The 144,179-nt window shown below is 38.6% G+C and overlaps 4 protein-coding genes across 8 annotated transcripts; 3 read left to right on the top strand and 1 right to left on the bottom strand.

The window, feature by feature from the left end:
* The first annotated feature begins 14,286 nt into the window (after nucleotides 1–14,286).
* Nucleotides 14,287–60,448, top strand: LOC121874249 (bifunctional heparan sulfate N-deacetylase/N-sulfotransferase-like). 4 transcript variants are annotated; one of them, XM_042378336.1, is made up of 17 exons: nucleotides 14,287–14,347; nucleotides 18,465–19,045; nucleotides 22,470–22,685; nucleotides 24,143–24,395; nucleotides 28,300–28,485; nucleotides 32,091–32,294; nucleotides 34,716–34,842; nucleotides 37,292–37,429; nucleotides 38,340–38,500; nucleotides 41,234–41,362; nucleotides 44,617–44,799; nucleotides 45,259–45,479; nucleotides 48,772–48,898; nucleotides 51,224–51,375; nucleotides 53,976–54,152; nucleotides 54,445–54,565; nucleotides 57,536–60,448. In XM_042378336.1, exons 2-17 carry the CDS (start codon nucleotides 18,756–18,758, stop codon nucleotides 57,626–57,628), a joined length of 2,778 nt encoding a protein of 925 aa, XP_042234270.1. In that variant the 5' UTR covers nucleotides 14,287–14,347; nucleotides 18,465–18,755; the 3' UTR covers nucleotides 57,629–60,448. The 4 variants fall into 4 exon arrangements, with proteins under 4 accessions (XP_042234270.1, XP_042234271.1, XP_042234269.1 ...); XM_042378337.1 differs by having other exon boundaries at nucleotides 14,302–14,453; nucleotides 22,488–22,685; XM_042378335.1 differs by having other exon boundaries at nucleotides 14,302–14,453.
* Nucleotides 60,449–75,910: 15,462 nt separating this feature from the next.
* LOC121874248 lies at nucleotides 75,911–105,522 on the top strand. Its single transcript, XM_042378334.1, has 5 exons — nucleotides 75,911–76,138; nucleotides 99,817–99,956; nucleotides 100,419–100,573; nucleotides 101,325–101,589; nucleotides 102,579–105,522. The coding sequence occupies exons 2-5, from the start codon at nucleotides 99,817–99,819 to the stop codon at nucleotides 102,775–102,777; spliced, it is 759 nt and encodes a 252-aa protein (XP_042234268.1). The 5' UTR covers nucleotides 75,911–76,138; the 3' UTR covers nucleotides 102,778–105,522.
* Nucleotides 105,523–109,350: 3,828 nt separating this feature from the next.
* Nucleotides 109,351–122,738, bottom strand: LOC121874247. Its single transcript, XM_042378333.1, has 4 exons — nucleotides 122,566–122,738; nucleotides 114,671–115,551; nucleotides 113,851–113,992; nucleotides 109,351–110,491 (listed from the first exon to the last, which is right to left on the bottom strand). Exons 2-4 carry the CDS (start codon nucleotides 115,547–115,549, stop codon nucleotides 110,373–110,375), a joined length of 1,140 nt encoding a protein of 379 aa, XP_042234267.1. The 5' UTR covers nucleotides 115,550–115,551; nucleotides 122,566–122,738; the 3' UTR covers nucleotides 109,351–110,372.
* LOC121874246 (EF-hand calcium-binding domain-containing protein 4B-like) lies at nucleotides 120,956–141,574 on the top strand. Of its 2 annotated transcripts, none has more exons than XM_042378332.1 (19): nucleotides 120,956–121,026; nucleotides 122,545–122,713; nucleotides 125,053–125,164; nucleotides 125,409–125,583; nucleotides 125,718–125,895; nucleotides 126,605–126,715; nucleotides 127,151–127,279; nucleotides 127,512–127,634; nucleotides 128,663–128,778; nucleotides 129,716–129,946; nucleotides 131,092–131,149; nucleotides 131,690–131,837; nucleotides 132,471–132,681; nucleotides 133,885–134,407; nucleotides 135,078–135,397; nucleotides 137,090–137,245; nucleotides 137,567–137,651; nucleotides 137,955–138,056; nucleotides 140,147–141,574. In XM_042378332.1, exons 2-19 carry the CDS (start codon nucleotides 122,567–122,569, stop codon nucleotides 140,312–140,314), a joined length of 3,093 nt encoding a protein of 1,030 aa, XP_042234266.1. In that variant the 5' UTR covers nucleotides 120,956–121,026; nucleotides 122,545–122,566; the 3' UTR covers nucleotides 140,315–141,574. The 2 variants fall into 2 exon arrangements, with proteins under 2 accessions (XP_042234266.1, XP_042234265.1); XM_042378331.1 differs by lacking the exon at nucleotides 120,956–121,026 and adding an exon at nucleotides 121,039–121,275.
* The last annotated feature ends 2,605 nt before the right edge of the window (nucleotides 141,575–144,179 follow it).

The raw sequence follows: 144,179 nt of genomic DNA, 5'->3' as shown, positions 1-144,179 counted from the left end.
ACTCCTCTTCCAATGTAAAGATAACTTCATGGTACAGTACTGTACTAGGGATTGGGCTGGGCCATGTAGTTCCTGTTAATGTAATATAATTGTAGGGAGGTGTTTGTTTTTTTCTCTTACTTTGTTTTATGAGTGTTTGTCTTTGTAAAAGCCTAGTGATGGTGTGCCAGTATGGCATTAAAGGGTTTTTTAACATTTCATGTCAAGCAAGGCCTGAATCCCTGAACTCTCAAATTTAATTTTCCCATAGTAAGGAGTAGATGTGTCATTCTTAGCTGAATAATTTTACTAATTCCAGTTTAAGGAACACATCATGTATAAGTGTTTTTTCAGTCAGCTGATTTGGAGTGCAATCCATGTCATGGAAGTTGTTTATATAGTAACACATCACCCAGTGATTAACCAGACAGTAGTGATAGTGGTACTTTGGAGGATATTTATAGTGGGCAAGGCAGTGAAGTAGTGCCACCAGTGACAAGAGGGCAAGGATCTCTCAGAAAAAAGTTGGGGGAGTGGATAGAAGGTTTGTACTTCCAACATCATGGCAGTTTTTGCATTTTTCAACTTTTTAATTGCTGCACTTTTATTATTATTATTATTGTTGTTATTATTTTTATTATAAATATTTCAGTTAATTCATTCTATGCAATTCAAATAGAAAATAATATGCTGAAGGAATGCTTCACTTGTGTGAAGATGATTTTGGAATTGGGTGAGCAGGTGCCTGTAAGTGTGTTCATGTGAGTTGGGTGGCCCTGTTTGTATTAGTGCCTTTGCTTTAAAACAATGTTAATAGATAATGTTTAATGGTTATCTGAATTGTTGAACAGTAGATATATTTGGCCAATGAAATCTTATTAACTTAAACTGTTGTCATTCTCTTCAGCTGATATATCGCAAAAGCACTATCATCGCCTAAAGACGATTGGCATTTAGTGCCATAAATTTAAAGCTGTGCCAAAAATCATACTAAAAATGAAAAGTCAGTGATTGGTAGACACACTAGAGTGAGGCACAAGGCTTGATGGGTGGACCTTTAAATCAACTTGCTATCATCATCTTGGACTGATTTGGAATTATTTGTGCTTCATCACCCTCCTGTCCTCAGTGGCCCCTCACCCACAATGACACAGGCTGGCTTACCACCCACTTTCCACCACAAAAGCCCACCATGCACCACCACAACTACATCTTTTGTCACAACAACCTGCACTCAGCAGTTGCCAGTTCCACTTTGTCTCACTTCACTGACTCATTTCTCACCACCCATGATGAGTACAAAGTTTTTATGTGGTTTTTATGGCCTCTAAATTTTATCATTAATTTTATAAGAATAAAAAAATTAAAATTTCATGCATGTTTTTTTAAGTACTGTACAGCATATGGGGGTACCCTTGATTTTCCATTGCCACAGTTATTGGGTTAAAGTATCACACGTGCATTATTTCTCCAACCTCTGTCCCCCATCCTTCAACCTCAAGTCAGTCTTGCTTCATCTCCAAAAATGGACTATCACACATGCACCTTGCCAAAGTCCATCTCCAACCACAAATTATAAAAAAAAAAATGGAGAAACTCTTACAGTAGTGGGATGGGTATATTCCTACCTTTTGGAGTATTCCCTTATTTTATCAATAAAAGAAGTGTATGCATATTTATTCCATAAGATATGCTGCTGCAGCACATTGGTTGTCATTCTGGTGAAGCGATGTGCCATGCAGTAGGAGAGGTTTGTTTTGATATGTAAGTAATGAGGAATCAAATGACAGTTTATTAATCTTCAGGTAAATACAGTAGTAATTAAACCCTTAATATTCACCATAGTCCTTATTACTTACCATTTATACCAGGTTAAAGACAAGAGTTGTAAAATATCATAGAGATTCATATGATGCTAGGCATGCGTCAAGTTTAGCCGGAAGAAATCCAATTGTAAAGTATGGGAGATCTCCAACCCTCAGAAAATGAGTGGAAGAGTGGCAAAAATGTGCTAGAGGTTGAAGGAAAAAATCACAAGTGCGATAGGCCCCTAAAACATTTTGACTTAACATAAAAATATTCCTGTCATTTTAATTTCTTAAAATGAATTTGTTTCGGCACTTTCTTTTGGTAAAGTACATGCTACTTTGAAACCTACTTTAGCAAGTTGGAGGAGGATAACCCTCCCTTGAGCAGACATGGGGGGTGATTTATATTGGTAAAGTAATCCATTATGGTTAAATCACACTTACAGTATAATTACAGTTACAAAAAAATTCAATTGATTACAAATCTGATTACTTTTAGAAAAGCATCCATAGTACTCCAACACACACTGTACTTCAACAGACACAGTACTCCAACAGACACAATGCAGGCAGTCCCCAACTTCCAACAGAGATACGTTTCTGTACCCTGATCATAAGTCGATTAGTTCGTAAGTCAGAACAGTGTTAATTCCATAGGTTAGGTTAAAGCACAACCCTGCCCATACAAAACAGCACTAATATCTCATACATAACATATACAGTGTAATGTAATTCCTGTAAGTGAAGTGATGTTAAACAATATAGAATAATGTAAAATATGGGATTTTAATTACACATAGTGTATTTGCGATGAATTTATTGCGATCCCGTTCGTAAAAGCAGGTGATCATAAGTCGGACAGTTGTAACTCGGGGACTGGCAGTATTCCAACGCACGATACTCGAACACACACAATACTCCAACACACAGTATTCCATCACATCACACATGGTACACTACCATGAACTTCGGCCAACTTTTAGGCAATCTACTGTTCGAAAAGTTGAGAACACCAATAAACTGATAAATGAAGAATTAGCAGTCATATTAAATGACATATTTTTGAGAGATTGCCTAAAAGTTGGCTGAAGCTCATAGTAGAGTAAAAAGCAAACTCTGGAATTTTTAGTACAATAATTGTATATCCATGCTCAGGCAGTAGGTTGCCTCAGAGGCTACAGCAGTCTGTCAGATAGTTAACCTCTGAGGAAGGGGGTTGGGTGGTAGTAAAGGGTTAAAGGAGTTAGTTATGTATTGTTACGAGACAAATTGAATTGGTAGCACCCTATATTTCATGGTTAATTTGGTTCACAACTGTCACTGACTTTTGTGGAACTGACTCTGCAAGGCCATCTTGTTTGGATATGGGACGAGTGTCTTCCTGGGTAGGCAGGTAGTCTTTGATTACCTGCTTTACCACCAACTGTTCCCACCCTGTGGGCTGGCATTAGGAAGAACATCCAGCTGTAAAACTTAGCCTGAGGGCAACCTGGTCATAAGAGCTGTGCCCATCCCATTGTCTCTGCTGTATTTTCTGGGCTGTTATCCTGGATTTGTAGTGGTGAGCAGGGTGGGGCTAATCCACACAAGTGTGGAAAATGGCCATAAAATGTTGTTGTTGATGATATCTTACAGAGTAGGAAAATGCTCTGAAAACCAGACAACTCCAGAAATTTGCATATGCAAAGGGATTTTTAAGTTATGTACTGTGCCTGGTTCTTTTTTTATTAAGAAAGCAAATTTCTCATTCAATCGGGTTTCTGGTGTACTGTACAGTACTTAGAGGGTTTTTTCCCACCACCTCCATTTTAATAACTGGCTTCTTTACAGGTGTCTGAACTGGAGCCAAAATATGAATAAGGGTTTAATCCTTAAAATCCATTTCATAAAAGCTTTGAGGACTAACTTAGATCCCGTCTTCATGTGATGTTTTTATTGGATGACTGGAGTAAGGGGATTATCACTAAAAACCTGGTTTGTGAGATAATTAAGTAGGGTGTGACATTTGCTGTTGAATGATGGACTGGCGTGGCATCATATCTCATTCCACTTCTACTGTATGTCTTATAGTAAACCATAACCTGTAGTGTCTCATTCTGAGTAATGTTTGTCATGGGGGAAGTGAATGATCTTTGGATTTCCTCAATTTGCTATGGCTTTTAGACATACATCTTCATGGGTTACTTCTCACTGGTTCTAATAATATGGATTTCAGGATCACAGCTTCATTTTAGAGTATGGAATAACATTGTGTGCTGTAACATGTATGACCAATTTTATAATAGGGCAGCAAATCAGATTTATATTGAAATTAGCATTTTATATTGACACAATAACAGCTGGTATGACACAGTACATTGTGAAAGTAAACTTTGCAGAAATCATTATACAGTACTCTATAGAAAATTTATGAAGCTAATGCAGAGTTAGATTAATGTAAATCTTGATTGCAATATTTGCCAAATAATTCCAAACATTGGTTTTGGCTCTTGAGGTGAACAGTTACTTTAAACATAAGAAAAAAATACTTATTAAAATTTTAAGGGCCAATATTATATTTAGTTATTGAAGTTATATTATCCAGGTTCACAAAGATAAGAGTTTGTAAGATGTATGAAAACAGGAAAAGAAGTGAGAGGTAGGATTATAATTTTAGAACTTAGATGTGATACAAAATATGTGGTTAACATTAAATGTTCCAGTAACATACCAGTATAGACTAATAATAAGTGAAACAGTGCCTACTAGGATAAAATCACCTTTACCAACACCCCTCATATTTCTTCCATGTTTTGTAAGGCATCTGGGGTATTTTGCCATTATATACAGTATATATTTTTTTGCCTCTGGCAAAAATCCAGAGGTAGTCAAGAGTATTTTATGTACCATTATTGAGGTGTCAAAGTCACACTCATCATTGTGATCACCATGTATGCCTCTCTATTACATTAAGCAGGTTGCCAAATTTTAATCATTCTCACTCCTACAAGTTTCTACTAATCAGAGTATGACATAACAGCATTCTTTTGCCCTTTCTACATTTATCACAAAGCACTCCCTATTCTTTTTCCCATCATCTTCTAGGTTTCTGTATGGTCTACCCCACAAGAAAAGTTATGAAAGAGTAAAGGTGGTCTGATTGATTATCTTGTAATTGAAACAGTCATTTTACCTGTGAAGAGTGTGTGGAAGGATTAAAGTTTCTTCACTTCACAAAAGGTTGATAATTTAATAGATGTTCTCGGTTGTATAGTACAGTGATATCTCTGTTAGCTGGAACAATTGGTGCAGAGCACTTATCGGAATAAGAGATTTCCGGGTAACAAGACAACTCTCTCAAAGCCGGAAAAAAATCCTTCATCCCCGGAATTTTCCGGGTAACGGAAAAATTTTCATGGAAGTTCCAAAATGATGCATTATTTCATCTCTCATTGCTGGAAAAAATCCCTCATCCCCAGAATTTCCTGGGTATAGGAAAAATTTTCTCTGAATTTTCCAGGTAACGGTAAAATATTTTCGGAAGTTCCAGAAATTGCATCTCTCAAACCCAGAAAAATATCCCCCTTCTCCGGAACTTTCTGGGTACCAGAATTTTTTTTTCAGAATTTCCGGAAAATGCGCCTGATTTTCATCTTTCAAACCCGGAAAAAAATTCCCCATCCCCAGAATTTTCCAGAAAATGTGCCCCTTGGAAATGATTTTCCAAGAAAATGTCAATTCTGGTTATCAGAGAGTTCCAGGTTTGAGGGATTCCATCTAACGGAGATATTACTGTACCTGTATACGTAGTACTTGGAATTAAACTTTATGATCCCATTATTTTGTATACTGTATATGCATTTGTGCAATTTTATGTTTATACAGACCCTATAGGGACTCTATGTCACATACTAATGGGGGTGTACATAAAGTAGCTGTGGGGTTGGCAGTCATTGTCTTTGGAAGTTTCAAAACTTTTGGGTTCCCACTCTCCATTTGAGTTATAGATTCATGTGTAGCCAATGAATGTCTTGGACACCACTACCCTAAACTTCCTCAAGACTGTCCCATACCCCAGTATAGCCATATTGACTACAGTATAGCAGATGGGCATTCAACATATCGCACTGGTGAAGGCTCCTGCAACATTAACCCCTAGAAAGTGGATGTCCATATTGTTTGATAGTGCTGTTAATGGTAGTGAAGAATATTCAGAGGCAGAGGAAGAATTTGAAGTAGATGTGGAAAAGAAGTGCTGATACCATCAGTAAAAGTGAGGAGACAGTGCATTGCCCCCTCTTTCACTGTTAAAATTCCTTGATAAAGATTGGATATCCAAGACTTTATTATTGTCATATATTTTAGCCTTTTTCAGTAGATTATTGTCAAATATTTTTCGCCTTTTTCAGTAGATTATTGTCAAATATTTTAGCCTTTCTCAGTAGATTGGTTTCATCATCCAAAACAGTGTATTCATTCATAGATTATATTTTCATAATACGTATTGTGCAGATGTTTTTGGCAAACACAGGCAATTCAGAATTATGTGTCCCTAAAAGAACAATTTAGAGTTGTAATTATAACAGACCAGCCCTGCTGCTGTGTTTGTGTGATGAGAAAAAAAAATTATGTGAAGATTCCAAAAAATTGAGGACTCCAAACTTTCATTATCAAGCACTTTGAACAAGTAATAATTAACTGGATTAGGTACAGTATATACAAGCATCAGTTGGTCCAGTTTCTGGACAAAACATTTATCAAATTGGATCTTGTTCCAAATATTCACAAATTTATATAAATTACCCAGTTGTTACTTATGTTTGAGAATAGAATAACTGTACAGTGCTGGCATGGAAATATGGGAAGGCCCTTTTTGTATTACTTTTTATTTTTGTCGAGTAATCATTGAAATAAAATACTGTACAGTTGTACCCCACTTAACGCGGTCAATTGAACCCAGAGGGTCCCGCGTTAAGTGAAAACCGCGTTAAGTGAATAACAGAACATATGGGATTAATTCCAATAGAACCCAGCCCGACCCCCAAACTCCACTTTTTGACGACAAATAACTATGTTGTAGTAAAAATTCTATCTTAACTTTATGGTGGCATGAAAAACAAGTAATATAGAAGAGGTTAGGTTAGGAAAGATAAAGGTTAACATAGGAAAAATAAAGAATAGGTTAAAAAACGAAAAGTTTTAAGGAACACTCACGGTAGTAGAAGAGATGGGTCGGCATACGGGGATGGAGGCTGGTTCCGAGGCAGAGGGCAGATTACTGCCCCTCAGGTGAATCACCATTACTAGGTGAATCACCATTACTAGGTGAATCACCATTACTAGGTGAATCAATATCACTGTCACTTACAGTTGTCATGGCTTCCCTGACAAATCCCTCAAAATCACCTTCACTATCACTATCACTGCCTTGGGCTGGCTGTGGTGGGTTGCGGGCGAAGAACTCGGTTATGCTTTGCTGACGGCTGGCTTTGATGTTTTCATGATACACCGTGATGTACGGCTCCATAGCCTGCACCAGTCGGTTATGGAAGACGTCATGGCGTTCATCGTCAGTGTCGCGGGAAACGATGGACTTAATTTTTTCTGTTAACTCTATGACACACTTAATATCACTATGACTTAAACTAGGTTCTTCGGAGAATGACGCACCTTCTTCCTCCTCTTCACTGGCGGGTTCTTCTTCCAACATCTCGTCGGCAGTCACTTCAGGATCTCTGAGCACCTCCATGATGTCTTCGTTGGTGGTCTCGGAGAAGCCTTCAGCTGTAACAGTCTGCGCAGCTTCTCTGGCAAGGTCCACTGCTACTGCAACAGTCTGAACCTGACCAGTCACAGGTTCACTCCTCCTCTCACCTGGTATGCCATGCAACACATGTCTCCATGCGTGACGAATCGTAGCAATAGACAGCAGATCCCATGCCTCCACCAAGAAGTCTACAGCTTGTTTGACGTTAAACTTCTTCCAAAATTGTTTGACGAGAAGTTCTTGAGTCGCCGCCTCTTGTTCCTTGTCCTCGTCGCTTTTACTCTCGCTGTCGGTGTCACCCAGCTTACGCAACTCATCCTTGGTGTTGGTAGAGTCGTTCAGGAGCTTGAATTTCTTTGCCGAGTATGCAGCTTTAACGTTGCAGATTAACTCCTGGTCCATAGGCTGGATTAATGACGTGGTGTTGGGAGGAAGGAAGACCACTTTTACGTTGGGGTGACGATCCATTAGTAGGGGCGAGTGTCCAGGTGCGTTGTCAAGGAGCAACAAAATGTTGAATGGAACATTCTGTTGCTCGCAGAATTTCTGCACGTCAGGAACAAAAAAGTTGTCAAACCAGAAGAGGGACAGAGAAGAGGACATCCACGCCTTACGTGCGGTTAGCCAGTGGACATTAAGCTTGTTCATGTCCATATTCTTGTAGGCGTGCGGCTTGCGGGCTTTGTGAATCACCGATAACTTTGGTTTACAGGTACCGGAGGCATTGGTGGTAAACAGGACGGTGATGCGTTCCTTCTGCATCTTCCGGCCCCTTACCTTGCTCGCAGACTGGACAACGAAGGTCTTGGAAGGTAACTTTTTCCAGAAAAGACCAGATTCGTCCATGTTAAACACCTGGTCGTCAGTGTACTGTCCTTCCTCCATAATCTCACGTAAAAACGGAGGAAAATCTCTAGCCGCCGCACGGTCAGCACTCGCTTCCTCACCAACAATGCTGATGTTGGTGACCTTGTTCCTCCTCTTAAACCTATGCAGCCAACCATGGGAAGCATTGAAGGGTTTGGGCTCTGCAATTCCCAGTTTACGTGTCACTGCTGCGTATAGCTCACGTGCGTACTCCTGCACTGAGCGCGTGTCCACCGCCATGTTGCGTCGCGCCTGACGCACCAAATAACTCACCAGCAAAGTTTCCACTTTTGCCAGCACCCTGTTCTGGCAATACCTGATAGCTGAAGCACCTGCAGACTTTGTGAGCTTCATGTGCTCCTTTATCTTGGCTGCATCCTTCTTTATTGTACGAATCGTAGATTCGTTGACGCCATGCTGGCGCGCGAGATCAACTTGGCGTCTTCCTTTCTCCAAATCTTGAACAATTTGGTACTTCAGCTCGTAGCTTAATGAACGTCGTGTCTTCTTTGGTTTAGTGCCGCTGGGTCCAGGTAAGGAAAGGTTTCTCTCTGGGGGTGGTGGTCCGGCGGAAGCCATTTTACGGAACAATGGATGCGCGTTAACCCGGCGTGGCCTTGAGGGATGAAACTGCCGCGGCTAGGTCAAGCGTCGTCTCTCCTCCCTCCCTCCCTCCCCGGGGTAGTCACGTCATAATACTTTAAGCCAATTACAGCTAGCAGCAGAGGGGGGTAGGGCTGCATGGCCAATCACAGTCCGAGACGTCATATGACGTCAGTGATAACGCAACAAAGACACACACTGCGCAACCTTACCGCGCCGCTTGCCCAAGCGGAGGGAGGAGGAGGGAGAGGCAGGCAGGCAGGCAGGAGGGCGGGCGGGCGGGTGGCGCGTGGTCAAAATCTAAAAATAGCATCCGAGCCGGACACTCACCGCGTTGCTGTGGAAAAATCCGCGTTAAGTGAAAGTTCAGCTTTGGCAAGGCACCGCGTACAGTATATGCGAAAACGCGTTAAGTGAAAGCGCGTTAAGCGGGGTAATACTGTACTTGCTATTATTTTTTTTAATCTTCTTGTATGTATATACATTCAGGCATTTTAATATAGAATTGTTTAGTTGTAATCCAACTATATTATAATTTTGCTTATTTTTATTGTCTGCCTGATATAAAAGCTTTACTCCTTAATGTTAACTCACCAATTTTCTTTATTGTCATTATTTAACCCATTCTAAGTAGACAGCCTCTGGCAGTTGATTGCAGACATGCCACTTGGGGTACACCTAAAATCCAAACCAGCCTCAATGAATGGAATAAACAGGCTACTGTATTTGGTTGCCAGCTTAGTAAGGAAGACATAATATTTGCATTCTTCCTTTTCCTCTTTTTGTTATCTTAATCGTCTTCCCCTTTCTTTACACAATGCATGCAACACATACAATATATCAGAGACTCCATTGAGTGAAATGGAGAAAATCTGAATTGCTAATTTAAGTTTTATAAACTTCAAACTAGATCAAAGCAAAATTGGATTTACTTGGTGGTGTGGGATCAGCTCAAACCCTAACCCCCACCCAACACCAGATCCCCTTCATTCACACATGTTTAGAGATGTTAAATGTCCAAAATCATTCATAAATTTGAATAAATAAAAGTTTTTATGAGCTTGTTTTGCTGATTCCTGTGTCAATACAATTTATTCAATATGTTCGTAGCTAAAATTACTTAAGGCACTGATTTTGTTCCTTGTATTTTTCTTAAGACGTATTTTCAACTCGGAGCATAATTGATATCCTACTGTGAGTATGAGCAACATAAAAAAAAAAAAATGTAGATGTCAGAAAACGTGGGTTCATGTTACCATATGTGTGAACATGGTGAATCATCCCCACTTGAAAAAAGGAACTGGGTGTGTATGTTGACAACGAACTGAAGTTCTCTGGCCATTGTGAGTACTGTCATCCCATCTGGACCCTGAGATGTGCTACTGTAGATGCTGTCAATTGATTGAAAATGACTAAGTAGGGCCACCAGACTGGTGCCTGCATTATGGTACCTCAGTGACCAGGAGAGAACTGCTTAGCTTATGCTACAGATGGGCCAGGGGTGACCTAATTGAAGTTTATAAACATTTCAGATGGTACTACTTGGTCGAGTATCTATACTGTAACTGGATCTGGTAGATGCCCGCCCCACAAGGGGTTATGGCTCAAGGTTGAAGAAGCCACAAGTCCAGAAAACTGTGAGGGCAAACTTTTTTGGATGAGAATTGTGAATTCTTGGAGCAATCTGCCAATAAGTGTTGAGGCAGCACTGAGTGTGAGCTCTTTCAATACCAGATTTGACCTTCACTGGAAGGTAGAAACTTGGTTAAATTCAATAGTTATAAAACACAGTATTTACCAATTACTCTTTCCAAATTAGATGATCTCCCACCAATCACATTCAGGATGCAATCATTCTGCCAAATTCTAAAATAGATATGGTAGGCCTCACCATTTCCTATAATATGTTATAGAAGCCACACATCCACAACACTGCTAAAGCTGCCTCCCAAAAGCTGGGAATGCTGTCCAGATGCCATAGCTACTTCATTCCTGAGAGTTGCTTCAAAGATAAGTGGATATGGCGACTCTGACAGGGCAGGAAATGTAGAGTGAGAAATTTAAAGTTTTCTGAGTACATGGAGTATGTCAAGTACTACCTAAAAAATAACAACCATCGGCCAGGCAGTGACTATCTGTAAAGAAGGCAGTGTTAAAGGCTACGAGCAGTAATTGGTACAGAATTGATGGTTAGTATATCACTCGGCAAATTTGAGTTTTGTATACAGTACTTCTGGTCCGCTTCATTGGATTCTGACCATGATAAAGCTGAGGCATTGAACAGCTTCTTTTCCTCGGTGTTCACAAGAGAGGATGCTATTAACCTTCCTGCGTTTGAGGACAGACAGTTCGACACAGCACTGACCCACATTGTGTTCACAGAAGAGGGTATTAGAAATAAACTGTCCAGGCTAAAGGTCCAAAAGAGTCCTGGCCCTGACAAGGTACATCCTATGCTAAGAGAGCTGTGCAACGAGCTTGCCAAGCCCCTGAAGATCCTGTTTTGTAAATGCCTGGATGAATAAAAGGTCCCCAGTGAATGGAAAGTGGCTTATGCAAGTCCTATCTTCAAGAAGGGCGATCGTCACTCCACGAACAACTATAGACCGGTGAGCCTGACCAGCATAATATGTAAAGTACTGTACTTGAGAGTATTATCAGAGATGCCGCAATGGAACATCTACTATGAAACAACCTTGAAATGGATTGCCAACACAGTTTTATGCCGGGGCGCTCCTGCTTAACACAATTGCTCAAGGTATTGGATATTTGGACCCATATTCTGGAACGGGGTGGTAATATTGACAATTTTTACCTAGATTTTGCCAAGGCTTTCGACAGTGAGTGCTAGACAACATTAATATCTCGATACCCCTACAATGGTGAACCCCGGAGATTAGCACTCACACAGGATGGAGGAGACACTGATCACGCTCCCAGTCTTCAAGCAGACACCGGCTCCTCTTCCTGCCCCACGCACCACATTCTGACGACCCCAGCACACCCGTCCTGCCTCAGACGCCGACCCCAGCCCAGCAATAACCCCTGACGCGGCCTCTGTTCCTGAATCCAGACACCCACACACCCCTCTTTTCTCCCTCAGGTACTCCCTGCTAATGTCCTGCACCCTGCTGCTGTCGTGGACCCAGCTGCTGTCACGAGCCCTAATCCGCTTCTGCTGACGCAGCCCCTGCTCCTGACCCAGGCCCACACACACCCCAGCAGGCGCATCTGACGACCCAGTACCTGCCGTGAGGGAAGCACACAAATTCATCGCCTCCACACACCCTTTTTCTCCCTTCTCCCACAGATAGTGTGTATCTAGACAGTTGTATTTCAGCGATCGGCTCATCACGCCATCGCCGTTGTCTCACATGAGGCATGCACCGCCCGGTCTGCCTCACATGTGCTAAGCAACTCTACAGACAACAAGTCTCCTACACCGGCTGGAGGGAAGGGGGAGTATTGTAGTGGACGTCTCCCCTACAACTGCCTACAACTGCGTAGCCACAGCCACCACCTGCTACCGCCTTCCCTAGCAACCAACCAGATGTTACCGTATCTTAGCAACGAAACTAGTCACCGGCGACTTTCTGGGTTTTCCCAACATGATTCATAGAGGACTGGCGGCTGCTGCTGGGTATATAAGCTCTGTCTCTCCATTGAGATTCATTCTGACCATTCTTCTTGAACAAGCAACACCTCCTCCTCCGCCGCTGCCTTTGCTTCTCCTCGCCTGCCTGGCGGTCCTCACTCCCGCCAGCGAGCATGGCGACCCACCAGCTGTCCTTCTCTGAGCTTCCTCACCAACCAACTCTCATACTGGCCCATCTTCCTAAACACGCAACACCTCCTCCAGCAAGCTCCACGCTGTCAGCATTTATTCAACCAGGAGGCCAGCAACAGGCAACATCTTCTCTAACAAAGCTCCTGCACATCTACCTCCTACAACACGCTACTCACCGAATGCTTCTACTGAGCAGCCCCTCACCACACGGCACCTCCAGCACCAGACTGTCTATCATATAACTTATATATTATACAAGAAAACCACATTAGAGTTTCCTTCCATGCTGAGTGCTAGACAACATTAATATCTCGATACCCCTACAAGCTTGTTTGGAGGAGGTGTTGCGTGTTCAGGAACCGAGGGCAGAATGAATCTCACTGGAGAGACAGAGCTTATATACACAGCAATCAGAAGTAAATCCGTGGGAACTCGCCGGTTTCTTGACTCTGTTGCTAGGGAAGACGTAGCAGGTGGCTGGTTGCTAGGATACTGTGGCATTTGGTGACGCCCCCCCTCCCCTGGGCCGCTCGTTTGGTTGCTAGGATACTGTTGCATTGGAATGCTGATAAGCAGTTGTAGGGGAGACGTCCACTACAGTGTCATCTACAAGTGCGACAACAACCAAGGCATCAACACTGATATGCAAGAGTAATAGTTCCTTCCTCTGTTTTTCTTGGCCGGAGATGTTGTAGTGGATTTCTCCCCTACAAACGCTGTGTCACTAAGTAGCCGACCCCACCAATTCCCCAGTGTATGCCTCGTGGTCTAGGTCAACCAGCGCCGCCATACATCACGGAGCGGGGGTCAACTACTAAGCCACGCCTACCCCCCGCTATTTAAGACCTGACCTCGTGGTGATCTCTCTCTTTTCTACCTACACCAACCAGCCAGCAACAAACCTCCTCCGCCTGCCTGGCGGTCCTCTCTCCCGCCGGCGAGCATGGCGACCCACAAGCTGGTCCTTCTCTGAGCACCCTCACCAACCAGCTCTCTCTACATCACGCTTGTAACCATGCTGCCTTCCCAGCACCAAGCTGCATTGTACATCCCATACAACATGTATATAGAGAGCACATTGTGAGTTTCCTTTCTCTAACCCATCCTGAGTGAACACCAAACAAACTCATACCCCACAATGTTTATGCTTTATGACTTCTATTGAGTCACCCCTACCGCTTGTCCACCAATATTATAAGCAAGGCAACTGAGTCGCTCTATTCTCTCCACTTCTCTTCAATTGCGTATAACCTACAGTTACAGCTCAATTACTAATCGGCTTGCTAATCATATTATAGGTTTCTGACCTGTTAATTAGTGCCCTTCACCATCTATAAGCCCTTACTGCACCCAAAATTCTGAGAGTAAATGAACACTTGAAAGACAATGCTTAATTAGATTTTATTATGATGATTAATAATTGAGGAGAATATATTACTATATGATAATGTTATATATAAATCAGAGAGAATAGTTTTTAAATTTGGCGGCAGGGTTGTGGTTCAAGTATGGCTGCCTCTGTGAGGACATATTTGTTATTGGTGTACACAAGTTTAGGTGAGGCTCCCGAGGTTAAGGGGTGAGGCCGTTAAGATTGTCTTCCTAGAGGTAAAGGAGGCTACGAGTAATGCGGATGGTGTTGTGAAGGATGACTTGAGCTGGGGTGAGTGTTGGTCAGGGGTCAGGTGAAGTGGCCAAGTTAATGACCGAAAAACAAAATTTTATCGCCACTCCCGCCACTGATCTGTCCACCACTGAGTGACGTCATTGATGAACTGCAATATTCTCGAGGTCCTCAATGCCTCTGAATTATCATTAACTGGAACAATGTGACAAATGTCATGAGAAAACCTGGCACAGCATATTTTGTTTTTTCATTGGCCTCTTCCCTTAAAGTTCATTAAACTTTGACATTCGATTGTTTTGCTCTATTTCCACATCAATCACTCAAGAGTACCTTTCTCTGTTTATATTTGTTTAATGGCTGTGGCAAGATTTTGTTATTAAAAGTTAGGTTAGGTTTCAATAGTGATTTGGAAGTTGAAAGGGTCAATTTTTAGTCATGCACTGGTCTTTCTCTCGCTGTTATTAATATGTGTTTCATAATGTTTAGACAATTCTAAAACATTTTTCTTCTATGATATTTCTGCCGGAAATTAAGGATAACCGAGATATTAATTTTTCAATATTATTAGATTTCCCAAGTCACAAGTGTCACCATGATTTGATTACATCTGGTTCCGGTCTTTCTTTTGATATTAGAAATATGAGTTTCGAATGAATTTGATATTCATTTCCTCTGGAAATCACTAGTTGTTTTTAGATACACCCCCCACACACTCACATAAATCTTAACGGAAAAAATATTGGTAAATTTGCATTGTCACACCGTTCTCTGTTAGAAAGTCAAAAATATATTTTTCTAGTGTATTTGTGTGTGTTTAGACCGAATATGACCTTCATTTCTGGGGGAAATTAGTGGTTGTTTTTTTTCGAATTTTTTTCGTTGGACGTTTACCGAAAAAAAAATCATGGCAAAATATACCAAAAAACACTAGAAAAACAAAAACCTAACCTAACCTAACTTAACTGACTCTCACCATATGATGGAATTGCCTATTTCTTACCTTATTGGCCTGGTTCTTGTTCGTCGTTGGATTCTGAGATTCTTACACAACGTCACATATGTTGGTCTTTGCGATATTTACATTCAGTCTTGCTCTTAGTACACTTTACTGAGGTTGGAAGAACACCATGCGATCAAAAAAATGCTAGTTTCTTCGTCTTTTTCTCAAAAACTCGCAATCAGCTCCATATGATTGAAGTGACACCCATCGCAGACTGCCATGGTCGGAACTGAAGTTACTGAACTTGAATTTCGAAATATGAGAGACCCAAAGTAAAACTCGAATTTGATTGGGCCAAATATACCACGAATTAAACCCAAAATCATTTTAATTGGTTTCAAAAACAAAAGCGCTTTTGATTGGCCGCGTGACGTGTACGGGAACGCATGCGCGTGACGATTTATGAAGGAGACGCAGGAGACACGCAGTGTTGGAGGAGAGGCAGATGATAATGGCAGAAGATTAATGGAAGAAAATAGAGAAAATTTTGGATAAGCTATCTCCGTTATTATACATTTCCCCCAGTAATGTAATGATGAAAATTATCTTATAATTAGACATCTTATTTGAATATGATAATAGATTAGTGGTAGGAATGAACGGTGTGCAAACGCAGTAATACCAAAAGTTTGATTTTTTATTTTCTCGAGTAAATCACAAATAAAATACCAACCAACCAAACCTAACCACCATTTTGTTCATGCCCCCCCCCCCATTTTGGGCAAAAAACTCTTGCCCAGTCTCCTATGGCTATAGCCACCCCCCCCCACATCCGCCAATACGAACGAGTTTAAATTTTAAAATTACAGTATTTTATTGACCTGATGACTTATTTTATTCTTTCATTTACTGTATTTTGTCATTCTATTTCTTCTTTTCTCTTAAATATACATAGTGGGATTTTAAACATTGTTCTGTTAGTATGGTATGCACATAACATATGTTTTGGCTTTTGTACAGTCGGCCACAGGAATAAGTATGCACACTGTAGCTGTAAGGTCTGAAAATGGTCTGGTAACGTTGAAACTGCGCAGCCAGACGCATAATGAAACTCGGCTTCTAGAACCTTGTTCGTTATAGCATTCGTTCGTTATAGGATTAATCCGTTCCAGGCCCCCAAATACAACCATTAACACTGAAAAATATAATATAAAATTGTAAAAATTGTAAAAAAGTGCATAAATATGCATCTAAACTCCTGAAATAAATAATATCATTAATACTTGTAATAAAAAAAAATTAGTAAAAAAAAAAAAAAAAAATACTGTTCGTTGTAGGAGTTTCGTTCGTTATAGCATTCTCAATTTTATAGGTAAAACCGTTCGTTATAGGAATATTCGTAGTAGAATCCGTTTGTTATAGCATACCCCACTGTATTTCCTCATCTTCCTTCCTTTACTAATCCAAACATCAGTAAAAAAAAAAGTAGGGTAAGAGAAAAAGTGCGGGGGAGGAGGAGGGAGCTGTACAATAACTGCAATCCCATTTGGCAACAAGTTTACTACCATTGGATACAAAATATTACATTCTCTCCTTGACTGACGATGGGGTTCCGTCCCGACGACCAGGTCGTAAGTCGAAAAGGCGAAAATAATACATAGAAATTCTAAAATGGGTGTCTCTTTTTCTTCTCAGCACCACGAGAACTCTCACTTTTACTCTTGCCAGCCATTTTAAAGGGAATTACAAATGAAAATTTTGTCAGTACACAGCGCGATCACTAACGTTGGGACTCGAAAATACATAATATGAAAAATATTTTATACGACCATGGCCGTCGTATGTACGAGTTGTCGTAAGTCGAATATGTCGTAAGTCGAGGAGAGACTGTACTGTACTTGTAATATAAACACAAGACACTAGTAGAGCATTCACAACAAATGTATTTCTAACATATATGTAGGAATAAAACATAAATTACACGTCATTTTGTAACTTTGTTCTGTTCAGGACAGCGTTACCTGATATTTTGTCTGAAACACGAACTGTAGGTGTATAGTATGTACTTATTCTTGTGGCCGACTGTTTATTTTTTACTTGAGAACTTCATCAGGAATGAAACTTGTTCGTAACTTGGGGACTGTCTGTACAGTGCTGTAATATGGAGGTAAGAAAGAGTTTTCATTTTACAGAAAATTTTCATTGAGTTGCTGGCTAACAACTGCAAGTCTTATTGCAGAAGATAAATAATGTCTTGCCTTAAGAAAATCCCATAAAATGACAAGAAGCAGTAAATAATATTTATTTTATTTTATTTTTTATGCCCGGAGCACTGATGTATGGTATACAGTAATTTTACCCAGTGTCAGTGATGATATTTTCAATGTTGACATGACTGTTTCGTACACAGGAACGCTTCCCAAGACTTACCAGCTAATGCTACATTATATGGAATGGTTGCTTGGAAGTGCTTTTGTGTGAACAATTTGTCAAGTAAGCAGTGAATATTTTATAACGTGTTGACGTAGAGCAAAGCCCAAGGTGAAAAAAATCTCAGAAATTATACTCTAACTATATTACAAAAATGGCAAGTTCTCAGTATTTTATGCAATTTTCATATGTCAGACTATAATTTCTTAAACAGAAATATTGGTTGAAAGTAAAGAAAAGTGAGCCAACCATTAGCACATTGTATTTATAACAGGATGTTTTGGGTTCAATTTTTGGGGGTTGGAATGTATCTCAGCTTTAAATATGGGATCCAAAGGGAAAATTGGTAGGGTATCTCTCACTATGCATCATGAGTTCAATTCTCAGCCTGGGGCAGATGTAAGAAATTTGTTATCCACTGTGGCCTTACCAAAGACAGCAGGATTTCTCCAGGTATTCCAGTTTCCTCCTGTTCTAACACTGGACATCGAAGGTCATAAACAAAGTAATAAATAACAGACCAACTGTCCAAATGGCTAGTAAGCTGAAAAGAGATGAAATGATAAATTAATTAGAATTACCCTAATAACACTTTTCAAGAAAATGAGTGGTATAAATCTACTATGCATTAAAGCACTACCTCTTGCCTTTTGTTATCTTGTAATTTTCCTTTGCAGACGGCATCACAAGAATCGGTAAAGATCGTGAGCATTGTGTGGATGGATCCCAGCAAACAGGCCAGCAACAAGGACTGTTCTTGTTACTAAGGATTTGAGTTCAACTGAAGCTAAAATCTCTACATGTCTTACAATGGAGAACCCCACTTGGAATTGAATAGTTTGGAGGACCTATCCTGTCATCTTCTGTGTTTTGTATTTTAATGTAAGGTGAAGTAATACCTGTAAAATTCTTATATGTGGATACACTCTACTCAGTAACAAGCTGTTATTGGAACTAAGACACACTGAATGTTTGAAAACATGGAGAGTGAAAAAAGTATCCTGGTTGCCAGTACTGTCGACGGTTATATGAGGGGGGAGAGAGTCTGGGAAGGACCCCATGCTGGACGTCATGCATCTCAGAACAGTAGGAACTTGCCACTTATATGCCGTCCCTGGCGACTGTGGCACAGGGCCACTCTGTGTTTTGCAGGCCCAAGAAAAGCTTCTTGGAGGCGGTGTATTCTTGGGGCTGCACTTATAGTCATCGTGGTGGTGATTTATTCATTCAGTGAATCATCTCATCGATCATTGTTGAGGTAAGCAATGAAGACATTTCAACTTAATTTCAAGATTGTAAAGAACTTAAAAAATTTGGTATACTTTTAGTGATTATCCCCAATGTTTTTAGAGAAATGAAAATGCTCTAGTGCATGAATAGAGTAGACTGAAGAGTCTTGTATCATAGAATAATTAATTTTGTGTATGTAAATATACTGTTTTAGGTGAATGGAAAGGCTTTTTTTTTTCAGAAGTATAACGAACTATTTCACACAGGAATATTTTAAACTATGAATAGAACTCTAGAACTCTTCGGGTTTTAATTTACTGACTTCATGCTTCCATTGATATTTTTTTTTTTATGGGCATTAGCCCACCCGGGCACAGGTCATTTTATGACCCACATCAAGGCTTGGTGGACGAAAATATGCTAAAATAATAATAATAATAATAAAATTAATAAAGCTTAATATAAATAATAATAATAGTAATAATAAAGAGCCATAAAATAAATTAAAATCAATAGTGAGAAACGATATGTATGTATGTTGTGTTGTCAAAGTAAGAAAAACAATTGAAACCCTGCAATTGTGTGTAAATGAGGCAGAAAGTCAGATCAGCAACCTGGGACTTGGTCACAGTTTTTGTGGTGCCATATGGCAGCAGGGTCTGTCGAGAAAAGGAGAATTTGGGATTCTAAAGAAATGACCCAACCTTAACAGATGGCAAAACTGGATTTTCTACCGGGGTGCATGTCTTTTAATTATTATTATTATTTTTTTTTTTTTGGCACCACTGCCTCCCTCATTTTTAGCAGGTCTGTATTTATGGGAACTACCTGGCATAAGGGTGTATAAAACAGCTAGAGAACTGATTGTGAAATCCTGTTTTCTCATGGAGCCATTATGGTAAGTAGGCGGCTCAGATACGCTTCTTCCTCTCTTGGGCTCATACAAGTAGAGTTGAATTTCAGAATCGTGGATTGACCTGGAATTCAAAATGGCATATAGTAGTCGTAGTCTCAGTGCCAGGTGTTATGATTGGACAAATTGAACCTATTAAGGCCTCTTGCTTCACTAGGGCAACTGTTTCACTTGAACACATGATGGGGAGAGAAGGGTGATGTAGCTAAACTGAGTTAACATTAACTAGGGCATTATAGGGGGTGGTAGGAGACAGGCATGGGGCTGAAGCCAGCTTTGGCATTGGTAAAAAGTAAAGAGAAATTAAAAATAGAAAAGAAAAAGATTATATTAATCTACACCACAAAGATGCCAGAAAACCAGCTTTTTAAATTGAGACATATTGTAAGAGCATGGGAACAGAAGAAGGCAGAGCATTCCACAGTTTGGCTGTGTGAGGAAAGAAGGATATGCTATAACGGGTTATTCTAGTGTGACTGACAGCCACAGAGAAACTGTGGGCACTGCGGGCAAGACGAGTGTTACAAGCCCACTGCCTTGCCGGCGGTACACAGGATGCCAAATCCACCAAACATTGCCCGTTAAAGTACCTGTAAAAGAGAGAGAGTGAAGCTACATTGCGGCAAAGAGAAAGTGAGGAAAGGTTATCAACTAAAGGAGGAGAGTCAATAAGACAAAATGTCTTTGATTCCACCCTATCTAACAGTTGGACAGAAGAAGAACCACCCCAGATATGAAAGCAGTACTCCAAGTTAGGACGAATGAATCCCTTATAAATTTGAAGCAACTGCTCAGGAGTGAAGTAGCTACGCACCTGTACAGCATTCCCAGCTTTCAGGAGGCAGCTTTAGCAATGTTGTGGTTGTGTGGCTTCCATGACATATTGGAGGAAATGGTGACACCTAGCATATCTATTTTAGATATTGGCAGAATGATTGCATCCTGAAATGTGATTGGTGGAAGAGCATCTAAATTGGAAAGTGTAATTGGTAAATATGTACTGAATTTTATTACTATTGAATTTAATGGAAGTGTCTACCTCCCCAATCGGGGATGCTTCACAGATCTGCATTGATAGATGAAATGATATCAACTCTAGAAACAGATCAAGTTCGAGAATTAGGGGGAAGGGAAAAATGTGAAGAAGTGTGAAGAGTAGAATCATCAGCATAAGAATGGATAGAATTAATCGTAGTGTGAAGTAAATCATTGATCTAAAGAAGGAAGAGAGTAGGTGAAAGAACAGAACCCTGTGAGACACCACTATTGGTAGAGAAAGAGCGAGAGGTTGATCTCTCGATAACAACTGCCATGGATCGGGTCATATTTGATAACTATATCAAAGTGACATGGGTTGTTGTGTCGGCGCCGAAATTACTAACCAGCATTTCAGTGACCAGTGCTGACACAAGATCATATTGTCACAGGTCAATCAAGTCAAAATCTCCACCCCAGGTAGTGCCAGGGAGAGTAAACTTTAGGTGAGGTCAGGTCAAATGTGAGTTGGCCATGTGATCTTGATCTGACCTTACATGAACTGAGATCCAGACTGACATTACAAGTTATTCCTACTAATCTATTCTCACAAGGACCTGACCTAAACGTCAGAAGATATCAAAGATACTAAACGGATGCTTCTCTGTGATTTGTGGCTGTAAATTACTATGTTTATGTATTATGGATAATATAAATTTAGCAAAGGTAAAGTGTTACTATAAGTAACCTATTTCAGGGTATAGGGAGAGTAAAATATTCCCCAAGAACAGTCAACTTAAAATAAAGTCAGGTTATCTCAAAGCGTTGCTGCAACTTAGAATACAATACATAGTCCCATCAATATAAGGTAGTACAGAAGTATATTATATAAATAATGGTGTTAATGTTTCACGAAGCCTTGAAAAGCCTTGGCTTTGACTTCATGACTGTTTTAATGTCTGGCTTTGGCATCATGACATTCCAATGGCTTTGGCTTCGTCCCTGTGTCTGGTCGGGGGTTTTCTCTCAGTAATGACTAATTAGGGAGGAAATGTTTAGAATATTTAGATGATCATTGTGCTTTTATACAGTATGTGATTGGGTTACAGCCCTACCACATTATATAGATTATTTTTGTTGATTAACATCTTGGAAAAGATAATATAGTGCACAAGGCTTAAAAGTATTTCTGGTATAGGTTTGTCTGTTTTGCAATTACTAAACATGATAGAAAAAATAAATCATGCTTGCTCCTGCATAGTTAGGTATGAGGCTAACCTACTAATATCTCCCTCAAAAGATTGCATATTTGTGACTAATATCTTCCCCAAATTCATTTGTGAAGCATCACTAATAGAATTTCTTCTTTTGAAGCACTAAGTAATTGTTATTATTACACTTTCATCTGTATCATAACTTTGCTTTGTTCCTCATTGTTTAATGGTTATACTTACTTAACTTAAAACTTTCTCAGCAGAAGCTGTTCATATTGATATAGCAAATTTAAAAATATATATATATACAGTATATGTATACATTAAGTTAAAGACTGACGTAGCAGCAGCTATGTTTTGTGTTCCAGCTTGGTACGGGGCCGCCCACCCGAGTCACTGTTTCGGTGCAACAACATGGGCAACACTACTCTCCCTCATCTCCGAGTGCCCCCAAAGACCTTGGAGAATAAACTACGTGAAGATCCCAAGGTGTTGCTTTTTACGGAGACTCGGTACTCAAAAACTGGGAAAGCCATCACAAATATTCTTGTAGCAAATAGAATCAAGTAAGTTTCTTAAGTTTTTGTGCAGTTGAAATATTTAGGACCATAACTTGTAAATTCAATAATGTAAATTTTTAATACCTGAATATATATTTTTAATTTTACCCCTAACACCTTGTAAGAGGAACTTAAGTATGCAAGCTATCCGTCCTTTCATCTAGGGGTTATGGGCTTAATATCTTGAACAAATACACTTGCTGTATTGATGCAAGACACTCAAAAGCAGGGGTGTCAAACTCATGGCTTGCAGGCCAAATGTGGCCCTTGGGATGGTCAGGTGTGGCTCGCTGGATGACGGTAAAATTTATCAGCCCGTGAACTTATGATAGAAATAGTTATGAAGGAAAAAATGCAGATATGAATGATTCAGTAAATACCGAAATGATCTTTACATCATTGAGGCAATAATTTAATTTATATTTTTAATGCCAGTAAAAACACTAATGTAAAGGGAAAATGCTTATAAAATCGAAATAACTAAAAAATTAAAAAACGAAGCCGCAGCCAAACGTTGCAACACTAGGTAGGCTAAACAGACGAGGAGAACTGGTGTACGCAATGTGTGAAGCTGTAAACTTCAATCCTGCAAATATGTGTTATAGCACTTGTGTTGGCCCTGAAGAGGGTAAATAAAATAAGAATTGGCCTTCGTAAGGTGTTGAGTTTGACACCACTGCTCTAAAGCATTGGTTCCCAAACTGGGGGGCATGAGGCCATGTGAAAAGCATGATATAGGCATACCCCGATAACTGACGCATATAGGGACCGTGAAAAGTTGTTGGTAAGTAAATTAGTGGTTATTGATGCAATTAATCCGATAAGAATATATAATAAATTCAGGAGGTTAGGGACTGGCCACCCTCCAAAAACTCCCATCTACCCCTAATATATCATATTTGTGCAACTGTCAAGCAAGAAAATAGAGCAAGCATAATGAGTATTAAATAAGGAATGTAAAGCATAGATTGAGACTTATTTCTCTTTGTTGAGGATGGTAGAGACGGTCTAGGGTGGCAAGTTCAAGTCTGTACCAATCTTTGCTGGCCCATCACTACTCTTATTATACTTTATCACATCACATATACTATTACATTAATATTTTGTCTGCCAGCCAGAACCATTCCCACCCACAATGCTCAGCTGAAATGCACTGTATGTGCAACTTGTGTTTTATTTTACATGCTCTCCCTGTATTTAAATTATCTTAATAAAGAATTTACACTTCTACAGTATATGCAAATATTTGTTACTAAATGTTTTTTCCCAGATGCCCATTTCATCATATTATTATTACTACCCCACTTTTTTGCAAGCACATTTTTTATACCTAGATTTGCATTTTCTTTAGATATGTTAACCTCTCATTTTTTTCCTGTTGTAATTAAGTTCAATATATAAGTTTTTCATATCAATTAAAAATATAGTCATATGTTGAATTTAATTTATCTTTTCCTTTTGAGGTACAAAATGGAAGTTTTGGGTAAGTCACTGCCTGGACTCACCAATCTTTCAAGAGGCAAATATGGCACAGTAGTGTTTGAGAACTTTGAACGTTACCTTCAGATAGACCCTTGGAATCGGGAACTCTTGGACAAGTACTTTCGAGACTATAATGTTGGACTGATTGGGTTTATGCCGTCACATGAGGACACTCAAGTTGGGGCTAAGCTCCGGGGCTTTCCTCTCTACGTACATACTAACATGGCATTAGAGGTTTGTAAGATAATTGATATACCTGCTATGTGTCTTTATTGATTACCAGTGTGTACAGATTGACCCTCCCTTATCTGGCTACTTTGAAACCAGGGCTGCCGGATGATGCTGAGGTTCTGCTCCCCTGTGCTTGCTTGCCTCTTTTGCTTTGCTTTAAAACCCAAACACTTCCTTCTTCTTGGCAGCATGCCTTGGTTCAGCCCATCCCGAAGAAGGGTGACCATTTTAATCTCTCTAACTATCTCCCCATTGCCCTAGCTTCATCCCTCGCTAAGATTTTTTAAACTATCTTAAACTCTCATTTTCTCCATCACCTTGAACACCTTTCTATTTTGTGGGATCATCAGTATGGTTTCCATCATGCTAGATGTACTGGTGATCTGCTTTCCTACTGCACCCATCTATGGTCATCCTCTCTCAGGGATTATGGGGAAACCTTTGTCTTGGCCCTTGACATCTGCAGAGCATTTGACAGGGTAAGGCACAAGTCTTTGCTTTCTAAACTTCTTTTTATGGTTTCTCTCCTCCACACTGTTCTATCATTTATTGCTTCCTTGAGAACTAATCCATGGCAGTTGTTGTCGCGAGTTTGATCTCTCGCTCTTTCTCTACCAATAGTAGTGTTACAGGGTTCTGTTCTATCACCTCCTTTCTTATCAATGATTTACTTCACACTACAGTAAGACCCCCTAAGTCAGACTTCCATAAGTCAGAAACCCCCTTTAGTCAGACTAGGGTCTGTGGGTCTGCCATCACTCGGCCTACACCTCTGAGTCAAAATTGGTGGTAACCCCCGATTGCAAATTTTCAAAAATCAAGATTTTTTAAATCAAAACAGTCCTATAATTATTAAACTGTAGTCAGTTTGTGTCTTCCTCTTGGGAGATTTAGATCCAGGTGTATTTAATGGTCACTTATACAACATACATACTATACAGAACTGTGAAGTGGGGGCAAAATAATAATTAAATACTATAAACAAGCACCACCACCAGCAGAATCACACTTGCCCTACTTTGTCAAGGATTCAATCCCCGAGTTAGATGTGAGTAGGGTGTTATCCAGTGTAGCCTTACCATACATTGCAGATTTTCTCCAGGTACTCTGGTTTTCTCCTGTACTAACACTGGAAAATGAAGGCCATAACATAGAACAGACCAACCACATCAGTGGCTAGTAAGTTGACAAGTGGTGAATTTTTTTTTTTTTTTTTACGGGGATTAGCCCACCTGAGCATAGGTCACTGACCCACATCAAGGCCTGGGGAGGCGACAATATAATAATAATAATAATAATGATAATAATAATAATAATAATAATAATAATAATAATAATAATAATAATAATAATACAGGTTGCACCTTTCTAGTCCGGGATTCTGTGGTCCGGAAACTTCCGTGGTCCGGAACGATTTTATTTTGTCCAATTGGTAGATAGGCAGCTTTTTTTTTTTTTTTTTAACTTATCTGAATTATTATTATTATTACAGGAGTATTAAATTTTTGCCCCTCAGGCCCCAATGTGGGTCAGTGACCTATGCCCGGGTGGGCTAATCCCCTAAAAAAAAAAAAAAACAAAGCCGCGGGAAATTAAGGTTTGTTTACATCCGGCAGTTCGGCTGCTCTCTCTCTCTCTCTGCTTGTCTATACAGAGTACAACATTTAACCCTTCAATATATATGAGCAGTAAATAAGTGTTGCTTTCATATTCTTATGTAGAGTAATGACGATATGTTTTCACATGTGCGCACTTACATACGCGCAGTCTCACTTTTTTTTTACCATTAATGGTTAGCTACTTATATTGTTCCATTTATTAACATTAAATAACATTACAGGTACTTCAAACAACCATATTAATTTTTTTACATTAATTTTACTACAGCTAAAATCAGGGTCTTATTTTATTCAGTTTTATATGTAGAACCAATCAGTCACTGGCTTCGTAAGCTTTAACGTAAACAATGCTGGCAGCCGTCTCGTCTCCTCTAATATTCCACGTATTATTAATAAATTGTATTGTTAATTTTGCACACACACACACATTAATTCAATAAAAACAAATTCAGAAACATTAATTAAAATATATATGAACAGTAAATAAGTGTTGCTTTCATATTCTTATGAAAGTAATAACGATATGTTTTCACGTGTGCGCATGCGCACTTACATACGCGATCTCTCTTTTTTTCTTTACCATTATCGTTCGCTACTTCTATTGTTCCATTTATTAACATTAAATAACATTACTCAAAACAACCATATTAATTTTACTACAGCTACAACCAAGGTCTTATTTTCTTCAGTTTTATACGTAGAACCAGTCAGTCACTGGTTTTGTAATCAACGAAAACAATGCTGTGTCATTTCTTCGTGTGTTTTAATATTCTACGTATTATTAATGAATTGTATTGCTCATTTTGCACACATAAACATTAATTCAATAAAAGACATTCAGTAATAAACAAAAATGAATCTTTTGTGCATAAGAGAAATGACGCTGTTTACACGATTATGCACGCCGTCTGCACGTTGGTGGGCCGTTCAAACCCGTCGAAATTCAAGTTTCCGCCGTCAAAATTTATATTTATTTATTTTTTGTGTTCCAATAAAATACGTTAAGAACTAAAAACTCGCGAAATTTGAGAAGCTACTATATGACATTTAACCCTTCAATATGTCTTCAAAGAGACCATGATGCAGAGAAAGTGGTGCTAGTGCTTCCAAGCATAAGCACAAGTCACTATCTATCCAGGAAAAGGGTCAATTTCCATGGTCCGGCACCGATCAGGTCCCGAGGTTGCCGGACTAGAGAGGTACAACCTATAATAATATTTAATAATAATTAATAAAAATAGATACAAATTATAACCAAGAAATAAAATTGATAATAATAATAATAACCATAAATAAAAACACAAACGAAAAAATAAATCAAGAGTGAGAATCGATATACAGCATGTTGTGTTGTCAATAATACGAGAAACAATTGAAACCCAGCAATTGTGTGTAAATGAGACACAAAGTCAAATCAGCAACCTGGGACTTGGTCAAAATTTTTGTGATGCCATATGGCAGTAGAGTCTACCATAGACAACACATTATGCTTCCAATAACTTCCCTGTTTGATAGCTGCCTACTACCTACTACCTCCGAATAAAATAAAATAAAATGTCTAGCTGTCAACTGCAGTGTGGCAGCTCAATGCTGCAGATGTATGATGTCACCTATTATGGACATCTCTATGTAAAGTTTGCAGTTTGTATTTGTCTTTCTTGAAAATAATTATTTTGTTTGGCGAGTCATATAAAAATAAATAATTTATATATATTTGGAACCATATGTATGCCAGTACAGTGTAAGAGCTTCATTTTAAGGTCTTTTGCTTTATGATTATTTTAGGATTTATATTTTGTTTTATGGAGTGATAATTGTGTGTGTATGTCATGAAATAATGATAGAATTGGGCATGTGATCGACTGGACAGCTACGTGTTGTTATTCAGGAGTTGCCATGCGATGGAAAGCTGGATAATGGAGGGTCATCCTGTACATCCATATCTCTGACCATTTATATTATACACAGTACATTATAGAAGATGGCGTGAGAGTATTATCTGCTTAGGTCTTTACACACCTCCCTTTCTTAGTCTGGGATGTGAGGCTGGTAACTCCACCTTGTTTTAAGTTGTAACACTTTACATTGGTGATATGTATTTTCTAAAGACACTATTTAAGAACTTATGACTTAATTACAGTGGGTATGCCATCCCAGTTACATAGCTTTGACAAAAATTCATGTTTTAAAAAATGGAAAAAATATTTATATTAAATATGTGTGATTTAAATTGAGAATTTGAATTGTTTATTGATTGTTATATTTATCAACTTATTAATTTTATGCAGAATATCAGCCTCAATGGTGAAAACCCAGTTCTACAGCTGACCAGGGCTGGAGGAACAATCACAGACAACTTACTAGGGATGGCCTGGACTGTGTTTTCACCGGATGATACTACCTATGTGCCTATAGAATGGGCTTACTCAAGTGTTCCTCACTACTCTGAAGAAAAGTTGATTACTGTTGTTCTGGTCAGTGAAGTTCTATATTTTTAATTAATTTTATAAAATTCAATAAGAAAGTAAAGCCTCATATGCATGTATACTGACAGGGAACAAATTAATTGATAAAGAAGCTATTAAGAGGCACAGCCTTGTTCCAACTAAGCCATTAACCCATAAATGGTGGCATATATCATTGGTGTTGGCTGTAGGGATGACGGCTTACATCAATGAATGTTCCCTTGTTCCAGTTTTGGTAATGGGGGATATTTTAATGTCCTTTATATTCCTCAAGGGGCTATTTGGTGCATTTGAAGCCATTATGATTAAAATTAATACAAAAATTGCCTTGTTGAATGCAGGATTGATCATGAAATTCTATATTATGACAGGTGGCATAATGGCAGCTTAACTTGGCAGGTTGTACAGTATACACAGGAGATCCAGTATTAGTGACCGGGTAGTATTTGTTGATTAGATTTATCCTCAAACTATCTCGCAGTTAAGTCTTCCTTCTCATCACAATCACATCCTTGAACTGGAAGGCTTGGAAGCAAAAGTTATCCTCAAGGGTAGTAGGATACCAGGGCGCTGGCATCAGCATATATACACTCTCTTATGTCATCTCTTATAGGACAGCCATATTGAATTCTGGCTCAATCTCTGCTTTCCAGTCTTCTTCTTACTTCAGTGGTTTTAAGGAAGGAGGAAAGGTATCTAAGTTGCCTAAGGGCCCTTGCTAGGTGATTTGAGTAGCTAAAGTCAGCAAAAAATAGCTCTTTCCATATTCAAACCATCCTCTGGGCAGTATGACACAGTTCAGCTAGACGTCCAACTCTACTCACAGACGTGTGGCTGCTGCTCTGCCTGTGTGTTTGCCGTGACGTCACATTGGGATGGAGCGCGGCCATGTAGTTATAGCTCAGTAACCCACCACCTTCACACACATTCATTTCCCACATATACACACCCATGCTCTTCATTTTTCTTATTTTATAGTTTTATATTATATTTTCTTTATTTCTCAGCCACATTGGAGTATCGCATTAATTTTCCACAACTTCTATAGTTTCATTACATGTAACAGTAAACAAGGTGCTGGGCTGGTGAGTCGGCAACATAGTTGTAACCCACAGCCTCCACACACATCCGGTTCCCATACATACACTCCCATGCTCTTCATTTTTTGTATTTTATAATTTTATATTACATTTTCTTTTTTTCTAAGCTACATCGTTTATATAGAGTTGAATAAGTGTTAAAAGACATCAATTTTTCAGAGACAATTTTGCGAGGCCAGCATGTAGCACTGTGCATTGTAAGATACAGGCGGACCCTTATTCACAGAAGGGTTATGTTCCTGAAAACTTCTTGTTAATCAATGTGCATTTTCTTATAAACTTCATCATAAAACATGCGACACGTTCCTATGAAAAACTTCCCTGGAGCATCTTATAATGTCACAAAATGTTACAAAACATGTTTTTAATGACAAAATTTGGTTTATGATTATACATTTATTAAAAAACAATTGTTGTATAAATATAATGCTATAAGTGGAATATGCGGAGGGTAGGAGAGGTAGGGGTAGACCAAGAATGACATTAGGTGAGGTTGTTAAAAAAGACATCAGAGCAAAGAACCTTACGAGAAAGGGTGCAAGAGACAGCACAGCATGGAGAGTTGCCATCGGTCACCTCATTGAACCCATACAAGAATGAAAAATGGATGTAAAATAGAAATATGATGGTGATGATGATATCAAATTCTGCCCATGAAACTAAGCCACAGTTAGTCAGCCCCACTACTAACCACCAACATAAACCTAAGAAGGATCTGGAAACATTGCTTATGATTCATCACACAAATAGAAAATTTCATATTCCTGCCTCCTCTTCTCTTTAATATAACATAGCATTAAGAACTTTGTGATACAGGTTATTTAACTCACACTTTGAAAATAAGGATTCTGTGTATTCAGCTACAAGTATCAGGAAACATCTCTGGCTGGGAAGTGAAATTTGAACCTGAATCCAAGGTGGCTGACCCATAATAGCTGAACAGGCTGGTGCTTCTTTGGTAGTGTGACAACAAGACTCAACAATTCCTGTTTTTCATGTTGACTTTTGCTTCCAAACTCCTCTTTTAAAGGGTTTGATTGTGATGGGAAGGAAGAATTATTTGTGAAAACAGAGGACATTTAGTTATAAAAAACACATGCACTCAAACCTTGCTAATTCAACATCTTTGGGGCTCTACCACATTCAAATTACTCGTGAATATGAATTAGCCATTACCCTTTTTGTACCATGTATAGTTCATGTGCTAACATTAGGTGAACTTACTTTGTTTATAATTTGTCTTAACATACAAATGGTACATGCAGAGTGATGTTAACACTAATGATATTTATGTATACTGTACAAACAGATTTTATGTTGTAATGTTCGCATCTCCTTGTAGGCTCATGATGTCATGGAGAAGTACAGATTGTGCTGTGTAAGCCCTAATGAAACAAAATTTTTCACACAACATAGAACTAGTGCATGTGAAGTTATGCTCACCAATAATATTTGTTTATTATATACAAATGTACAATCAGCTATTGCGTTCATTGTACGTCTGGTCAGTACCAATGCCAAAATTTTGAGGTATATTACCACCCTGTTGCTAGGCTGGTTACATCCATGAAAAGTATGGTATGGTACTCTGCTGAGCCAGCACTAATGATTACCAAGTTAATATCTTAAAAATCACAAACTTTTCTTAAAATGGGTTGACATTGGCTAGACTGAAATGAAAATCACTAAAAATGAGATGGAGTTAAAATTAACTTAAAGAAAGACTTAAGATTTGTATTGTTAGCAGGTAGGTATAAGATCAATTGATCAGAGTACCATCCTCATATCTGAGGGTTGGCGACCACAGTCCTCCACTCTAAACGTTTTCGGGCTGTCTTTACCAATCCTACAAGATTTTGTATCTCTCTGGGGGACCCAATTTTCAAATTCATTCATCCATCCCTGTGTCTGCCTTCCCCTGGCTCTCGTACCTCCACTTTGCCCATTAATATTTATGTTATTACTGTATCCCCCCGTGAATAATTATATGACTAAAGTACAGTATCTAATTTTTCTTTTTCTGTATGTTTCAAATATTTGTTTTGAAGTTTTTACTAACCTTATTATTTTCTCATTTGTTTTTTATCAGTGTAAGTTATTCTTAACATTTGCCTCTAACACCTTATTTCAATATACTGTACATACCATTATATGAATTGGTACCCTAGTAGGCCCACATAAAGGAAAACTGCCTGTTCCAACCTGCTGACTGCTTGGACCATGTGGGTATATTTCATACAAACTTTGAATAATTTGCACAATTGGCCAAAAATTATTTGAAAATGTCCAATATATCTCCCATGTGAAAAATGTATGAATTAGCCGGTATTTCAAATTAGTAGAGGCTGACTTAGTGAGGTTTTAGTTTACATATATTGTACAGCCTTCTATCCATGGATACACTTGGAATTTTGTTTATGAAAGCACTGATGTTTTCTTGAGAAAATATTTTAGTTTGTAAATTTTGGTTGTTTGATAATTTTATGTACTGTAAAGAGTTTTTTTTTTTTTCAGGACAAGGGAGAATTTGATGGTATTCAACGAGTGTTATTTGGGGGCAATTTAGAGTTCTGGCTGCACCGGCTGCTATTTCTTGATGCCATGTCCTACCTCAGCATGGGCCGTATTTCCATTTCTATGGATCGCTATGTTTTGGTTGACATAGATGACATTTTTGTTGCAAAAAAAGGGATACGTATGACTGCAGATGACGTGATGGTGAGTATATATTAAAAGTTCTGTCTTCCATGTGATATTTCATCTTGAATTTATTTTGAAATAACACTACAGTATTTTGTGAAAAGTATAGAATTTGTTCATAAGTATCACACCTGCATGGCTTTATATTTGCACTTCATGATTAATTATCTGGAAGTGTTTTCTAGTTACAGCTGTCCTGGTCTACCGTACTTGACTAAATTTAAATAATGTCACATGTGATGTATCCTCTTCTTCAAATGTTTTCTAGCATACTTCTTGTCATTCTATCCTTTCTGTGTACATTACTAAGTTGCAAATGACCATCCTTGTCTTTTTATTTGAATTGGTTCATTTATTCATAAGAAAGAAGTTGTTACTGTTAGTACAGTAGGGTCGGGATATAAAGCGACTTTATATAAAAAAAAATTTATATCGCGGCTACCAACATTGTCGACATTTTCCTATATACAGGTATAGCGGAAAAAAAATTGCAAGGGAAATCAGGCAGGAAATATTTAAAATTTACCACGACTACCAAAATTATCGACATTTTCCACTACTGTATATAGCGATAAATTTATTTATAGTAGACTCACAACTTATGTGGGGTTATGTTCCTGGGACTTCACATAAAGCCAAAAACAATTGTAAGTCAGAAACGCTTAAAAATCCCCTAAATTGACCAAAAAATACGAGTTGAAAACTGTACAGTACTTAAATGTACAGTACTCTAAAAGACTAAAAGTTTTATCTCTTGTGTAAAATATATGTCTATATTCAGATTATTTGCTGTCTTGCAAGAATTCAAGCAATGCAATTTATATTCTGCTAACTTTAGTCTGATACATTTTATAAGATAAAAACTTTAAGCCTAAAACCTCAGTCACCCTTACTGGAAGTTGGAGAGGAGTTGATTTATTATGACAGCTGGGCCAGAGGGCAGACAACAGTTACCTTGTGGTATTTATTTATCTGTCATATTGGGGGAGTTTAAGTTTTCTCTTATAAAATGTCAATGAAATGACTTGTAAGATAGTGATTAATTTGAATATAAACATGCTATAGTTTGCACTTGACATATATATTTTATTAATTATTTAGTACATTTTAGTACAAAGGACTAACAATTTTATCTCTTGTGCAAAATATATGATGTCTATATTCAGATTATTTGTTAGGTCTCTTTTTCTTCTCAGCACCACTAGAACTCTCGAGAACTCTCACTTTTACGCTTGCCAGCCATTTTAAAGGGAATTACAAACAAAAATTTTGTCAGTACACAGCGCAATCACCAACGTTTGGACTCGAAAATACGTAATTTAAATTTTTTTTTTGTACGACTGGGGCGGTCTTATGTCCGGGTGGTCGTAGGTCGAGTATGTCATATGTCGAGGAGTAGCTGTATACTGTATTGAAACAATTCAAATTATGTAGAATTCTAATAGTAATAATAATAATAATAATACAGTGATATCCCCGTTAGCCGGAACAATTGGTGCAGAGCACTTCCGGGAATGAGAGATTTCCGGGTAACGAGACGACTCTCTCAAAGCCGGAAAAAATCCCCCATCCCCGGAATTTTCCGGGTAACGGAAAAATTTTCTCAGAAGTTCCAGAAATTGCCCATTACATCATCTCTCGAACCGGGAAAAATATCTCTCATCCCCGTAATTTTCTGAGTAACGGAAAATTTTTCTCGGAATTTTCAGAAAATGTGCACTTCGGAAAATCGTTCCCAAAGCCAGAATTTCCCGGAAAATTCCGACTTTGGGAGCGATTTTCCGAGAAAATTTAAATTCAAGCTATCGGAGAGTTCCGGGTTTGAGGGATTCCGGCTAACGGAGATATTACTGTAATAATATGAAAAAAATTACAAAACATAAAATGAAAGAAATACAAAACATAGAAACATACCGGTAATCTAAACTCAATACTGTACAATCAAAAGCAATTAAAAAACTAAGAATGATACTTATAACTATAGGTATTGCTGTTTATAAGCCTTACATTATTTGTGTGTATGCAGTATACAAGCTACAAGCTTGCTCAATACTGTAACAGGTGTGGTACTCCTTTAAGCAAAGCTCAAGGTAAAGAACATTACATTCTTGATAGTGAGAGCGAGCGTCAGTGCGTTTTTGCTGACTTATGCTGCAGACAATATACTTTTTACAGTTTTCTTCTTCATGTCAGGTCGAGGTGCATGGTATTAGAGCAAGATATGGTATGATATGATGCCATGTACTCATACATCAAATTATAAAATTTTGGGGCATTTTAGAGTGTGCAAAGAGTAATTTTATAAAACTATATATACTGTACATGCTGACCAGAAATCATAGAGACCAAAGTCATATATAAACATGGTTACCTTTGACAGGTTAAAATTTTTTAGGAAATGAAGTTGTAAACAACTTTGAAAGTACATGATCTTTGCAGGCACTTCTGGATTCTCAAAAGCGTCTTCAAGAAATGGTACCAGGCTGGAAATTTAACCTTGGCTTCAGTGGCAAATACTACCAAAATGGCTACCCAGAAGAGAACATTGGTGATAGGAAACTTCTAGGTTGGTATGAGAACTTATACAAAGTTGGGTCCCAAGGTATGTGTATCCAGAGTACGCGACCCCGCTTATACGCTGTTGACCCCTGTGATCCATCCTCATGCAAGGGATATGCTCTTGCCTGAGCCAACCCACCCAGTATTTCTTGCTTCCTCAGTGCGCTTATCACTTATCTGTACTCGTTTGAGAAAAAAAAAATAGAATTATTACAATATAAGAATGTGGCTTAGAAATAAAGAAAATATAATACTGTGTACAGTACAGTAAAACTATAAAATAGGAAGATGAAGAGCATGAGTGTGTATGTGTGGGAAGTGAACGTTTGTGTGTGGAGGCAGTGAGCTGCAATTGCTTCAGTAACTCAATTCCAGCTGCGCTCTCTTCCTTCCTTCCCCGATGTGAGTCAGGTGGGTGACTGAACTGTGTTACGTCACCCAGAGGAGCTATTCTTTGTACATAAAATAATATATATTGTACCAGTGAATAAATATAATAAAAGGAAAACTGCATTGCCATTTGGCTATCATTTCACTACACTAAACACAGGAGACCGTAAACAGCTGAGGTTTCCCACGCAACTCCCTCCTTCCCCTGCTCTGTCTGCTAACTCTGGCACATGAAGAAATGTTTATTCCCTTCATGTTTTTTTTTATCTTAAAATAATTTTCCTTTTTTCCCATTTTGTCTGAAAGATTGTGTGTGCATGTAACAGTAGAAAAAAAAAATACGTGTATCTACCCAAAATTACAAGTTGAAAGATAACCAGCTCTGGGATTTAACACTTATGTACAGTATCTTACTCAAGACTGTCCAGTGTATTACCCTTATTCAAGATGAGTGGAAAGAGGCCATGAAGTCCAAGTGAAAGCAGTGGTCCAAAAAGAGTCCATAAATTAATTATGTTGGATATAAACCTCACATCACACAGCACTCAGCATCATTTGTGGTGAGTTAAATTCAAGTGTTTTGTGTATATCTTTGTTTACTCTTCATATTTACTGGTACAGTGTAAATTATTTTATGTAAAAAGAATAGCTCCTTCCACACTCAAACCATTCTCTGGGTTATGTGACACAGTTCAGCTGCTAAGTTGGACAGTCACCTCGCATCAGGAGAGGGAGGAAGGGAGCACAGAATGGCGAGTCGTCTATGCAGTTACAGCTCACTGCCTCCACACACAAACGTTCACTTCCCACACATACACACCCATACTCTTCATTTTTTATTTAATAGTTTTATATTGTCTATTTCTAAGCCACATTAATGTATTGTAATGATTTTATTTATCTGTTTCTCAAACGATCACAGATGAGTAATAAACACGCTGAGGAAGCGAGACCCAAGCATCAGACACATAAGTCACGTATAAGTGGGGTCGCATACCATGGATACATGTACTCTGAGACCTTGCTGTATTTATTATTATTTTATATCATAAAATAATCAATGTATGTGTTTAAAAAATTTATTTTCATTCATAAAAGTGCTTGTATTATTGTACTCTGCTTCTTTTTGCCCCCAAAAATTTCCTTAGGAATGCATCTCCAATTAGAAAAGTCATTGGGAAAATGAGGTTCATGTTGCAGTCAACTTTTCAAAGACACATTCCTTCCTTAACTTGGGGGATTACTGTACATTAAAAAATAATAATACAGTACAGGTTGGTTATCCTTTATCAGAAATGCTTGGGACCTTAAGGATCTCAGATTTGGGATATTTTGGATTTTGGAATACCTATATCCTGTATACAGAACCTGTATAATGGGATAGCTCACCCAGCAGGGATGGGGCCCAAGTCTATGCACAAAATTCCTTTATATTTCATTTACAGCATTTGGATACATATATTGTGCAGGTAGTTTTATGAAATATAATTTAATAATTTTGGGTATAAATATATGATAAGATGTACAATGAAAGATAAAAGTCGTGTCATGAAATTTGGTGAAAACATAGGCCAAAGGGCTTAACTTTTGGTGCGCAAGTGAATTTGCTCTTTCTATGTCCATTTCTTGCCATCCTTTTGTGATTCTGTATGCAATGGCACCCAAGCATAGTGATAAATCCTCTTCTACCCCCACCATTACCAAGAGAACCCACAAACTTGTGATGCTTAAAAGCAAGCTTGAGATAATCAAGAATCATGAATGGGTGGAAAGTCCAATGTAAAGTAATATACTATAGAGTACCAACTGTACATCCTTATTTTATTTAGTTTATTTTGACATTTTCATTATTACTGATTAAATTATTTATTGTAACCTTGGAGTTTTTGCTTAGATATTAAAGTGTGGGACAAAACTTTGTTTTGTTTTTCATAACTGCAAATTTTTAAAAATTAAATCCTCATAAATTGGGGTCTGCCAGTACTTATAGAAGAATGCTGACACTTTGAGATTTAGTAAAAGGCAAGACTTTTTAATTTGTATTATTCCATATGTATTTGTAACAGAGCATGTGGATGACTTTTGGTGGTTTGGTCACATGTGGGGGCACACACAACCTCATTTACTTTCCCCAAAAGACCTTGAGGAACAGATGGAGCTCAACAAGCAGTTTGCTATGAAGCACAACATACCAACTGACTCAGGTGAGTTGGTTAAGGAGTTCCACCTTTGTGAAGCCTGAAGATTTGTCATACCATGTCATGTATGTTTTTGTATATCCACTCATAAGAATTGCACACTTTTCAGCAGTTAGTAGGCAGCTATCAATTAGGTAGTAGGCAGCTACCAAACAGGGAGGTACTACTGCCTGGGAAGATATTGGAAACATAATGTGTTGTCTAATGGTAGACCCTGCCACCATATGGCATCACAAAAAATGTGATCAAGTCCCAGGTTGTTGATCTGACTTTCTTCCTCATTTACACACAATTGCAGGGTCTCAATTGTTTCTCTTACTTTAACAACACAACATACATATATCGATTCTCAATCTTGATTATTTTTTCTTTTTTAATTTTTTATTTATTTATAATTATTATTATTATTATTATTATTATTATTATTATTATTATTATTATTACTATTACTATTATTATTATTATTTTTATTATTATTATAATAATATTTTCGACCCCAGGCCCTGATGCGGGTCATTGGTCTGTGCCCAGGTGGGCTTATCCTGAAAAAAATAAATAAATAAAAATAAATCTTGTGACTGAATGGTTGAGCCTTGACTTACAATCAATGGTCATCTAAATATCAAGGGGTGTTGGAAATTTACTGTTCATGATGCAAGTGGGAAGAGGATTTAACCATACAAAATATGGGGCATACTGTATTAGATAGGCCATAGTGAAAAGTAGATTAATAATTTGATTTTTCATGACTAAAGAATAAATATGTTAGAAAAGTGAGGTAAAGGGAAGAATAAGCCTAAGTGGAAAGGGTTGTTTTAGGTTAAGAGTGAGAGGTAAAAAGGTGATTGTGTCTGTACCATGCTATTTTAAATCCAAGAATTATTTGATTTTACTTATGATAATTTTGTCCCAATAGGTTATGGTGTTGCCCCACATCATTCTGGTGTATACCCAGTCCATGAAGCCTTGTATGATGTATGGAAGAAGGTGTGGAATGTACGAGTGACATCCTCGGAGGAATATCCTCACCTTCATCCTGCTCGACTACGAAGAGGCTTTATTCATCGTAATATTATGGTGAGGGAAAAACCTAAGTGTTGTGACGATAAGAATGTCATTATAGAATTTACATTATTTGTAATTAGTGTGCAGTTAGTTGTTTTTGTGGGTTTTAGGATATTTGCTTCATTTTTTTAAAAATATATGCTTCAGGAGATACTACTTAAACCACAACCATAAACAGTACACATCTGTACAGCATACTGTTCAGGAGACCCCTAGTTATGAACGGATAACACACCTGGACCCTGTTTGTAAGTCAAATTGTCTGCAAGTCAGATCCGTGTTCATTTCACAATCAAATATTATTAAAACCATTCTTACCTTTAAAACCACAACTAAAATAACCCATAGAAAACAAATCTCGTACCTGTAACAAATAATGTAAATACAGGTAACTCGCGATTTATGCGCGTTTGATTTAAGCGTTTTTGGAATAACGCAATTGTTCAATTACTAATAACAAAAGTTAATTTACACGCACCTATTTTTGAAATAACGCGCTCGACAGTTTAAATTTGTCGCGCGTATTCACCTGGTAGCCTGGCAGTGGAGTCGCGTGTGATGCCTCATGAGGTGCTTGTAAGTTATTACTATAAAGTCGCAGTCATATCAACAATTTTAATATTATTGTCAATAATACCCGGTAATAATTATTATAATAATGTAATAATAAAGATTATTACTACTAATGATGAAGATAATGATGATAATGAAGTATTCTGTACAACAACTGTGACGACGTCCAGCAAGCTTCCCGCATATCGCTTTCTCAGTTCACACCAGCACTACTTTTTCTCTGTGCTCTCATATGTAGTGTTTGTTTATCACGTACCTTTAAAGTGTTAAACGCTGTTTCTCCCATTGAGCATGTCTGGAAAACGTCCATCTGCCTCCTCTGGGGTGCCTAAAACTAAAAAGGCACAAAAAACAATCGCCATGGACATGAAATTAAATGTGATCACTCGCCTTCAGAGAGGAGAGCGTGTGTCGGAGGTTGGCCGTGTGCTTGGTTTAAGTGAGAGTACTGTTCGTACCCTGTGTGGTATATGATGGTTCCCCTAACCTGTACCATTTACATGTATTCTTATGGGAAAAATATGTTTAATTTACGCATTTTTGAATAAAGTGGTGGTTTTCAAGAATGTAACCCCCGCATAAAACGGGAGTTGGGTGTAATGCAAGAAAATTATGTATAGAAAAAGCAGTATAACTTATCTTGACCCCTGAAGATGGCCTGTGCATAGGAATGTATGGTGCTAGGAGGAATGGTGGATGAATTAATTACTAGAAAAGGGGCGAGGATTTTTATTATGAATACTGTATAATGAAATCATGTTTGTTAGTACGGGTGTTTGTAACTTGGGGACCCTGTATTTCATTCCTGTGCATCTTATAAATTTAGTGTAAGTTTTCTTAATAATTATAATATGTATCAATAATGTATTGTACATTATCATGTAAACAGTAAAAAAAGAGGTGTGGTGAAATTAGGATGTGATGATGGCATTTGGCAACCACACACAGGGCATCTAATGTTCCGAGTGTGCTGCCTATATCCCTTGTCTGATGTTGAGCTAATAATAAGTTTCATTATCCCTTACATTAAACTATAATAAAAGAAGCTGTAGGCCTAGTGACATATGCTGTAGTACTTGATATTCTTTGTAATACAGAGATTGTTTCCATCGATAACCTGGTTTGTTAGATAGCGCTCTTATTGGGAGATAGGTTAACCCCTTGATTACAAGAGAGCTACGCCTAAACCAAATAAATTCTTCTGTCGTTAACACGAAGTAACATTTACGACAGTAGTCCAAAACAAAAACTTGGCGTCACCGTATCCACGGGGTTAAAATAACGAAGGAGAAAATAAAACTGCACTTTAGATTCAGAGCTATTATATAGGGCATAGAAAAGAAAATGGGTGAATAGAAGTTATGAAAATGTACTAGAGAGGGTGGGAGTGAAGTGGAGGAAGGGAGGTAAAATGAGGGGGTGGTGGGGGGAGCTGAGTTTCATCATGCATCTGGATGCGCAGTTTCAACGTTACCAGACCATTTTCGGACTTTACAGCTACAGTGTGTATACTTATTCCTGTGGCCGACTGTACATTATTACTGCACTATAGTATGCCTGTTTATAAAAAGATAGAAGCACACAGCACATGTTAATAATTAAGTACAGTCCAGTACTTATTACAATGCTGTCATTATTAACTCATCATGAGGCGATTGAGGCAGGAAGTGATTGTACGACACTCACAATGTACGTTACCAAATGTGGAGAGGAGGTTATGTTTTCACTGCTTAATTCATTGACTATGTCCTGTACACTTAGACACTTTACTTTAGTGTTCCTCGCCAACCACCTTCACCACAGTGGCAGCCTCTGTTTATGCAAATTTTTCCCCTTACTAACTGGATTTTGGTTGTGTTTTCTGGGTTGGGTATACACTTGTTCAGTGCTGACCCTAGTCTGGTTTCCATGGGGATCTCGGAATTTACTGTACACTGTAGATCATCGCATTTTCAGGTTCATAAGATATCCAGGGTTCCTCTAAAGTGGATCTTAATAGCCATTTGTGTACAAGTATGCCTCCCACTTAAAGTTTTCTTTTGATATGTATGTCTGAACCCTTGAATTTAAAAATTGGCAAAGAACATGTACTATGATTTTTTCATGAAGGATGTTATAAAAACATTAATGTGTTTGTTGTGTGGTTACTGATCTACATTTTGTTATTACCAGGTACTGCCAAGACAGACTTGTGGCCTATTTACTCACACAATATTTATAGACCAGTATCCTGGAGGACGCAACATACTTGATGTCAGTATCCATGGAGGAGAGCTCTTCCAAACCATTGTGTTCAGTCCAGTGAGTAATTGGCTGTACTGTAGTTAGTTCCTGACAACTCTTGAGAATTTGTAAGGGGATTATTAAGTTAGGCATAGATTTCATGATAATTTAGCTACAGTAAACTGAAATTATGTTAGTTATTTATCTGTCTTGTTAAGTGTAGCTCTTTCTAAATGCCCTCAAAACAAAGTAAACTGTAATGTATTCTTTTGTGCAATCTTTGATATTTCACTAGCTATCCATTTCACATACCCTAGGATTGAAAGAGAATTGGTGTGTCAGTGGTGTGTCAATGGTGACCTAATTAATAAATGCAATCATGATGGAATGTACTGTTCCAGGCGACTGGGGGAAGAGTGTGATTGTGAATATTGACAAGAATAAAGGTGATGCACTTGAATAGGGAAACTACAGGGGCTTGAGGCTGCTAGATCAGGTTATGAAAGTTGTCGAAAGAGTGATTGAGAAATTGATAAGGTTGAGAGTAGACATGACAAATTTCAGTTTAGTGCCAGGTAGGGGCACTACAGAGGCAATATTTATGGCCAAGAAGAAAAAAAATTACTTTATGATTTAACAGAGTACCACGTTAGGCAGTTAAGTAGACAATGAGAAAGATAGGAGTCAAGGATTACCTTGTTCAAGTAGTTATGATATTATATGAGGGCTCAAAACCTCAGTGAGAGTAAATGGTGAAGAACTTAAGGTGAAAGTTCCCTTCAGTTTATCAAGGTGCTGGAGGCAATATCATGGGGCCTAAAGACTGGCTTGCCCTGTGAGTTGTAGTGTATTGATGAATTAGTGCTAATAGCAGAGAGTATTGTTACGAGTTGGGGATTTAGAATATAGTTAAAAGTCTACCCAGATCCCAACAGGCAACAACAAAAAAAAACAAAGACAATCGGACTATAAAAGGGTAGACAAAAGATGCGAGTTTTTGTTGTGTATAATAAAGTACCATAAATTCCTTAACAAAATATTCAGCTTTCTATAATTTACCCTTAACCATACTTAACCTAAACATTAACAGTATATACATATTTATACAACATACAATAATTTGAAGCCAGGTGGAGGTGGGGAGGCAATATAAGATTACAAATACTTAAGTGCGGTGCTGAGATGGCTGACGAGTAAGGCTGAGTATTGTAGAAGACAGTAGGTAGTCACTGTGCCGTAGGTTTCCAGGATAGGTGATCCTGTGGTCACTTCCCAGAGTGAACTGAACTCTCCTCGAACTGGAGCTGACAAAGAAGACTTTGAGGAGGTGACGCAACAACCAGGATATGGAGAAGGGAAACCCGGGAGTGGTAACTAAGACAAGTCATACTCGTGTTTCGTCCCTAGATGGCGTTGCTCGTGGTGCTGGGTAGGTAGATCAGAACAATAGATGGCGTGGTTCGTAGTGCTAGGTTGGTAGATCAGGACAATTGGTGGCGTGGTTCGTAACAGTATTGAAGGAGCAAAGGAGAAATTTTAGGATGGATTAGAGTCGAAGGGCCTGAAATTAATGTGGCAAAAACAAAAATAAAGATTCGTGGTGCAGTTGAAAGACCCATGGTGGAAAGTGGAAAATGGCCATGTGCTGTCTGTGATGAAGGTGTTAGCAGCAACTCGGTAACACGCAATGAGTGTGGATGATAGGTGCACAAGAGGTGCAGTGGAGTAAATGGCAAACTGCAGGATGTTGCAGACTATAAATGTTTTGTATGCTCAAATAACCTTGTTTCCACAGCAAAGCTGGAGAAACTCAACATTGGGGATATATCCCTGGACTGTGTCAATGAGTTCTGTTTCCTGGGTGACATGATCATTACCAATGTGGCTAAATGAAGTTTAGGCAGCTGCTGCCTTTATGGATAGCAATGTATGCGACTGGTGTGAAAAGTGTGATAGTATTGTGGCAGTTAAATATGGAAGTTAAAGAGGATGACCTAAGTGGACTTCAGCAAGCTGAAATGTGAAAGGTGAGGTGGATGTGTAATGTGAGACTGAAAGAGGCAGCTGGGTATTGAGAGTACTGTACGTATTGGCAAAGTTTTGCATAAAGGTAGTCTGAGATGGTTTGATCATGCGGAGAGAATGGATAAGACCAGTTGGGTCAAGAAGTGCATGAGCCTAAATGTGAAGGGATGGAGTGCCACGGGTAGGCCAAGGTTGACATGGGGAGAGGTTGTAAGAAATGAGTCTCATTAGAGTTAGGAACCTGACATAAATGACTGCAGGAGATTGTAGTGTGGAGAGCTGCCATCAGGTGTTCACGGCTAACCTATGTAATTGTAGAAAATTAATGTAAAATGGTGATAATGATAATGGGACTTATGAACGTCCGACTTACAAATGCCTGCCGATACAAACGGGGTGAAACTTGAAATTTACAGTATTTTATTTACCTGATCGCTTACTTTTTTTTACTTTCATTTACAGTATTTTGTCATTCTTTTTCTTCTTTTGTCTTAAATTAAGTGATTTTAGATGTATATAAGGACTTAGGCTATGATATAGTGGGATTTTAAACATAGTTCTATAAGTACGGTATGCACATAGCATGTGTTCCGACATATACATACAACTCCAACTTAAGAACGTCCCTCCCTCCCTGGTGCTAAACCCTAGTCAGGCTTGCAAAGGAATCTGGATTAAGCAATTCCAGGTTAGAAGGAGTTTATTGTATATTTTTAATGGGACCTCATATTAAACCATTAAAAGACAGCATAATATGACTATAATTTTGGCTTATTGTAACAACTACTGTAGTATGTCAGACCTCTAAATAGTCACACCCTGTGCCCATATCTATCAATATATCAACTTTACTCTGGTCTGAGGTTCATAAACTTTAAAAAAATTATCAAGAGAGAAGATTATAAGTACATTGGCATTCTCTCAGTGGCCTTAATTCCACAATGCCCCAAAGATGTCTTGTTTACTCCACCAAATTCCTTAATTTCTGTAGATGGATATTCTCCCACCAATAATACTTATTAACTTCTACAGTTCTCTTGTGTTATTAAATACTTCTCAGAGTAAACCTCTTGTATCATTGTGGATCCCAAATTTTATATATTTTTTGAAGGGTCAATGAAAACAAAACTGCCTATTATTAAAGGGATTATTTCCAATTAAATTAATTTTGTTAATTCATACAAAAGTCCAAATTTTGGGGTGTGAGGTAAAAACTGGTATTTATAAAATATTTGATATTTAGCATCTTTATTTTTACTTTAGAATTTTAGTAATCCACAAAGTTAACACAATTGGCAATGTTACAGGTCAGCATCTTCATGACTCATCTAAGTAACTATGGGAATGACCGGTTGGCCCTCTATACATTTGAGTCTGTTATCAAGTTTGTTAAGTGTTGGACAAACCTCAACTTGCGTACTGTGCCGCCACTTCAGCTTGGAGAGAAATACTTCCATCTCTTTCCAGAAGAGAGAGATCCCATATGGGGGGTGAGTTGGGCCTTCAGTATTGAAAAGGGGTGTAAACAAGGGAAGCGGTTAGTGAGTGTGTTTTTGTGGTACAAAGCAGATTCATCATAGTTATCAGAATTAAAGAAAACATGTTGTTCCAATAGTAAAGGTCTGCATTTTAAAGAATTGTAATTATTTTAAGATATATAGCCGATAGATAATAATAATTGTGTGAAATGACGGATGAACAACTGAACCAGTGTCAGGGCCTTGTTGTAGAAAGGGAATAAATAACACTGCAAACACATCTTCACAGCAGTAAGAATTAATGACAGCAAAGGGAGGGAAAGTTTGTGCTTGCATGTGCCTTGATTCTGGACACTCTGTATCAAGTAGAAAATGGTTTGAAAGTGGAAAAAGAGAGGTGTATCTTCACAAAGATTGTAATCATAGTCTATTGATTAATTATAGATAAATTTAATGTTACATTCATTGCAGTACCCGTGTGCAGACCATCGGCATCTTGAGATATGGGCAAAGAATAAGTCTTGCGAGCAGCTGCCTAAGTTCCTGGTTATTGGCCCACAGAAAACAGGAACAACAGCTCTCTATACCTTTCTGGCTATGCATTCTGCCATTGTTGCCAACTATCCATCTCCTGAAACTTTTGAGGAAGTCCAATTTTTCAATGGAAAAAATTACTATAAGGGAATTGATTGGTAAGTTTGCCCATATTAATTTTTGTTTTCATTTCTTTGTTTTTTATAATTATATCTCATACTACACAAAACCTAGGATAAGGATAGATTAATATTAATCTGTCTGGCTCTCGGGTTGTTGTCACCCTTGACATCCAGGAATTTGAAGCCTTTAAGACATACAGTACTAACACAATTTTAATAGAATTTGTTGTGGATATGACAGGTAAAAGAAAAAATTAAACTCAACAATTTGACATTCTCCGGGCTCTACCCCATTCAAATTACTTGTAGAATATGAATTAGCTGATGTGCTTCTTTAATGTTAATTAGGTCAGGTAGCGTGTTGCAACTGCAGAAGGACCAAGCAAGAACTTAATCAAAAACATAGACTGTATATATATATAGAGTGGGTCTTGGGTCAAGTGCACAGTTCACCCTAGCTTAATTGTTTAAAATTGTTGGGATATTATTGCTTTATATTACAAATAACACTACTTATTTAAAAAAAGTGTACATTATGTATTTTCCTCCTCGTAAGAAGCTGATGAAGTAACTGTAATATACAGTGACCCCTCGTTTAACGAACACCTCGGTTAACGTAATTTCGATTAATGAACTGTCTTCCATAAGGATCTTCAATTCGGTTAACGAAAAAAATTTCGCTTAACGAAGTTCTTACGAACCGACCTCAACATGTTTTCGCTTGCACTGACCGGGCAACCAGCTTTAGTATCAGTCCGCCAATACATTAATCGGTTCTAGGGCTTAAATTCCTTACTATTTTAGTAAATATCAAGAAGTTTATACTATTCAATAATTTTAAAAGTTTAATATTCAATTTTTTAGTCATTTTAACAATTATTGAACAAAATTGAAGGTAAAGTGACTAGTTTAATGCGCGGCATCCAGCCTCGTAATACAGCAAACAGGCGTTAGTCTCTCTCTGTTTTCACTGGAGGTAACATCTTGCTTGAGACTCTCTTCAACTAAATGCTTTTTTTCTGTTTCCAAGCAAATTATTGGTCATTTTGAAAATTATTTTACATATTGACAATATATAGTGCAGTGCAGTGTTATTTTAAAGAAAATATTCTTTATTTACAGCTAGTTTAACTTTGAAAAATACGTGTTGCCATTGTTTGAATCCAGCATGGGGCCTAAGAGATCAAGAAAAGCAATTTCAATCCAAATAAAGCAGGAAATAATAAAAAAACACGAACAAGGCATTAAATCAAATGCGCTATGCAAAGAATATGGCATGTCGGCATCAACTGTGTCGACAATTCTTGCACAAAAAGACAAATTTAAGGAAGTGAACGTGAGAGACAAATCTACAAGAGTGTTTAAAAGTAGATCCCTAATCGTAGAAACTGAGAGGTTACTTATCATCTGGATTAGGGAAAAACAGATGAAAGGTGATTCAGTTTCTGGTGATTTCATTTGTGAAAGAGCCAGGGAGATTTATGAACATTTAAAGGCAGATCAACCTGGTTCTTCAGGAACAGAATTTGAAGATTTTCGGGCCAGCAAAGGCTGGTTCGAAAAATTTAAGAAAAGAAGTGACATTTTAAGTGTTGTTAGGCATGGTGAAGCTGCTAGTGCTGATAAAGAAGGGGCAGCAAAGTTTTTAGTTGAATTTAAAAAACTGATGGAAGAAGAAAATTATCTTCCACAGCAAGTGTTCAATGTGGACGAAACTGGGCTGTTCTGGAAAAAGATGCCCAAAAGAATATTCATCACCAAAGATGAAGCCTCTTTACCTGGGCATAAACCCATGAAAGACCGTCTCACTCTATTGCTTGGTGCCAATGCTTCAGGGGATTTCCGACTGAAGCCTATGCTTGTCTACCGCTCTGAAAACCCCAGGGTGTTCAAGCAACAGAAAGTGGTAAGAACAAAGCTTGGAGTTTATTGGAAGTCCAACCGTAAGGCATGGGTGACAAGACAGTTCTTTAATGAATGGGCTGTTGATGTGTTTTGCCCCTCTGTCAAGAGCTACCTAACCACCAATAAACTTCCTTTAAAGGCTCTTCTCCTCATGGATAATGCTCCTGGTCATGACCCTGACCTTGCCAGTAATTTGGAGTATCAATTTGACTTTGTGAAAGTGTTGTTTTTGCCTCCAAACACTACATCACTCATACAGCCAATGGACCAGAATGTAATCAGCAACTTCAAGAAGTTGTACATGAAGAAAATGTTTAGGAGGTGTCATCAGGCAACTTCCACTGATCCTGAACTAACACTGAAACAGTTCTGGAAGACACAATTCAACGTCCTGGAGGCTGTAAAATTGATTGTGTCATCATGGCAAGAAGTCTCCAATAGAACCCTCAATTCTTCATGGAAAGCACTGTGGCCATCAGTAGTCCATGATTTTGAGGGATTTGAGGAAGAAACAGAGTTGGACCAAGAGATTGTGTCCATTGGTCAGTCATTGGGCCTTGAAATGGAGGAGAAGGATGTGGAAGAGCTTGTGATGTCTCATGAGGAGGAACTTACTCCTGATGACTTGAAGCAACTGGATGAGATGTTACGGGTAGAAGCTGACAGTGGTGAGGAGGAAATTGAAAGTGATGACCATATGTCAGCTAAAGAGATGAAAGATGTGATTTACTACTGGGAGAAGTTCAGGGAACTGGCTTCAAAGTACCCAGAAGTGGAAAAAACTGAACTAACTTTGTGTCATGTTGAAGACTCAGTGGTCTCCTTCTTTAAACATAAGTTAATGGTGAGGAGGACAGGTGCCCCACAGACCACAATTGACACTTTCTTCAGTAAAAGGCAGAGGGAACAAGATGCTAGCCCTCAGCCTTCCACTTCAAGAAGGAGAGAGGATGATGCTAGCCCTCAGCCTTCCACTTCAAGAAGGAGAGAGGATGTTCATGGTGGAGAATCTGTCAGTCCAGAGGTTCCTGACATTTTCATGGAAGGTGACTCACCTTCCGAGAAGCAGTAAAATGCTTCTCCTCCACCTCCACTTCCTTCTCCTCTCCCTTCTCCTCCTCCACCTCCCACTTCAAATGCACATCATCATCATCATCCAGGAGCCTTCTACATACACACCTCAAAGTAAGTAAATTTTTCTGCCATTTTTGTTGAAGTTAGAAAATTTTCGGTGAGCTGGAACCAATTACCCAAAAACCCATTGAAACAATGGTTTCGGTTAATGAACTTTTCGGTTAACGAACGACCTTCTGGAACGGATTGAGTTCGTTAATGGAGGGGTCACTGTATTACCCTACAGTAGTACGTGTAGTTGAACTGGAGGATGATGCATCACTAATACTAATTCATCTTTTTTTAACAGGTACATGAAGTTCTTTCCAGTTCCAGCAAATTCTTCTAGCAAGTTTCTGTTTGAGAAGAGTGCCACATACTTTGAAGGGGAGACAGTGCCAAACAGGGTGAAGGCTCTTCTACCTCATGTGAAGCTGGTGGGTGTTCTGTTACTTTCTTATTTACCGTACCCTTTTTCTGAATTAATTATGTTAACACTCTTGGGGTTTTCATGTGCAAATTTGCATATGATTTAAATTATTGCTTTAGGGTTTTCATACACAAATTTGCGTCTGAACTAAAAAATTACAATAAAATAATTTTATGTTTGCATATGAACGCTAGATATGCAAGACGCACGTTTTGGCAACGGTGTGATCTGTTACCAACTGTAGATTGCCTCCAAGGTTATATGAGTGACTACACCAGTCGTCCTATGTGGTTCAGCGGCACTAGACATAACCTTGACATACATTTACCACCATTTTCTCATGGCTTGTGCTGATTTCTCGTTCATCACAGTGATTTTATTTATTGATAACAGTGTTGTGATAGTTTTGAAGCATGCCTCGTGTTGCTGGCGGCGAAGATGGACAGGAGGGAAAACGTAAATAGTACAAGGAGATTACACCACATGGTGATAATGTGGTGCCTCCTGAGGCCTCTTACAGTGTTCCTGGCCCTTCTAGTGCAAGTGATAGTTTATCTGGCCCTTCAACAAGCAGTCCTAATGAGAAAGGAATTGCCTGGCATGTCGTTGTAGTTAAAAGGAAAAAAAAGTGTTGGACATGTGGCATTTCAGCCATTGCAGCATGACTTTCCTCGTGTCTGCTCATCTCCCTCACAAGTGTGCACTACCCGTACTCTCACTAAAACTAGACTTAGTCGCCTTGTTCAGGCTAAGTATAAGCACAGAAATTCATTTATTTAAAAAAAAATAATAATAATATTTGTATGTATTATATTTAACCAATAATTTACAATTGTTATTTCATATGAATTTTGAATAATAATAAGCATTATAAACACATTATGTAGCTATAAGTTATGTAAAAAATATAAAACCTTTGAGGGAGGAATATTCGCATTTGGGAGCTTGAGTGGCATCCATGCACTACAATTTGTGTTGTACTCATGCTTACATATTGATTTAATAATTTTATCGTGATTACCTATATAAAACTATTTGTAGATAATGTATTTACAAAGCTAATGCAACAAACCCAACCTTTTTATTTCCAATAGTAAGCTTTCTATGACTCAATATCTACAATTATTTTTTGTGCTTGGACGGAAAAAATTAATAACCTGTACTCAGCGTGGGAGCGTTCATCAGAATGCACAAATTACACCAATATTTCCTAGCAAAATATAAATTTTTTCACAACTTTTCTTCTATAACTATTTTTTGTTAAATATGTAAAGAATAAGGTTTATATTGCAATCACATGAAGTAACAGAGGTATAAAGTGATGTATAAACATTTTCATTAAGTGTAAAAAAAAAATTTGTGTTCTACACTCACTTATGTATAGATTTTTTTTTCTCGTGATTACTCATATAAAAGTGTTTGTAGATAATTTATTTACAATGCAACAAACCCTACCTTTATCTCAAATGGCAATCATGCTATGACTCATTATGTACAATTATCTCTTGTGTGGTGCAGTCATGTGCAGTGAGGTGAGTAAACAGCCAGACTCCGAGCGTCTCGCTGGAGACCACCTCCCTAAACCCAAGAGTGTTAAGGAATATAGAATACCTGTAGTAAAATTTGGCATATACCATAATTTTAAGAAGAGTGTAGATTGAACTAATATGGAATTGTTTATTTTTGTTGAAGGTAAGTATTAGATTTTTTTCTTATTTACAGTCTGAATGAGCAATAAGACAAAGCAGATGTGGTATTATCGTGGATCCTCTGAGAAATAATAATCCATTTTAATCCAGAACCCCATTCAACAGCCAGCATACATCCTGTCAGAGACAATTTGTTTATTTTACAAACATTTTCTACTTCTTTGTCTCTCTTTTCTGTTTGTCTCATGTTATATATTAAGAAACTGACAATAGAGACCATAAGAGACTTTGCAGCAAGGGGAGCTGCCATCAGGTAATTACAGCAAACCCTTACAAGCGTGGAAAATGGCTGATGATAAAAATGACTATGCAGTACTCAATTAATTTACATTTTCTAATATGCTTTAAAACACACTCATGTATACATTTAGTTATCATGTTAAGCATTGTTGTCTGCACAACTACTTGAGTTTGGCAAGGTGTTGGTTTTTTCCCAGAATTTAAGATTTACAGAACACTTTCTTCTGACAGAAATACAGTACCTGTACTTGTTATTTACCGGTATATAATTGGGTAATGGTATGTCACCAGCATAAAGTAGAATATTGGTTTACTATTGTCTCTTGTATTATGTGAAGGGATTTATGCAGAGATCCTACAATTGACTTGTGTTGTGCCTTCAGGTGATTACAATCATTCCTCCGAGCAAGCGAGCATACTCCTGGTATCATCACATGCGTGCCCACAATGATCTCACATCCCTACAGTATAATTTCCATGAGGTCATCACAGCAACAGACAAGGCACCACGACAACTCAGGACTTTGCGCAACAAGTAAGTATAGTGTGTGGAAGTAGCTTTTTAGTTGTTGCTGGTTGCCTCATATATTTCCCTGGGCTTTATCCATAATTGTTTGGCAAGTTTTAGATTGATCAGTTTGAGCAATAATTGTCCCATGAAATTCTGTAATTAGAGTGTTTGTAAAATCAAAATCATATCTATCTATCTCACCATATTTAATTTTTCAGGTCATCCCGATCACTTTTGTTGCAGAATATGTCCAAAGGGGGTTAATTCGTAACCAGAATCTTCATCATCATTATTATCAATGTTTTACAGCCATTTTCCATGCTTGCATGGAATAGCCATGATTACCCGATGGCAGCTCTCCATGCTGCAGTCTCTTACAACCTCTTCCTGTGTCATTCTTGACCTACACCTGGCTCTCTCCCTTTTCACATTTAGGTTCATGTACCTCTGGACCCATTTGGTCTCAGCCATTCTCTCCACATGCCCAAACCATCACAACCTACCTCTAGGAGGAATTTTGCCAATGCCATTTAACACTGAACCACCACCTTAGCTCTGAACAAGACCTCCTGTCCATCTGTCACAACCTCCCTTGCAATTTCTGCCATCATGTAGCCAGTCGCATGCAAACCGATAATTTGCTCATGACTTGCCAATCGACGTACTTTAGTGTCCATTCTGGGCTGGGTGTGGAGGAGTGGCCAAACACCATTGCAACTACCACCTCATCACTTCACATTGATTTTTACATCTTAAATAAACATACTACAAGGTGGACAAGTCACATTCTGTCCAATAATTCATTCTTATTTTTTTATTTTTTTTCAAGAGCAGTAGTGCCGAGTTGGAAGGGATCAAGTAACAGCCTCATTTAGTGTTACTGGTGGTGAGCAGACTATGCCCCTCTTCTCCTATGTTGTCATATCAGGGGTTTTCCCTCACTGAAGCCATATGCATTATCAATCCTAATAGTTCATTACCTGCCAAAAGCTCATTTGCGTTCCTCCCCCGAATCTTGAGTAAAAGTATAGTTAACTAAGAGAAAGTTAAGTTCATATGACACCTTCCCAGACACCTGCTCTCCTGGTTGGTTGGTTTGTTTGAGCTTTAGGCCTATCAACTGCCAGGGTCATTAAGGCCGTCAACGTCAAGCTACAGCCACCAACCTTAACACCTTTGTCAGGTGTTAAGGATAATTCTAAGACCACATACACTTGGGCCCTCCTACTTTGCCCGGGCCTGTCACCTCTAGCTCTACCCCATTAATACCTCTACCCTCATCAATACTTCCCCCACCCTCTTGTGACCATTTGTGTAGAAAGTCCTTGAGCTCCCTGGTATGATAGTAGGAGGGGTGGATGATTACTTATGACTGTGACAGTATGTTAGAAAATTCATTAAGACATTAATTTTTTTCTTATTTCACCACTAATTCCATTTTTTCAAAATTGTTATTAACTTATTACTCACCTTGAGTCTGAACAACTGTATCCTTGACTGCAGTTGTTCAAACTCAAGGTTATTCACGGAGTGTCGTGAATCATACCTGTGCAATGTAGATGTTATTGGCTGAACCATTGTCTTCTTTTATTATTAAACTTAAAAATTTATTTAATGAAGCATATAAAACTATTTAATGCTTCAATTAGAAATGAAACATTAAAAACATACACTGTTGTATTTAAATATTGCCTCCGAAGTCCCCCATACCTGGCATGAACTGAAGTTTCATTTTGTTTATTTCCACTCTCTCCTTGGTGAATTTTCAATTACTGTACTGTATACTCTTTCCACAGCTTTCATAACTAGGCCCCTGTAGTTTTGCTGCTCAAGTGCATCACTTTTACCCTTTTAAGTAATTGTGATCACACTTCTGCCAGTTGTGTGGAACAGTACTGTACATTCCCTGATGATTTCATTAATCAATTTGGTTACCACTGACATGCCTCCATCAACTGATGCTATCAGCATTTCTATGTATATTTCAGAGCTTCCAGCTACCTTTCTATTCTTCATTTTGTTAGTAGATTTATTCATCCATTTTCTTTCAATTCTTGGACATGGTTTCTTGCTCTGGTTCTGCTACTCCTAAGCTGCCCCTGTCCCATTCATACTCTTTTAGTAGTCAGTCACATTATTTTCTTCACGAGTCCTTGATTTCTTCATTATCAACAACCACATTATTAAGGTTATTTCTCACATACTGCTCTCCAACAGCCTATATGAACTTTCTGATTAATTAAATGCTGGATAAAAAAGCCTTTATTGTAGTTTGAATATGATAGATCAATATTTTTGTTTAAAATCATTTAAAATTGTCATACAGGTACAAGTTCAGTGTTCAACCAATTTGATTCAACCAAGTGATTATCCATGCATGCAAGGTTAGAAATTAATGGCAATAGGAAAAAGAGACTGGGAGAGTTATAGAAAGAGTCATCATCATTATCAATATCATCAAAGTCTTACACCTATTTTCCACACTTGCCTGGGTGGATAAAGTTTGAGAAAATGAGTTAATGAAAGTAGAACTACTGTAAGAACCATTTGTTAATCATGTATTGTACACATAGTCACAGGTGGATGTATTTTATTTCTAAGTATATTTTTTAATTACTCTGCAGATGCTTGATACCTGGGATGTATGCCAAGCATATAGAAAGATGGCTAGACTTTTTTCCTGCCTCACAAGTAACCATCATTGATGGAGAGGAGCTGAGAAATGACCCAATCTACATCATGAATGATCTTCAAAAATTCCTCAATATTGAACCATTTTACAACTATACTGAGCACTTAAGGTACAAATACTATATATTTAGATATTGGTTACAGGTAAGTTGATTTATGGACATAACACTCAGTTTTATATAATTATCTGCCTACTGTGCATTTTTCCATTATAAGATTAAAATTGTTCTTTGTCATTAGCCATATTATATGAATTTTATTCATGGTGTGTCAGACTCATTCACTATGATCTTTCCATCACAATAAGCCATTTGGTGTGATATTTACATGAATTATTTGCACTCTTAATAATTTTTGTTTTAAATAAATATAGATGGTAATATTTGCATTATATATTTACAGATTTGACAAGAGGAAAGGTTTCTTTTGCCAAGTAATAGAAGAAGACAAGACCAAGTGTCTGGGGAGGGGAAAGGGTAGGATCTATCCTGCCATGAATGAATCTGATGCAAAGTTACTGAAGGTGAGACTAGATATACGTGTTATCACCATGGCACTTTTACTTTTAATTATTATTTTAATTATTTATTTACTGTAATTTATCTTTACTAGTTTATGAATAACTTAAGATATTTGAGGAGGGATTCAGTAGAGGGTTTGGTGGATATGATGTGGATGTGTAATGAAGATTATGTGGGTGTCTAGTGGAGATGATGTGGGTGTGTAATGGAGATGTTGTGGATGTTTAATAGACTCGCCAAATCATTACTCGAGAACAACTTTGGTTAACAAGCACAGACTTCTGAATCTCCGAGTGGGTGTTGTTGACAGAAGACAATATTTTCTCCCGGTATTTACTGACAGTTCTGATGGTGAATTCGTTGACTTTATAAGGGTTTGCCATGTCACATATCCTCATCCCAGCTTCAAGTTCCTTCAAAATTTTGACTTTGGTGGCATAGGAGATGGCCTGACACTTCCCAGTTCTTTTGTCGTGAGGCCCATGAGTGTTCCCTTCTTGGTCAATCATGGTAACATGGAGGAAGCAAGGATGGACAGGGTGAGGTACACTGCAAGCGGGAGCGAGCAAGAGTACATAATGACAAATAACTCCTGAGTCTTAAGTGTCTATAGGTTCACAGGGGGTTCACTAGTAACAAGTCATGGACATGTCCAATACAGGTGAGTAGACCATATTGGAACTGCCCACTGTCCTTACACTAAAAGTCAAGAATATATATATTTTTATTTATTTATTTATGGAGAATAGCCCACCCGGGCGAAGGCCATCGACCCACAATGGGGCGTATCGGGCAAAAAAGAAAGTAGCACTTATTTTTTATAATGTGTTAGTCTGTAATGAATTAATTAATAAAAAAAGGGGAGAGGGAACTCTGCATTGGTCAGTGCTACCCCCACCCCCCTCCTCTACGGAGGTCGGGGGAAAGATTACTTTTAAATTCAGCTTGCCATTTAATTATGATGTCAAATTGCTAATTATATATCAAAATTTTCTATAGTATTTAATAATTTATATTATCAATGATAGAATATATTAAATAAGAGGCTAACCATACGAGAATATGATAATGAATACTGTAAATAAAATCAATCTGACAAATCTGGCATGGCCTGTCACAACCCTCCCTCCCCCTCCATCCTTCCTTCCTTTATGGAGGGTAATGGAGGGAGGAATGACTCAAGGTCTATTGATAGACCTTGGGATAACTGGTCAGTGAAGAGATTGTATGTGAATACAGTACAGCTTGTCATTTTATTTTGAAGTCTAACTATACAGTGTTGTATTTTTTTGTACAGGGATTATTTAAATATGTTATTTTAGTTATGAAACAAACATCATATGAGGCTGATCATACGAGAATATATAATATGAATACAGGTAAATAAAAACAGTGGTGAACGGGGCAAGGCCTCATACCTGTTAGCTCTCATTAGGCCTATATCAAATCTGATTAGACCCCTGTACAGTATCCCCATTAAAGACAATACACTACATTATATTTATTTAATAATAATAGGTAATACCTGTACCTGACTATTAAGTGTAGGTTTTATTGTATGACATAAAATTGTGATTAACTGAAGTGCGTGGTGGCAGGTTCAAGATCAGCTGTTGAGGAGCGCTTAGCAGGTTCTCTCTGGCATCTTTTTCCAAAAAGACCAGTTTTGTCAACATTGAAAACCTGTTGGGGCTGATAATCTCCCTTATTGATGATCTCAGCAAGTGTCTTGGGGAAAATCCTAACAGCAATGGTATTCACACAAGCCACCTCTCCATTTACCTTGATGTTGTGCAAATTTGAGCGAGCCTTAAACCTATGAAACCATCCATGGCTAGCAACAAAAGTTTCTTCAGCAGCACTTTCACCATGTTTAGCCTTTATGTCATCAAACAATCTCTCAGCCTTCTCATTAATTAACATAAGGCTAATTGGATCCAACGTTGATGCTGATCCTTCAGCCACACACGCAACAGTTTTTCCATTTCCTCAGTCACTTGTCCTCTTCTTCTGCTAATAATTGTGGGCTTAATAGGCACAGCTCTTTTCACATGTTCCATGATTCGCTCTTCTTCCTAGATAATTGTTCCAATTGTTGAATGATTCATGGAATAAGCACGGGCTACATTCGTGATTTTCCCACCACTTTCAACTTTCTTTATAATCTCCAGTTTTGTTTCCATAGTAATAACACACCTTTCTTGACAGCACTTTCAACCCCCTCACTGCTCTTGCATTTTCTGTACATGATGGAGAGTTAATAGCATTTTAAATGGCTAAAAAATAACCACAAATATACAAGTGATGACCGATCAGCATGAAAGTAACAGCAAAACGGCCGTGCTACCCGCTTGCTCCCACTGACGCCCTCCGTCTGCAGACACACTTGCCTTGCGCCAAATTGGATTTGCAGCCAGCTTTGATTGTATCTATGAAAGTTTGTAAGTTGCTTCACATTCACAGTTTTATTCAGGTCACTTATGTCCCTCAGTGTGTCGCTCTCCCTCCCCTTATCTAGTTTGTGGACCACTGCTCCCTCTGGGTTAAAAAAAGTTCAACTTGCCTATTCCATTGATCTTCACCTCCTTTAATTGTTTATTGTTGTTACCCAACAAAGTGTGAGTAGTGCCCTTAATATTGTATTACTGAACTATCCTTCCACAATGGCTGTCTCATGGAAATTGCAGCTTTCATGTCCATTATTTCTGAGTTTATTCCTTTGAACGTTTCTATGGTGTTAAAAAACTGCATGTCTGCTGGACAACTGCAAGGCACATGAACTTTAAAAAACACTTGCCCAACTACAGTACAGTATATATTTGGGCTAATCCAGGCTGCCAGGTTATTTAAATCTTCCCAGTCTGCCAACCATGCTGCCTCCTTGCATTTGTTTTTTTATGTAGAATACTGACACTATTGATACATTCTGTAGCCATGTCTAGAGGATATTAACATATGTTTCTGTTCAACAGGAGTACTACCAGCCATACAACATAGCCCTGGAGAAGTTACTTACCCGCCTTGACTACCCAGTGCCTGGCTGGCTGGAAGATGAGTTGCAGTAGATATTGTTGAATAAATAAGAAGTACAGTATCTAAATTACCAGGCATGGTAATGCTTAGCGAATTGTATTTAGTGTACATCAGTATGGGTGATATTCACTCACAGGGTGTATGTTAGCTTCATTAACCAGTCATAAACTCTCATAATATTATGTGGGGTTTGATGGCTTACATGCAAAAGTCACTTATTTATTGCGATATTTTAGTGTACCTAAATTTTCAAGGAATGCAGGAGTTCCTTGGAAGTTGTTGGTAAAAACTGAAGACTCAAGTAGTATATGCATGCCTACAATAAATTATAAGAATAATAATTTTATTTTAGAATATTAATTTTTTTTGAATACAGTATATACAAAATATATATATATATATATGTGTGGGGAGGACTACATGATTTGCCATCTTTCTCTGGTGGTTAGGCAGCTCAAATTAATTTTTAGTTGTTCTGGGCAAGTGTGTCCATAGCAACTACGGACACATAATTTACTGTGACCTGGGAGCAGTGGTTCAGTGGTGGCAGCCCCCAAATTATATTTGCTAGTTGCCATTCACTTTTAACCTGAGAAACAAAGTACTTAATGCATTTTATTAAAATATTTTTGAAAGCGTACCCTCAATTACATATTGTTTAGCTAAGGGGCTTCCTTTTACTAGCAGTCTTAAAATAAGTCTATGAAACTGGACCATGTTTCTTATTTTAGAAGGTTTACTTGCACACACTCAACATATATTTTGTACGATTTACATTTTTTTCACAAAGGTACAGATATGACTGGAATCAAGACCAAACTTATACATATATTCCTTCATCTGATATTGTTCATTAATTCTATGGTATCCCCTTCTACAAGCAGATTTCAAATTATCAATCTGTTGCCTCACACAACCTATCATCACCCATCAGTAGTACAGTCATTCCCCAAACACATTTAACACTGTGCTCACTGGTCATTCATGTCCAGTATACACTACTGTATTAATATTTCCTGTGTCCATGCATCTTTTCATGTAACCTGGCTACATTTTGACAAAATGAGAGTAGTGTTTTTTTTTAAATCCCCAGAATAAATTCATCACCTTGAAAATATCCTGTCTGTTTGTGGTAGTGAGGAATGATAGGGAAAATATAAACTTCTGTATCTTTCATTCCATGATAGCATATGTATGCCATGAGATGAGCATTGTCACTGAAATCAGTAGATTCATTCAGCTGAAGACAAAATTGCCCACTCGTTTTTATTGCTGCAATCACCTTCTGTTTGATGTATTTCAACACATAATAGATACATGCAAGACCTGTATCATTTCACAAAGTATTATGATCAACTTCTTAGCGATGTCGTCTGTAGACGAAATACACCGTGTCGAGAGCAGCAAGTTTCACAAATACCTTAACAATGGTGTGAAAAGCTTATTGTAGTTTTCATTCTTATTCATTATGTTGACAGTATCTAATGCCATGTGAAATACAATCACTATTAATTTACATTATACTGTATGTTTTTCTGACACTACTTCGGGCCAGCTGCTCACATTCACGATTGAGTTACAAATCCATTGGTAGTCAAGCTGGCTGGTGTAACAGTGATATCATTAATAACCAATCACAGTTCTAGATCCCCAGGAGCAAATGAGAACTCCATCCAGTGAGTGATAAGAAAACTAGTGATGTAAAAAGCGCCTAATTTGAACACCTTGTTGACATTGAAGACTCCATTAGGGTAGCCACTATTGGATTCCAAATGAAAGTTTAAAGTCACAGGAGACCCTTGTCAACCCATCTCTAAATGGCTTAGTAACCCAGTTTGAGTCACAATCCAGGGGTTAAGAACCACTGGTGTGTAAGGAGTCAAGTTGATATTATACAGTAGTTTGTTCAACTTTTCATACGTAATGGTGGCTAACCTACACAAGCGTAGGGAGTGATAATATTTGTATTTTAAAATATATTAAAACCATCAAAGTTAAGTTTTCTAAAAAAATAAATAAATAAATAGAAGACCTTTGGATACAAAACTTGTTTTGGTACAATGACACAGTTGAGAGTAGGTTTTGAGTGATGTACTGTACAAATATTTGAAATGATGCACAGTTAATATACCATTACTTTTATGATATCCCAAAGGAATCCAGTCACATGACCTGTCTCCTAAGTTGAGGTAATGGTGGGGATTAAGGGTAATCTTCTTGATGACAGTTTTCAGGATCAGGTCAGTGGACCCCGGACCTGATCCTGAATACATGTACTGTCATCAAGAAAATTATCCCTAATCCCCCACCTTACTGTACCTCAACTCAGGACACAGTTCACATGACCTGATCTTCTTTGTTCTGTCTTATCCCTTACTTTGTACTGTTAGTTGGCTGAAGAGGGTCCTAGTATACCAACTCCAAGATTTCATCTTTTATTTCTCCAATGTAGGTTTTTACTTCATTTACCAGTGTGACCATTACACTTTTGGAATATCATTATGTTATCACCTTGCCTAACAATGCAAGTGTTACATTTATTTATTACTGTATTATTTAATTTACTATTATTTTAAAATACTGTACTGTATACAGTACAATATTTTCTTTATTTCTAAGCCACATTACAGTACTGTATTGTAATGATGCACACTTGGAGCATAGAATCCCCAGTTATTCCGATTTCCCTCCCGATTTTTTCCCAGTGAGTCGAAGATCACTAAACCAAAAATTTATGATTGTTAACCGAGAAAGGGTGCTGAAATTTTTAAATCGCTAAACCAAAAAATCGCTAAGTGAACTATTGTAAAGCAAGGGGTACCTGTAAATGAAAAACAAACAAATTCTTAGTTCGAGTGCAGTCTGTTTTCCCCCACCCCCCATTTTCCTTCATTTTGCTCTTATTTGAGTGTTAACTCTTTATATGTTTTCACACTAATACAGTAGAACACTAAGAAATTGTGAAAATACAGAACAAAAAGTACAGGGAAGAGATCTTTGCAATTATTGGTTGCTTGCAGTGCCTGGCTGATGACAGTGTTGTGCAGGTCACTTCCAGGGGCATAAGATATCGTTGTACATCTTACAGTATAAATATGTTAAACATGATATCTGTGTGTTCATAAAACTGTATACTGGTAATTATCTTAATATTTATAAATATATGCAGAACACAATTATGTGTTATTTCTAAGTACTAACACATACTGTGAGTGATTTTGTAAGAAATTAAAGTAGGGGAATTGCATTGCTTCAATGAATAATGTCTTGCACCAGCCAAACTGCCTCCATGCTCACCAAAAGCTTAGTATACAGTGTACAGTAATACCCCAATTTACGCGGTCAATTGAACCCGCGGAGTAGCGCGTAAAATGAGAAGCGCGTAAATGGAATAACAGAACATATGGGATTAATTGAAATAGAGACTGGGCCGACCCCCAAACTCCACTTTTTCAGACACAATACCTACGTTGTAGTAAAAATAGTATCTTAACTTTATGATGGTATGCACACACACATAATATAGAAGAGAAATATCAATAAGAGAATAATATACTGTACCAGGTAAAAGAAAAATCAAGGTTTAACACTTATGTCAGATTAGGTTAGTTTAGAAAAAAATCAAGGTTTAACACTTACGTAAGGTTAGGTTAGGTTACGAAAAAATCAAGGTTTGAATCCAAAATGGCGGCACGGCAGGACTTTCAGCCGCTCTCCGTGTATATGAGTAGATGCACCGCGTAAATTGGGCATTCTGGTTCTGGCAGGGTACCACGTAAATGACAGAACGCGTAAACGAAACCCGCGTAAACCAAGGTATTACTGTACTTGTACTTGCATTTACACTACACTTAACAAGCCATCAAGCTCATGGGTCCCTCTTTTTCCCCATACCTTGACATGGTGGGCTTTGTTGTAGATAATTCATCTTCATCATAATCATCATCAATGTTTTATGACAATTTTACACACTTGCACGGGTTAACCGGGATTACCTGATTACAGTTCTAATGCTGCACATTGTCTTATCTGGCTCTTGCAACCTCTCCCCATGCCCTTCTTTGCCTGCCCCTGGTGCTCCTTCCCTCTGCATTTAGGTTTGTACATCTCTTGACACAGTATAATTCAGTGCACTGGAAATCACAGGATACACACCTCAGTCCTAGGCTATAAGATGAAATTTCAGGATTAAATCCTCCAATTTTAGCTTATGGTTTGTCAATAATCTTAAAATAAAATTCAAGTTTGTGCATTGCTACCACAGTGCAACTGAGTGTCAAATTGTTTTGTGAATTATAATTAGAAAACTATGATTGGCAACAGAGACTTTTTAGCTTAAACTGTGATGTGATATTTCCTTCAAACATACAGGAAATGCTATATATTCTTTTTGTTTTTTATTTTTTAATATTACTCCGTTTTCACACAATATTACAGTACATATGCAGTATAATAATGAAGAGTAATTCTTACGTTGATGAATTTGGTAATATTAATAAATCTCATGTAGAAACACAGAAGTATACATAGTTGAGTGAAGGTATAATTTGGAGAATTAGGCGTGGTTGTATTAAGATACCTTTTGGTGTATATGTACAGTAGTGTCTCAGGTGAGTGAAATATACTTTCAGTTAAATTTTTTTAAATTCACTCACTGGTGTTAAGTTTGGCCATCAAAAATAAATATATATATATAATGTTAGTTATAACTGTTACACAGATACCAGAAACACATTTTTTTACATGTAACTGCATCAACTTTTGCAATATCAAGTCATTCCAAGGAGTTTGGTTGTGCTCTGCTGTGACAGTTCACTGAAGTATAGTAAGTAAAGAGTTTTACTTCCATCTTCATTGACCTTCACAGATTTTATTACATTTGCATTGATGAGGTGCAGGTTTGGACCCTTTCATGTTTTATATGTGATATTTTATTCAGTACATTTTTCATTCTTATGTAGGTACCTTTATAGTGTAAAGCACATGAAGAAAAGGGGTTTGGTGTACAGTATGCTATATATGTCAACATTAAAGCATAGATATAAGTGATAAGGTGGTCTATGTTGTGTGAATTTAAAGAGAAAATTCTTGTAATACCATGGCATACTCAGTTTAGATGTGTAGGTGTTAAGAACAAGACCACATAAACTGTACACAATATAAGGAAGATGAAAAGTTTATGACCTTCTGTCATTCAGAGTAAGTCTGCCAACATGCATGAATGTGAACTGCTTTTATACACAGTACAGTACAGTAGTTCTTTTTGTTGGTATTAAACAGATGATGTGTAGTCGTCTCAAATTTGTCCCAGGTTTCCTGCCACAACTTGGATCTCAGGTCCTCATCATACAACTTGATTTTTTTGCCCTGGGGTGGGGGGCACAAATTTTTTACTTTGTATGAATCTCCAAAGTGACACCCCTCTGTATGTATTTTACTGCCGATCATTTATCCAAGCCAGGGCTTTACCATGCTTTATTAATTGAAACCGATACTACTATTTAATCGCATCAAACACGCCTGAACCATGTTTGGAAGCTAATTAATTTTCAAATTTCCTGCCGCTGTGTGCGTGGGAATTGGCAAGCAAGGGGTGGAAGCGATAGTAACGATTGCACACTATCTCACTGTTCATTGTCATTTGCAGATCTAGGATACTCACTATCATCTGGTAGTGTACTATTGCACCAGTTTAGCATTTGGTTCCTGCGGTACTGACCTAGTAACACCTAAAACCCTCCTTCATTCATGTCAGGCCACTGTATGCAGAACGTCTTCGCTTTTATGGTAAATCCAATGATGTAAACTTTATTTAATCTACAGTGCATTTCCTTTTATCCAAATTCCACCCGCCACCTCCTCTCCTGGGCTATGCACCCAAACGTAGTTTTGTACAGTATCGTAATATAATTCATATTATATTCAAATAATTCATTCATCTTAATCTATTTCATAATATATTCCTATAATAATAATAATCGACTTTTTGGAACCTGGAAATCTGTGATATTTGGAAGGTTCACACTGGATAACACCCTTCTCATTTGTGTCTGGGCTAAGGCTCAAACCTTAGCATATTGGTGAGAGTTATGCACATTACCACTGTACAACTGACACCCTAAACAAAACATGTTGAACCAATGTGAAAAATGTATGATAATTTAACTCAAAATGCATACATACAGTAATTCCTAGATTCGACCTTGAATAGAGTTTGACCACCATATAATTTTGTGCACCGCTGTCACACACACGACCACACGGAGGGTGAGTCAGCTGTTCAGCCCACAACCACACACACTTTAATGTACAATACGGTAATAGATTGCTTTATATGGGTTGACTTGGCAAATTAATATTAGTCACACATAATATTTCATCTGTTAAGTTTTTAATTTTTAATTACACCATTTTATTGACTTATTTGGTCGATATACTGTAAGTTAAATAAAAAAAAATGTGGCAACTTTGTAGTGGGTGGCCAGCCAGCCACACGGACTGTGATTGAAGAAATTTACATTGCTTATATTGTACATAAATATTTATGGCATTTGATGCAGCGACTGAATTTTGGTATTTTAAAACATACAAGCACGAAACATTATATAGTATGCTTGTATTTATTATAAATACCCAAATTCCAAGTTTATTAAGTGCCTTAAATATTTGTAAGCACGGTAATTAGGCACAAGCGACCCAACCACACAGCTCATGAACTTAGCCAGCCAAGACGTTAACACCACCACTCCACACCCCTGACAGAGACATTTATTGAGCTACCTGTACATGCCTGAAAGGTATTATAGTTAGCCACTAAACAAGCAGGGAAAGAATGGTAGTGGTGATGGTGACAATACACTACCCTTGCAAACAAATGTGTTAGAAACTCTTTATCTCAAATATTTTCTCCTGGGGGACTCCAGTCATGCTTATGGCTTAACTGTGCAAGTGAAGCCCCTCAGGCACAGGAAAAGGATCGTCTACTGCCTGAGGGAGAGAGAGAGAGATATCAAAATCATTGTATACATACCTTTAAATAAGAAATGGGGAAATCAATTGAATACTGTAGTCTTTTTAAAAGTTGAGATTTCCTTAGGTAGGCCTACATTGCACTGTATCTTGTTTTGTTTTTTTGTGTTCCCTTTCCAAAGAAATAATTCATACATAATTATTACATTGAATAAATAGGCCAATATTGTACCTTAAATTATCTTTATTTTTTAAATAAACATTGGTCAAATTGAACCAAAGATTTGAGGCGACATGCCAAATGTTGCCTGTTATCACACAGTATCTTATGATCATGGCACAATTCTGGTTGATGGTCCTGCCACATAATTTTGAAGGCTTCATGGTTCCTTGTCAGCAATATTAATACTACTCTTCTCGGTTGCTTACTTGAAAAGAATAATGTTTGTGATAGATGTTTTGGGAAATAGCATAACAGTACAGGTCAGTATTATTTATGCTTTTAAACTTTATTTTTTTATGCTATCTATTTCACAAAGCTCCCATATACATTATTTTTTCAAGTAAGCATTGTGACTAGATATGGTGGTATACAGTATAGACCGAACTTGGGAACACTCAACTTCTAAAAAAGACTATGCAGGGGGTCCCCGAGTTACGAATGGGTTCTGTTCTTGAGGACGTTCTTAATTCGGATTTGTACATAAGTCGGAACACATGCCATGTGCATACCATACTTACAGAATTATGTTTAAAATCCCAGTATATCATAGCTGAAGCCCTTATACGAGTATACATCTAAAATCACTTAATTTAAGAGAAAATAAGAAATGGAATGACAAAATACAGTAAATGAAAGTAAAAAATGAGTCAAGTAAATAAAATACTGTAAATTTCAAGTTTAACCCCGTTTGTATCGGCGGGTGTTTGTAAGTCGGACGTTCGTAAGTTGGGGACCCCCTGTATATTTAATTTATTTTTTTACTTTAAAGTATGCTTATAATAATGATTACTTAATCTTTTTATTTAAGTAAAACAATCATTCACCTAAGTTTTGTGAGTGTGTATGTAAGCAAAACTTGACCTAGTCCCGTCTTAGGCTTTGGGTAATGAATGGATGACTTAGGACCCAAGAAATGGAAGATCCTCAAAACCGGCTCAGTCTTTTTCCCAAGGCCCCTTGATGTGAGGGTCTATGCTTTTACAAGTCAGTATGTATGTACAGGTACTTCTCGATTTACTCGAGGGTTACGTTCTTGAAGAGGTCATGTAAATCAAATTTCCTGCAAAAAAAACAGCGAGTGAGTGAGGCGTCTGAGGCAAGACGGGAGTGCACATCAGCCCCGTTTATGCAACCCGGATTTTGGACCTAGTGTTAATTCGAAAACGGGCCAAAAAAAAAAAAAAACGCGCAAAATGAGAGGTATCTGTATAGCATAAACAAAAAGTTTTGTACTAGTATCAAACACTTCTCTGCATCTTAATAACCTGATTTACTTGATATTTTTATACTCGGTATTTTTAATATGAATATTGTAGTGAGAAGTATAATTTCTTGTTTTACAAAGGTACAAAGTATACACCTAATTTATTCTGCATTTTCACAGATTTTCTTCTATTTAGAAACACAGTAGAGTATGGAAATAGGTTCTTTTTTTTTTTATTGCTGAACATCACATAACTAGGAGCAGTACTGTCAATACTGTAATGGCATTTTAAAACAGTAGAGTAGAGAAAGAATTTGGTAGGAGTAGACAGTACTGTAAATTTTGCATTTTTTTTTTTGTGTACTGACATATCAATAAGGATAATTTTACTGTCATCTAGATGCAGATTTTACAAGTTTTTGTATTTACCTATTGATATTGTTATTATTACCCCTCCACTATAATCATTCCTATCTTTGTCTACTAGTGTTTGGGTGTTGGTGGTACAGTGGTAATATGAATGTCTCCACCCTGTGTCTTGGGTTCAATTCCTGGACTGGGTCAGATGTGAGAAGGTTATTATCCAGTGTGACTCTGTCAAACATCACATGTTTTCTTTTGGGCATTCCAGTTTTCTCCTGCACTAACATTGGACAAAAAAAGTCTTAACAAAGTAGCAAAGCACTGACCAACTGCCTTAATGGCTAGTAAGCTGGTAAATGGTGCAATGATTAATTAGTTTTATGAGTTATTAAGTTCCGAGTTACCAGCATATATACCTGTGAGGTACTTGAGAGTGTTTACAGAAGAGCTAGAGGGAGGAATGGTAGTGAGAGAGGTCTTCTGCCATCTTTATATATATATATATATATATATATATATATATATATATATATATATATATATATATATATATATATATATATATATATATATATATATATATATATATATATATATATATATATATATATATATATATATATATATATATATATATATATATATATATATATATATATATATATATATATATATATATATATATATATATATATATATATATATATATATATATGGCATCATGAGAACATTTATTGCTCTAAATAGTCTAAAGAAATGTATTACAAATGGGTTAAGTTTATTTTTTATACTGTTGATATAAACTTGTCAGCACAAACTCATTCATGTTCATGCAGTAACCCAACTACCAATGATGCAGATATATTTTTAATGTGTTCAGGGAATGTGGGATATCAAATTATTCCATAAGAAATGTGTTGAGGGCAGTTAAACATGCTGTCTTTTTATGTTGTGGTCATCAATACTGTAGTTGATTTGAAACCAGCTTGTGTTCATAAAATAGTAAATATTCTGATAATTTCAATATTGTTAAGTACAGTACAAATCAATACAAAAGATAATGGAAAAATAGCGTATGGTGGAAGTTTCAAGATAATGTAAATATTTGTAGATTTGAGTAAAGGATAGAAGAGTTATGGTGTAAATAGGACTTGAAATGTGACTTCAGTTAAGTTATGAAAGCATTTATGTTGTTAACTAGTTAGTATATAAGAGAGATAAAGTGAAATTGAATCTCAATGTTTCAGATGACACAGTACCTTATATACAGGCTATTGAGGGAAACGAATTTTGTGATTGGTGCTTATAAATAGGAAAGTTAAAGGGTCGTTGTACAAAACCAGAGAATTAAAGCCTCAAGATAATGGCTTGCATTGTAAGTGCAGAGATTGTTCATTCACCCATTTATTGAGATTTATAGGAACATTGCATCTCAAAATATGATTCAGGCTGTTTTCTGTAAGACATCATTTGGATGTGTGTTACCCACAGTTGAAGTTAGACTTAATGACAAGTAATTTGGGGGTTAAATCTTAAAAGCTTCATTGCAATATTGTATTTACTGGAAATATATGCTGTCGTCTTTCTTCAAGTTGTCACACAGGATTATTTTGTTGACATACAAGCTTACCAGCAACCTAAAGATCTATGAACATTTAGAATACAAGTTCACATGTTATTTAAAGTTTCCTTACACAAACATATAATATTTATACAGTATATAAAATGATGAGTTGACATTAGTGTGTGTTTTTGTCAGGCATCTGTTTAATATTATTAAGTTTCTTAATGAGTTTCTTAATTTTCAAAATACGGTAACTAAAATTACCATTATAAATTGTATTGTAGAGTACAATCCAAATTCTCCATCTCCACAGCCAGATTCTCCCATCTCCACACATTGGGTTAGGATATACAAGTAATACAGAAAATGCACAATTTTCATATTGAAAAGTAGTGCAACCAAAAATTTATTATTGTATCATCATTTTCATACTCAGAATGCACTGTTTTAAGTGTAAATTTCTAGGGTACTCTAGTTTAAAAATACTATACAGTACTATAAGTCTCTTTAGTAAATAAAAACATTATACCTGTAGTGCTCTGATTCATCTGAATGTTAACAATGAACACTTGGCAAGCCTTGGTAGGGTACACTTTCCAGTATTTGATGTGAAATAGGAAAGCTATATTGTCCAGTGTGCTTATTTCATGTATGAAATGTTTTTAGTCAATACTGGCAGTGGGAGAACATAATTTATGGAGCTTGCTTAGTCCAGCATGAATAACTTCTTGCAGCTGTCTGACGCCACAGCTGCACCAGGCCTACAAGGTCAGATTTTACATAAAAACAAATATTACATTGCCTGTTTACTGTGTTGAAATTTGTCCATGAATAAATACTTGCAAGTATAGACTTGTTTTTGTTGTAATATTTCAGTAACAATATGAGACTTGGAATAACTTTTGTTTTGTAAATCTTGGTAGAGTATTTCACAGGGACAATTTTTAACAGCAGTTTTGAAGAAAGTTTGGGTGTTTTTCTAGCAGATTTTTTTAGAAAACAGAACAATGTAAGAAACAACTTTATGCATAGAGGTCAATATAACATGGTTCTGATGGACATACGAGTACATTCGTATCTGCATTCTTAATAATGGTTCAAATGGTTGTTTTAACTAAACCTAAGCTTAGGCCAATAACAACCTGGTGCTCACCTGCCACCACAAGTTTTATGACCTACATTTTTAGATCCATTCTGATGTTTTCTTTCACTGATTGGCCAAATTACCAGGTCTTTTTCTAGTTGGGTCAAAAGTAAGTTAAAAAGTTAGTACAGGTTGTACCTCTCTAGTCCGGCATAATGTGGTCCGGAAACTCCCGTGGTCTGGACGATTTTAGTTTGTCCAATAGGTAGATGGCAGCTTTTTTTTTTTTACCTGAATTATTATTACAGGAGTATTAAATTTTTGCCCCTCAGGCCCCAATGTGGGTCAGTGACCTATGCCCGGGTGGGCTAATCCCCTTAAAAAAAAAAAAAACAAAGCCGCGGGAAATTAAGGTTTGTTTACATCCGGCAGTTCGGCTGCTCTCTCTCGCTCTCTGCTTGTCTATACAGAGTACAACATTTAACCCTTCAATATATATGAGCAGTAAATAAGTGTTGCTTTCATATTCTTATGTAGAGTAATGACGATATGTTTTCACATGTGCGCATTTACATACCCTCAGTCTCACTTTTTTTTACCATTAATGGTTAGCTACTTATATTGTTCCATTTATTAACATTAAATAACATTACAGGTACTTCAAACAACCATATTAATTTTTTTACATTAATTTTACTACAGCTAAAATCAGGGTCTTATTTTCTTCAGTTTTATATGTAGAACCAATCAGTCACTGGCTTCGTAAGCTTTAACGTAAACAATGCTGGCAGCCGTCTCGTCTCCTCTAATATTCCACGTATTATTAATAAATTGTATTGTTAATTTTGCACACACACGCACATTAATTCAATAAAAACAAATTCAGAAACATTAATTAAAATATATATGAACAGTAATTAAGTGTTGCTTTCATATTCTTATGAAAGTAATAACGATATGTTTTCACGTGTGCGCATGCGCACTTAGATACGCGATCTCTCTTTTTTTCTTTACCATTATCGTTCGCTACTTCTATTGTTCCATTTACTAACATTAAATAACATTACTCAAAACAACCATATTAATTTTACTACAGCTACAACCAAGGTCTTATTTTCTTCAGTTTTATACGTAGAACCAGTCAGTCACTGGCTTTGTAATCAACGAAAACAATGCTGTGTCATTTCCTCGTATGTTTTAATATTCTACGTATTATTAATAAATTGTATTGCTCATTTTGCACACATAAACATCAATTCAATAAAAAAGACATTCAGTAATAAACAATAATGCATCTTTTGTACATAAGAGAAATGACTCTGTTTACACGATTATGCATGGTGGCTGGCTGTTCAAACCAGTCGAAATTCAAGTTTCCGCCGTCAAAATTTTATTTATTTATTTTTTTGTGTGTTCCAATAAAATACGTTAAGAATTAAAAACTCGCGAAATTTGAGAAGCTACTATACGACATTTAACCCTTCAATATGTCTTCAAAGAGACCATGATGCAGAGAAAGTGGTGCTAGTGCTTCCAAGCATAAGCACAAGTCACTATCTATCCAGGAAAAGGGGTGAATTTCCATGGTCCGGCACCGGTCAGGTCCCGAGGTTGCCGGACTAGAGAGGTACAACCTGTACCACAGTGGAGTTGTAAATGTGTTTTTTGGCACTTGTTAAATAGGTGTGACACACAGGCACAGGAACTAAATATGGCTTCCTGGTGGCCAGTCACCATTTAATAGTGCTGCATATGGTTCTGTTGCTAATTTTGGTCCTCAAATATGAAATGAGATTCAGATCATAACATCCTTCCCATTAACTCAAATTTTCTCTTGTGAAGTGGCAAGTGGGCCATGGCCTGCACATCTTTGGTGCCTTGATGAATTGATAAAAATTACCCTGGTTAGTTTTAGCAGGAATGAACCACTTAATGATATATACTCAAGTAGTTTATTCCTCTAAAATCCATGAAGTAGTGTATTGGGTTTTTTATTTCCCACAGTACTGAAGGTGTTGAGCAATGGCCTACTTATTGTTTTATAGGAGTAGAGTAGTAATCTAGAATAAATGTGTATCTAGGGAAAAGTGGCATAATCTCAAACTATATTTGGATTCTGAAATCTGTAACAAAACTGAATGTGGCATTATTAAACATCAATTTTGGCCCCTAGGAAGCCTTACAGTAAACCCTCAATAAAATAGACCAATTAGGCAGAATGGTGGTTTGTTAAAGCCGAAAGTTTGTTACATTTGATATATTGAATATTTAAGCCAGAAAATAGAGAAAAAATACAAGTACAGTACAGTACTAAATGTAGCTGTATTTACCTTTCTGAGGTGAATCTGCTGTTGTTTCCTGGTGATCTTGAGGTGGCCAGTATTAATTAACTACTGAAACACTACACACTACTATGTATACTTTATACATAACAGCACATTTTACACATGTTCAATAGGCCCATGTGGTTCTTTAAAGCCAAAATTCAGTATATCGAGTTTCAGTATATCTGCGGTTTACTGTTTTTACATTCCATGCATGTGCGGCACACTGTTTGGCAGGCACCAAAACATGCTCCACAAAATAAACACAGATTACAGGAATAATAACTGACAAAGGTGGAAGCTGATTGGCTGAGCAGAAATCAGTGTACAGTAATTTACTCTCTGTCAGTGTTCTATATATTTAATATCATTTGTGGTAAAAATTTGCTCCAGGACAATAAGCATTACAAGAAAACAGCACTGTAAGTAGTATGTCAGTATTGCTGAATTTGTAAAACAGTACAGTAATTAGATGATATTGAAAAAAAACTTTTCTCCTAATTTCAAGTGCAAGATTATTTACTCAATCCATATGTAAACTAGACAATAACATATGCAAAGTGCAGCACCAAAAGGTTACTTGATTAATTATGAATAGTAAGGAAAGTCAGCAAGTAGTTTGTGCAAATTGATTCATTGTAAAGCCCAATGTATGGTAGTATCATGATATAAATTTGCTTTTTATGGCTTGTGTAAACTGTAAATATTAATTTGCACATTAATTTTAGAAACTAGTGTCTGCATCATAAATTGCAGAGATTCAGTTGGCATAGTGAAATTTTTAAAGTAAATTAGTGTGTAAAGTGAGACATTTAATCTTACTGGAGCCCTCCTCACACTGACCATTGTTCCCAACTCTTGATTGACTTGACCTCTAATGATATGAACACATCATGGCTGTATTGGTACTAGGTGTCGGTAATGATGTTCTGTGATTTGGTAGACAGGCATGTAGAACTATTTGTTCTACATGTTCAATTAATGTCATACATGATATTTTAAAGGTGCAGTACAGGTACTCTATACAGTATATGTAAATAAAGGCATAGTTATAATCTGGCAATGATAGAGAGAAAATTAGATATAGTGATGTATTCTTTTGAAACCTAATTCATCCTAAATTCATTTTGTCAAATGCAGTATGGTACTGTTTGTATTTTTATTTGTTCTCTCTTGCTGTCTCTCAAGACATTTGTATATGTCTCCTATGAGTCTAGATATGTTTGCATTGTACGTATATCATATTTTTATATGTTTATGAGCTAACTAAAATTTTCTGACATCTGCTCAGGTGCAAGTCTTTCAGAGACTGGCAAGATAATCTTTTGTCAACTAGTGATTTTAAAGCCAATCAGTGATTGGGCATGTTAAACGTTGGTAATAACTACCTGCCTGTGGTAGTCTTGACAAAGTAATTTATACCTCATCATTTATTTATTAAAGACCAGTGGTTCCCAAACAGGGGAATGAGGCCATGTGAAAAACCTATAACTTGACATTATTTTTTCTTTATTAGGAAATTTTCAATAAAATTGAATAAAAAAAACTTTTCTTAGTACCCGTATATTTCAATCTTTCCCATATGCACAAGGTACATGGATAAAATAATTACAAGTTACTTGATATTGAAAATACTATAAATACAGTAATATAGATATGAGTAAAAAGTGTAAAATGTATTAAAATTTGATTAAATTGGTGGTGGTGGGGGTCTGGTAAAAAGTTTGGGAACCACTGCAGTATTGACATTGAAACTTTCATTCACTAGACTAGTCGTGAAGGTGGCTACACACTCAGTAACCATCTAATGATACATTGATTCTAATATCCCAGTGCTTGCCATACTTTGATCTGGTCATTGTTGACACCTTTAATTGCTTGAAATATTTATTGTATTTTCTGTGCATGGGGACTCAGAAACAGTGTAATACCTGAATTCCTATAATACTGTACAGCTTGAGATAACCAGTGTATTGTGTAGATCCCAAGAGTTGTGATGGGTGATGTATGAAAGGATCTATTATTTTGGGAGGCTGACAGTAAGCAACCCAAACTTTTTATTTTAAGTAGAATATATTGCAAAGTTTGTCACATACAGTAGTTAACTAAATGTGCTTATGTAGAAAGAGTGTGTGTGTGCATATATATGTGTGTATGTGAGAGAGATGTAAGCTGGTCAGTCATAAAGTATTGTATTATTCAGGTAAAAAGATGCCCATAAACAGTACAGAAAGTATTAAATTTGTTATTGATAGTTGAAAACATTATTGATATTAATTACAATACATTTGATACAGTCCATTAAGTGTATCAATGAATTTAAATACTGTATTACAGTACTTCAATTGTCACTTTTCATTTTAAAATTATTTGTTTTAGAAAATAATAACAAAACCATATTGACTGACTTAATATTGTTTAATTATGGCCAAAGATATACTGTACTGTATTCTCATTTGTAACAAAAATGTTCCCAGTGCTAAGAAATTTCCATTTATTACAGTACAGTACAGTATAGAGCTTGTGACTTTTTAGTTTATTTACTAAATGAATCTAATGTACTAAATTTCAGGTTTTCTGTATTATACATGAGAAATACATGTACTGTAGTTATTAATCACTACTTGACTTTCATTTAACCCCTTGTGTAAGGCTTCCCCTCTGATCTGAATAATGGTGTCTGGCTTTAACCAAATAAAATATTAACAGTGGTAACCATGTAGTGAAGGGGTTAATCCCTCAGACCTTTATTTAACACTTTCAGGTTCCCACAGGGTGCACATTTTGAGACTTGAACCATGAAAATCAAGTTATAATACATTTTTTCAAGTTTTTGAAGTTAATGCCAATATTTTCGTCATTGGAACATTATCTGGAGATTTTTTGGAGGACCAAATATTCGTCAATGGCCTGCCAAAGTGTTGATATATTTTTACACTGAAGCAGCACATATTCACTCCTGTGATATAAAGTAATGAACAAATATCATATACCTATACTGTAGTAATGAACGAGTGTTATACAGTAATGAACGAGTGGTATAAATTAATGAACAAGTGTTATAAAGTAATGAGCGTGTGTTATAAAGTAATGAACGAGTGTTATAAAGTAATAAACAAACGTTATAAAGTAATGAATGTGTCTGATAAAGAAATGAACAAGTGTTATAAAGGTGAAGGATTTTGACAACCCTACTGAGACGATAGGAATCGCAGTGTTCATTCTGAAATTCATCGACCCCCCCCCCCCCAGGTAGAGAAGGTATTAAGAAGCATAGCTATCTTGTGTAAAATTTGAGCCTCCAGTGACTATGTAAAAGAAATGTAACTCATCTATGTATGTATAATGTTCAAGTAAATTATTTAGTATTAAAAGTAAAAATGTAATTAAACAATAGACTTTCATAATTATTGAATCGTAAAGTTATTTTGGGACATTTCTGTAAAACGTTGACCTACAGTATACAATAGTCGTTCAATGTAATTTGTGTAATTGTATGTTCTATAGGTATTATTTAAATTTCTCTCATTGTAAATCACTGTAGTAAATCACTGTAGGTGCGCGTGATCTAGGTATATGCTGATAACCACAAGGAAAGAAGAAAACACAAAGTTCCCAAGCGCTTTCGTGTAATTCACATCTTCAGGGGTGAGTACAGACTAAAGAGAAGTACAAAACAAGGTGTATATATACAGAGGAGGGTGAGATCAGGTCCACAATGGTCAGGTATTAGGTAATGACCCTACTAATCTTTAAATAGCACCGCAACGGTCGGTAGTCAGGTCAGAGGTCACCAAACTTAACTATATACGTATTTGAAAGACTTTAAAGTAGGAAATATATAATTAAGACAAGGTAATTTAACTTATTTATGGTAATTAATGTATTTAACGAAGTATTATAAAACATTTTATTGAACAAAAAAATAATAATGGAAGATATTTTATTGAAAACTACCGACTAACGACTTATCTAATTTGGTATTGTCATGCAGGCAAGCACAGGTCAGAAAGTAAAGAAAAATAACCGGAAAATTTCATTTTAATACCTGTCAGGAATTAAGGAATAGTGGTTTACGCTTATAAATTGGTGGTAGAAACTGCAAATCCCATTCTGATAAGCAAAGTAAAAATACGAGACCCTCTCCATTAGTTAATAATTTTACCAATGCTACACTGTCAAAACTCTGAACGATTGATTAAAGAAATTTCCATTGGACGGTAAGGTGAGACTCGGGAGTAGGTACTGCACTGTAAATTAGGCTGAAACACACTGCTCCCATTAGAAGACTGAACTATATCTTTACTGTATTAATAATGACTACTCAGACTACTTTACCTGACCGTGTGGGGGTGGAGATGTACCGGCGTAGAAGTATTTCTGGGCTAGTGAAATATTTTGTCAGTCAATCAAGAGTTGGGATCATCATACAGCACGCCATGTAATTAATGCAGGGTAATGTAATACAATACAGAAATATAACTATGAGTATAAAGCTAATAAGTTATAGGTGTAGATATATAACAGGGAAGGGGTAGGAATGTAACAGGTAGGTGCGGGGTTCCACTGACCGAGTGGCGTCTTGATCAGTGTGTTCGCGAACTGAGGTAGAGTATAGGCTACACGACCTTCCTCTTGAGGCAGTTTTGTGTCGTCATTTGAGGTCATTTACCAGCGTTATTCTTATGTCGGCTTCTGAAATAGTGAAGAAGGGAAGTTGACCTTCCTTGAGGATTAGTGGACTATTTGATGTAATAAGAGAGAAACTGAGTGATAAACAAGAGCCCAGAAGTGCTGAGAAGAATTTGAAGGTAGGATTTGGCGATCTATCATTTGTTTGTTTTGTTTCTGGAAGTAAAGTTTACATAATGAACCTAAACTTTTGTGCCTAACATAGATTACTCATATACTATGATTGTTAAGAGATGAAACATGTTTTCTGACCATAGAAGGGTATATGTTTCCGACTTGTTACCGACTAAAGACTGGATTTGCATTGTACCTTTTAATGAATGTTTTGTATTTACATATTGCTGTAAAATAATTCTCATTTATTGTGGATATAATAAATGTTATAGACACGGCTTTTACTCCCAGAAGAGTACTATTGATATTATATTTGTATTGTATTAGAACTAACCCTCATAATGGATAAAATCACGGATATGGAAGAAATTAGAGTTTTCTTTATGGAATTAACAATGGAACCCAGATTGTCATGTCATACGATAAACTGGCAAGGTACCACGGTCGTCGATTGTTTGGATTCAACTTACAGCGAGGAAACCGAGCCGAAGTTGTTACCTCAAGTTCCCAGTTCATGTTCCCGATTCCCAGTTCCTATTTCTCAGTGTTATTTTTTTGGGTGTTGGGGGGGGGGGGCTTTAAACGTAAAGGAACAGGTTAAGGAACTGGAACTGGTAGCCAAAAACTGAAAATAAGTAACCAACTTCAACCCGTTAGCGAAGGGAGCTAGGGAGGGGTAGGGGGAGCAAGTCTTGACCACGACCCCGCAACACCTGCTGTGTTCTCTCATGGTTTTGTCTAAAAGTAACAAACCAAAGTAACATCAATATGCTCATGTAAATACTGTCTGTAAAACCTTTAATACTTTAATAACCGGAAACGATGAAAAATAGGTGATTTGAAGAACGTAGTGCTCGATAGGTTGTTTTATAAAGATTAATAATAAATGGAATGAGCTTTAATATAATAAATTTATCCCTCTTGATAATTATACAAATTAAATTTTCGTTGGAAATATAAATTTGTGTGGCGAAAGGAATATATTAGTAGTGCAATAGGCTATAATCTTCATTTCAACGTGCCTATCAAGGAAAGGAATTACAGCAAATATACATCAGTGAATAGGATAACAAAAATTTTCATGAACCCAAATTATCCTGAACATTTGAGGTGAATATGCAGACAAAAGTATTTTAGAACGTGGGATGAGTATTATATATCAGAATTATTTTGGGACACAGGAAATTGCTTTAGGATACGGGATAAATACGTATACACACGAAAGTTTCATGGTACGTTATGCAACAGTTGAGGTAATGAGATATCTATGACCGTGTTCTGGATGTTGAAGATAGGATTGTCACCAGTGGCAACACACCCACTTCATGGCTTGGTACTTTAAACGTGTTGAAATTACTGAAGGGGTGGCCCACCCCTCCTTCAGGTCACCTGAGCGACTGTATCGCGCCTCTCCTTAACACTGCCTGGCGTGGAGAGGGAGGTGACGGTACCAGTCTGTAGCTCTCACTACTGAACGGCTGCACACGTTTATGTACAAATATTTTGTCTTTAAATTTGTCTTCCAAGGTGCAATTCTGATAAGTGAGTTAAAGAGGATGCTGGTTTTCATTGTGTGCGTCTCTAGGAAATCGAAAAATCCCCCCCCCCCTCGCTCTCTCATTCTGGTTTGTTATTGACTGACTAAATGACCTATCAAAATAAAGTTTATATTACATAAAAGGAGATCTAGACAATTACTTAGGTATATGCTGTACATACGCTTTCTGTCGCCGCAACTGTGAAATCATTGAAAGACGATGGAATATCAAACCAGCATTGTGTTGCATTAAAACAAATTTTAATGAAATAAACTTGATCATGATAAGTGAAAACATGAGTATTAAAAATCGGTAGAAGCGTGGGAAAAATACTTAAAATTTGTTTTTGTTTTCATTTTGAAAACGTTTGACAAAACGATGCAAATAATAATAGTTTAGGAAAAATGTAATTAGAATGATCGTGATGCACTTATCTCAAGTGAAATAGAAAAGATGGAAGTGGATCCTATATACAGCATAGACCTGGCGGTCCTTTATGGACAAAATGGTTGCAGCACAACTGCACCGAGAATGCTTTCGGTGTCCCTGGAGATTGTAACTGGCGCTGCACTATCTCGCCTGTACTGCCCCAACCGTAAAGTTAGGTATGTATCCATTTCCGACAAGGACAACTGAATGTGATTTAAAACGAACAGTGAAGGTTTTCTCCCGATATTTCACTGGCCCCATTGAGTTTAAATACGCATTTTGGATCATTCAGTTATTGCATTTTCATTTGACGGTGTTGGTAGCCTCGTCCTAGTTAAGTTATTACAGGTAGTTAATACTGTTTAAGGGAAGGTAAATCAGACTCGTGATAAACAAAAATTAGTTGCAAATATTAAGAGGATAAAACAGCACGTACTGATTACCGATCGTCGAGATTGTGTTTCCGCGTGTGTGTAACATTAGTATTTACAGTGGGAAAAAATAATCACGACCTTGATAACTACAGACGAGTATGTCCATAATCTAGTTGTCAACAAAAGATAAGGGAAAGGGCGTGCAGTAAGCAGGTGATGATGGCACAGTAAAACACTGCAGGTGATGGTGACACAGTAATACACAGCAGGTGATGGTGACAGTAAAACACAGCAGGTGATGGTGACACAGTAAAACACTGCAGGTGATGATGGCACAGCAAAACACAGCAGGTAATGGTGACACAGTAAAACGCAGCAGGTGATGGTGACACAGTAATACATAACAGGTGATGGTGACAGTAAAACACAGCAGGTGATGGTGACACAGTAAAACACAGCAGGTGATGGTGACACAGTAAAACACTGCAGGTGATGGTGACACAGTAATACACAGCAGGTGATGGTGACAGTAAAACACAGCAGGTGATGGTGACACAGTAAAACACTGCAGGTGATGATGGCACAGCAAAACACAGCAGGTAATGGTGACACAGTAAAACGCAGCAGGTGATGGTGACACAGTAATACATAACAGGTGATGGTGACAGTAAAACACAGCAGGTGATGGTGACACAGTAAAACACAGCAGGTGATGGTGGCACAGTAAAACACAGCAGGTGATGGTGGCACAGTAAAACACAGCAGGTGATGGTGACACAGCAAAACACAGGAGGGGTTGGCAGTACTCTCCCCCCCCTCCCTCCCTGATCGTCGGTGGTTTGTAATGTGTGTTCAAAACAGACTTTCTCCGGTTTTTAAATTTTAAAGAAAGCGCCAGCCTTGGTAACCATGATAACACGTGAGTGAAAATACTGTTCTCTCATCACTCTAAATTGAACTATCATCTAGGTTGAGTTCTGTCATGTAGAGCAGTCCTCGGGTGTACACGTCTTAAGTCGGACAATTGTTACTTTAGAAAGCCGTTGCCACAAGATACAGTAATATTAAAATTCACGTATAGTTCCTGGAGCTGCTGGAATATACTGTAGTCTCATTGTGATATTCTCAACAATAACTATTGTTAAGATGCGGAAAATGTTCTTATCATTCACGAATTAATGCATGAACTCAATTCATGAAAAGATGATAATCTGTCTTTTGTCAGCATGGCGGAACCCCCAGAGAGGATGAGCCTCAACGACCGAAGTCTGGCTACAACACTGTAATACTTAGACTCTTGTCAAATATATTAGTTTTATAACTACCAAAAATATTTGTAACTACAGCCTAGGGGCTGTCCTATAGCCTTCACGGGGATCATTTTGTTTGCGGTGTTATGCCGAAGCATAATTTCGTATTATAATTTTGTATACTCGGTGTTTTGATTGTTTTCTGCCCCAAGCAGTAGTTTTGTGGCAAATTTAGGGAGATTCCCTTGTATTCTCCTTTAACACTTTTACAGCTTAGGACTCAAATTCGCCGCAAACAGAGAGAAGCTCGGGAAGCAGCCATCCCCCTGGACTCCCCGCCCACCTGGTACGATGTCCTCCGTAAACTTCCTGACCTCTCGTATATCTATGGGAAAGGGTCGGGGAATAGGGACGTGATTACTGCCCGTATCATCATTGGGTCAGTTCCTATTTCTAACTTCACTTTCCCTCTATACCATCTTCCATCTTCAGAGCAAACGGCTCTCTTCTCTCCTTCTCATCATCATCAGTTGGATCAGTCAACGGTTTCTTCTCGGAGTGTAAAGGACAACTAACCTAGTAGAACAACTGTGAAGAATCAGTGCTTAGTAAAGAAGACTACAGTGCACAGGTGTGTGTCTGTGACCTGGTGGAAATCTACCTGCCTGTTGTTTGTCTGTACACTGATACCGATCGTCGGGAAATTACCAGAGACTGGCGGGACAGCCAGTGGTAATTCTACAACACTTGTGAGATACCTACTGCTTCTGTACGTACGACCCTGGCCGCTGGTACCCAGTGGTGGAAGCTGGGTAAGCTGTGAAGGAGGAGGGTTGTAACAGCGGAATATCCCTCGACCTAGGCTAACCCAGGTTAAAGAAACCATTTATATGCACGTATATATTTAAAGTACGACGGCTGGACTAATGAACTGACAAATGATTTAAATGGGAGGAAAAATTGAATTCATTACTTTAGGCTGGGAAGGATATACTTTCCTGGGATACAACCTATTGCTAATATCTAGTTTATCACCTGAAGATCATGTAATTTTTGCATATTAGGCTTGGTTAGACTGTGAGGTATACCTACCTACAGTGTTAACACGAATAAATTGAAATTATATGTTTGGCATCCAGTATTTCACAATGAGTTAGGCCAAGGATGGAAGGAATGAGACGCAACAGCTGAACTTGGTAGGCAAGTGTACTTAACTGTGAGCTTTAGACCTTCAGTGATGTCTAACACAGGCAGGCGCGGGGTGAACACACTGCTTTTTTTAACCCCGAAGGTTAACAGTCTTTGTAGACGTTTTTCCTGATATTTTTCTGTTGATACTAATTTACAATCTCAGACCCGAGTGCTGTTCTACTCGTATTCACTAGAATATTTGGCAACTTAAAGGTATGTCTAACTTATTTAAATCACTTATCTTCTCGTAAGCAAACCTTGTTCGATTGCTTCAACGATTTATTTAACCGGTAAGGAAAGTGTCGGCCGCTGACCCTGTAATAAGCAATTAACAAATTGATGAAGGTAAACAGCTGTGGGCGGTATGTGATACACCCACCTTCCGGCTGCAAGGAAGTACTGTATTAACTTTCCCCACACTCCCTGGGGTGATACTGGCAACAACTGGGACGATCAACAAGTTTGTAAATTTGTTTTGTATATACGTTCGATATCCGAATGTTAGTTTTCCATCCATTTGGTTTGAGTATAGCTACCGAGGAGGGAGACGCACACCACTGATTGATGAACCTTAAAAACAAAAAACAACTACTTCCCCAACCCAATTTTTTTTTACCAATTGGTAGGGCGGTAATCAACTACAATAACATAATCAGGTGGTTAGGGATCAGTACTTAGGTGCAGCTATCCTGGCGATGCATTACACAGGACCACTGAGAGGTTGCCGATAGTTTCGTATAGTGTAGAGATTAGAATCACACAGCACTTCAAATATTGTTTACTATTATATATTTAATATATTTATTATGAGGGGGGAAGTTAGGTTAGATTATTTTCATGAGAAAGTTTTCAGTTACTGTACCTTGAATTCGTGTCTACTAAACGTGGGACAGCTATGTGACAAAATTTATACGAATTGTGGGTTTTGTGTTAACAGCACCAAGATTGGCATATATCAAGTTTATTATGTGCAAAATTATTTAAGATATAGTGCCAAGCTGAACATTTCCCCTGAAGCCCGTAAATGGGTTAAGTCTAAGTTGGCCGCCACACGAATTGTAAAACAAATTAAATCCTATATCTTAGGTAATATATTACTTATGAACATGAATGACGTATGTTTTTACCATAAATAATGTAATGCCACCATCAGACTCGGGAAATAAACATTTAGGACAAATAACACACACACACACACACACACACACACACATATATATATATATATATATATATATATATATATATATATATATATATATATATATATATATATATATATATATATATATATATATATATATAAAACACGGAAATTTTTCACTTCAAGATGACAGCAAACTAACCTAACGATCTTAGAGTACGGTATAGTTTCTTATGAAGTCATATTGTCTAGCAATTATTCTTTGATATGGAACATTAAACGAGTGTGTGGTTGAGGAATATGATATTATAGCCACCACTCGCCAGGACCAGTTGCCGGTCACAAGTAGGTCAGACGAACCTCTTCCCTCGCGGGCCTTGGGTATGGGGTCACTGCTCCAAGATACTGTACACACGGAGACGGCTTATCAGCATATTATTGGGAATACGATTATGAAGGAGGAAATAAACTTTTAACAGCTATCTTGGTCTATCTTTGAATAGGTAGACTTGCTGTTTAACCCTTGTTTATATACTTGTACTATGTAAATGCTGAACCGATGTGAACTTGTATGAGGAAAATAATGAACAAACATGTCAGGATAAACATCACCACAATAATGAATCACAGCTTGATTATGTATAAGATTATCAAGGTTACTACTGCCCTTACGTGATCATAATTGTTTTTATAGCTAGTAATTGCAATTGTATTAGAGCATGGTTCATATATTCCCATTCATCCTATTTAATTTGATTTAGACTTGATCTTAAATGAAGGCTAATGTCTTTTACTATCTGGCTAATTTTACCATATTTTGTCACACCTTAGTATTGTTCCGGCTGGTTTATTACATTGTACTGCATTGTTCAAGGCCAGTAGTAGATAATGATATGAGTGGCAACTAGGGTGAAGAATGAGGTCAGCGAGAGTCCGGACATGCCCCAGTCAACCTATCTTACGGGCACCGCCGAACCCCACACTTAATAAATTGAACTGTGGATTACCGGGGAATTTCCATCCCATAGTCGTCCAAAGTTTAAATAAAGATCTTGGTCTAGGTTCACAAATTTTCGTACTTTTCGATGAAATCCATAAATAATTATGATGGTAACCATAATACCAACATATTTGTTACACCTACAAAAACAATGAGTAAATTCAACGACGAAGATAGTGTAAAACGATGAATGATTTTGAGGATTAAATAATACGGGAGAGAGAGAGACCAGCTTAACATACTTAGGGATGCGTTGTGGAGGTGCGCGGCACAGCTAACGGAACCTCTCAGCTGATAGTGGGTGGGTGGAGGAGCCCGACCAGTCCTTACTTCTCCCTCCTGGCAGCTAGAGAATATTTTTCCTGTTTTTTTTTCTTTTAGTTGTAAAAAAAAAGTCTTGGTGAACGGTTCTTAATAACCGGGTAGTTGAAGTGTGTAATAAAATAACTTCGTGACTGCTCCGCCGCTGCCTGGAGCCTCCAAGCATTCATAATAACTTACTCGTACACAAAAAATCCAACTTCCTTAGAGGGTATAAGAACAGGGTGCTGAGGTAGGTAGTCAGGGATGGGTGTCAGCCCCTACACAAGTACCATTCCATACAAAAGTACATGGGGATGAGTAAATTACAATGTTGAAAAGTGTACTGTGAATGAAAATCAGACAGTGTTTTGCGGAAGTATGAATCAGCAACTCCTTGTCCAAATATTAACTGTTTACACGAAATTGGTATTTATCATGAATTTTAGATTTATAAATCATTCGACAGTTTTATTTTTCTATATTCTCAAATTTTGATTAATGAGGAAAGTTTATATTTATTTGTCCATATATCTGAAGAATAAAATCAATCTGAAAATCTAAATTTAATTCTTTTTCTTTGAATATATAAGTTTAGGTTACACAAAAAAGAGAGTTATATAGTATTAGAAGTGTAAATCTTAAAAATACATTAGGGAGCCATCTTGACATGTTGGAGTTAATGTATTGGTGATATCAGTGAAGTGCAACGTGTGATGACCTGCATAACGGGAAGGAGCAGCCTCACGAGCAACTAATACGTGGCGAGAGTAAAGAGACGCTATATTTTAATTAGTTTATAGTTAAATATTATTTATTTATATATAATTGAGTTACGTTCAAATGCCTGTAACATTCCGGGTAAAGTTCGCAAATATTTTACACAGTGGCAATGGTACAGACTTGTTTCACTTAGCGTTACATCAGGAACTACAGAATACTCATATATTTTACAATGCTTTCAGCCTTTCATCCACCTCAAAATCATAATAAAAGAGGCGCCCAGGATTACGATTTTTATCAAATTTTACAAACAGTAACTTGTAAAGTTTGCACTCTACCTCCTCCACCCCCGTTCCCACATCGCCCTCCTCCACCCTCCTTCCAACTCCGCTCTCCTCCCCCCTCTCCGACCTCCTTATGACACCACCCGTCATCCAGGCCAGTAGGAGATTAGCTGTCTTCGCCACAGCTATCCTGAACGTCATATAAGACTGTCTTCATTATACTTACAGTATCCATGATAGGTTCTTTTTACCCTTGACGTCACTCTCGTCTACCATGACAGCCGTGGGCGTGAAGTAATCCAGTTAGTGACGGGGTGAGGGAGTGTTTCGGTCATGAGCTCAAAAGAACTTTATCTATGGTGTGACTCCTTGAGACGTGTCATTACTTTGGCCCACTCACACGTTCATTTATTCTCATTTTCCTACAAGATAAACGACAATTTGGTTTGACCCATGAGGTGTGTTTATTATATCATTATAACTAACTTCAAGCTTTACTTATGTTCTGGTGTTCTTAGCTTTTGTCGCTTGGTACGTCTCGCCTGGAGCACCTCATACACAGTGTCAAGATGCCACTGTAGTTGTTAGCGCGTTGGCGAGGCGGAACTAGAAGGGAAACACTGGAGTGTGGAATGTCGGCAGGGGCAGCAAGGAGCCGTGGGGCGTCAGTGAGACTGTGTAGGAGTGTGTGACGTCGACAGGGTGATGGAGTGCTTGGTGTCCTATGAGAGGAGAAAGAGGAAGTCGTAGGACATCGGCAGTGCAGCGCTGGAGTCGTGGGACGTCATGGAAACATTGATGGAGACGTCGATGGCTCCAGCGCTGTAGTCGTGACCATCGAGTCCCTGGAGGAGAAGCGTTCCGGATGAGAAGATCGCTGTTGAAGTAGACAGTGAGATAAGAGAGCCATTGGTTCTGAAGAAACAAAAATGGTCAGGGAAAGTCAAGTTTGGAAAAGGGAAGTACAGAAGGTGATTAATAGCAGGTGGACTGTCCATCTAGCGGGGACGAGGTGTTGTCTCTGCAGCAACCTCACAAATCTCCACTAGGCAAGGTAGACAGTGCTAAGCTATTTAAGTGCGTATGGTGTTGCTAAGAGTCTTGTGTTTGTTTGGGGTGTCCCTTCAGGTTCTTGTGCTATATTGGAGGGATAATCCTCATCTTTAAGTTTGTTAATTATTGGTTTTCTGTTGGGTATTTGTTTATTGTGTGAACAGTGATTATGGTTTTTATTCTGTAGTGTTAGTTATCAAGCTTCTTGGACACCAGCTGTGCGATATGTTGGCCTCTTTTTCTATTAGTGTTTGTAATATTGGTTACTGTAGCTGTGAAAGTTTTTACCATAATTGAGTTGGCCTGGTTGTGAGTCTGACGTTGAGTGTAATTATTTTTGTTCTGTGTGTATATCTCGTACTGTTGGAGTATATGGGGGTCTGTATTTCACTGCTCTTCTAAGATTTGTCCTGGCCTGAGCTGCCTTTATACAGCAGCAGCTTAGACTTGTGATGTGATATTAAGTGACCTTCCCATTGGTCAAATAGGACCTTTGGGGATACCGCGGTCAACCCATTGATGGAGGATCTAGCTGCTGGCGAAAGGTGCAGCGCGTGAGGTCACTAACGAGATGTACCTGGCGGGAGGCATTTAAGGAAAGAGGATTCAACCGATAATGACCGTAAGAGGGTAGTGGAAGGTTGTCCTGCCGCTACACCACCACACTCGGTGTTTTCAGTTTTATATTATTGATTATCCTAAGAATTCTTTCTGCACCATGACTCAGTTTCATTCACCCTGGAACAACAGACACACAACGATAACATCACAACAGACACCCAACGATAACATAACAACAGATACACAAAGATAACATCACAACAGATACACAAAGATAACATCACAACAGATACACAAAGATAACATTACAACAGACACACCAAAATAACATCACAACAGACACCCAACGATAACATCACAACAGACGCACGAAAATAACATCACAACAGACACACGACGATAACATCACAAGAGAGGACTCAGCCTGTTCGTCCTTCGTCTCCGAGACACAAGTGGGTCCATACTGTAAGGTGTAAACGTGAGCCTGGACACTTTCTGCCGTTCATCCAATTCTTACAACTATTGGCTAAATACTGTAGATCGAAACTGTAAGCATTGTTGGGAGTTCATTCTAACCAATTGGCTTGTTTTACCTTTCCAAAATGAACATATAGTTACACTGTAGTCTGGCGCTGTGTCACTGAGGAGAAAGGCTAACGTTACTCTGGATCCACCTGAAGATTAGTTCCCCCAGTTTATTTCACCTTAATAATAATCACCCTAACACTACCTGGGGGGAGTAATTAGGTTAATTTTTCTTTTAGATACAAGAATAATATTGACGATAGTAAACCAGGGGAAAAGATGTTCAGTGAAATTATAAAAAAACACATTTTCAGTGGCAGCTAAAGGCAGAATATGTTCAGTTTTGTCGCAGTTCTAATAAGAATAAAAAACTTCGAGTGGGCTCACGTGAAGGGTGGCCCGGGGAGGGAAAATTTGACACTTTTTTGACCAGTAGATTCCTGTAGCTTAAACTAGATTAGGTCCTGAAGTCTCAAAAATTCTTACTTTTTTCTCTGCAGCTGAAAAAGAGAACTTATTTATATGCGATATAATTAATAGGTAACTTTGTGTGTGTGTGAGAGGAAGGCGTTTGTAATGTGTGCATATGTGAAAAGTCAGTTCTGGGGTTACAATTTTATGTGACTGATTTTCCGTCCATAGAGATAATACGAATGACTTTTTGCACACAAATATTATAATAGTAAGAGAAAGGTCATTTGATGGTTTATTAAGGTAATAACAGTGAGAGGCAGAAGTATCATCTGGTCGCTGGTGAAGGCGGCTGTGACGGTCAGTGTTAAGGCCCGGCAAACACCTTGTCACTGCCGGTGTTGATGAACGACTTGAGGGAAGCAGCTTCCCTGGTGCACTTCGCCTCCACAGTCACTGAACCCACAGACTCCAACGGTTGTGCTGAAAAAATAAGTTCTGGTGCATAGTTGCATTAAGCTGACAATTACTGAATATTTTGAAGCATAGCGACAACCTTTATACTGTGACAGTGATGAACTCACACAACGGAGCCGAAAGATTTCGTACAGGGTTCGTTGTTTGGCAGATACGGAGATACAGGCCATCGGATTGTAAAAATATTACTTCAAGTGTATAGAAGATCAAGCAATACGCGCACGGCATCACGGCTTCGCTCTGCCAGTTTATACACCCCCTCTGAAAATATTCTGGTCCTGCTCTCGTGTTTACACTCGGGTTACGTGAAAATATTTTGTGCCGGCATAAGTGTGTTCGAGTCGGCAGGGGAATGTAAATAGTGCATACGGGTGAGTGGGCTCTTCCTGGGCCGCTGACCCTCTGTTATTGACGAGCCACCATCCTCTCTCTGCTGATGAATAGTTTATTTGTTGATTCAAGACGCAGTTTCTTCCTTATTGATCATTCTGTTGTTTTCATGAGCCTGCTTTTGCCTGGAGAACAAACTGCTAGCATTATAGTCGTTGTTTTTTTTAAGAAAACTTTACTTCTTATTCCGCTCGTTTTATTTTTTTAAAGGAATGGTGTATTTTGCTCCGAGAGATCGTCAGTTTGTGTTCAAAGGAATGCTCTGTTGTTGTGCATTTTGGGCCTGGCTGCATCCTAACGCTAACTTAACCTAACCTAATAATAACCTCCTCCCTCCAGTAGTTTAATGGAGGTTAATCTTTAGGTGAAATAAGCTTGGGTGTTTAATCTTCAGATGATCCCTAAAGTTAATTTGCACTTAATATATGCCATCGACTACTTGCTATTGTACGAGGAAACACGTCGTCTTTAAATTAATATATTATATGTTTGTCAAGTGACTGTCTTGTTTACACACCAACATTGACCTCAGTGTACAGTTAGTCATACATCTTGTAAAGTGTTTGTTGGTACTGTTTACTCAAGGAATCAGCCAGTCTTAAGATTATGAATAAATGTTTTGTTTATAGAGAACTTTGTCAGCCAACACCAAATGAATTAATAGAACGAAGATGATTGTTAAATGAGGCTTTACAAGTGAGTGTGAAGGTAGTGTAATGTGGGGCAGACTCAGCCAAGGGCGTCTTGGGGTGTCAATTAAGAATGACATTAATTTATACTTGTGTGGGCTGAGGCGTGTGGCGGAGTGCTGCGTCCCTGCGTCAGTATGTAGGAGTTTGGAGGCTAGAGAGGGTGTTTCATCTTTACATCATGGACAAAGAATGTTGCAGAGTGAGTGACAGAGGAATGTCAGGCCTTGCGCTCACTACACTGCGTCACCAGGAGTGAGTTACCCTCCGTTAAAGCCTCATAAAGACATGAAAAATTGTATAAATATTTAATAAAATAACAAAATTAAATATTAAAAAAACACAGAATTGATAAAGGTAAATCCCATGGGCATGACTACCCGGTAAGGACAATGAGGGTACAGCGCCTGTATACCAAGCCCTCGGAACGCAAGGGCTTGGTACTGTACTTGACTGTCCGCACTTTCTCTGCCGTAGTTAGTTTTTCATTTACAGGGAAGTGGTCTGGGGATGCCCGCGCGTGAACCTGCGTAGTAATGCCTAAAGTGTAGACTGAAATTAAGTGATCAGTTGCCATCACAATCAAAGTTGTAGTATACCAACATGTAAATGCTGGTGTGTGATGGCATTGTTATCCCAGATTAATATAAATTGTTACAGTTCATTGTGTAAAAACTTTTCATTATTACTAGGAAATTAATAAGTTGAAGAAAAATAACAATTAGCAGGGGTGCGACGGCTAAGTTGCCCGAAGCGTCTCTGGTTCGCGCGTCGGCAACCTCAGTCTACCCAGAGGTGATTGGGTACCGAACTTTACAGTGAAGAAGTGAAGGTGGTCTTGGGCAGTGCCGGCCACACTGCCTGCTTGTGTATGGGTGACTTAGTAGTCAGTTAAAAATCTACACTGCTAAAGGAGCTCACTCTTATTTTGTAATATTAGTGATATGACTTATTGCTGAGGGTGATGCTGGGTTGTGAAGCGAGAGATAAACCAGAGAGGTGATTGGGTCCTCGTGAAGGGGAGTACGGTAACTGATCACATCTATTACATCAGTAAGGAAGAATACATCTACATATATAATAGTGGCAAGGGGCTTGATTGATGGGTGGGGGCGTGTATATCAGAGAACAGTACTTTGATGTCAGCATAGACGGTAAAGCTACACTGTATGTGGTATTGTAAAATAAAAATTAATGCACAGTGCTAAGTCAACGTACGCCAAACTGCAGTCAGTTAGTTCATAAATTCGTGTATTAACGGTGCGGTGAACCACGTAGGATCTGACAGTTAAAATGACGTCACTTACTAAATGGTAGAGGTGATGGTGCCCAGAGGAGCCACCAGAAGTGACTGACGTTATTCTTAATGAAACATAAAGGTTCCGTGTTTGTGTATATTGAAATAAAGGTATGCATAAACCGAGTTGATGCACCGACAAAATCCCGACAATTTCCCACTAAGAAAAATACCCCCACAAAATTACGAAATGAGAAGGTCCTCCAAATCACGGAAGTTTTTGTTTTACACATTTAAAAATAACAAACCGGTAGGCTGATTTTTCATCACACACACACACACACACACACACACACACACACTGTTAAAAGGATCGTATGTGAGAGTTGCTTGGCCTGGCTGGCCAGAGGTTAGTAAATAAAGACTTTAATTTGCATCTACTGTAACTGGTTGGTTTAAGATAAAACATGCACAAAAACTTTAGAAATAACTTAAAGATTATACTGAGTTAATCTTAAATAAATGCTGTATGTTTACTTGCCATTTAGCAGACAATTGAGTTAAAGAGAATCTTTTGGAAAAGATAATTCATCGTAATTTTGAATCATAATCGCTGTTAAATGAACGTAAGCCTATTTAGTGTACGTAGTCAGTGCAATATGATGTTATTTTTGTGCTTCAGTTTTAATCAGCGTTAGGTGTATTCTTACATCAGCTGCGAGGATAATTTACCGTACGAACTGACTCTGGACCCTCGTAAGTAAACAAGCAATGATCATAGTCACACTACGGTAAGTTTTCCCATATCCTATTGATCATCCGGGTCTCCTCCCTTCCTCCTCCTCACTAGTTTCACTTTCACCCGAGGGAGGCAGGATTGGGAGGAGTCGCTCTTCTACATAATGTTGCAATTAAATCGGCCGTCTTGGTGAGAAGGAGTTTGGGTCTAGTATATGGTGGACTGGGGATGTGGTATATGTGGAGTGGGGATGTGGTATGTGATGGAGTGGGGATGTGGTGTGTGGTGGAGTAGGTGTGTGGTGGAGTAGTATATGGTCATGCCTCACCATCATAGGGTCTTGTGTGGGTTACAGTGTAGTGAGGGAGCGAGGCCGAGAGGGAGGAAGGGGAGTCTACCGAGGTGATGCGCGGGTAGAGAGCAAGGGTGAGGAACAGCGTGTGACACGTGGTTGAGAGGAGGCACCAGTAGCACTAGCATAGTTAGGGGGAGTGAGGCAAAGACTCAAATATTCAGACAAATGGGCGTGACAAAGATGCTGTTAATCATTCATCCTTCAAGTATAACAATTTACAGGCACTACAAGAAACTATTAAGTGCGAGGAACACATGTGTGATACTAATACACCTGCATAAAGGCAGAACAAATTAGACCTTTCACTCACACATAAACTTCCGACAGAAATTTACCAACAAAATCCTTTCTGAGGCTTGGTGGAGGGGGGGGGGGGCGGCACCAGCCCTTCACTGGCTACACCACTGGAAAGTAATCATAGCTTGTGTGTGATGGGAGAGGAAGAGCGTAATTTAGGACACAAATATTTGATGTAGGAAAAAACAAGGAAACGGACACTGTCCTGCATCCTGCCCAGCTTGGCTCAGTCCAGGAGGAGACGACTGGACTAACAATGGGCAGACTCAAAATTATTTCTCTCGGCATGAAGTACAGTACAGTCAGCGTGAGGCATCGTGACTTCCTTCACAAGGCGATAGGATTAAAGTCTCCTTTCTCATCAGTGTGAAGAAGTTAGTAAACGTATTAAGTGTTGTTTTGATACCCGGCGAAGCATTACTCAGCTGTGCTCCAGTGATGTACAATATTACACAACGTCAATAGAGCTGAATACTATTGTAACAACCAGTATGACAGTTTCAAATATTGTGTACATGTTAAGACAGTGATTTGTCCAGTTTACTAATGTTAAGAAAATAATTATCTATCTATCTAACTAAACCCTTTCCACCTTTCCTTCCTTACTTTTCTCCCCCCCCCTCCCTCCCCCCTTGCCTACCTACCTCCCTTCTGTTCTTCCTTCCTTCCTTCCTTCCTTCCTTCCTTCCTCCCTCCCTCCCTCCCTCCCTCCTCCTCCTCCCTCCCCCCCCCTTCCCACCATACTCATACTAATTACCTCTTCCTGTCATTATGGTCAACAGAACGACAACACAGCCATCCACTCCCAGTCCGCTGCCTGTATCCTCCCTGCTGTAATTTCTCTTTAGTCGAGTTTCTCCCCACACAAACTTCTGCCATACAGTGATTCTGACAAGTAGTATTGGGTCCCCCCCCCCTCTGCTTATGTCTTCTTAATATTGACCACCCTAATGCTAACATAACCTAACAAACCTAATCTAACATTACAAAACCTAACCTAACTTAATCTAACCTGATGAAACTCAACTTTATAACTTTATTTAACTAACCTAACCAAACCAAACTTAACCTAACCTGATGAAACCCAAACCTAATATAACTTCACCTAACCTAATATAACTTAACCTAACATGACCCAACCGTACCTAACTTAATCTAATCTAATCAAAGCTATTCCCCCCCACCCCCCATGTAGCATTAGGGTGTTTAATTATCAGGTGAAATAAGCTGGAGGTGGGAAGCTAATCTCCAGGTGATGGTATAGTTTCTCATCAGATGGTTATCGTAAATGTTGTTTCTCTGAGTGGTAATTTTTCCCCGCGGATATAATAGAACTCAGTCGTGGCTTCTCATTGTCTTTTTTTTCAGTTCAAATGGCTGTCCGTCCTCCCCTCCCCTCTCAACATGGCGTCTCCATAGGGTGTTGACTGTAGGAAGTTAAAAAGTGACTTGGAAAGCATTTGTAAATTAAAAAAAAATCCCTGGAGTTTTTTTTTCCTAGTACAATAGCAGGAGGGTTTAGCGGGTTTATATACTGTACGATCTTTGAACGAATTCAATTACAAGAGATTACGTGCGTTTCCACTACCAATGTGGTTACTATTTTTTGACTTAGTTTCGTGGAGTCAGAGAGGTCTGTTCTCACTTCCATACACGGCAGCTTATGTTGGTTAGATTGACAATTAAGGCAGTTGTGGTGACCAAGTTTACAGCTAACATCACGACTCCAGGTGAGCAAAACATCAGGTGACAATTTGAACTCCTGGTCGCTGGGGTCGGTTCACAAACACCCCCAACCTTTTTTGGTATGCGGGGGAGAAAGGGGCCCCATTGAAAAGAAAGAAAAATATAACAAATTACGGCAACTCTTATTTAATTTCATCACCATTTGGCCTCCATGTTTTTGCTGAATGGTAAGTGAGCAAATTCGATGCATCGCCAATTTAGGAAAAACATAACGTTCGAAGATAATGGAATCAGGATACATGTTGCTAAGGTTGTGCAAATACAATGTGAGAAAAGAGAGAACACAACCAAAATATACATCACTGCTGTGGGGGAGACAAAGTAAGAGAGGACCATAAAGTTTCAACGAGATCGGCTTGGAGTGTACTGTATGTAAGTAGTGAAAACAAGTAAATTATGTATTACTATGGTTGCTTGTCCATGACGTCAGCTGTAATGAGGACAGGAACTATCGCCAACATACAGTATTCTCTCATCACGACATTTTTGTCCCAAGTTCTTTGTACAAGTCAAAAAGTGAGAACTTAATGAAATATTAACTTGGACTAGAGGTGTATACTTCCATTTCTTCTTCCCTGTATTGTTATACCCAAAGTCTAATTACTTAGACTTTGGGTATACCTTTTTACCTCACCATTGCCATACGTATTGCCACTGCATAGCCAAATGGTATACTATCATCTCTCTCGACTCAGAGAGATATGATATAAACTGTTTACTATAGACAGTATTGGTATACGGTATATTCGTCCCAAAATTGCCGCCCGCCGGCTTGTTGCCATGATTCTTCTCAATATTAAACCCGTCACTGTTTTCTCCCGTCATTTTCACGACCACTAAAACTTTTCCTCAGACCAGCTTGTATGTAATCTGGCCAACAGACCACAGGTAAAATTCATGAAGTTAGAAAGTAGTAGAAGAAACTTTGGGAGTGATAATTGGTCCGTGCAACCAACCACCAGACAACACAGGGAAAATATCCCGCCATCTGTACTTCATGATGTTGTAAATCTTGACCTAGTTGTAAAATAGTAAGGCACGTGAGCCTCGGGTCATTATTGTCAGTGAAATTATGGGCCTGGAGGTGTATAACAGCCAACAACTGGTGTGCAGCGGCCGAGACGCTGCTGAGGGAAAGTGTACTGGATATAAGTCGCTTAAATCTTTGCTTTGATCAGTTTTCTCCTGATCGCCGTGAGTTTAAGTATGTGAGTACGTGTGTATGCACAGATCCGTGCGTGAAGGTGTGCATGTGTGTATTTTATGTGTATGTGTTCATGTGTACAGTATTTGTACGTGAGTAATGACAATGCAAGTACGAATATGTTCAGACGTTGTGGCTCCCAGCTGTAGAGTAATGCAAACGTTGAAAAGATTTCAGATGTAAGCATCGGGTGTGAAAACTTTTAATATGAGGAGTAATGAGGTTGATAACTAAGTAATCCATATCACCACGTAACACTATCCAGGTATTAGTAGAGATATTGTTAACCCTTCATACATTTAATTACTCTTGTAAAATGAATTCCACTATTCACGTGATGAATAAAAAATAATTTTACTGTTTTGAAATTAAAAATTTTTTTAATCGTATTCATTTTAGCCAAATTGTTGAGATTAGTGGGACTTTCGCAGCCCACCTGTTTTAACTTGTTTAAACATGTGGTCTTAACTCTTACCAATTAAAGATACAGTATATAATTTTGTACTGAGTAGATGTGTTGACCGCCTTTCTACACAATCTTGTTTATGACAAGTAATTATCATTATTGGTTAAAATAGCCTAATATGATTTACCTTGGGGCTTTAGAATTTTTATATTATTTTGGTTTTCAAATATAATGCATTTTAATAAATCTTAACTGATGATATGTATATATTGTACAAATGCTTGTTTATAGTGGTTAACTAATGTTCGTAAACTTTAACATTCAAAATCACTTGATCATACTCGGAAGAATAAATCCTAGGAAACACCCGATCTTGATAATTATGTAAAGCTTGCTTTAATCTGATTTTAATTTTTTTATAGTGATGTATTTTTTCTGCTTGCAGCGGTAGTAGTTTTTTCTGGTTCTGATGATGGATATTGAGTGTCTGAACCCGTCTACTGGGTATAAGCAGACGTCGGTGTTATGTCATTAAATGACTGGTTATTCCCACACATCTTGACTGGACAAACTCAGAGGAAATCTATGTCAATTTCGCTTACAGAACTCTGATTACATGCTGTACAGCCACTAGCCTGGACGCTGTAGTAGTACCAAATATTTAATTTTTTATAGTATTGTGGAATCAGCAGTGCTTCTGTATGTGATTATCTTCTAGGCTGAATAGCTCTTGTTACAATCAGCAAGGGTCACATAAATCAATAGGAGGACCCCTAACAGGTATAGCGAGGGAGTCACCCGCCTCACCGCCTCACCTAACAATATTTTTTTTTACCACAGGATGATGTTTCGTCCCAAAACTAATGTGTAAAGCTTCACGTAATTAGATGACAACTAAAAGTTTAGAAAGAATACAATTTAATTCACTTTTATTATATAAAAAAGAACGGTACCATTCAGGCTAACCAAACTAAACTTAACGTGACCTTAGGTAGCGCTAGTGTTTAATCGTCAGGTGAATGTAATCGGGATGGGGGGGTGGGGGGGGTGGAGGACTGAGCTTCAGGTGGTCCGTCTTTTGATTATTACATCATTCTGTCAGGGTTGTGATGTTCATCCTGGAGGTAAAACTGATGATGGCGGCAACAGGTGGGCCTCAGCCACCAAGCTATGTAAATGAACCTCTGTCAGTTTACGAAACTTGACAGGTTGATTACTTAACTGAAATGGGTTGTTTTGATTTTTTTTAAGTGCCCCTTATTATGACGTGTCCTTTATTTTGACGTGTCCTTTATTTTGACGTGTCCGTTATTTCGACGTGTCCTTTATTTTGACGTGTGCCTTATTTCGACGTGTCCCTTATTTTGACGTGTAGATGTGGGTAAACTTTCCCTTGTCCGGAGCACAGCCTGTGTCGTGACTCGTGTTATAATGATACCACATGAATAAGTATTATCACTGGATGACATGCACGACTCTTATATTAAGGATTGTCAAACATGTCGTGTCTAAAGGTCATAGGCTAAATTTGGGGGATCACCTGTAGATCAGACACCCCAACTTATTTCACCTGAATATTAACCACCTTAACACAAACTTAACCTATCCTAACCTGACTAACTTAACATTATCTAACCTAACCAATCCTAACCTATCTTAAACTCATTAGGTAGCGTCAGGGTATTTAATCATCAGATGAAGTGAAGTTGGGTGCCTAATGTTCAGGTGATGCAACAAGATGAGAGATGTGTTGAGGTATAGCTGATGACTACTGCCAGTGATCTATACACATTACACGAGGATACGATGAACAGGTGGTGGAGGTGGCAAAGGTACTTGTAAAAACTTCACTGAATTAAATTTCGTAGCTTGTGAAAGTGAAACCACGTACAGCTGCCATGAAACTGCTGACATATTTAATAACACACACACACACACACACACACACACACACACACACACACACTTTCATCATCTGATCCATCACTAGTCACAGTGGTTGGTGTCCCTCACCTCATAGTTCAGGTCACGATTGATAGAAATTCGTTTTTTAAATTTCGGATCATGTGGAGATGAGCTCCTCAGCTTAATTCACCTAATGATCAAACACCCCAACACTTTATGGTGTTTAATCATCCTGGGGTTGCTAATATTCATGTGATCAGAAAGTCTCGCGTTTGGAGAAAAATGAAAAACACAAATTACGACGCAAAATTCCTCCAGGATTTGACTGTAAACAGACTCATCATCTTAACACAATTTAAAGGAAAATGGGTCATAACTGCATTTACTGAGTCTGGACATACTCCCAGCAGCGTAACACTATGAGTTAAAACTCCTTCACAAGACTGGTAGCTGAATGTTCACTCAATGGTCGAGTCAGTTTAAAAAAAGCTTGTTATAAAGTTTAGCTGGTAAGATACCGTTGAATGCAACTCACTTTCATTCATCATCAACGTAATCAAAGCTCTCTATTACAGTAAAAAGCGTATAATGAGACGTTCAAGCCTTAATGGATCTCATTATGTACGATTATTTTAGTGAGGGGAGAATATTATGATCTATTTATAGATGTATGAGGAGGTTTTGATCTCTAAACAGACCCTAATATATAATTTTAATATAATGTTGACATTAAAAGTGGTGACGTGATATATTACACCAATGAAAGTAAATTTTATAATAATACAGGTACGTGACGTCAGTGAATGATGAGTTTCCAGTTTGTGTGTTTGTTTAGTTAACGTGGAGTGTTGTACCTTACGCGCTAGTCCGCCGAGCTCTGATGGAAGCCCTGGATTCATTGTTTTATGAGTTTTCTGTTTATTTTTTGTTTTCGGGTTGTTGGAGAAGAAGAAATAATGCAATGTTTCTTATTTCTGTTGTGTTGACATACAGAAGATATATAACAATTCACAGAGGTTGCCGGTTAAAAAAAACATTATTGTATATATTAAAATTTGCGCTGCTTAATTTAATACGCTGTTTAACATTATAAAATAGCCAAATTATACCTAAAGTAGGTTAAGTTAAGTTGTGTGTGGAGCTATTCATGGCCAGTCAGAAGTTTAAAAAAAATGCACGGAAATTATCGTTAATCGGCAATTATATAATTATTATCAACGTTTTTAACATTTCAAACACTTACCAGCTTACTAGTCGTTCACACGGTCAGTTTGTTCTTTATTACGACATTCATAGTCCAGTGTTAGTACAGGAGGAAATCGGAGTAACCGGAAAAATCCTACGATGTTTGTCAGGGTAACACTAGATGACACCGTTCTCATATCCGTCCCTGGGTTTTAAAGCCACGACTGCAGAGGCGACAAGCAAACGGGCTACCCCTGTACAGGTACAGTTGTGGAAATGTGTTACTACATCTCCTGCAGTAACCCGTGTCTCTAAACGACCAACCTACATGACCTACAACAAACCTATCCACCAATCACGTCCGTCGCTACAGGAACAGTACCCATTCTTTCATAAAATGTGATACTACTACTACTCCGACGTTGCCGTTTGGAGACATGGGTTACTACAGGGGTGTAGGAACATATTTCCGCAACTGTACCACCAACATCTCTTGTGTGTGTGTGTGTGTGCTTCCGTATTTGTATATTCGTTCGCATGACCATGTTTGTTTGTGATGGTTTATGGAAGCGTAAAGAGGCAGAGAGGTACGGCAAACCCCCTCCACCATCCCGTCATTTAAACCAGCTTGCAAGAACATACACACTGTTAACTTGTCCTGTGAGGGTCGTCCCCCAGCTGAGAGAGAGGCAGGGAAGCCCTCAATCACCACTCACATAATCATTCAGAAATCTCCGCTGATCTAACTTGACTTGTTGTTAGGCTAAAACTGGAATATAATTTGTTACATCAAAATCTATCTTAATGACGAATTTTAAGGCATATCCAAAAGCCTTTGACCTTACAGTTCCTACGTCACTGATAAAATGTGTTTTTTTTCGTATTTGAATGACTCCGTGCAGCATTTGGAGCAGATTAATGTAAACATGGCCGGAATGTTTGAGAAGAGGTGGGTCTTCTTTCGGTATTTAAAGTTCAGAATTTGCCAAACGGTCTTGCCACTATCCAACCCACAGTCAACAGACCCACTCACAGAAAGATACACATCACAATTCAACCTACAGTCGATAGACCCACTCCCAGACAAACACGTCACAACCCAACCCACAGTCAACAGACCCATTCACAGACAGACTCACATCACTATCCAACCCACACTGAGAGCAAGACGACCAGTAATGGGGCAGGTGAAGGAGGACACACAAAACACAGGCTATGACTGGCACCTGCAGCCGGCCGTGTAAGCACAAGACCCGCCGGGAAAATAACGCGATTCCACGAGGTAAAAATAACAGCTGAGGGATTAGTATGTGTGTGTGTGGGCAGGCAAGTCTGGGAGAAGTATAACTAATATCAACACTGCAGCTGACGTCTGAGAAAACAGTGTTGGAGGCCCCGGGTGTTTTAAGAACAAGTTGCAGTGAGTCAAACGTGATGATTTTATACACGTTCCTAGGAGGTAGACGTTGATGTTGTGGGCACAGTGTACAAGGAGGTAGATGTTGGTACAAAATACAAGTAGATAGATGTATATGTTGTGGGTACAATATCTCTGCAGATAGATGTTGATGTTGTGGGTACAAACACACGATGTTTTGTTTTGTGATTTTTTTTCAGGAAATCCCCTATAAGAACGTTGTGGTGTTCAACTTAATATTAACGTTGTTTAGTATTTTCAGAGATGATGGAATCGCTGGTTTACGGAGGTGGTGGTGGTGTACTAATGTGGGCGTGTACTGGTGTGTGTGTGTGTGTACTAGTGTGGGCGTGTATTGGTGTGCGTGTGTACTAGTGTGGGCGTGTATTGGTGTGGCCGTGCACTAGTGTGGGCGTGTATTGGTGTGCATGTGTACTAGTGTGGGCGTGTATTGGTGTGGGTGTGTACTAGTGTGGACATGCACTAGTGTGGGAGTGTATTGGTGTGGGCGTGCATTGGTGTGGGCGTGTACTAGTGTGGGGTGTATTGGTGTGGGCGTGTATTGGTGTGGGCGTGTATTGGTGTGGGCGTGTATTGGTGTGGGTGTGTATTGGTGTGTGCGCGCACTAGTGTGGGCGTGTCTTGGGATGGGCGTGTACAAGTGTGGGCGTGTAGTAGTGTGGGCGTGTAATAGTATGGGCGTGTAGTAGTGTGGGTGTGTAATAGTATGGGCGTGTAGTAGTGTGGGCGTGCTTAGTGCGATAATATATTTGTGCATTTTTTTCATAAATGTAGTTTGGGATGAGTGTGGGTGTGTCTACTGCTATAATATCTTATTTTTCTACTTTCACAGATGAGGATTACGCTGGCGGTTATAGTGGTGGTGGTGATGGGCGTATGTGGGTGTGAGGGGGAGGTAGCCAAGAGGTACACATGGGGGGACGCCCTCATAGACCCACTAGCCCTGGGTCCCGACGGTAACCCCTACCCCAGGTGAGTATCTGTCTGTTCAGGTGTTCTCATCTCCTAATTAGTTCTAACATCATCATCCTTAGAAGTCTCCTCTTCTTCCTCATCCTACCGGGTAATCCTCACATCCTTCTTCTCCTCCTCTTGAGTAGTCCTCCTCTCTTGATTATAATAAGAATAATGATAATAAATGCAAGATGATGTCTATAATGAAATTGATGAAGGTTATGATTATAAAAATGTAATGTAATGTTAATGATAATACTGCATCACTACGACCCTAAAGTAGCTTCAGTATGGGTATATTAGGTTAAATTGGGTGAGGTAGGTTTGCTCTTGTAGGCTAGAAAATGAATGGCGGTCCTGGTAGGTTAATGTTTTAACTCAGACCAGTTTACACCTGCAGTACATTAACCTCCAGTACCTCAACCTCGGTCAAAGTTAAGTTTTAGCATTGATCATTTTACGATTGTATATCATTCACAGCGCCCTGGTGAACCGACTTTTCTCAGAGGGAGAGTTTGGACCACCTAGGAATGCCCGACGTGGCCGTACACTGCACGCCACCCTCGACCCCGCCACTACCAGGGACAACCTCCTCACCAAGTACCGCCGAGCCAACACACAACAGCTACCCGAGGGTCAGTGTCATAGCAGTAGCATAAGTAGTAGTAGTGACAGCAGAGTTGGGATCATGGGTAATATGAATGATAATTATTTAATGTAAACAATAATAATAATAATAATAAATAATGATAATTGTTAGGATTGCAATAATTGTTTCAAAATCCTAATGTTACAACTATTTCAAAAGTTAATCATAGTTCCAAAATTGCCTAAGAATTACAACTCTTTAGGATTCCATAGTATCTTGCTGTACACTATGTTTGTTAATTTTCTGTGACAAATTGTGAACTGGACCAAAATAATTATACGCAAACGCTAATAAGATAATTGTAAGGTTGGTTCAAATAATTGCTGAAGCAGTCAAAAAATCCTTGAACAAAGTACTGTACTGTAATGTACTCTACTATACAACAATAAATATGGAGTTGTTCGAAAAATAATTGTAATCGTAATCTCATACCAGATTGATGTCATATTTTGAATATAATAGGCCGTGAAAATTGTATATGGGCAGTGGTTAATACTAAAATATTATCAGTATTCCGGAGCAGAATAATTCCAGATTATATAGAAATCAAACTATGATAATTTGACATCTAAATAATTCCAGAGAACGCTTCACTTTGATAATAGCAAGTTATCACTATAATCTAAAATACATTACAGTGCTTAAAAAAAATTGGCTATGGTATTTTGTCGAAATAATCACAAATAATTTCCTAAAGTAATAATCTGAGAGTATGACATATAATTATCATCCCACAGGTCGGAGTATGTCGTTATCACCAGTAGAAGAGAACCTGGTAAACATGGCCGCCTCTTTCAAGTCCTCTGTTTCCTCCACAACCACCACCACTTCTTCTTCTTCTTCTTCATCGTCGTGTCCTCCAGGTCCTCCTGCTAGGCTGTGTCAGACGCGATTCAACACGACAGCGCCCATGTACGGCCTCAGCCTCACATCAGGGCAGCCCGTGACCATCGTGCAGAAGTTCCCTGACCTCCTGCAGCAGGTCATATTCGAAGTGTGCGAGTAAGTGTTGGGGTGGGGCGGTGATTTTGGTGTTTATCTTTAATGTTTGATTCTGAGTAGTGTGAGTTGTACATACATGCACATTCACTTACACAGTCTTGAATACACTTTGTATATATTTGTTGAAATTTGACTTGCAAGGAACACACAAAAGAGAATATAGCCTAAAAAGAAGGACATCCAATGACATACTTCTTAAAACTAAATTTGCCCAAAGAACATACGTTTTAAACTTAGTTATATAAGCGAGGTATGAGGTTAGAGGATAATGTTAAAAATATGTTACACTGACAGAAAAACAATTGGAGAAGTACAGATTACCAAAAACTTTAAGAAAAATACTTGAATTTTATAAAATAAGGAAAATTAGATATTTTGGTCATATAATTAGGAATGGGGGATAAGTTAAGGGTGGGCGGTTAGGGGAAGGCATGGAAATGCAAAATCTCTAGAGGGCTGTGGTCGCCAACCCTCAGATGTGAAGATGACACTTTTAAATGAGTGATTGATATAACAGAAGGAAACAATTCTCTGACTTATTTGTGCCCGAAGGACAAAATGTTTTCTCTGAATATGCCCAAAGTGCATTTCAGAAAATGGTTTCTTTCGGGCATATTTGGTCAGTGTATTCACTTTGAATTATGTCCTTTGGGTGCATTAAGTCAGAGAATTGTTTCCTTCGGGTATATTTAATTCGAAAATTGTGTCATTTGGTTCATAATTAATTATGAAAAGTTTCTACGGGCAGTCAGTATTTTTTTTCCTCGTATGTCATTCGGTGTCCTTCAAAATAGCTCCACTCCAGATGTAGCCTCAATCATATTCATTTGCAGTAATGCTTAAGTAATCAATGAAAACATTAGCATAGAATGTGTTGAAGATTTTCATTTCGCTTATTTATTTTTGATATACTGTATATTTTTTTTAAGTATATTATCATTAAGCTGTGGTAGGGAAGACCTCACTGACACTTTGTCCTTGTTATGCAGGAGCGAGACGTGCGAAATTATACAGGGGAAGTGCGTGCAGACGTACGTCCCGTACTTGTTCCTGGTGATCCCGCTGGGTCCTGTCACTCTCACCGGTCAGGACTACGTGCTGGTAGAGTCTGGGTGTACTTGTCAACCTAAGTACAGTCAGGCCTCTTCCATCCCCTCCCCGCTAGACGCCATCCCGGGCTTGGAGTGATGTAGACCATTACAACATTTATCTCGTGTACTGTCTCAGTAAAAGTATCAAATTCTACAAGGCTGCATACGTGGGGTTTTCCTTCCGATACCAGATTTATATGATCTCAACAGAATATGACCATGTTCGGGCACAGCCATCAGACTGACAATGATGTTCAGATGATCGCAGTGACTTCATGTTCTAAATGTCTGCACATGTAGAATCACCATTGAGTTATGTGAGTACTCATTCCTGTCTAAAATATGAATGCATGTAAGCTATTTGTGATGAGCAGTTGATCTTTAGACTGTAATTATCCGAACCACTGATAGTCATGAGTGATAGTTTGGTCTTGAACAAAGAGGACAGTTAAACAAATTAGCTAATGAAGACAATGTGGCGTTAAGATGAACTTGACAGAATAATTTCGAAAGGGGCTTAATGTGTATATTATCTCAAATTATTAAATCAAAACAAGCACTCTGGCATACAGTGTACAGCCAGATATAAAATTAATATCCATTTACTTTCTCCAGTGACATGAATTAGCATCATAATTTGCCTACGTTTAAGACGTATCTGTATAGTCATAAAGGAATACTGAATGTTGACAAAATAATTGCTTGAATATTTTTTTAATAAAGGATCAAAACAGGATAGTGGAAATATGGTTCTCATGGGATAACAATAATATGAACTCACTATTTTGGTAATCATTTGTAGATGAAGGTTGACATGAGCCATCACTTCACTGTCATCTGGTCACTGTCCATATCCTGTGCTAGACTCAGTATTAAAATGTTGATGAGACGGCTTCACGTATCAGCATTATCCATTTTTTTTATGACGGAAATACAGGTCATCGTTGTATATCTCGCACTGACGTCTATGGGTCTTGACTGAGAATTAGTATTCCTTGTTAATTTTTGCTTTTCATATGACTTATAACTAAAGAAGACATAATTTTATTATTTGTTAATTACTTCTTTACTAATAAGAAGTAATGTTTTACCAATATATTATGCCTATTGTCCTTTAGCTCATGTATATTAACTAATCCAGCATCAGTCATCAGAGAATCTTGATAATTGTAATGGTGTCATTTAGTCCAGTTCTTATAATTAGTTTTATGAGGATGTCGGTGCAGGTACAGCAGTCTCAACCACTCACGGTATATGGGAAGGAAACTCAGGTCGCCACACTCAGCGCTCGGTTGTTACACCCAAAAAGTCAATAGTTAATATGTGGATACAATTTTAGAGTACAGTGCAATAATGGAAGCAAATCCTTGTATCGTTATGATGTTAAATGTCTTTTTTGTTGTCATATTTATAGTGCAGTAAATATTCAACAATGTAATTATTCCAGTCGTTACACCACCAAGCTGCTGAACTGTACTAAATTTTCATACACATCAAGTTTCTTTACTTGGGTCATAAATCCAGTCTTGATAATTTATAGAATCCAGATGAAGCATAAAGCCTTTTGCGGTGTTCTTTGGTCTTGTGGCTACAACCTTCAGTGCTTGTTTATGTTTTGCTTTATTGTTACATAAGTCCTGCCTCTCTACCATCACATTATAAACTGTAAAGTATGGATTGGGTCTAGACTTGAATTCTTCCCCACACATAACACACAAAATAAAAGAAACACCCCCTTTTACCTTTAGTCAGGGAGGCGGGTTAATTTTGTATTACTTCATGCAGGCTAACCTACCACGGCATGTGAGACGGACACAATTGGCCTCATTCAAATGGCATGTGTAGTCTGATGCCGATGTACAGTAATGATGAGCAAGAGAGTTATGGCACTTGGCAGGAAATAATTTTTTTTAGCATATTTGTTACATTTTTCTCAGTTTTTAATTGTTATTTAAAATGTGTTTACTAGTTTACTGTGATGCCATTAGCCAATAATTAGCCGCTTTTGTTATTTAACTTGTTATATTTATTGTTATTCTGGGGGGGGGGGGGTTGTTATCACGAAAGGACGTTAATGTGAATTTTACATATGTTGGTGAAGATAAAGGAGGTGTGCTGGGTGGATGATATACAATGTCCAGTTTCTACTGTTTTAGTTATGTTAACTATACTGTATATAACCTACAGAATCTAGTTCTCATGTTCTGATAATGTTGTACAACTACTTATGTCAAGATACTGTTGCCAAAGTCGATGAGATTCACATATTGTCCATGTTAGCTCAGTTTCATGACACGAGTGTGTGTTTCCTTTACTTTTACCTCTGCTGCCACCACCAGGAGGCTTTTTTTAGTCCGTCCATGCATCCATCCGTCCGGCGGAAGTTTTTCACCTTGGCTGTGGTATACAGTATACTATATGTAGTGTAGCTGTTTTACAAAAAAAAGTCCCTATTGATTATGATATACAGAAGTTATTGGGATGCGCTGGAAAAGTAAGTGTTCCATATTGTTTCATGTACACTTGTACAGTATGTGTAACTACTTGGTGAGTAATATACTTAACAGGTTCAGATGAGCCTTGAGCACTGGTGTTGTCAAAGACATACATAAAAGACAGTGATTGGCTGTAGTACCTTATTATAGTGAATTACTAGCTATTATTTATTCTCCATAAACAGATTGTCCACTACTTTCATCATAGTATGTTTTGTTCTGCTGTGATCTTCCTAAGGTTTTATGTTAATGCTATTTATTATCTATTTATTTCTCTTGTTTAATTATGTTATCTCTGACATGTTGATGTGATTGTTGCATATAATTAATAAAGATTTTTAAAGTCAGTAACATATTATTACAATATTATGGAAAAAATCTTAAATTAAGTGACACTATTGCATATTCTTATTCTGAAATTGAACACAGCATCTTGCTCCATCCAGTGCTTGTGTAGGTTTGCACATTTATTGACGACTAGACCACCTTCTCAGGTTGGATGTTCTCTGCTTCAAAAATCCGACCCAAGATGTGATGTCTAAACTTCGTGTACACAAAGATGATCTCCCCTCACCCAACTTTTCCATTAGGAGTTATTGAGATGGAAACAGTACAGTATTGGCCCAGACTCTTACTGAGGTCCTACCTTCGTGTGCACAGGCTTTAAAGGCATGCAAAGGTATGGCCGTTAGCAACATACTTCATAATGACGGATGCGTCTAACCTCAGGCAAGGAAGTCTTCAATCCACATGATGTTTGAGCATTTTCTAACTACTTGTTACCGCCACAGTAGGATATGTTACCGCCACAGTAGGATAAACTAGAAGAGAGAGAGAAAGAGAGGGATAGAGAGAAAGGGAGACAGGAAAGAGACAGAGGGAGTGTTGACAGCGAACTTTGCTGAGGTTTTACATGTGAAACAGATGATCCTCGCCTCGGGCTGACTCGCTCGACTAGTCTCTAGCCGTCCAGTGAGCTATCAAGTCAGGGAGCTAATAAGTCCTACATTAGACCCGAAACACGTAAGATTTTATATGGTTTAACACCCTACTCTACTCAAGTATATTATATGTAGTCGTTAATAGTGAAGGAACGTACGAGTGAATTAATTATCTCATACCTAACATATGTTATTTGTACTCTGCAGGTTTTGACCTAATAAAGAACAATCGAGTCCTTCGTGCAAGGGTCTCATTATCCCACAGTCGCTCATTGGGCGGTTACACTACTTATTAACACATCAACTCAGTTTATTGTTATACGTGTACCCCAAGACTCACAACCATTATGACGTAATCTTTTATTAGGTGCAGAAGCTAAGCAATCCTTCTTTTACTTGTTATATCAAAGAGTTTATTTAGGCTATCAAACCTGACTGTTAATTCGGGTGCCAATATGCACGGACAATTGAGTTGGGATAATGTTTTGACCAATGCATTTATGACAGTTTAGATGATCTCAGATTATAACATGTGATGAGGCATACGTCAACATCAGAAGCCGTGAATTGTAACACGGTGTTAATTTTATAATCCATTCATGAAACGCTTACACCAGTATATTCTCATGAATTAGTGCATCGAATACTCCAATTATTTTAATTAAACAGCACTCGTAATTAATTAGTTCTGGACTTTTACCTATTCTAGGAATGAAATTAAATTTCTTGAAAGAAACTACATTAAAACGTACTTGTAGGCATCCAGTGTCATATATGCCTTAATGGAGTGCTTCTTGGTACATTGGCAAGGGCTGTCAATGAGGTATGCACATGCAACGCCAAAAGTAGCAACAGACTATCCTTTTGGGTTATAGCTCCATTCCTTAGTAGCAGTGGGGTAAAAAAACAAGATTAACCTTCAATATTCAACATGTTGATGTATCTTGCTTTTATTTGACAGCTCAAAACTGCATAAGAGGTTGAAGAAATCCAAGGAGTATCTGGCAAATAATTCATTTCTGACCCACCTCGAGAGCACGTGTTGCCCACAGCCCCAATATCTTTTAACTGGACTGATTACTTATTTATCAAATCATGCATTATCTGTACTGGTAAATCTTTACCTTACCAAATTCCCATCATCGCTTTCGTGCTGGGTGTTTGAGGGAGGCAGACTTGTCCATTTTTATACAAGCAAATTATGGTAGTTTACTTTGGTCTAGTGTGTTCAGATTGGCTTTGTTTTATTATGAAGAATGAAATCATCGCTTGCTACTATCTAACGTAGTATTTTTTTCTTCTATATAAGAATGTAATACAAAACTCTACAAAGTTGGAGAAGCCTTTGATGATTATGACTAGGAACACTCAATGTGCAAAGTGGAAACAAAAACTGAAAGGCCATAATGAGGACTACTGTGATCACTAGATATTAATGACAGTTTTATTTAAATAAGGTAATATCAATACTTTTTCCACTCAGGTGGGGATATTTTTATGTACCTTTGATAAATGTCCTAATTCTCTGACTGTTTTCAAAATAAATTCTGAATTGGGGTACAGATACTATGAAACAAGCGCTGAGCAGGGTTACAACTAATTCATAGATACATTTGTTTTGTTAATAAGCTACTTTATTTAGGTTGTGACGACTCATTCCCCTCTTCACTCATAACAACCACTTGCTCCAACTTGACACCAGGAGAAGAAACTGCTTCACGAAGCTACTCGACCCCAGTAAGCACCTATCTGAACCAGTTTCCCATCCGACTATGAGACGAGCTATCGAGGCAAGTGTGTGTGCCTGGTAAGAGGTAAGCTCAGTTTAGTCTCTTTTCTGCGGCCTACGGTGTCTCTATTCTCTCGGAGTGTGGGCGCAAAATTGTATTACGGATTACTGCTGGTGATGGTTTGCTGGTAGTGGACTACGGCGGTAATCCCTGGTTCCTTGTGGTTGGCATCGCATCTTAGACATGCTACCACCGAGCTGCCATTTCTATCAGGTTTTTGTATTGCTGTATGGTAGAGATTTTTTCTCCGTAATATGATGAAAATTTCTATGAGAAATGCGGCTTCTTGGTCTTTTAATAAACTCTTGGCTTTAAGTGAAACTGGGTTCCAAAGGCATGATTGCTCGTTTGGGACAGTTAGGGATATTTGAAAGATTTGGCCAAGAAGAATGGAAAATGAGTCAACTGGTGTATATATAAAATTATATAACTGTCACGCTGAATAATTAGAGTAGGATGATCCCTCCACACCCCTTTGCGAAAGGGCTTACCATTCTCTCCCAACTTCCTCCACACCGACTATAAGTCGTGCACAATATAGACTCGCCTTTATACAAGTAAGACATCCCACTTGAGAAGACCTGGCTATGGGCCTGTATCTGCGCCTGTGAATATACATATAAACATTACCTGTATGTATACAGTATACCCACTTGCACTTTATCCATATCTGTGCGTAGCCTCTTGATCTATCCGAGTCACATCATTGTTTAGGGCTGTGTTAATACGGTAAATTTATTTTGATTGTTGACTCCATGAATATGTTTTGATGCAGTCCCCAAATTTAGAGAGGCAGGAAATATTTTTTAATAGCTGGAACAGGAATATTTGTAGTAAAAAGGGAAGTTTAATAATTATTTATTGTCATTATAGTTACAGTATTGCACCTGATTTCCTTACATATCTATCCTAACTTCATATTTTTTGTCTTCACTCGGCGCCGTACGCTCACAATATTCAAATTTGAAACGTACGAGTCTTGAGTGTAATTAGTGAAGAAACGCCACATAACGATAGTTAATAATCAACATCATCAGTAGTATAGTTAACAACCAACATCATCAGTAGTATAGCATTTTTATTTTTCCTGCAGACTGCCTGAAGTGAAATAGCGCCTGTAGAATGTATATACCTTATAGTCACTGGTCAGTAGTGGTTAGACAAGACAATGCTGAATTTTATCTGAACTAAATGATTCAGATAATCGTTCAAAAAAATATTTTATATAGTTGGAAGATGAATGTCTCTGAATATCTGTCTACATCCAGACTGAAATGTGATCACTAAAAAGAGATGAAATAGGTTTGAAAAAACTGGCCATTGGTCAGAGGGGTCCAGCCCACGAGTAAGCCCCTTTGACCCCCAGAACACAATTCTGAAGTCGATTAAATATATATATATATATATATATATATATATATATATATATATATATATATCAGCACCAAGTGTCTGGTGTCGAGCTGAACGAGGATTAACTAGTGTGGGAAATGCCTGTCACCGTTTCGACCAAAATAGGGAACTGCAAGCTTACGTAATCATAAGTAAAATTTTACAGAACCCACTATGAGTATTGTGGATATATTTTGCATAATTTGAGATGATTTTTGTCGTGCCAGGCACTTCAGAGAACATAACAGGTTTTATGTCCAACAAATTTCTTCTCAAGTCTTGTCTCCCACTGGCTGGCTCCAGGTATTTCGTGCAATATGTTCTCAATATCTCCGTCATCCTGTTTATTTACCCATACACACATCAGTGATATCAGCCTCCGTCTACTGCTACTCATGTACTTCGTGTCAGTACGTATAACAACCACCAAGTGTTTTAGGTTCATGATGTCAAGACCAGAAACATACCGTTGATCTTGTCAGTGTTTCACAACTCATGCGTGGTTCAATGTAGCCTATTTATCTTTGCTATTATAAAGAAGGAACTAGTTTCACTAATACTTTGTCCACAGAAGAAGGTTTGTGGAAGATCAAAAGATATTTATGTTTCCAAGAGAATACATGAACTTAACATATGGCTTCCTGTGACTGTCTTGTTATATCTGACTTGTTTCAAATGGTTATCACGGTAATTATCACCCCGTGTCTAGAAATATAAGTTGATATTTTTATTTAATCACAATTTTTTTCTTTAAAAAATTCATCAAAAGAACCGACCCCATGGAGTTCCTTGAGAATCTAGTAATAATGTTCACAATGCATAATTGGCAACTCTGTTATGGATATACAGTGGAAAATTAAATTTTTTTTAGAATTTCACATTATCATTTCATAATGAATAACATTATCAAACCAAAAAAGATCTCGTGTTGGTTTTGTAAAATTATATCATATTAACTCACGTAAGTAAATTATAGGATTATTTCTAGGAAGAGTTGAAATGCGAGTCTTAAGCGTTGACACTCGACGTAAATGCTCACAACAGAGTTTATCATACATGAGGCGCGATGGTAGCCTACTTCCCGGCGCTGCGCATGCGCTGTTTGAGCTGATGCAGTTTTGTGAGGTAGTGAGCGTTGTCCGTCTTGATGGAAGAATAGGTGGTGGCGATGTAGTCCGGCAGCTCAATACCCACTGAAGAGGAAATGATGAACATATTAGTCATCTCTAACTGGTGAGATGTAGATCTCGTAATTTCTAACTGTTGTTGTCTAATGTAATGATCTAACTCAAGCCTGCTAGCACTCTCAGACTTTTCTCAGATTTGTCTGCACAGAAGTTTACGTAGACAAAAATGAGCTGCGCGTTTTTCCTGCACAAACAGCTCAGTTCGCAACAGATTTCAGAGCATGCTTACCGCAGAGGAAGAGCTGCTATCTATTTGTGCTCTGGCATGTGTAGTGAAAAAAGTCGACTAAAATAAGCTGAAAAGAAATTGGTTATCCAGAAAAAAACTAATTTATCATGTAATTTTATTAACAGGATTACAACTGGAGGCTAATGATTGGTATAATTATCTTCGAATTTGCGAAGAAAGATATTTTTTTTTACGGGGATTATCCCACTCGGGCACAGGTCACTGACCCACATCGAGGCCTGGGGGGACGAAAATGTAATAATAATAATAATAGTAATAATAATAATAATAATAATAATAATAATAATAATAATAATAATTCATTGTAAATAAAATTATAATACAAAATACAAAATTTTAAATAAAATAATAATGATAATAATAATAACAACACTGTAATAATAGTAATAGTAATAATAATAATAATAATAATAATAATGATAAAGAACCACAAAGAAATACAAAATGAAAAGAAAAGATCAAAAGTGAGAAACAATATACTGTATGTATGTTGTGTTGTCAAAGTAAAAGAAACAATTGAGACCCTGCAATTGTGTGTAAATGAGGCTGAAAGTCAGATCAGCAACCTGGGACTTGGTCACAATTTTCGTGATGCCATATGGCAGCAGGGTCTACCATTAGACAATACATTATGCTTCCAATATCTTCCCAGGCGGTAGTACCTCCCTGTTTGATTGCTGCCTACTACATACCGCCTACCAGCATTGCTAGTGTCCAATATAGGCTATTTTAGATAAAGAATATCTTGATAAATACTAATGAAGATTAAAGACAAAGTGATAAATTAAAGAACAACCAGATAATTTTTAAATGACACTATTATTTTCTTTAATTTCCTTTTATAATCATTTGGAATAATTACAAATTTCATTCATTATCACATAATGTTAACACTACTGATACTACAGAAAACTAAGCAACTGATCTAAACTAGCCTAAGCACTAGCTGTTTTTTCTGCACAGTCCAAGTACATGCGGGCATCTTTTCTGGCAGGGCTTGATTTTACTGACCTAGCAAACGGTCTGTACAAACCTTCCCTTCACTCGTTAAGATTTCTCTGTGCAGACTTGGTCTCTGCAGATAAATCTGAGAAAAATATGAATGTGTGTAGGAAGCTTTAAAGTACTCGTTTAAAGATCTTGGTTGCCAAAGTGCAATAATACATTTTAACATTCTCTCTCTCTCTCTCTACTTCTTGACTTATCGGGTAAGGTGAAGAGGAACAGTCCAGCAGGGTGGCGCCGGTCGATCGTGTTTTGTTCGTTGTTTTTGTTTACTGTTGTGGCGGGGGTGTGTGTGTGTGTGTGTGTGTGTGTGTGTGTGTGTGTGTGTACAGGCGCGCGCTGCTTATTGACTGTGGTCTGTGTGTGTAATGGGGTAAGGTGGGGGTGGGGTTGAGACGTGGGCAGTGACAAAGTAATGAAATGGTTGTTATTTTCAAGGGTGGAAATCGATGAGTGAGAGAATACATTATGTTTTCTGGGGCTGAAAAGGGGTTTTGATTCCGTCGTCGTGGTGCTCTTTTGACATTTTTTACTGTGACGTAGTCCGCAAAATGTGAACATTCAAAAGGAATTTATTAAGTTGATAATATGCTTGACTAGGAAGCACTGGTATTACTGTACGGATTATATATTTATGTGCTTTACTGTATTTTAGAGAAACAGACAGTTTAACTAAGCAGATGGACAGATTAGCAGAAAATGTGTATAGTCAGAGTCACATAAAGAAAACGTGACGAATGACTGACAACAGAAGCACAAACGCACATGCAGGTACTCAAAGCGTGGTTAAGTAGACAGTATGGAATAAAAAGTAAAAACAAGATCAAGATAAAAATCCTAATTGAATAAAATCCCTGGCAGCTGTTTACCAACGGCCAAAACCCCAACACCGCAGAGTAAATAAAGAGGATAAAATTCAGGTTTACTTTAGTCTTAACGCAATCTTAGATTAGGTGAGTTTTGCTCAATAAAGGTTACTGTATATGAGATTATATTATAAGATAGGAGAGGCTAGGCTAAGTTATGTTGGTTTAGGATAGGATGGGAGCGGTTAGTATAAAATAAATAAGGGAAAGATTAGTTTAAGGGGAAGTGAGTGAAATCCAGGAAATTAGGTGGAGTTAGTTTAAAGGAAATTAAATGAGATTAATTTTGGGTGGTCATCTTAGAAAATGTAAGGTGGCACTTTTCTCCCATCTACAATGAGCGGCGTAGGGGTGTTTAATGCTAGTAATGAATGACGTAACGCAGACAACCCAGAACCGCCATGCCCAGCAGCCTCATTAAACAACTCCTATTTGTGTTTCTTTTCAGTGTTGAGGTGAGAGTTAAGGCAGCGAGCGAGGCGGTAATGGGGGAATTATAATGAGCAAAAATGGTCAACACAGGTGAGTAGGAGGCGGGGGAGGGAGAGGGGAGAAGAGGTGAAGGGACAGGTAGAGTGGGGGTGTAAAAGGGGAGTACCTACTGTAGGGGGAGACAGAAAAGGGGTGAGAGTACAAGGGAGGGAAGGAATGAGACATGTAAGTAACAGATGGCAGTGGCTCTCATTTGATGTGAGAACGACGCCCAAGGTAAATGTCAGTCAATATCTGTGCACACTCACTATGGTGTGGAATGTGTGTACACTCATTGCACTCTGGGTACATATTCTGTGAGTCATTAATGCTGATGACTACAGCCACCTTTATTAACACTGGCAAACACCAGCAGTATGAAGTGATACAGTTAGCATATAATATACTGTATTGTGACACACACACACACACACACACTCACGTCATACGTTTTGTGACAACTGACACATGGCAGTAATATCAATATACAGTACATTATATTTTCCAACAATTCAAATTGATCTGTATATAGGAATAATCAGTACTAATACAGTATGCCTAATCTAGCCTAGCTTAATGTAGGTATAACTTGTCCATGTAGGATAGCGAAAGAAATTAAACAAACTAAGTTCTAACTCATATGCTATAACAATATGCACGAGAAGTTATTCCTGTTCGGCGAAACGTGTTGCATTTATAACTAAATTTCTGTTAGTAAGAATTATAGTTAAGTTTACTGTTTAAAACAGAATTAAAGAAGGAAAATGACTCACGGTAACGCTTGGTGGGCGGCCTGGTGTACCATTGTGGTGAGAGAGGGAGGCGCAAGGTTGTGGGGTGTCTCCTGACGTGATGCGCGGGACGCTGACGTGGGGCACCAGTCGTGGGGAGGCGCGACAGGTGTTGACCTAGGGCCTGGTGGTAACAATGAAGATAGTGAGTGGGTGTAATGGTGATGACGGTGAGCGTCGTGGGAGTGTTAGTGAGAGGAAGGTGAGGAGGAGGATGAGCGCATGGTGGTAGTGAGAGGGAGTATGGTGGAGACAGCCAACATAATGAATTATTCTGGAGCTTCACTGTGTTGTGTCGTGAGGCAGGTCAGTGTGTGTCAGGTGCCAACAATATAGGACTTCCGCGAGCCCAAAATTACGAGGTTTTATGCTCTAATCTATAATTCATTCGTATTAAAATTATTAACTTAACTAGTAAATAGCCAAATTCACAAAACCTTAAAAATATTGCCATGGAAATCTTGATAAAAATAATACGAGTTTTAATTAATATATAACCTTCTAATAACTTCCTACAGAAGACCTGGAGTCTTTATACCCCCAAAGCATATTAAGATGTATTGCATTGATCTACTAGAAGAGTTTCCCAGACTTTAGCTGCGTCTTCCGCTCTTTACATGTCTTAGTCTCTGACTCACTAACTCATTCCCTGCCCCCCCTAAGTTATTATTTGAACTTTCTCTTATTATATTCAGGCTATTGTTTGGTAACACCATTCCTGTATATAAAGGCAAACAACTGTACGGTATATAAGCTTCCAGCACACCGCCTGTATATGTAAGCCCTTTCATAGATAACTTACCTGCAGTAGCAGGGAGGGACACCAGGTGTTGTCATCAGATAGGTTGTCCCTGCAAGAGTCACCTGCGTAGCCCATCATCACTTCTTTTCCTTCACTCTCCCCTTTGTTGCTCTTGTCTTGGGCGTTGACGGTGTAGCGATGGGCATCTCCAGCGCTCTGATAGGCGTTATCAGAGCTCTGATGGGCTTTATTGTGAAGGGTGTTGCCGTCGTTGTAATGGGCCTCTCCACTTTTCTTGTTGACAGAATTGATGTTCTGGAAAGTGTGACTCAAGTACTGGGGTAGGAAGTACTCCTTCATGTACTGCCGTGCGTCGGTGTCCTGTGGGTACTGTTGGAGAGTGCCTGCGTCCTGATTACCTGCCCAAGGGTACTGACGGAAGGAGTTGAGGTTGGTGTGTACATTTGCTATGTGTTTTTGAACCCTGTCAGGGATTCCGCGGAAGTACTGTTGTAGGAAACCCGGATCCTGGAGAACGACGTCGAAATACTGTTGAAGGGCGTTAGCGTCTTGACGAATGCTGTTGAGGTACTGTTGCACGACGCCAGGATCTTGGAGGATGTACTCCAGATAGTTTCTGACAGTGTCGGGATCTTGTGGGTTATCGTCCAAGAACTGCCTGAGAGCGTCGTTGTTTTGTTGGATGTCTTCATAATACTGCCACGTATCATCCGGATCTTGTTGGATATCGTCCAAACGCCGAAGAACATCGTCATGATCTTGTATATTGTCTAAGTCTTGGATGATGTGGCTGGGGTGGCTGGCGGAAGCGGCCTGGGTGGACTGGAGGTGGTAGCGGGCAGCAGCAGGAGTCAGGTGTAACAGAACTTGCAGAGTGACGACGGGCAGGAGGACCACACATCCCAACACCACTCTCATGGCTGCAGACACACACATGATATAGTTATGATTCACACTGAGGAACAAAACCAGCTCGAGTGATATCATCCGCACAATAACAACTATCACTACACAGCTTCTAGTAAATTGTCAATGTGATAAAGCTATCTGGGGAGAGACCAAGTGTTCTCTGAAACTGATGATTCAAGGCAAATTAATAATGCAAAGAAAATATATGGATAACCCTCAAGACCTGTCAGAGTAGCTCAGCGTGTTTCTCATTGCTTATATATAAAGCTGGGTCATTGGTGTGCCTCGCTGAACACGCGTAGCTTTTATTTGAAGACAAAAATAGTGTGTGTGTGTGTGTGAATAAAGAACAGGAGGCAACGGAGCGTAACCACAATCTGGAACAAATTAATGTGAAGCTGGGGGAAGAGAGAGAGAGGGGGAGGGGTAAAGAATAGGGAAATTGGGGGGGAAGAGAAGTGGAGGAGAATTAGTAGTCAGGCTTCACACTCACTCGCCCTACCAAATCTCATTTTGTTTTGTGTGAAGGTTCTCCCTAAAGGACATTGGGGGTTCGGCGGAGGAGGAAGAGGGGAGGAGAGCTACTAGCGTGTTTAAAATTAGTTCTTTACGGCAACACTGGGAGGTGGGTTGAACACGATGAGTTTATGACGGCTGGTGGTGACACAGTGGCAGGTTTGTGAGGTGATCATGTAACGTTAATTTGTGGTGGCGGTGTGAGACTACATGCACGGTACTGTAATCTCTTGTCACGCCTGCACCCTGCCACACACGTCTATACCTTGTGACACACGCCCACGCCCTGTTACACACACACACCCACGCCCTATCATACACACCCACACCCTGCCAAACACACCTACACCCAGCCACACGCGCCCACACCCTGTCATACATTCCCTCAACCTGCTACACACGCCCACACCCTCTCACACACGCCCATTTCTTGCTACACACTCCCACATCTTGTCACACACGCCCTCACCTTGTCATACATGTTCATGAAATGTCCCTTCACGCCCACACCTAACCACATATGCCCAAAACCTGCCACACACACACTCACACTCTGATATACACATTCACACTGCCACACACACACACACACACCTATACTACCACACCCACTCATACTCTGCTATTCACACTCACACTCTACCACACACGCACACACACACTCTGCCCCCCCACACACACTCACGCTCTGCCCCACTCACTCTCATACTCTGTCACACACACTCGCATACTCTGCCGCACACACTCTCATACTCTGCCGCACACACTCTCATACTCTGTCCCTCACACACACACTCACGCTTTGCCACACACACACACTCACGCTTTGCCACACACACACTCACACGCTCTGCTACATACACACACGCTATGTCACACAAACTCACTCTGCCATACACACTCACACTACCACACACTCACTCTCTGCCACACAAACAGGGCCAAAACCCGCAAATGCTCGGCCAACATGGAAAAAGGATGGAATATTTGCTATTTTGCAAAATGACTGGCAATATTGCTGCTCAATTTAAAAAAACGCCAAATAATAGTTTTACCAAGTCATATCATAACTACAAGACTATTGGTGAATGTCATAGTTATGGTAAGTCAAGGTAAGAAGAGAGGATTCGTTGGCCTGTTAACGAACTATCTTGTTCAGCAGTTTAACCACTAGTCATGACGGCCTCACTGGAGGCAGTAGTGAGGTGATGCGGTAACCTCCGCGACACCAGGTTTATGTGCCTGACCTGTCCTTCCCGCGCTCCCATCATTACCAACAGTGCCCGTGTGGTGTACCCGAAACAGAGAAAGGAAAAGCGGACAGTGCATCAAGTTTGTTATCGAGGGATAAGTACGAACGCATTATAAATAGTTTGTATGAACTTGAAAAATCGGAGTCGTAAAAGACTCTGAAAAACTATCGCGTGTTAAGGTAGTATGAAGTATTAGTACAGTAGAAGGAACCACTGTGCGAAAGTTATGAAAATGGGGACTTCTAGAATTGTCTGTGCTGAAGATCAATTGGATATAATCAAAGCCGCTCAACTCGCTCATGGGTATAGAGGCGGAAATATTCTTTACAACAAGTCAAAACATGTTAACATTACAATAGGTCAGATAACACCGTACCAGCAGTGTGTCAATTGAAGAAGACTACAGTAGTGTCCGGAAGTATCTGGTTATTAAGCCAACCGTATCCAACAGCATGTAATTACGATGCCAGGTAAATAAGCAACTTCTGATTTATCTATTTGTGATTATTTTGCTATAATATGTATTGAAACTTTACTGAAATTGCGATGTGTAACCTAAGAAACGCAGTAAGTTGGTTGGGTGAAGTCTAGTCTGACTACTGTTACAGAAAGGTTAAGACGCAACACACCTACAAGCAAATGTCGCTCCAACACAGTTATAATTTACGGTAACCTGTGGTGTAATTGGTCCTTATGCTCGTCTCGCAAGCGAGGGGTATCGGGTTCGATCCCCGGGCAGGATAAAACTATGGGCAAGTTTCTTTGCAGGATTTGTCTGTCTACCCAGCAGTTCACCCCCAAACAATATTTTAATCCACTTCTCCTGGATTTTGGTTAAAATTTGACCAAAAGAAAAAGAAATGGATGACACGGGTCGTCTTTGTCTCCGTTTACTAATGCTGACGTTAGTGTCTGGGTGTGACTGGTTAAGAGCTACAGTGATAAAGTTTGTTCCACAGATCTGTCCATAAAATGAAGGGGTCATATTTTTCCAGTGTCCATGTAGCTGGCGGACTTCATCTCTTGTGTTAACGATAAAGTTGCCATAGTGGAAAAATTAAGTGGATCGTACGTGCGTACGACTTTGGCAAGAGGCCTCGGAAACGCGTTTAATAAGCCCACTCCTGTGAGGGGAGCTGGCTCCCGAACGTGTTCACCTAGCTCCAGAACGACTGAGAAAGCGGCTCCAAGTAACTTATTTTATTTCGGTAATTACAGTATAATTTCGACGTTATTTTATACCAACACTAAATGCATAGTATCGAAAAGTGTGTGGTTGTGGCCTGGTGACTGAACCTTTGCAGTGGCATTTTTCGAGATTGAGGGTGAATTGGGCCCTAGATCTAATAGGCCTTAACCTAATCATGAGGATTAAAGTGTCATAGGTTTGGGACCCATACGGCCAGTTACACTTTACGGCTGATCAATTAAACTGGAAGCTGTACTATATAACACTGTTGTTAATAATATATTAACTGAGTCCTCAACAAAATTATGACAACGTTTTTTAAGAATCGTAACTGGTGTGTGTGTATAGGGGGTGAAGCCTGTATTCATCCTTAAGTCCTCATGGTTAGGGATTACTTTCATTAGGGACGAAGCAAACCGTACTTCTAGTGACTATATAACATTTGTGTAATTATTTCGTGACTCGTCGCCGCCATCCAAGCTATAAATGTTTCAAATGTGTAGTTATAATTTAGGAGTCGGGAGCTGTGTTTCAGGGAGTCGGGAGCTGTGTTTCAGGTTGTGGCAGTTTTAAATGTGTACCTGAAGTGGTTTTATAATAATCCAAGGAACCGTATTTCAGCTTATGACCGCTCTGATTGTGTAGTTGAAAAAGTTGTTTTTAAGTGAATTAAATCGAGAGCCTCGGTGTTTGTTCACTCAGAACTTTTAAATCAAAGACAGCGGGAAGGATGCTGAACTTGGCTCTCTTTTCCGAGTGTATTGTCTTACCTGTGCTAACTGTTTGCTGATGTAGGTGTCCTCAGTTACAGCTGTTGGCCACACCTGCCCACGACAACTGCTACTGCGAACAACACAGCCTGACCCGGCCTCCCGCGCTTTTATTTCCTCCTCTTGAAGGCGGGACTCGTTCCCTGGCCAATCACCGCTCGCCACGTCACCAATGCACGTCTTTCCAAGATAGAGGGATGGACCTGTGACGTAATGTTGATCTTTTGTCTTATTTTTGTATGGATTTCATGTATTTCAACTTTTATTGGAAGAGGCATTGAGCGAAAATGTGTGTTTAAAAAAAAGTTCCACCCACGGGGGTCCCACCAAATGGACCAGTCGGCAGGCGTCTAAGTTCTTTATTGTTGGCAAAAAGTAAATTATTTTGTAATAAAAGTTAAAAAGAGCCGGAGGAAAGAGGTGACTACCTGAGCTCCAATACCGGGTGAGGGACCGTGGGTGTGCTCTTGGTGGGGGACGGGGAGTGACCCCCTATTCATCAGCGTCGAAGCAGTGGCAGGCGGAAGTGTTCAACTTCTACCCTTATCTTTATTACACACACAAAAAAAAATAGTCACCGCCGTAAGACAGGACGACGCATATCTTAAAGGATTGTCAAGGAGATTTCCAGTGTTTTGTGGTAAAAACCTTTTCATTATTATTTTTGTTATTGTTTATTATTATTATTTGTGATATTCAGGATGTGATCTACGTTTTTTTCACGATTCAGGCCAATAAATACTTCTTATTTCCTCCTTCATCCTTTCATAATCGCCACTGTCGTATTTGATCCTTGGCCTGCTCTCATCATGTGCCAAGTGTGTAACGTGGTCACCATACCTTCCTCATTGGTTATGATAAAGTCCAGCGGTTTGGGTGTTTGGGCCTCTCTATAGTGAAGCAGATGTTTAACATGTTGTAATAGAAAATTGTTTCTCAGAGTTTCTACAAAAATAATCACATGATTAGCAAGGTAATTTGATGTAATTTCGTTCCTCCAATCGATGTCGCCATAGTCCAGTTCCCCATGACAAGGAGGTGGGTAAGAGTTCGAGCGCTATTGCTCGTAGGTTGCAATTCGGGTACCTACATATGCAACCAACAATAAGTAAGTCACTTCCCTTCAATTTAGTTTTTCACTACTTAGACCTCAAAAACCTCCTCTCCCTGCGCCCTCACCTGGCCTGGTTGAGGGTGTTGGTTGTCATCGCTGGTTGAGGGTGTTGGTGGTCATCGACGGTTGAGGGTGTTGGTAGTCATCGACGGTTGAGGGTGTTGGTAGTCATCGACGGTTGAGAGTGTTGGTGGTCATCGTTATATATTGTACGATGAATGACTACGAAACTATCCGAAACGGCGACGAAATCCCTCAAGCAACGAATGTACCACAATTTACCCCTCCCACCCAGTCCCTCCACCCCAATCCCCCCAACCCTACTCCTAAACTTCCCACTACCTCTATCCCAACCCCACTCACCCCACACCCACTCCCTCAGCCCCACTGCCCCACCCCATCCCACTCACCCCATCCCACTCCCTTCACCCCTCGACCTTGGCCTGGTTGGGGAAATTAGTTAACTGTGTTGCTGCCTGGCCCACACACCTGCGAGGAGCCACACCTGCGCTCACTTGCTGCTTAATACCAGCACCTGTGGCTACCGACGGGCGCTCCTGGGGTGCCTGTTAGCTGGTCAGTAATGAAGGCTCTCTACCAACCTGTTGACCGATCACCTGCAGGGGCTCTACATTATAGCCGTAGTATGCATTGATTTTAGAAGTCTTCACTGGCGTGCAGGAAGTGTTCTAGAGCACGTTGGTCCATAATCACGGCCCGTTGAAAACAAGTGATTGCGTGTGTTCAAACAAATGTGTGCTCTGTGATTAGGAAATTACGAACATTCAGAAACGAGTGTCGTCGAGCGTTCACAAACATATCGTGTTCAGCGAGTGTTTCCGGTCGTAATCAGTGTTCATGAGATTCAGAAACGAGTGCATCGTCTTCAACAAGTGCGTATTTACAGGCCATGTTCAGTGAGATTCAGGAATCTGTAGACCGTAATTAACAATAAGACTAGAGATTAACTAACACTAAAATGATAAAGGCGGTGATGAGTATGGGGGGATTAATTGGCGAATTTTACTTGGTCAAGTTTCACGCAAGTCCTGCCTCTGTAACCAGTTACACACAGTAATTTATTCACACTTTTTGTAAAACAGACAAACTTTTAGAAAATACGAAAGTAAAGAAACTTGACATAAAGACCAATTTGATAAGCGAAATCGCTACGCTACTGTGTTTCAGACACAAATCAACCATTCCTAATAAGGCCTAACCTACAATAGCTTATCCAGTGTTACTTTGACTAGGTGAGGTTTATTAGCTTATGTTCGTTTACAGTAATATAAATTGGTTTTCAATATTGTAAAAAATTATTTTCAGAAGCTTCATTAATTTCACGATATATCTGTGTCCCATGAAATCTTAACATCTGGATAGACAAGCTGGATAGACATTGTTGGTTGACTTCTTGAGAGGATACAATAGTGAGCAGATTACTAATGTTGACATACAGTCACTCATTAACTTTTCAACACTCATTACCATATCAAAGGCCGGGGTCACCAGACGGGTAAGTCCCCTCTCCTGCTCAACGGTGCTGTGACAGGTGTAAGAGGGCCAGGAGTGTTGGGTGTGCAGGGAGCGAGAAGAGGGAGAGTGTGGGTGGGAGAGTGGTGAGAAGAAAGGTAAAATGAGTGATATAGGAGGGGTAGAAGATGCGTAGTGGTGGCTTGTAGGAAGGAGTGGGTAGGTGTAAGAGAGAGGGCGAAAATGAGGCTATGAGTATGAGGGAGGGTGAGAAGGAGGCTATGAGTGTGAGGGAGGGTGAGAAGGAGGCTATGAGTGTGAGGGGGGTGAGAAGGAGGCTGTGAGTGTGAGGGAGGGTGAGAAGGAGGCTATAAGTGAGGGAGGGTGAGAAGGAGGCTATACTTATGAGGGTGGGTGAGCAGAAGGCTATGGGTATGAGGAAGGGTGATAAGGAGGCTTTTGGATATGAGGGAGGGTGACACGGAGACTATGAGTATGAAGGAGGGGGGCAGGGAGGGTATGAGTATGAGGGAGTGTGACAGGGTGCCTTTGAGTATGAGGGAGGGAGACAGGGTGCCTATAAGTTCAAGGGAGAGAGAGTGTACATGGGCGAAGAAGCGAGATGAACTTGTGAAGATAACATTCAGTACCTCAGTTTGTTGTGGTTCACCAAGTTTCACCACTCGCAGACACCTGTAGGAGGCGCTCACCATGACGGAGCAATGTGTGGGCGGCGCGGGCGTGGAGGAAGGCGTGGACTTCGGCGAGGATACGGACTCTTGGGAGGCGCGGGCGGTGGAACTTTTCACATTGTGTGACAGAGAGTGTAAAGGTTTCGTTACCAAGAGGGACCTTCAGGTTAGTAAGCTGTGTGTGTGTGTGTGTGTGTGTTCTAGTATATGAGTAAGTATACTAATACATGCACATGTGTGTAATATATGTGGGTGTATATTTAGACAGGTTGTGCCTTGAATACCAACACTTGTGAAATGATTTGTACTGCACATGAAACTTATATAGAAGGAAATGAATGCATGCAGGAAGTAAAGAAACGCATGTGTCCATGGAGTATTAACACTGCTGAAACATTGTGGAGTGGATGAGAAGGCAGATCATGCAGGAATAAGATATAGTAATAAGTTATAATAAAGAGACAAAACTTGACGACAGCGGAAATGGTACTCGAAGTTCAAGTGCATTAGAATTAAGTGTGTGTATCTATGTAGGAAAATATACGCATCCTTGGGAACAAAATGTGTGAGCACAGGTATTAAAACGTTAAAGTAAATTGCCTGGTGGGGCGAGTAATTTAATGTGAACACCTGTGCCAATACTATCACTACTGACGCTGCCTCCTGATGACCGACCACGCGTACCACCTCCACCATGCTAATTATCCCCACACCTTACCTGTGACAGTAACTAATCATTGTCTGATTACTTGTAAGAAACTAAATGCTTAGCCTCTGCATGTGTACTACTAGAAGGGACTTTGAAAGAGACGCAATTTCTAAAGGGGGAACTCTCGAAATTTGAAACCTTTTGGAAGGGAAATTTCTTGGACGAAGAGTTAATGCAACCAAACCCAAAAATAATGTGCCCACTACCAAGACTTCAGGGACTCTGCCACAGAACATGCTACTCTAGTTGATATACATCACCATCAACTTCAGAGTAATACCGTGTCCTCGTGTTCTTGTCACTCACTGATAAAATTGTAACGGAGTTGAGGAGCCATTTCGGTGAAAATAACAGCACCATGAACGGGATCAACAGCTTGAATACCAGAAATAATACTTTCCTCAACATCTGAAGTCATTTGTTGAGCATTACAAGTTAGTCGGGTCGATGGACTATGGAGTTTTTTAATGAAGGAATATATAATTTATTGGTTTATCTTGACTCCTTATGTTGTCTGGTGTTGTAAGCCATTTGATGTTACCCTTGAGCAATCTTTTCTAGGAGGTTTAATTCAAGATGGCCGCCAAATCATCATTTGGGACTGATCTAAGCTTATATACATCAATACACCAGGAGAGCTGATCTTGGACTGTATTCCTATGTTTTCTGTGTCTACTGACTATATAAGATTTCATTTTATACAAATGTATAAGTGAAGCAGTCATCTTAGGCTTTAAGACGGTCGCCGTTTAGAGTGACACGACTTGTATTTGTCCGTATCTCTGGCCTCGATTGGCATACAGTAGAAGGTTCATCTTGGGATCTATTCCAATGTTTTCCGAGTCTATTGATCCGATGGCACGACATACAAAGGTGAAGGAACATGAGCCACGTTTGGTGAATACTGTACTGTACTACTGTATTTACTCTGAAAGAAACTGTAGAGGCTTGAACTCGGGAAGCACTATTATATGATTGGGTTATATTGTCAAAACCTAGAAATTGTTCATATACAGTACAGGTTAGGTAATTGTCAGTAATGGAAATGGAAGTCTCACATGAAGCACAAATAAAGCTTTAATGCATGGGCATGGACGACATTTATTATGTCAAGCTGTGTCGGTATGAATGGTAATAAAAATATTTATTTACCGACTTAATTTCAATAATTAAATAAAAAATAGATTAGACTCCTTCATCTAGAATGTACAAAAGTAAATAAAGTCATCATAATATATCATCATATTCTCTAAATTCAGCTGCCATCATCTCCATCTTGTTATTTGATCTGAATCTTAAACAAATTTGAAACAATATAATAATTATTGGAGTGAAAAACCAAGTTAGTGTTTTTGTTCAGTTTAAAAGCTTGTATCATTGTGTTAAACATTGGTCTAGGATATTCATTTGAAGAAAAAACTATTTGTAGATGTTAATTTTGAGATTGAGTACAGTACAGAAAATAAAAGTACACTTTCAAATATCTCTTTATTCGTTAATCATATCCCATACGTTTCCTTCTGTTTCCAAAATCAAACTTTGCCTTCCCAAGTCTATCTCTTTGCTCCCTCTTCCTCTCAAGCCTCTCCCCCCTCTCCCTCTGCCGCCTCCCAAGCCTATCTCTCTGCCACCCCTCCACCTTCCCCTCTCAGAATTCTTGAGTTGCCACTGAGTCTCCGTCTAGTATTAAGGAAACTGCCTCAATCTAGTACTAGATATAAGAGGAGGGAAGTGACTGTGACGTTTCTTTAGAAATATTCATTCTTTGTCATTTTTGTCATCGATCTTTTCAACAGAGACTGTGGGGTGAGCTGCCACTGGACCCAGACGAGTTTGAGCGTGTGTTTGACTCTCTGGATCAAGATCACAATGGCTTCCTCTCTCTCGAGGAATTTACTGATGGTTTCGGTACTGTGTGTGAACCTTGGTGTTGTGTTTTATAAATACTACCTTATAATAGGGTTCATGTCTGCCTTCGCCTTGCATACTGATAAAAATTCTGTAGTATATCTATTTTACTTAAATGAAGGCTTTCTGAAATACAAGTACAAGTATCGGTGTTTAGCTGATACACTCTTCTGGGAACGATATCATTAACATTTTAGGCAACAATCTATGTGTGGGAGTGGGAGTAACAGAGGTGTGCCGTCAGGTTCACACCTGGGTCTGGTGGTGGAGTTCCGGGCGGAGTCGTCGTCCAGCAGCGGATGTGAGGGTGAGGCTGAGGCTCAGAGGCAGCAGGAGCAAGAGGTTAAAGAGGGGATCATCAGTACCCAGCAGCTTGACACCATCCTGAACAGCCTGGCCGGCCAAGACCTCGACTCAAAGTTAGTCACCTGACGAGGCTGTAAACTGGAGTGTAACGTAGTAATGACATGAGGCTTAAGTTTAACCTGGATATGGGAACAACTGTTTATGACGTAAGGTTGAGCATCTGGTGTGAACTTCATTACACTTGCAGTTCGGCAGTGGTGGAGGCAGTGTGGCGGGAGGTGTGTGGTAGTGGGGATGGCACCCAAGAAGACGCCAGGCTGGAGAGACTTGTGGCAGCACTGCTTCAGGAGTTGTCCCGGGTTAGAGCTGACCACGCACACCTTGAAGCTGCCCTTGCCACCAAGACCGACCAGTACAACCAGCAGGTCAGTATCTTACACCTTCACAAAATGTACTATCTTGACCTCCTCTTACATCATATAACTTCTTACAGTCTTAGCACCTCTCCCAGTGTCACTGCCTCTTACAGCTTGTCACCACTTACTCACAGTACCTCTCTCAAAGTCAGTACCTACCGGTGTGTAACTTCTTGTCACACACTGGGTGCTCATGTTTGCTTTAAAATTAACATTGTGTAGGAGTTAAGCGTATTTATTGTGGAATAGTCAGAGCAGGTTATTACCTACCTGTGATTGAAATTAACGGTGACCCCATTCCTACAATAAGGTGTTAATTTGAAGTCGAGTCTCTTGAGACGACAACGCAGATGTCACTGTATATTGCCTCCTCGGAGTTAATAGGATTATCTTCACTTCCACTGTCAGTTCACTGTTGTATTAAAGACCTTAAGAGTAACACGTTAGTGGTGGCAACAGTAACTGTTAGCACACCTCATACCTCTGTAACACTAAACAATCGAGGCAGAAGATATCGGCGAAGAAATTTTAGAGCTGTAACAGATATCTCAACCGTCACGCCATACAACATATTTATGCAGAAATAATTTAAATTATTTCTTTACACAAGGAAAGCAAATGGATTTTAAAGATTTAAAATTTTCTTCGATGTGATATTATAATACAAATTAGTATAAGATTAAGTTTTAAGGTGGAGAGAATTTGTGTCTTGGTGCAGGTGTCGCAGCTGTATGAGGAGTTGGAGACACAGATCAGCGGGGAGGAGACCCAAGCTACCAAGGAGCAAAACCAGAGGAGCGCCCGAGCCCTTGCCCTGCTTGAGGAGGAGGTGAGGAGGGTGGCAAGAAGGGAGTGTGTGTGTGTGTGTGTGTGTGTGTGTGTGTGTGTGCGGGCATGTTAGCTGAAAAAATTACATGATATACTGAAGCAGGTACAGTAATTCATCCAAAAGAAAGCAGCTCAGAGAACCTGGCATAACAAGGTTGAAGAGCATCTAGAAGCATTTATCAACAGGGATGAACTAGGGGCTATGTATATACCTATGATTAAGCTCTCCATAACAATGCTTGTGATAATAAAAAGTCAATTGGTTAGGGGTAGTTATTAAAGAGAGAGAGTCACATATGATACTGCATGCGTGACTTGATATTATAGTGCAAACTAAAAAATAGTCACTAGAAAAATAATTATACAAGAGAATGTGACCTACTACAGCCCCAGGTGGCGTGGAGGTACAGTACTGTAACATCATCTATGTTTGCAGGTAGCAGAGCGTGAGAGAGCACTGCAGGCCCTGGAGGAGGAGCAGCAAGTGTTACGGCAGCAGTTGGAGCAGATGGCAGCGACAGAGGCGGTGGCCAGGCAAGACAACTCTTACCTCTCGCAACACGTGGTTAGTTCTCCCTCTCTCACATATTATCCTGTTGTCGAATATTTAATTGTCTAAAAATATGCCGAGTTCTGATAGTTTGGTTGCACTTCCAGGTTGTGTGATTGTAGTATGACGATACAGTATTGATAAAGGGAAATTAGCATGTGATATATATTGTGTGGTCATAATGCTTCCTTATTGTGTGTGAGTGTGTCTTAGAATATTTTAAAGTGTGTCACTATTATACAACAAGGACCGACTGGAGGAGGAGCTAGCTACTAAGGATGCGGTGGTGCAGGAGTTGACTGTTGCTCTGGAGGCACTCAAGAAGAACACCAAGAATGAGAAAATACGACGGGTGCAACAGGCCTTCAAGGTGAGACTTCTAGTTTTGGGGTGTGCTCAGTCAAAGAGTGCAAGAGAGCCGAACTGAGGAACATGGACTTTGTATATCGTGAGCATGCGGGTGGGGGGGGGGGGGGGGGGGGGCTGGCAACTTCCTCCCCCAGTCCTTTAAAGGGCAAGTGGGAATAAAACCATCCCTAGTTAGCTGGGCGCTGGCCTCAGTAGTTCTTATACAAACCAGGCTGTTCTTTATGTTTAGTTCCCGTAGTGTCCCAGAGGGCACTGAGCACTGTGTTATCACATGACTTTCATGTATTAATCTTCAATCAAAAATAACTCTTTAGCCCATGAACTGTCAAATTCCTGTATTCCCAAACTACAGTGCTATAAAGTGTTTCATCCAGTGATCAGAAGCATCATAATGAATAAAATAAAGTCCAAACAAACCACCAAAATTCTATCTTACATCTATGACTATAATGCAATCATGTTCAGTTATATTAATTAACTAATATAGTTCTTTCAACTGCTAGAACTATTGAGGATGTTCTTTCCCAATTACAATAACAAAACAAAACAAAGAAACAGCCTCGAGAATTTTGTGATTTTTCCATTTTGAATTTAGATTTTACTCAGAATATTACCAGAGGTACTTCTGAACAAACTTATTCAAGTTTTATATTTAAAAAGTTATAATTATTTTAATTTTAATTTGAATTCCATAAGCACCGGGTTACTTAATCAATTTCAAGACATTTAAAGTTACAACGCTCCAGGTTAAGTTTACGTCTACAATGTTTTGAAGATAATACATTGGGCCAAGTTGACTCCACCATCTGATATCTAGTACATTTCTTCCAACATAACTCTTTACCAGCTAGATGCCAGTGATCAGTATGGCACAAATTCTGGTGGATATCAAAGGGTGGAAGAAATGTGGTTCACTGATTGCTCACTAGTTTATCGAAACAAAAGAGTTCTTGCTAATTGATGCCCTTTCAAGTGTTGAAAGTTCCAAGTGTTTTTTGTTTTGTTTTTTTAACACTCGTATATTTAAAGGTAAGTGAGGGGATTGCAATGGAGAGAGAGAGTCTGGTGACCCAGCTTGACATTTTGCGGACCATTAACACTCAGCTGAGGGATGAACAAGACCAGGCCAGCCAGCCCCCCAGCAGGTTAGTCTCCTTGTTTACCTTTCCACCATCATATCCTTGAGGTAGACCAGTGTAGCTTCTCTAGGAATCATGTGATATTGTAATTTTTGTCATGTAATAATATTTTAAGTTATTAGCGAGATGCAGTCTTGTGGGGTTGTGGATCAATGTTCATAACTCGCCTTTGATGTGATTCTAAACTTTTGCAAAGGGTCTATCACACTTGGCAAGATTTTACATTCCTCGGGAGAATGTGGCAATACTGCTGTTCTTGATCAAATGTTCTGCCTGAAAACTGGTATCTGAGGAAAACGTAATGTAAGGGAGTTTTCGGGCAAGGTTTGACTACATATCAGGTCCAATTGAGGTTTTATAATATTTGTAATTAACAAGCATTGATTTTATTAAAACAAACTAAGAATATTTTTAGACATTCAAATGAAAATTACAGATAACATTTCATATGACTTTTGTTTATATCTACTGAGCGTGGCCAGTGTGGATTCTCAAACCTCACGAATTACTTGGTCAAGGGACTCTGAAACTTCTTTCTTTGTTGATAAGTGAAGGAAGACAGTGTGTTGCGGGATTTAAGACATCCATTGTATCCCAAGAAAAGAGACGGTGATACGCAAACGGTGCTACAACTGAGCGTGTGATTGGAAAAGTCGGTTTTATGACCGAGAACGGAGTAATGAGAACCGAGAACTGTGGATTTTTGCCCAGTGATACCACCTTAAGAAAGCTACTCATGTTTAGTCCACTACACTAGGAAACAACAGTGGAAAAAATGACTTCAGGTGTCTTGTCCCTTCTCTACTCTCAAACAGTTAAGGGGACTTATAGCTTGACTTGGGCCCAACCCTCGTCAACGCACTTGGGAAGATCAGTGTCATTATTTGTTTTTTTTAAATACATGTGTATTATGTATGAAGTATGAATTTTCTTGTTGAGCCAGATGTAAGGAGAGTGAAGGTGGAGGAGCACCAGTGCCAGTCAGCCCAGCCACCAGCCCACACTCAAGAAGTGACTCTGACTCGCTAGTTGCCACCACGCCCACCACGGCCCCTTTGATGGACCACACTCACACCACCACCGTTACACTACCACCACGCCCACCATACATCCTCCCAGTGCAGGACACTTACACATCACTTAATGCATCTCATTGCCTCATCCACAATATCCGGTAAGAAGTTGATATTAATTTTCTTTGTAAGAGCCATAAAACGGTTTTCCAGTTTAGTGTATAACAGGGTGATCAGTGCACATTATTTTCTAAACACTCTTGTTCTCTTACTCGGCAAAATATCAAAATGGTGTTTTGAAAGGGTGTCTTAGTATAGTTTAATTGTATTTTTTTTTAACTTTTACAATATTGACAGATTGTATGAATTTCTGTACCTTGACGTTATAATGTTATTACTGCGCTTCAACAACTACCAAGGTCTTTAAGCGCGTAACAAAGTTAGTAATTACAATAGTTCATTAAATATTGAAAACTAAGAGATAGAACATCTGTTCCTGTAAATCAGATAGTAGGCAGCTATCAAACAGGGAGGTACTACCGCCTGGGAAGATATTGAAAGCATAATGTGTTGTCTAATGGTAGACCCTGCTGCCATATGGCATCATAAAAATTGTGACCAAGTCCCAGGTTGCTGATCTGACTTTCTGCCTCATTTACACACAATTACAGAGTCTCAATTGTTTCTCTTACTTTAACACAACATCCATATACCGTTTCCCACTCTTGATCTTTTTTAATTTATTTATTTATTATTATTATTATTATTATTATTATTATTATTATTATTATTATTATTATTATTATTAATTATATTTTCGCCCCCCTGACCCCGATGTGGGTCCGTAAAAAAAGACCCAGCGAACAACAGAGCATCCTTCCCCCCACCCTTTCCATTGTATACACAAACGTTTTTTTTCCTGTCTCCTTCTTTCCTCTATTTGCCTTCTCGCTACACAGTTGTTTCTATTATAATTCTTAATTTTTGGTGAACTTGTGTAATAAGTTATAACGTCAACGCCAGCTCTCATTTCTTTGTGTCCTTACCTGCCTTAAGTCGTCCCTGGTATGCTGATTCTCTCACAAGTCAGCAGTACCCTTAGCTTCAAAGATAATACATGAACAATAGATAAATGATGGTAACCATATCACACAGGTAATTTATATGCCATTAAGACTTTTACATTAAAGATTGAATGGACAGTTGTCTTTCTTGTTTAGACTGTAATAACTGGTATTTTTTCTATTATATTTGTAAAATCTTGTCCAGCATACAGTCGACTCTTATGATAACATTATTTTGGCAGGCGGACCACAGGTAGTGTTCGAGCCGCGGACTGTGAACATGATGAGGAATACTTTGTGGTTAGTACAGTGCCTGTGTGTCAGTGCCTGTGTGTCAGTGCCTGTGTGTCAGTGCCTGTGTGTCAGTGCCTGTGTGTCAGTGCCTGTGTGTCAGTGCCTGTGTGTGTTAGTACCTTTGTGTTAATATTTCCGACTCCGTCATACAATGATATAATAACTGGTGAAGTGGAGGAAAGGATGAATTATCATTATAATTATTATTATTATTAGCATAAAGTGTAAGCAGATCCAACTGAGAATAAACTGTTAATATTCTCTTTCTTTTTATCACATCTTTCTCTATATTATCAAAGGCAGGATTCCTGTGGTGATAAGGCAGATGGGAAATACTGTAAAGAAGATTAGTATTAGTTAGGTGGTGAAGGTAAGTAATGGTAGGGCCTGAGAAGGAAAGAGTGAATTTGTATGGTGGTGAGAAAGACAAGGAAGTGTTATGGATTGATATATGTAAGAGGGGCCATTCTTCTAGTTGGTCAGTTATGACATATTGAATTAAAAGATACTTTATTAATGTACTGCATATTTATTTGATGTGATTAGACTGTGGATGACGAGGTCAGCCAGGAACCAGTGTTACCTCCGCTAATTGCCCCCATGGAAACAAGTCTCCTGCAGGAACTTCTGCAACACCCACCCCTCTGTGTTTCCTGTGGGGGAACACTTCCTGATAACATGGGGGATACTTCAGGTATACCACCCGTGTATATAAACTGTACCATACACACTAACAAGCAGTGTTACTATACATACACACTTGTGAGAAGCACGCTTCTTTTTTCTGGTCTGATATAGACATTAGAAAAAAAATAAGCAGTTTTGCATGCTGATAAAAAGACAGCCATGACTCTTGCTGTGATACATACGAAATGAATAAATCCCTTGGAGTGAGGGTGTTATGAGTCTAGTAAATAGATCTCATGGAGTGTACAGTACCGACAAAAGTCCATTTTATGTAAATTTTATCTAGCAAGAGTCATGTCCGACCGATCATTTTCCCCAATTGGTCCTGTAAGTTAAATCAAATGATCCATCATCCCGATCCTCGCTTCACCTCATATCTTAAAGCTTAACTGTTAACCATTTTAGAGCAAGAGAATAAAGTTTGTGTTAATTTTTTTCTTTTTAGATTTAGATTTTTTTAATAAAGATGAACAAGAGATTCTCTAAATTGCCTTCAGTCATCCCATTCTCTCTATAATATTCCCTCTAATATATGGCGTAAAGAATGAGTCCTCACCATAATTTTTATTGATATCTATTATGAGTATCAGAACTATATTAAATTACAATTTCTGTCTTGAACAACTATCTTTGATTTCAGATATGGCAAAGGCTTCATCACCAAGGCTAAGGCAAGAGTCCATGACGCAGACATCACCCATTGAGTCACTTGAAGACTTACCTGCTAAAGTATTAATGTCTGCTGAGGCATCGCCTACAAAGGAACAGTCTACACCACCTGAGGAAGATGTTGAAAGCTCGATAGTAGGATCCACTAACAGTGTTCTCACTAGATACTGTCAGTGCAGCAGGTAATTCTGTACTTTGCTATTTCCTGATGCCCTCCGTCAGACTGCTTCAGATATATACCCACTAATCGTTGTCTTAAAGTTCGAATATCACCCTTTAGTGGGTCTTTTAACCATCTTGGATTGATTAGGTTGGTCAAAGAACATAATGTGGTTGATACAGGCATCGTCCCTGTTCCATATAGTGTTAACCAATATAGAAAGGAAATATTTGAGGCTGTCTCACATTTTAATCCTTGGAAAGCACCCTAGAGGGTATAGGGTAATAAGTCCCGTATAGTTAATATTACCTTTAATGATGCTATGGTAATGTTTGTTTGTTTCTCTTTTGAGTCGTCGTCCACTTAGAGAGGGAAATTTGTCAGTGTGAGACAAGCAAGGAAAATAGTTTTTGTCACTCCTGTAAAGGGTTGCCGCCTCAGAGTTTTAAAATCCGGAAATTTTATCTTCGAAGCTAATTATTTTTTCCTATACTTGAGTTACTATCGGTGTTACTTAATAAAAGAAAAAAGCTAGGTAATAATGAATAAGTATAGTTATTTACCAGAAAATAACAAATAGATACATGCGTAAAAAAATAGCAATTATTTTATACTAAAAGAAATTTGTCAGGGAAGTGAGGATTGAACCTAGGCCTAAGTTAGTTTACCAGTTTTTTTTTTCTTTAACACCTTATAGGAAAAATCGGTTTAGGAATTCTCTAAAATAGTCAGGATTGAAGACCAATGGTACCCAGAGTATGCATAGAAAAAGATCAGGGACTTGCTATCACTCTCACTAGATGGGTCTCAAAGAAGGATAGAGCTAATGGCTACTTGTGCCGGGTGTCTGACATACTTTTTTTATAAGTAGGATTCATGATCTTTGAAAGCATATGAATGAAATTTGTGAAAATTAAGAACACACCAAGAAAAAGTGCATGGGAGAGTCATGTTTTTAAAATTGAAGATAACAACAGATTTCAAGGTAAATGAAAGTTTTCCTTCAAAACTCCTTGTTTCCTGAACACGGTTTGAATTCACTGATATTAATGTGCTTTAAATCGGTGGTTCCCAAACTTTTCCGCTTCACGGGCTAGCTGAGTAAAAAAAATGTGTACCGATAATATTGTAAATATAAGCGACAGTAAAACAAAAATCCGACAGATCGGACCACAGTTCCGGAACCACCGCTTTAGAAAACTTAATGAGTACCTGCATGTTACAGGGTTGGCAGCCAGCCCCCTTCTGCGCCTCGGCACTCATCCACCGTCATCATCTACCATCCTGGTCACTACACCGCCACACAGATCAGTCCTCTACACCACACGCACCACACCTATCACACTCGCCACTCCTATCACACTTATTACACCTTCAAACCCAAAATTGAGGACATCCAAACCAAAGTTACAAGAAATGCATCAACACAAAGTACAGCTATTCTATCTATAGAAATTGAAGGCCAACTTGACACTCCCCAGGCCTCTCATTCTAATAATGGACGAGATGTTGAATTTGTTACCAATTGTTGTACCTCTGAGAACTCAATTCTCGAGGCCGACCAACAAGATGAAGTGAGTCAGAGTACACAGGATGATCTACATAGTGATACAGTCATGGGTCAGTGTGAAGACCTGAAGGAGGAGACTACGCAGGACAATGTAATGGGTAAACTTGTGAACCAGGTTGCAGATGATGGACTCAACGTTGGCCAGAGTGTGTTGCCCTCATCTAACATTACACTAGAGGTAGGAAGTTAATTGAGTTTAAGTTTCATTTTCTGAATGTCTTAAATTTTGTGATTCCCAGTTATATACTGGAATACTTTATTTTATCCTCTTCGCCACTAATGGTCTGTCACGTCTGTTACACACAGTTGGCAAGTAGTGTACTGAACATGTACTGACTCTCTCTTGCTGATCTGACTTTCTGTCTCATTTACGCACAATTGCAGGGTCTCAATTGTTTCTCTTACTATTGACAACACAACATACATGCTGCATATCGTTTTTCACTTGATTTATTTTTCTCGTTTTTGTATTTATTTATGATTATTATAATATATATATATATATATATATATATATATATATATATATATATATATATATATATATATATATATATATATATATATATATATATATATATATATTAATTATTATTTATTATTAATTTATTATTATTATTATTATTATTATTATTATTATTATTATTATTATTATTATTATTATTATATCTTCGCCCCCCCAGGCCCTGATGTGGGTCATTTGACCTGTGCTCGGATGGGCTAATTAATCCCCGTAAAAAAAATACGAATAATGAAATGACACAAATACCTTTAATTTTAAGTACTTTTTATAATCCTTAGCCACAAGAATGATTGTAAAGTTATTTGCATTGTGTTTTGAAAATCAGAGTGGTCTCGTGGCTGATGAGGTCACCAAGGAACAACTAGAGGATAAATTCTCAGACAACCAGGAGACACGACAAATAATTCAACGACGCTACTCCAAGAATACTCCAACAATACTAGTAGCTCCATTATGTCGCCGCTACCCTTATGGAGAAGACAATGATAACAAGACCAGCGAGTTAAGAAACAAAGGAGAGAGGCAAGATGAACAACCATCTGTTAGCGCCATTGAGAGAGATGCCATCTTGTACTGCCCCTCCAGGATGTTCAAGGTGGTCTTCATTGGAGACAGTGGAGTAGGGAAGACCTCCTTCATCCACAGGTAATGTAAGGTGCTCTTGGACATTGCTGGTCAGGATGTGAGTGAAATAATTAAGTATAATTTATCCTATTGCCGTAATTTAACTAATTCCTGATGTTACATATACTAATTCATTAATAATTACAGCATTTACCTCATAATTTATGCATTACTATAAGCATTCCGTAAATTGGCATAAGTGACCCGGTGTGCGTTTTGAAGTGAAAACTGTGTTTTCTAATAGTTAAGACAATTCTAAGACTTTTCTTAAATGAGGTTGCACTCACAGATTACCTAAAAATTATCTGGCCTAACCTCCCAACCGGGGGGCTTCGCTCCCCTGGACCCCCCGGCATACTTGTACACTGTATAACTGTATAAGTCATTTGCGAGGGAAACGTCATAGAAGAAAGTGTCTTAGAATTGTTTGAACTATTGATTGTACATACCACATTCCCGTTACTCCGTACCGGGTGACTTATGCAATAATACCAAACATTCCATACTATAATTGTCATCAAAATAAAAACTTTCTTCACTCTCTGTACTGTATAACCTTATATCTGAGAACTTTCTCTTCTACATGAGAAGTGTTTTTGCTCTGTCACAACTTGTCTCTCTCGCTTCCTCACTTTAGACCTTGATGTGTTGTTTGCTCCTTCTTGTAAAGTAACTTCATCTTTCACCCTGTCAACTCTTAATACTGCCTTTACACTTCAAAGGTTAATTGCACTTGCTCACCATTACCATCTTTACCCAAAAATTGTCCACCACACCATACCTTTATTACCACAATACTCTAATGCATATAGTACTTCCGGCTGTGTTCACATGTCTTCACATCCTACAACACTCAGAAATCACATCATTCTCTTCATTCACAGCTTTGTATAACAAGTGCTAGACTATGTACAGTTTGGAAGTATGTACTGCATAATAAAGAGTTGTTAGGCAGTTAACAGGCCGATCAGTGGCGAAGAGGATAAAGTAGTGACGAGATAGCAATTTCTTCAGAATACCTGTCACTTTAATTCTCTGTATACTGTATAGTATCACAACTCATTAATAATGCTTGGGATGTATGGTAAAAACAGTGGCTCTTAGATTTTTTTATAAATGATTTTAACTGTAATAATACAAATGTGTCGGGAATGTATCATTATGTATCTAATTCTTATATAAAATCGCTGTTGACTGCATGTAAACGTGAATAGAATTTAAGTTGTAGATGAAACATATTGGTTAAGGAGCCTTAAGTCAGGTATTGTATCTTGTAACAATACCTCATATTTTTGTTAAATTTACTCATTTTCTTCACTTGATGATCTGCCACATTATATCACTATTTATTGTCCTGTCTCTGGATTTCGTTTTCTTGTTTATGTCTTTTGTTTCTTCCCTGATGTGCCTTTGTGTTATTTACCTCTTCCTACCTTCCCACTTGTTGGTAAGCAAACTCTCCTTTTCTTTATGTTAATGGTTTTTGGGTGCAAGTAATTTTTTTACAACTAAAGAGGGTTTGCATCATAAATGTATGTAGACACTGTAATAAATATCTTACTATGTAATCAGGTTAATGAAAAACTTTAAAGTCAACCCAAGAAAATAAGATGGAAGTGGAAATTTTTGTCAGTGGTACATAACTTGGAGTATTGCAACTATAGATTTTTTGTTTTAAATATAGTTTTTTCTCCATTCCTTACACTCTCGTAGGGCCACTGCTAAGGAGTTTCGGGAGGACTTTGGCTCTACAGTGGGCGTGGATTACCGGACACTGGAGGTGCAAGTGGGCAGTGTGTTAGCAGTGCTTCAACTCTGGGACACGGCTGGCCAAGAGCGCTTTCGCTCCATCACCAGGCAATATTATAGGTAAATTGTAAGCCAATATATGTCGGGCCTTTATTTTGATGACTTAATAGTTATATATTTGACCGTAGCGAGGCAAGTGCAATGAAAAAAAATTTCGCTATTTATGTGCCAAAAAATCTATATAAAGGCCAACATGTGAAGGAATTGAATGTGCAATATACGTATAACTTGTCTGGTACTCAGAACTGAACCTAGGCCTTCCAATTGTAACGGTAGTCGATTACCATATTTCTATTACCCTTAGATATCAGTTTACATTTTAAATCTAGTTCATGATGGCAGAGACTGTTGTGAGGCGTCAATGAGTGTCTACATCCACAGGAAGGCTGATGGTGTGGTGGTGGTGTATGACCTCACCTGTGAGCAGTCCTTTCTCAATGTGGTGGATTGGATAACTTCAGTCAGGGTAAATAGGACAACAAATTGTACTGTTAGATATGGTTCTGCTGTGTTGTTTCTCATTACAAAAGTGTGAATTAAAGTAAGTTGGTGGTAAAGCGGTAGATAACTTTAGTATAGAGTAAAATAATTTTTAAATTATGTTTTTATTAGAATATAATGATATATTTACCTGGTCATGCCAATAAATTTAAGTCAGTAAATGCACAAGCTTAATGCACGTTTTATACACAGTAGTAAATTACTCTACCTTATGGTACAGTACTGTATAATATATGAGGTGAGACCAGTGATATGTGGCACATCACAGGACACGGCTGGGGAGGAGGTGCTGATAGCCTTGCTGGGGAATAAAGAAGACTTGCAGGATGGTCGCTGCATTGATCAAGATACAGCAGATAAGCTGGCCAAGGTTTGTCAGTGTCACCTTAATGTACATTCCATAGGACAATCTGTTGCATGTTGCCTGTACAGAGGGTAGCGGCCCTAAAGGTGAGCATTTCAGAGGCTGGCACTTCCGCTTGACAGCACAGGAGCTCGAACTAAGGGGTAACACATAATACCACAGCCAACTTAAGTGCCATACCGCATTATGAAGGGTGTTCCTGAAGCTGGTTGTGATAGTTCATCCCGAGGCTATGGCATCTGGTTTGCTAGCGTGCCAGTACCTCAGTTTGTGGCGGTGTGCAGCTGGGAGGGAGAGGGGGACTTTTTTTGTTTTTTTGGTCGTTACTCAACTAACAATTAATTATGATAATACAATCAAAGAACAGAAGTATACTTTTCATACAAATATTACATATACACTGTAGGAATGATTGTCAATGAAAACTGCGTAAGATCAAAGTGAAGGAACCCATGCAGTTGGATTTAGAGTTGGAAGTCTGCATGTTGTTAAGGTGCAGAGATGAGTGGATGAGATTGTAAAGACACTGATCTGTAGAGACTTCGATGTCTGCTGTGTACAAGAAGCCATGGCTGATTACTGGGAGGAATGGTAGGTACAAAATCTACTGGAAAGGTAATGAATCTGGGGCAGGTGGTGGTGGGATGTTGGTTGCTGAAAAGTGGGTGGAGAAAGTGCTCGAGGTGAAAAGTGTAAATACAAGAAATATGGTTTTGAAGCTACCGGAAGGGAAGAATCTGGTGACTTGTATCTGTATACGCCCCACAAGATGGGCTAAGTGAGGAAGAGAAGGACAGGTTCTGGGATAAGCTAATGTATGCAGTATCAGAGTTAGGTGAAAGTGAAATTGTACTACCGGGTGGTGACTTAAGCACGTGAACTATAGGGGGCCTGACACAGTTAAATCGTGTTATGAAAGCTTTAGAAAGGCTGATCGGAAAATTTAAATGTAAGTAGTTTGTTTTATGCCAGGTAGGGGGACTACAGAGGCAGTATTTATGGCCAGGCAACTACAAGAGAAATATATAGGGAAGGAGAGAAAGCTGTACTCTATATCTGAACAATCGGGCAACCGCCTCAATGACGTGTGTCACTTGTCTTCGCATGAGTTTAGGAGTTAAATTTATGGTGATTATAGGAGAATGGTGATACATTGAAAGCTTATTTGTAAACTCGATAAAACTGCAAGTGTTATAGCAGTGGTCCCCATCCTTTAATTCGCGGGCGCCATGGCGCCCGCGAAACCATATTATGGAGCCCGCAAGGGTTTATCAGAAAATAGTGAATTATTTTGGATTCTTATGTAAGACTGAAATTAATGACAATATGTAATAGCTTGATTCAACTGTCGTGGACAGGACGTGTGTATTTACCCCAGACCGGGCACAGAGAGAGAGCCAGCCTTCCCATTGGGGTAAGTGCACACGTCCTGTCCAAGAGTAAATGTGAATAGTAAGTAACTGGTAAAAGTTAGACGTGTGAAACTATAAATAAATGTACAGTATACATGAGATTTTTGTTTCTTGAATGTAGATCCAAAGTTTTGCCGCCCTCCAGTATACAGGGTATTTACAATGGTAAATGTGGCCCAGAACCTGCAGAAGGTTGGGGACCACTGTGTTGGAGAATAATGAAATAAATTAAGTGAAATATTAAGCACACTGGTAGTAAAACCTTCATTATTCTAGAATATTCTAATTTATTTTTCATAACATCTGGGTGTTTTCTTGTTCATCAGAATGTGGGATTTTTTTTAACTGTGAATTTTAGTAAATAAAACTCTCTTCTGCCCTGAATATGTATTGTTAATACAGTACAGTATTGCTTTCTTCTGTACACTTGAGCAGACTTGATACATTGTCCGATGTGTTTAAAATGCTTGAAGATTAATCAATGGACATTCACATCATCAAAACAAAGAGTGTTCAAGTTTAATATGCTATAGTCATTTACATATTGTATGTACAGTATTCTCTTCTTAGGGTAATACTGGAGTAGATCTATTATAAAAAGTACGTGCATTCCCAAGACCTGTGTTCATTGATGCTAATTCCTGCTAATATATTTCAAACTTAATTTTTTTTTCTCGCCCCCAGGCCAACAACTGTTTTATGTTTGAGTGCAGTGCTGCAACAGGGAGTGGGGTACAGGATGCTATGATGCACATTGCTTCTCTGCTAACCAACCGACAGACGCATGATATAGCACCAACCTCATATGTCACACTTCAAGAACCACTTAAAAAAAATAAATGCTGCAAGTAATTGTCTCATATCATAACTTTGCATTAATATATCCCGAAACCAAATCTGTTCTAAGTTTCATGTATTTGTCGATACGAATTAATTGCAGGATGTCTTCTAAATAATTTGCAAGTTATTAATATTATTCTATGGTAAAAAGCGAAAAATTCAAGTTATCTAGTCAAAAATATTTTATTGTAGCATCCATATAATGGAGTATAAAAATTTGTAATATGAAGCAATTTGTAACACCAAGAATAATTTGCATTAGTAACTCTATATTATTTTGGACAAATTTTAAAAATGCATCTTTACAGGCATTCCATTGTGAGGCTGCTCTAATTCTTTTTACTAGTCTAGTGGCTCCTTATCTCTTCTGATTACACATCACATTCTCTTCTGCCATAAAAAAACACAAATTAAAGAACTTAATATGTAACCCACAGTACACCGTATTGGTAACAATGCACAGTAATGCAATGATGTAATGATTAAAGAGGAAACCCGCTTAATACAGAAGATGCATTCTTATTAATTACCAAAGTCAAGTAGTGTTGGTGGTTGAGTAATTACGAATTTTTTTTGATAGTTTGTGTCCCGTATACAGTATAAGTTGATGATATTTTTCACTTCAACATTTTATACATACAGTGAAACCTCCATATCGAACTTATCCCTGCCGTTACAACACTCTCTGATAGAGGAGATTGTTACATTTTATTTCATTCATCTTATCCCTAGCTTCATGTCTTTCCTTAGGCAGCATCTGTATCTCATGGCAGAGGTAAAACAAGGTCTGCTCACTCAAAGAAAACGGAACCTCTCAGAGCTCGTGACGTCACTTGTACCCACAAATTCAACAACCACAATCATGCCGAGCACTTGCTCAGTTTTGGGATGTTTATCGCAAATTAGAAACAGGGATCATATAACTTCCCATCGCTTACCAAAGGATAAAGAACTGCGAAGATGGATTCACTTGTGTCAGAAGAAAGACTTTATAAGTAGCGAAAATGCTCGAATGTGCAGCTTGCATTTTGAGGCCAGTGCTTTTGAGGAGAACTTGAAATGTAAGCTGCTTGGAGTACTAGTACCAAGGACATATTTTGTAAAGATTAAGAATGGAGCAATACCAACACTACAACTGCCATGTTCAAAAGGTAAGCTTATTATTTCAGGTACAATGTAAAAATCTGAGTTTATGACAAGGTATGTTTTTTTGTTTTGTTTTTATCCTCTTCACCGCTGATCGGCTCTTAGCCGCTTGGGCGATCGGTCACGTCTCTGTTGCGCACTGTTGGCAAGTACTGGGCATGCACCGGCTCCTGAATGTACCCGAACCTGCTCCAGTGTTGGTCAAGTCTGGTCTTGAAAGAGCTCACACTCGGTGCCGTCACAACACTCTCTGGTAGATTGTTCCAAGAGTTCACAACCCTCACTCCGAAAAAGTTTGGCCTCACAGTTTTCTGGGCTTGCGGCTTCTTCAACCTTGAGCTGTGACCCCTTGTGGGGCGAGCGTCCGCCAGCTCCAGGTAAGAGCACTCGACTGAGTAGTGCCCTTTGAAATGCTTATACACCTCAATTAGGTCTCCCCTTGCCCGGCTGTAGTATAAGCTAGACAATTTCAGGCGCTCTAATCTCTCAGGGTAGCTGAGGTGTCGTAGCGCAGGCACCATGTCTGGTGGCCCTCCTTTGGACAGGGTGACAGTACTGCAGTCGGGGAAGCACTTCACTCTTATAAGACCTAATAATTGATTTGCCTATGTACCTTGGTAGAAGGATTCTTGCCTAGTATCTGTCATGGGAGTACTTGTTGCACCTGAATCAACTTTGCTCGTCACATTAGGGGTATCAGGAATTGGTGTTATTCCAGAAACATCCAAGTGGTCAGGGCTGTCTTTTCGCCACCAGGTTCACTGATTTGCTCTGCAGCCAGTCTAGTTTACACACATCAGAGATACTCTCTTCTGACTTGATATTCTGGAGCTCCTCGAATTTTGTTCTCCTTTGTTTGCAGGACGATTCAAACCATTATTTTTCCTTCTACTTTTGCTGTCACTTTCGCTTGAAAACACACATACGGACGGGACAGTCTGGATGCAAATGAACCCTTGATGACAATAGGACACTTTGAAGAAGAACTGCAAATTTAGTCATCACTCCACCAGCTTGTCCAGTAATATAATAAAAGCTGGCAGATCTTGGTCATCCCATATATGGTACGGTTATAATTTCTGTTTGGGCCTCTATAGTCTGAGACTAAAATACACTCAGGATAAACTTAATATGTGGACGATATTGCCAATTCAACAGTTCAAGTCTGAACCAAGAATGAAATAACATACTAGTTATAGCGCTTATTGCATAGGTATATGTGTCTGGATCCCGGGTTCCAAGGAGTGCCGTCTCCGTTCAATCGTTTGCAGGCTGCTCTCCATTTACGTCGACGATCTGGATCCCCGTTTGGAAATCTGAACAATCCACGATTTTCTCGCATCGTGTTGTGGCTTGTACAGTCATATGCAGCAAAGCAATTTGGCCTCTGCCTTAAAAGAAAACTTCGACAATCCTTACTCTAACTAGCGTATGACAGCGGTTTGTTTTCATTGCAGTAACTAAAGTATGTTGCTCTGGAATAGGTGGTGCTGTTATTCAGTGTACACGCGCAACCCAAATCGGAGAACAAACTGTCTTTTCATATAGTCTGTTAAATAAAGGTTTCATTGTTAAAAACATGATACAACTTATTAAGGGTTTTCCTTTACATTAGTGAATAAACTCTCTTATCCTATATCCTATTTATCTTATTTCTCTGTAACTTACTATTGCAGTATTAGCATTTTTCTCTTCTTTAAGAGTTGTGTAATTAAATGTGCCATATTTTTGTTAATGGTCTGATTTGAATACCTATTTTCTTTCGTGCAAAAGGTCCATTACAAAATTCCCACACACCAAGGACTGCTGAATGTTTACTAAAATGAGACCTTTCACTCATGTATGGCAGTACAGTACATTTTAAACAGGCTACATTTTTGCCAGAAATTCAGCTTTAAGACAATTCCTCTGTATAGTATACGATATGTACTTTCATATTAATGGGATTTGTGTTTTATATTGTTTATTGTCAGGAGTGTATAATGAGACCAATACAGCAGTACTTATAAATGTATTATACATCTTATGTACTTTGACTATACGAATCCTATTACAAACACATTCGACTCTTCAGGCTTCTACGCCCTTAACTCATGAGTTATAAGGCAAGCATGAACTTAGCATGCTTCCCTGTTGGGCGCTGTAAACGCTTCTGCGCTTCACCTTACACAAGGATGTGGGGGGCATCCAATAAATGAAAAAAAAACATGTACTGTCCAGCTGTTTCAACTGATTTATGGTACTCTTTTTATAAGTTACTGTTCAGTGTAGTAAACTGTATTTTTATACCCCTCAATGCATTTTGTGGACTTAAGAAATTCATGTCATTAAATACTGAACTGTTCAATTTGAACAAAATAAAGAGAAAACGGAAATCAACAGATAACCGTGAAGCTCGCTATTTTTCCTGAAAATAAAGCTGTTGCAGCCGCCTTTGACGGTCCAAAGTGTCTTGCATAGTCTATCAAGTCACATTGCACGGGTAGGTGCAAGAAACTGTGAGATGCACCTGTTACGAGTACATGGAGTGGTATAATCTGAAGTAAGAGTGGGATGGCAGGCATTAAAGTCTCCGAGAAAAAGAGTGGGAACTCCTTCATGGAGGTTGTGAAGAACCTGGGAGTCTAAAGCATCACTCTTGAAATGAACATTGACTACATTCACAAGGGCGGATCCAAGGGGGTCCTGGACTCCCTTTCCATCAGAAAATTCCAATAATTTTTCTTGAATA

The sequence above is a fragment of the Homarus americanus genome, unplaced genomic scaffold (genome assembly GCF_018991925.1).
Source record: "Homarus americanus isolate GMGI-L3 unplaced genomic scaffold, GMGI_Hamer_2.0 scaffold49667, whole genome shotgun sequence".
Lineage (NCBI taxonomy): Eukaryota > Metazoa > Arthropoda > Malacostraca > Decapoda > Nephropidae > Homarus > Homarus americanus.
Note: the sequence above shows the minus strand (reverse complement) of the source record. Positions and strands in the feature narration are given on the sequence as shown.

Excerpts from the sequence above, each read along its gene's own strand:
- LOC121874249 (XM_042378336.1), top strand. The coding sequence starts at position 18,756 with ATGTTTGAAAACATGGAGAGTGAAAAAAGTATCCTGGTTGCCAGTACT. Across the intron at positions 24,396-28,299 it reads ATACTAACATGGCATTAGAG|AATATCAGCCTCAATGGTGA; the intron begins GTTTGTAAGATA and ends AATTTTATGCAG. Across the intron at positions 41,363-44,616 it reads AAACCATTGTGTTCAGTCCA|GTCAGCATCTTCATGACTCA; the intron begins GTGAGTAATTGG and ends GCAATGTTACAG.
- LOC121874248 (XM_042378334.1), top strand. The coding sequence starts at position 99,817 with ATGAGGATTACGCTGGCGGTTATAGTGGTGGTGGTGATGGGCGTATGT. Across the intron at positions 99,957-100,418 it reads GACGGTAACCCCTACCCCAG|CGCCCTGGTGAACCGACTTT; the intron begins GTGAGTATCTGT and ends TATCATTCACAG. Across the intron at positions 100,574-101,324 it reads CACACAACAGCTACCCGAGG|GTCGGAGTATGTCGTTATCA; the intron begins GTCAGTGTCATA and ends ATCATCCCACAG.
- LOC121874247 (XM_042378333.1), bottom strand. The coding sequence starts at position 115,549 with ATGAGAGTGGTGTTGGGATGTGTGGTCCTCCTGCCCGTCGTCACTCTG. Across the intron at positions 113,993-114,670 it reads GTCCCTCCCTGCTACTGCAG|GCCCTAGGTCAACACCTGTC; the intron begins GTAAGTTATCTA and ends TGTTACCACCAG. Across the intron at positions 110,492-113,850 it reads GCCGCCCACCAAGCGTTACC|TGGGTATTGAGCTGCCGGAC; the intron begins GTGAGTCATTTT and ends TTTCCTCTTCAG.
- LOC121874246 (XM_042378332.1), top strand. The coding sequence starts at position 122,567 with ATGACGGAGCAATGTGTGGGCGGCGCGGGCGTGGAGGAAGGCGTGGAC. Across the intron at positions 125,584-125,717 it reads GGCCAAGACCTCGACTCAAA|TTCGGCAGTGGTGGAGGCAG; the intron begins GTTAGTCACCTG and ends TTACACTTGCAG. Across the intron at positions 127,635-128,662 it reads GGGTGCAACAGGCCTTCAAG|GTAAGTGAGGGGATTGCAAT; the intron begins GTGAGACTTCTA and ends GTATATTTAAAG.